The following is a 144,179-nucleotide window of genomic DNA, read 5'->3' on the forward strand; positions in this document are numbered from 1 at the left end:
GAAAAGATGGAGAAACACCTGCACAAATATGATTATGTAGAGGAAAACACAGAAATTCTTGAGAGATAAATTAGATTATTGTTATACTTGGCATCGTTGGTGTGGTGTCCCCTAACTTGCTGGACTCTGTTTCTGCTGTTTTTGTTACTCCGGGAAATTTACTGCTGCTATTCAGTGCTAAAGTACAAGTGCTCCTATGGAATTTGTATGTGTAATTGACTTTACATGATTGGCATATTTGGTTTACTAGTAAATCCCTAGTACAGTGCACTAGAGGTGTCCAGGGCCTGTAACTCAAATCCTACTAGTAGGCCTGCAGCACTGGTTGTGCCACTTACATTGGTAGCCCTGTAAACATGGCTCAGACCTACCATTGCAGTGTCTATGTGGGCAGTTGTAAACTGTCAATTTGACATGGCAGGTTCCCTTTTTTACAAGTAAGGCACCCCTAAGGTAGGCCAAAGGTAGCCCCATGGGCAGGGTGCAGTGTGTGTTTAAGGTAGGACATATACTAACGTGTGTTATATGTCCTGACATTGGAATACTGTTAAATCCGGTTTTCACTGTGCAAGGCCTATCCCTCTCATAGGTTAACATGGGGGCTGCCTTTAAATATTAATAAAGTGCAGATTCCCTTTGGGAGCATAGGGAAATATGGAGTTTGTGGTCTGTGACTTCACAATTTAAAAATACGTCTTTTAGTGAAGTTGGTTTTTAGATTGTATGCTTTAAAAAGCCACTTGTAGAAAGTAGCCATTTTCTTACTTAAACCATTTTGTGGCTCTGCCTGTTTGTGGATTCCCTGTCTGGGTCAGTTTGACAGTTGGACTGTTTGCACCTCTCTCTAGACAGTGACTCAAAGGGAGCTGGGGTGGAGCCTGCATATCATGAGGTGGTAGGGAGGAGAGGAGTGGTCACTTACAACTGAAAGGGCTGTGCCTGCACAATGTGGACTCCAATCCCCTGGTGTGTGTCTGGGGCCTGGCCTGGGCAAGGCAGGATCTTGAAAACAGCAGAGACTTCTCTTTCAAAGGAAGAAAGGGGTATAAGATGAGCACCCAAAGCCCCTGAAAATCAGATCCCCTCTGGAATCAAGAGGAACCTCTGCCAAGGAAAAGAGCTTAAGTGAAGTGCTGCCCCTACCTGTGGTGTGCTTTTTTGGGCTACCCTGCGGTTTCTGCTTCGGCCTGTAAAAGGGGACAAAGACTGGACTTTGTTGTGCATTCCTTGAACTGAGCTTGCCTCCTGTTGTTGAAGTCTCAGGGCCATCGAATACTTTCTCTGCCAGCACCTGGACTATCTGCTGATACTCCTGCCCTGCCAAGTGGTGCCCTATCCAGTCCCTGGTTCCTTGAAAGGTGAAGCTGGCAGACAAGAACTGAAAATCCATGCACAGTACGCTGTGCGGGGAAATTTAGGACGCACCTTCTGTAACGCGGCTGATAAACTATGTGGGTCAGCTTTGCGTCTGAAATCAATGCTCCACCTGCATCGCGGCTGGGAAATCGATACAAGGCGGGTGGAGTAACAACACACAGCACCCGCTTACGGAGGCTGATAACAATGCAAACCCCACGCAGTGCAGTTTTCTGATACTGTGCAACCGGATTTTCAACGCATCGTCCCTCGGTGTCCAAGTCAACCTGAGTCTTCTTGGATCCGATGTGCCCCATCCAGAAACTGACGCATCGCTCTGTTGCAAGGGAGGAAAACAACGCATTGCCGACCCGACCGGAGAAGGAAACAACACACAGCCTCACTTGCGAGTAAGGAATAGACGCATCGCTTCCTTTTTCCGACACACGCTCGCCCGTGCGGCTTTATTTCTGATGCTATCCAAATACTTTGAGTAACAGCAGTATTCTCTCTGTTTTCTAAGGATTAAGACTCTTATTCTTTTGAAAATTCATATCTTGACTTGTATATGTTGTATTTTTGTCATTTTAGTCTTGTTTTGTTTAGATAAATATTACCTAATTATCTAAACCTGTGTTGTGTCATTTTGTAGTGGTTCACTGTGTTACTGTGTGTACAAATGCTTTACACATTGCTTCTGTAGTTAAGCCATCCTGCTCATGCTAAGCTACCAAGGTGGTGAACGGGGGTTAACCAAGAGTAATTCTCCTTTACCCTGACTAGAGTGAGGGTCCTTGCTTGGACGGGGGTAACCTGACTGCCAACAAAGACCCCATTTCTAACAATTATCAATATGGCAGAGTTTATACTTTTGCTAGAAAGTTTGATAGCTTGCGGGTGAAAGAGAGAATGGAATTGTTAACCAATAGTACACTGAGTGATAGAGAATTGAGCTCAGATTCAGGATCAAGTGTGCAAAAGGGGAATTTTCAAAAGGAACTCCACCTTTTGCGCATGAACACGTGACAAGTGGGGAGAGGTGGAGCACAATGGGAAACTGGAAAAGGCATTGCAGGATGAGGAAGGGTAAGAGGAAGAGGATGTGGTCAAAACAGGGGGCGAGAACAGAGGATTCTAGAGGAATTGATTTGGTTGTTATCCCCTCCCTGGTTTAACACAGTTTTAACACCTAACCAGGAGAGAATATTGAATCTAGGTTTGATCTTCTGCTCCACCACAGACTCAGACTTTACTGACATCAGGATAGAACTTTATAAATATACTAGAAAGATGAAACTACATAAGTACCATTTAACAAAATCAAAGGTAATGAAATTGGAAAGGGGACCTGTTGTAGCTCCCTCCAAGTTGACGATAGCTGATATTCCAGGAATGTTGGAAATTTATGAACAACCAGATGTGGACCCTCAGCTGCAATCTGGAATTTCTAACTGTGAAATGGATATGCAACAAGTGGACAATAGGGAAACTAGGGCAGTGGATCTGTGGAGAAGGATGCCCTTGTATCTATGCTCAGAAGGAGACCCTTAATTCAGTGGGATTTGTGACACATTGTACAGTGACCAGTGGGTTGAAAGCCAAATCTAAATTTTGTCCACAGCTAGCACCGGGCAATAGGGTTGATATGGTCCATGAGTTGGTGACTGAAGAATTGAATAACCTGCGGAGGAGGTGTACTGATAAAAGGGGAGGAGCAAAGAAAAGCAATTTTTCACAGAACAACTAGAAGGACCTTACAGTATTAAAAAATAACCCCATAATAATAACCAAACCATCGGACAAAGGGGGTAACATTGTTCTTATGGGCCGAGAAGCATACCTTATGGAAGCAAAGAGAGACAATTGATTAATACGATGCATTATAAACCTTGCTCGGAGTCCCTCTAAAGAAATAGAGATAGAATATCACCTTAAATGAAAACAACTATGAACTAAGAGTGGGCCAAGTACCAATATTTGAGGGTAGAGTATGCAAGGATGTCCACTATATATTTTCTGCCCAACATCCATAAGAATTTGACGGTGCCACCTCGTACACTCAATTGGGTCACTGCTGGAAAATACCTCACAATATTTAGATTTACATCTTCAACACTATGTAACTGGATTATCATCTGACCTGAGAGACTTGAATGACTTTTTACGGAAGTTGGATCAGATCCCATGGAGAGATGAATATATCATGGTGACATTGGATGTTAAATTATTATATACATCGATACACCATGAACATAGGGTACAGGCATGTGAGTATTTTCTCAGGGATAGACCCCGAGAGCAGCTGGAGCATACCCAGATGATCATTGATATGCTCAATGTGTTCATTTTGAAACCAGGTATTACTTGCAGTAACAGGGAACAGCGATGGGCACCTCCTTTGTCCCTACCTGCGCTAATTTATTCATTGGGTGGTGGGAGAAGGAAGTGGTCTTGGGTGAGGACAATCATCAATACATGCAAAAGGTGGCATTGCAGATGATATTTATAGGGTTGTGGGAAGGAAGTGTGACAGAGACTATTGATTTCATTGAGAGATTGATTTGTAACCACTATAATGTTCAGTTTGCTAGTGCATTTTTTCTAGATGTTGAGCTTTTTGTGTTGAATGGAAATGTGGGCACTAGAATTAATAAAAAACCTACTGCAACCAATTCAATATTAAATGCTAATAGTGGGCACTCCAAGGTATAAAAGTAGTGTATTCCATATAGTCAGATGTAAGGGGCGAGAAGAATCTGCTCTATGGTTGAGGAATATAAACAATTGTAACACATAGGGCCTGATTCTAACTTTGGAGGACGGTGTTAAACCGTCCCAAAAGTGGCGGATATACCACCTACCGTATTACGAGTCCATTATATCCTATGGAACTCGTAATACGGTAGGTGGTATATCCGCCACTTTTGGGACGGTTTAACACCGTCCTCCAAAGTTAGAATCAGGCCCATAATCTGCTCCTCGATTTATACATTTGTTTTTAAAAACTCTGCCACAAAGAAATTGGAAACAAGGAGAAACGGGACAGTAAATCTGTTCTGCCTAATTGGCTGCAAAGTCTGAATTTTGAAATATCTTATGGGGTTAAGGCATCTGCTGCAGAGATCTTTGGGATCACAGTAAATATGAGAGGATTGTAATAATAGTAAAACAACATTTGCTGGAAAGATCTGTATTTTTCCTAGCAACCTTTATGACTCAAAGTAACATAGAGTGTCAAGGTGTCTCCTGCAAAGCACACCATGTAACAAGCAGATGACAGATTTTTATTTTATATAGATAGGTAAGTGGGTTACTGCTTTTAACACAGAGATACTTTTGTTACTTAGAGTTAATAAACTGTAATCCTTCCAATGTAGTGCAGTGAGCTATGATGGACGATATGTGACTTCTACACCTTGTAACCCTCACTGTCTTAAATAACATTTCATGAACATTAATGGGCAAACTTGTATGACTGATTGTCAATGTAATGAGTATCTTTGACTTAAAACACTCTGATCCCTTGCATTTTGAAGAAACAAATAAATAACACTATTTAAATTGGTACCAGGACCGTCCAATACATCTGACATTCTAACAGTGCATGCACATCTCTCATATACAGGAACTGAACTAAGTCATAACTGTGCTTCTCATAAGTACTAGTGAAGTGCTAACAAGGTGTGAGCCTTTCTTTCCCCTCCACTGCATTTACATCTAGATGTTAGGCTCCTGATAGGTGCGAGGCAAGATACTCCAACAAAAAGAGGCCTGATGGCCCCATAAATGGGACCTTTGTTATGGGCCAAGCTGGAGCTTGAATTAGCCCCATTGCCCTCTGCATGTTATTGTTCATATCAAAAGCAGACAACATGCAGGCACTGGTGAATGTGCCCCAGTGTCTGAAAATTACACCTGGACATGTTCAGCTTTTTACAATAGGGCCCATCTTCTTCTTGACAGGGTAGGTAGCATTCTCCCTGTGAAAATATTGGGTGGACACCATCCACCCGCATGCACTCCTGACTTGTGCCATGTTAATAAACATAGCAGCTGGGGTTGGGTGTCTTACAGACTACCCTCTGTCATATATATGACACTCAGACATATGAGTCCATAAAGTATCTGCCTGACATCATGACTGGGGGTGGCTGTGGATATCCCAGCGAGGTCACAATCTGAGCAGGGGTTTGGCTGATCCAGCTGAAACTGCTTCAGACAGCCTACTTTACTAGGACTCGGCTATTCGCCATAGGCAGAATATCAATTTATGAACGTCTGAGAGAATATGAACAACAGGCATGTTACTAAGCACAGTCTGACAATGTCTGCAGATCAGCCAGTGCTGGATAAGGGTACAGAGCAAACTCATATTGGTGGTAAGTGAGTCCGTATCACTTACACTCCAACTGGTAATGCTGGAAATATGGGGAGAATCAACCCTTAATCGATATTCACTCTTTCTGTGTAATACAGCACTGGCGATAGGCAGGTGCAATGTAATACGTGGCTGCGGGAGGGCAAATGTCCTGACAGTGAGCAATCAATATAGACTAGTGTCAACAGACAGAAGGACGCATATTCCAGGCTAGGAGATACCCATATAAATTTACCAAGTTATGGATGACCAAGAAGGGTGTGGAGGATGACCCAGGGCACTAGCATACAGGGCGGTGTTACCACAAGTAAGCAACATTTTGATGGACAACTAGACAGAAGAAATCCAGAATGGACACAAATGATGTGGGAGGTGAATTCCAGACATGATGTTGAACCACTTCACGCTGATGGGGATCTAATAATGGAATGTTTGATTGGTAAGCCACAACACATGTTAAATGTTGTGTTCTAGTGTTTTTCATGTTTTTATAAGTCAAAATGCACAATAAAACAGATTTAAAATATGAATAAATAACACTATCACTTTGGTTTTAGCAACTCCTTAACAAATATGTACTGTGCAGTCTGTTACACATTCTTTTTGATTTGCAATATCTCTATATTTACTTTCTTTAGATATTGCTGGTATAAATTAGTGGCTTTAGGATCCTGATGTCCCTTCCTGCACAAAAACAACAATCCTCATAATGCAGACACCCTTGCACTATTGTGCAAGGGTGCCTGTTTTGGCACTATGCAGAATTTGTGTGCCAGCACAGGAGGAGAGGACAGAAATGTGCTGTGCTGTGTAGATACCGTGCATTTCTGCCATTTCCTGGTGGTGCAGAGTGGAGCAGCAAGGCACTTACCGTGCCGCCCTGCACCACAGGCCTTGTAAATGAGGCCTTTAATGTGCTATTTGAGCAATTGTTACTAGGAACTTTTGGATTTCTTTATGAATCTTGGAGTGCTCCCCTTTTCACTGTATTTATCTTGGAATTACAGAGGGGATTCTGTGGCGGTGGGGCTCCCAGGATAGAAGCTTGCTGTCTACTATGTTGTGACATTCACGGGTGCAGTATATCTGTGATATTACTGCTCTTTTTTGTCTGTTTTCTGGAAACAATATGGTCTTCATTCAAGTAAAATTAGAAGTCCTATGTGGGGAGAGCTACATTGTGTTGGTTTGCACAACCATGTCCAGAAACTTTGTTAAATGTGGTCCCGAGTATCAAATAGAAGGTATTGGAAAGCCACACATATGATTACCCTGTGGTTTCTGGAAACATGGATTCTGACAGTGGTGATGAGGCTAGTGAGGGTTTAATGAGTCTGGTGATGTGCCAGGCATTGTGGTGCATGACATCTGTATGTCATTTGACAATGTACTGACAGAGCAAGTTGCTGGGTTGCTGGTACAACAGACTGAACTTTGTCAAGAGGCATTAGTCACTCAGTACATGGTGCTGCGTTCACTACATACAATGGTGATGAGCTGAGACTGATTTCCATTTGGACAGGATAGGTGGATTTTCTACTATGAAGTGGAAAAGATGGAGTTCAATAAAATACCACATAGTGGTGTCTTTGTTCAAAGATTTCTTTATTTTCCATGCACACTCATGTTATATATAAACAAAGTCCCAAGATCTATTTTCTCTTGTTGCTCCTTTGCAAGGGGAGGAAATATTCCTTCATATTTTATGGGTGATTGCACTTACTTCTTACTGGATATTTCCTTGATACCCAGTAGTACCATAAGTAAAACAATATCAATGTCATCTTACTTTGAAATTCATGTGTTGGAAATAACTGAAGGTTTTTTTTCCTTGATGGATGTTTTTGTTCCTAGCAGGAGTATGAACCCTGACCAAAATGTTATAGTATGTTATATAATATATTATGTAATTTCTCAATTAATCAATCAATAATAACTTTATCTGGTTTTAAAAAAGTAAAACCAATAAAGTAAATAAATGTGTCGCATCATTCTAAGATTAGAGTTCCTTAATCTAACGGCACCATTTAAAAAGCATGCAGTAGGAAAACAAATGCCAAATACAATAACACTGGTGTTGCCTGTGTAAAATTCTTATCCACCAAAATAGGTTTTAAACAACACTTATGCAAGTGCAAAGTATCCTGATTAAAGCTAGAATAACAGAAACAACTAACGTAATCTGCTTGGCTTGAGTATCCATTTGGTTCACACAACAGGTGAAGCAACATACTTATCCTGTAGCTATTCAAGAGGAAGCAATAGGTGGTAGACATGTCAAACAAGAGTCATGGTTCAACTAACAAAGCATATGATCTAACAGATGATTACCACAAAGCACATGGTTTTCTCTCATTGCATTTCTGAAGCATAAAGGAATTTTTAACCAAATGTATCTGCTTTGACAATGCCCTCTGGTTTGTGGAACTAATTGGTGTGAGAAAGTAGCCTCTTTCTAGCCTTGTTACCCCCACTTTTGGCCTGTTTGTGAGTGTATGTCAGGGTGTTTTCACTGTCTCCCTGGGATCCTGCCAGCCAGGACCCAGTGATCATAGTGAAAACCCTATGTTTTCAGTATGTTTGTTATGTGTCACTGGGACCCTGCTAGTCAGGACCCCAGTGCTCATAAGTTTGTGACCTATATGTATGTGTTCCCTGTGTGATGCCTAACTGTCTCACTGAGGCTCTGCTAACCAGAACCTCAGTGGTTATGCTCTCTCATTTCTTTCCAAATTGTCACTAACAGGCTAGTGACCAATTTCACCAATTCACATTGGCATACTGGAACAACCTTATAATTCCCTAGTATATGGTACTGAGGTACCCAGGGTATTGGGGTTCCAGGAGATCCCTATAGGCTGCAGCATTTCTTTTGCCACCCATAGGGAGCTCTGACAATTCTTACACAGGCCTGCCACTGCAGCCTGAGTGAAATAACGTCCACGTTATTTCACAGCCATTTACCACTGCACTTAAGTAACTTATAAGTCACCTATATGTCTAACCTTTACCTGGTAAAGGTTGGGTGCTAAGTTACTTAGGGGGTCATTCTGACTCCCGCCGGCCGCGGTAACCCATTGGTAACCCATTGGCATGGGCACTGCAGGGGCCCCCAGGGGCCCCACGACACCCCATACCGCCATCCTGTTCCTGGCGGCCGAAACCGCCAGGAACAGGATGGCGGTTTGGTGGTCGGAATCCCCAGTACACCGCCGGTTTTCCGTTTCTGACCGCGGCTGTACCGCCGCGGTCAGAATGCCCATGGGAGCACCGCCAGCCTGTTGGCGGTGCTCCCGCGGTCCCCAACCCTGGCGGTCTCAGACCGCCAGGGTTGGAATGACCGCCTTAGTGTGTGGGCACCGTGGTACTAGCCAAGGTGCCCCCACATGGTTCAGGGCAAATTCCCCGGACTTTGTGAGTGTGGGGACACCATTACACGCGTGCACTACACATAGGTCACTACCTATGTGTAGCTTCACAATGGTAACTCCGAATATGGCCATGTAACATGTCTAAGATCATGGAATTGCCCCCTCTATGCCATCCTGGCATTGTTGGCACAATCCCATGATCCCACGGGTCTGTAGCACAGACCCGGGTACTGCCAAACTGCCTTTTCAGGGGTTTCACTGCAGCTGCTGCCAACCCCTCAGACAGGTTTCTGCCCTCCTGGGGTCCAGCCAGGCTTGGCCCAGGAAGGCAGAACAAAGGACTTCCTCAGAGAGAGGGTGTTACACCCTCTCCCTTTGGAAAAAGGTGTTAAGGCAGGGGAGGAGTAGCCTCCCCCAGCCTATGGAAATGCTTTCATGGGCACATATGGTGCCCATTTCTGCATAAGCCAGTCTACACCGGTTCAGGCACCCCTCAGCCCTGTTCTGGCGCAAAACTGGACAAAGGAAACGGGAGTGATCACTCCCCTGACCTGCACCTCCCCTGGGAGGTGCCCAGAGGTCCTCCAGTGTGCTCCAGACCTCTGCCATCTTGGAAACAGAGGTGCTGCTGGCACACTGGACTGCTCTGAGTGGCCAGGGCCAGCAGGTGACGTCAGAGACTCCTGCTGATAGGCTCCTTCAGGTGTTGAAAGCCTATCCTCTCTCCTAAGTAGCCAAACCCTCTTTTCTGGCTATTTAGGGTCTCTGCTTTGGGGAATTCCTTAGATAACGAATGCAAGAGCTCATCAGAGTTCCTCTGCATCTCTCTCTTCACCTTCTGCCAAGGAATCGACTGCTGACCGCGCTGGAAGCCTGCAAAACTGCAACAAAGTAGCAAAGACGACTACTGCAACTCTGTAACGCTGATCCTGCTGCCTTCTCGACTGTTTTCCTGGTGGTGCATGCTGTGGGGGTAGTCTGCCTCCTCTCTGCACTAGAAGCTCCGAAGAAATCTCCTGTGGGTTGAAGGAATCTTCCCCCTGCTACCGCAGGCACCAAAGAACTGCATCACCGGTCCCCTGGGTCTCCTCTCAGCACGACGAGCGAGGTCCCTTGAATCCAGAAACTGTGTCCAAGTGACTCCCACAGTCCAGTGACTCTTCAGTCCAAGTTTAGTGGAGGTAAATCCTTGCCTCCCCACGCCAGACTGCATTGCTGGGAACCACGACTTTTGCAGCTACTCCGGCCTCTGTGCACTTCCGTTGGAAATCCTTTGTGCACAGCCAAGCTTCGGTCCACAGCACTCTAACCTGCATTGCACGACTTTCTAAGTTGGTCTCCGGCGATGTGGGACTCCTTTGTGCAACTTCGGGTGAGCACCATTTCACTCCTCTTCATAGTGCCTGTTCCGGCACTTCTGCGGATGCTGCCTGCTTCAGAGAGGGCTCTTTGTCTTGCTCGACGCCCCCTCTGTCACCAGACGCAATTGGCGACATCCTGGTCCCTCCTGGGCTACAGCAGCATCCAAAAACACTAACTGCACGACTTGCAGCTAGCAAGGCTTGTTGGCGGTCTTTCGGCGGGAAAATACTTCTGCACAACTCTCCACGGAATGGGGGATCCATCCTCCAAAGGGGAAGTCTCTAGCTGTTGTCGTTCCTGCAGAATCCTCAGCTTCTACTGTCCAGTAGCAGCTTCTTTGCACCCACAGCTGGCATTTCCTGGGCATCTGCCCATCTCCGACTTGCTTGTGACTTTTGGACTTGGTCCCCTTGTTCCACAGGTACCCTCGACTGGCAATCCATCGTTGTTGCATTGCTGGTTTGTGTCTTTCCTGCAGAATTCCCCTATCACGACTTCTATGTCCTTTGGGGAACTTTAGTGCACTTTGCACTCACTATTCAGGGTCTTGGGGTGGGCTATTTTTCTAACCCTCACTACTTTCTAATAGTCCCAGCGACCCTCTACAAGGTCACATAGGTTTGGGGTCCATTCGTGGTTCGCATTCCACTTTTGGAGTATATGGTTTGTGTTACCCCTATCCCTATGTGTCCCCATTGCATCCTTTTGTAACTATACATTGTTTGCACTGTTTTCTAAGACTATACTGCATATTTTTGGTATTGTGTACATATAGCTTGTGTATATTTGCTATCCTCATACTGAGGGTACACTCTGAGATACTTTGGCATATTGTCATAAAAATAAAGTACCTTTATTTTTAGTATATCTGTGTATTGTGTTTTCTTATGATATTGTGCAAGTGACACTTGTGGTACTGTAGGAGCTTCACTCGTCTCCTAGTTCTGCCTAAGCTGCTTTGCTAAGCTACCATTATCTATCAGCCTATGCTTCTAGACACCCTATACACTAATAAGGGATAACTGGGCCTGGTGCAAGGTGTAAGTACCCCTTGGTACTCACTACAAGCCAGTCCAGCCTCCTACATTGGTTGTGCAGCGGTGGGATAAGTGCTTTGAGACTACTTACCACTCTTGTCATTGTACTTTTCATAAGAGAAAAATATACAAAACAAGTTCAGTGTGTGTACACATAACTAAAAAGTTTTGCATTTCCTCTTTTCACTCTTTTCTAAGTGCTGAAAAGTACATCTAAACTTTCTAAAAGTTCTAAAAAGTTTAAAATGTTTTTTTTCTGTCTTTCTAAAAGTTCTGAAAAACTTGTTCTTCACTTTTTCTATCACTTAAACTCTTTCTAAAATGTCTGGCACAGGCCAAAATGTTCATCTGTCCAAACTTGCATATGACCACCTTAGCTGGAAAGGAGCAAGGAGTCTCTGTGTAGAAAGAGGTTTGAGTGTAGGGAAGAATCCTTCTTTGGAATTGTTGCTTAACATGCTTAGAGAACAAGATAAGGCCAAAAGGGCCACATCTGTTGAAAAAGTAGCTAATGGTTCCCAATCTGATCCAGGGACTCCACAAGGAAAAGATTCAGGAAAGAAACTTCCTAGCCTGCCCATTACTAGACAGTCTAGCATAGTTGGTACTGATGTGGAGTCACACCATACAGATGGTGGTGTCTCACATCATAGCAAGAGTATTCCTTCTCACCACAGTAGAAGAGATGTTTCTGTTAACCAAGCTGTTAGGGTGCCTTCTGTAAGGGACAGGTCTCCTTCTGTCCATTCTCACCACACTTCTGTTTCAAGGCATGTCCCTCCCACCCACCCTGATGACAGAATGTTAGAAAGGGAGCTCAATAGATTGAGAGTGGAACAAACCAGACTGAAGCTCAAGAAGCAACAGCTGGATTTGGATAGACAGTCCTTAGAAGTGGAGAAAGGAAGACAGAAGTTGGGTTTAGAAACCCATGGTGGCAGCAGCAGTATTCCCCATAGTCATCCTGCAAAAGAGCATGATTCCAGGAATCTGCACAAGATAGTTCCCCCTTATAAGGAGGGGGATGACATTAACAAGTGGTTTGCTGCACTTGAGAGGGCCTGTGCTGTACAGGATGTACCTCAAAGGCAGTGGGCTGCTATCCTATGGCTATCATTTAGTGGAAAAGGTAGGGATAGGCTCCTTACTGTAAAAGAAAATGAAGCCAATGATTACAAAGTTCTTAAGAATGCACTCCTGGATGGTTATGGCTTAACCACTGAACAATACAGGATAAAGTTCAGAGAGACCAAAAAGGAGTCTTCACAAGACTGGGTTGATTTCATTGACCATTCAGTGAAGGCCTTGGAGGGGTGGTTACATGGCAGTAAAGTTACTGATTTTGAAAGCCTGTATAACTTGATCCTGAGAGAGCATATTCTTAATAATTGTGTGTCTTTTTTGTTGCACCAGTACTAGGTGGACTCTGATCTGACCTCTCCCCAAGAATTGGGAATGAAGGCAGACAAATGGGTCAGAACAAGGGTGAACAGAAAAGTTCATACAGGGGGTGACAAAGAGAACACTAAGAAGAAAGATGGTGACAAATTTCAAGATAAGCATGGGGATAAGGGTAAAACCAAAGATCCCACTTCAAATCTTAAACACTCTTCAGGGGGTGGGGATAAAATAAATTCTTCCTCTTCTTCTCAACCTACACAATTTAAAAAGCCTTGGTGCTTTGTGTGTAAAAACAGAGGCCATAGGCCAGGGGATAAGTCCTGTCCAGGTAAACCCCCTGAGCCTACCACCACTAATACATCAAGCTCTAGTGCCCCTAGCAGTAGTTGTACTAGTGGTGGGACTGATGGCAACAGTCAAGCAAAGGGTGTAGTTGGGTTCACTTATGGATCCACCATAGAAACTGGGGTAGTCAGTCCCAAGACAGTTTCTGTCACACCTAGTGGCATTGGCCTTGCCACACTGGCTGCTTGTCCCCTTACAATGGATAAGTACAGGCAGACAGTTTCAATAAATGGTGTTGAGGCCTTGGCCTACAGGGACACAGGTGCCAGTATCACTTTGGTGACTGAAAACCTAGTGCATCCTGAACAACACATCATTGGACAACAGTATAAGATTATTGATGTCCATAACTCCACGAAGGGGGTCATTCAGACCCCGGCGGGCGGCGGGAGCCGCCCGCCTGGAGGGAACCGCCATATGGCCGCTCCGCAGTCAAAAGACCGCGGAGGCCATTCTGCCCGCTGGTCTGGCGGGCGACCGCCAGAAGGCCGCCCGCCAGCCCAGCGGGAAACCCCTTCCCACGAGGAAGCCGGCTCCGAATGGAGCCGGTGGAGTGGGAAGGTGCGACGGGTGCAGTTGCACCCGTCGTGAATTTCAGTGTCTGCTGAGCAGACACTGAAATTCTTTGTGGGGCCCCCAGGGGCCCCACGACACCCCATACCGCCATCCAGTTCCTGGCAGGCGAACCGCCAGGAACAGGATGGCGGTATGGGGTGTCGGAATCCCCATGGCGGCGCAGATTCCAGAGGGTATCGGAAAACCGGCGGGAGACCGCCGGTTTTCCTGTTCTGACCGCGGCCAAACCGCCGCGGTCAGAATGCCCTGCGGGGCACCGCCAGCCTGTTGGCGGTGCTCCCGCATTCCCGGCCCCGGCGGTCCTTGACCGCCGGGGTCGGAATGACCCCCTAAGTTTCTTCCCTTAGCTATAATTCAGTTTAGTTGGGGTGGAGTTACTGGCCCTAAGCAGGTGGTGGTATCACCTAGCTTACCTGTAGACTGTCTCTTAGGTAATGACCTAGAGGCCTCAGGTTGGGCTGATGTAGAGTTTTATGCCCATGCAGCCATGCTGGGCATCCCTGAGGAATTGTTCCCTCTCATTTCTACTGAAATGAAAAAGCAAAGGAGAGAAGGCCTGAAAACTCAGGATCCCTCTCCATCAACAGGTAAAAAGGGTATCACAGTATCCCCTAACCACCCTACCATTCAGGATACCATTCCTGTGGTGGGAGAAACCTCTCCTGGGGTGGCACCTGTTCCAAGGGAATCATCAGCTGGCAAAGCTGGACTCCCTGAGGTAGAAGTACCTCTCTGTGGGATAACTAACATTGGTGACAAAAAGAGCACCATTTTAGTTAACATGGAGCATCCCTCCAACCCTCCCAGAGAAACTTTAGTGCAGAAACCGTGCACTGCCTCACAACACTTAGGACAGCATCCCTGCCCTAGTGTGGAGCTCATAGGACAGCATCCCTACCCTGCTCCAACTCAAAAGAAACAGCATCCCTGTTCTCTCTTCCAGCCATATGGACAAAGTTTTTGCCCAGCTATGGCTTTACTGAGACAGCATCCCTGTCTGGCATTTCCATCATTACAAATAGGTTCAGTGGACAATTCCCACTGCTCTAAACTAAAACTTACTGATAGAAACTCTGAAAATACATCTTCACATTGTTGCTTAGCTAAAAAACTTCAAACAGGGTGGTTTACATCCCCACAGGGAAGTAACCATATAGTGGATGATAAAGGGAGTAACCAGTCTATTGGAGAGCTACTCTCTACTTATCACCACTTAGACAATAAAGTCTCAACTGGCCAAGGTTAGCCTTATTGTCCTTCGTTTGGGGGGGGGGTTGTGTGAGAAAGTTGCCTCTTTCTAGCCTTGTTACCCCCACTTTTGGCCTGTTTGTGAGTGTATGTCAGGGTGTTTTCACTGTCTCACTGGGATCCTGCCAGCCAGGGCCCAGTGATCATAGTGAAAACCCTATGTTTTCAGTATGTTTGTTATGTGTCACTGGGACCCTGCTAGTCAGGACCCCAGTGCTCATAAGTTTGTGACGTATATGTATGTGTTCCCTGTGTGATGCCTAACTGTCTCACTGAGGCTCTGCTAACCAGAACCTCAGTGGTTATGCTCTCTCATTTCTTTCCAAATTGTCACTAACAGGCTAGTGACCAATTTCACCAATTCACATTGGCATACTGGAACAACCTTATCATTCCCTAGTATATGGTACTGAGGTACCCAGGGTATTGGGGTTCCAGGAGATCCCTATAGGCTGCAGCATTTCTTTTGCCACCCATAGGGAGCTCTGACAATTCTTACACAGGCCTACCACTGCAGCCTGAGTGAAATAACATCCACGTTATTTCACAGCCATTTACCACTGCACTTAAGTAACTTATAAGTCACCTATATGTCTAACCTTTACCTGGTAAAGGTTGGGTGCTAAGTTACTTAGTGTGTGGGCACCCTGGCACTAGCCAAGGTGCCCCCACATGGTTCAGGGCAAATTCCCCGGACTTTGTGAGTGTGGGGACACCATTACACGCGTGCACTACACATAGGTCACTACCTATGTGTAGCTTCACAATGGTAACTCCGAATATGGCCATGTAACATGTCTAAGATCATGGAATTGCCCCCTCTATGCCATCCTGGCATTGTTGGCACAATCCCATGATCCCACGGGTCTGTAGCACAGACCCGGGTACTGCCAAACTGCCTTTTCAGGGGTTTCACTGCAGCTGCTGCTGCTGCCAACCCCTCAGACAGGTTTCTGCCCTCCTGGGGTCCAGCCACGCTTGGCCCAGGAAGGCAGAACAAAGGTCTTCCTCAGAGAGAGGGTGTTACACCCTCTCCCTTTGGAAAAATGTGTTAAGGCAGGGGAGGAGTAGCCTCCCCCAGCCTATGGAAATGCTTTCATGGGCACAGATGGTGCCCATTTCTGCATAAGCCAGTCTACACCGGTTCAGGGACCCCTCAGCCCTGCTCTGGCGCAAAACTGGACAAAGGAAAGGGGAGTGATCACTCCCCTGACCTTCACCTCCCCTGGGAGGTGCCCAGAGCTCCTCCAGTGTGCTCCAGACCTCTGCCATCTTGGAAACAGAGGTGCTGCTGGCACACTGGACTTCTCTGAGTGGCCAGGGCCAGCAGGTGACGTCAGAGACTCCTTCTGATAGGCTCCTTCAGGTGTTGCAAGCCTATCCTCTCTCCTAAGTAGCCAAACCCTCTTTTCTGGCTATTTAGGGTCTCTGCTTTGGGGAATTCCTTAGATAACGAATGCAAGAGCTCATCAGAGTTCCTCTGCATTTCTCTCTTCACCTTCTGCCAAGGAATCGACTGCTGACCGCGCTGGAAGCCTGCAAAACTGCAACAAAGTAGCAAAGACGACTACTGCAACTCTGTAACGCTGATCCTGTCACCTTCTTGACTGTTTTCCTGGTGGTGCATGCTGTGGGGGTAGTCTGCCTCCTCTCTGCACTAGATGCTCCAAAGAAATCTCCTGTGGGTCGACGGAATCTTCCCCCTGCTACCGCAGGCACCAAAGAACTGCATCACCGGTCCCCTGGGTCTCCTCTCAGCACGACGAGCGAGGTCCTTTGAATCCAGCAACTATGTCCAAGTGACTCCCACAGTCCAGTGACTCTTCAGTCCAAGTTTGGTGGAGGTAAGTCCTTGCCTCCCCACGCCAGACTGCATTGCTGGGAACCACGACTTTTGCAGCTACTCCGGCCTCTGTCACTTACGGCAGAATTCCTTTGTGCACAGCCAAGCCTGGGTCCACAGCACTCTAACCTGCATTCCACGACTTTCTAAGTTGGTCTCCGGCGATGTGGGACTCCTTTGTGCAACTTCGGGTGAGCACCGTTTCACTCCTCTTCGTAGTGCCTGTTCCGGCACTTCTGCAGGTGCTGCCTGCTTCTGAGAGGGCTCCTTGTCTTGCTCGACGCCTCCTCTGTCCCCAGACGCAATTGGTGACATCCTGGTCCCTTCTGGGCTACAGCAGCATCCAAAAACACTAACCGCATGACTTGCAGCTAGCAAGGCTTGTTGGCGGTCTTTCAGCGGGAAAATACTTCTGCACAACTCTCCATGGCGTGGGGGATCCATCCTCCAAAGGGGAAGTCTCTAGCCCTTGTCGTTCCTGCAGAATCCTCAGCTTCTACTGTCCAGTAGCAGCTTCTTTGCACCCACAGCTGGCATTTCCTGGGCATCTGCCCATCTCCGACTTGCTTGTAACTTTTGGACTTGGTCCCCTTGTTCCACAGGTACCCTCGACTGGAAATCCATCGTTGTTGCATTGCTGGTTTGTGTCTTTCCTGCAGAATTCCCCTATCACGACTTCTATGTCCTTTGGGGAACTTTAGTGCACTTTGCACTCACTTTTCAGGGTCTTGGGGTGGGCTATTTTTCTAACCCTCACTATTTTCTAATAGTCCCAGGGACCCTCTACAAGGTCACATAGGTTTGGGGTCCATTCGTGGTTCGCATTCCACTTTTGGAGTATATGGTTTGTGTTGCCCCTATCCCTATGTGTCCCCATTGCATCCTATTGTAATTATACATTGTTTGCACTGTTTTCTAAGACTATACTGCATATTTTTGGTATTGTGTACATATATCTTGTGTATATTTGCTATCCTCATACTGAGGGTACACTCTGAGATACTTTGGCATATTGTCATAAAAATAAAGTACCTTTATTTTTAGTATATCTGTGTATTGTGTTTTCTTATGATATTGTGCAAGTGACACTTGAGGTACTGTAGGAGCTTCACTCGTCTCCTAGTTCAGCCTAAGCTGCTCTGCTAAGCTACCATTATCTATCAGCCTATGCTGCTAGACACCCTATACACTAATAAGGGATAACTGGGCCTGGTGCAAGGTGTAAGTACCCCTTGGTACTCACTACAAGCCAGTCCAGCCTCCTACAATTGGACTGACCCAGATTTTGAAACCATACCTGGATATATCTAAGCCATTGTATCCTAGGGGTTTGGTCAGGACCCAAGTAAACTTTAACAGTCATCCTGTTAAATTCTAACTCAAGTTTTGACCAGCCTGGTAGCCAATACGTCAGTGACTATGTCTGTATGATGTCTGGCACAGAACCTTGGCCCAGTTCTTCAGCATCTATTAGAAAACCAGAGTAAATGTTTTAAAAACATATTCTTTACAGTTTATAGCCCAGTGATGTTAGCTTGCCCCCACAGATTGCTCCCATAAGCGACCACATTTGGTCTTATAACTCTCACACATGGCTGTGACACAGTTATGCTCCAAACTTGAAGCAATGTCAAAGACAGATAAAGTGCTCATAGAGAAAGCACGTCTCCTGTCTCCTTCTAGGGGTGACCAACTGATGGATGAATCAAATAGAATGCCTAGCTAAGGGAATATGTTTACTTTGCTAAGAAAACTGCCTAAGTTACACCAATGGGCAAGTCACGCCCGCACCAGCATCAACCAAGATCTGCATCAAATTATTAATGTATAAAGTAAATAAAAAGCAGCAGGGATTAAACATTTTAAAAACTCCCTTTGAGTGAAATGTTCTCAGTGCATTCACTCCATCACCTTATCTGACCAATTCTGTCAAATGGAAAAAGTAGACAATGTTTTTATCAGCCCCTAAGTCCAACATAATGGCCCACAGCTTGTACCAATTAACCCGGAAAATGCTGAACTCAAGTCCACAATGGCAAAATGTAGTGATCCTGGTTTGGCCACTGTGTATTTATAACTTTTAATAAATACAGATTCAAACATTAGTCCACTGTCCCTTTGCGAGGACGAAAACCATACTAAGCATCAAAAAGGACTCAATGTTCACTGAACCACATCCTCAACATATCATGAATCATATTCTCCAGCACTCAGACGACTGAGCGAATCAAAGAAATAGGGCAGTAGCACCAGGGGTCATATCTGGAGCAATTTTTAAAAACCCGAATAATAACTGAATCTCTCAATGAGTTGGAAGACTATGGGCCTGCTTTAGAGTTTGGCAGCGGGGGTCACTCTATCACAAACATGGCAGATATCCTGCCTGTCGTATTACGATCCCATAATAGCCCCTGGAGATCATAATACGGCGTACAGGATATCGTCACGTTTGCAACAGTAACCCATCCGCCAAACTCTAAATCAGGCCCTATGTCTCATAGCCACATTATTATAGATTGTGAAAGTGGCACCCATAGTTGGACATTAGACCTGGGTAAGTCTAGTGGAACCCCAGTTCAATGGATTCCCTCTCTGACCTCCTTCAAAATTAAAAGCTAAAGAAAAGCCACAAAATGATGGCAGGAGAAAATGACCCTCAGTATCAGAGAGTTTAAACCCAGGGACATCATAAATGCCCTCAAAGTACCCATGCCATACATTGGGAGGAATATTCTGTTTTACTGAAGCTTCTACCTCAGGTTTCAGTAGCAGGCAATTATCAATGACCCAGAATGTACTACTATCCCTACAACAGCTGGCACCAGCCAATCATTCTCAGGCATCCTGCTTCAGAGAAAGCTTCCTTTGTTTTTCAGCAAGTTTGTGAGTGGCACAGTAGAAGGCTGCTCTTGATCTGTCCCTAGGGATTGCTTTTAGAGTCATCATGACATCACAATTGGTCTTAGAACATGATTTATCAAACCATCTGTGCGGAGCAGACAATGGCTGCATCATAGTGATAAGAAGGGTCTTAACTTTATTACTAATCATTTAAGTCTCCAGCCTTCATGAGAGGTAGATAGAGGATGCCAAATTGTATGCCTGAGAGAGTGAGGCCTTATGGATTATGATTGCACAAACCTCACCTAAAAAGCAGAAATTAATTTCATAAAACACTCATCTCATGAATCCACCCTGTGTAGAGTGTTACAATGACGTTCAGCAGGAAGTTAGAACAAATGAATACTCTTGTTGAAAAATCATGACAAAATGTAGATAAACTTCACACAGCAGAACATCCAAAGTATGCTCCCCTTCGGTGTGAATTTTCTGATCCAGAAGTTCTTGTAAAAAGTAAATGTTCTGTTATATACTATGGATAGCTTGTATTATAAATATTTTTAATGAGGAAAATGACAATCAAACTGCAAGTTGGTTAGGAAACCAGTGTCAAGCTGTTGCATTTTGCAATTTAAGCAACTAAGACTTAGGGCCTGATTTTAACCTTGGCGGACGGCGGAGGCCGTCCGCCAAGGTTCCGCCGCCAAATGACCGCACCGCGGTCACAAGACCGCGGCGGCCATTCTAACATTTCCTCTGGGCCGGCGGGCGCTCTCCAAAAGAGCGCCCGCCGGCCCAGAGGAAATGCCCCTGCAACGAGGACGCCGGCTCAGAATTGAGCCGGCGTAGTTGCAGGGGTGCGACGGGTGCAGTTTGCACCCGTCGCGTATTTCAGTGTCTGCATGGCAGACACTGAAATACTTTGCGGGGCCCTCTTATGGGGGCCCCTGCAGTGCCCATGCCATGGGCATGGGCACTGCAGGGGCCCCCAGGGGCCCCGCGGCACCCCCTACCGCCATCCTGTTCCTGGCGGGAGACCCGCCAGGAACAGGATGGCGGTAGGGGGTGTCAGAATCCCCATGGCTGCGGAGCGCGCTCCGCAGCCATGGAGGATTCCCCCGAGCAGCGGAAAGTCGGCGGGAGACCGCCGACTTTCCGCTTCTGACCGCGGCTGAACCCCCGCGGTCAGAATGCTCGTGGGAGCACCGCCAGCCTGTTGGCGGTGCTCCCGTGGTCGGTGGCCCTGGCGGCCACCGGCCGCCAGGGTCAGAATGACCCCCTTAAAGACTTAAAGTTCTCCCCGAATGTGAACTAATTGCCAGGACAAATAAGCCACTATTTCCATCTAACAATGAGCTGTTACTAACCTCCCAAGTTTCTTAAAGGCTTATGATATTACATTTTTTATAAAGTAACAGCCAGCTGCAGTCGGACTTTTACCCACCAGATCCCCTATGTTCCAACACAGAATTTCTCGAGAGGAAGGTGTTCCAGCAGTGATGGTCAAATCCCAGCCTGTTATTGTTATCCACATGGGTAGACTTTGAAAGGGTCATGCAATCAATGACTTCTAAGTTACTCAAGGCATCAGAATTGTTACATATAGGGACATTAAAGGTTGATCATCTTTGTCACTGGCACTGAGTGACTTACAGATTTACTTGTCATACAATGCCTATAAAAAAAGCAAAGGAAGATGTGTAACACCAGAAGAGTGTTTTTGGTTGACCTTACGTTTTCTTAACAGTTGGCTGGCAGTATATGAATTATTAAAAATCACAACTATATAGTCACCTGCTAGTGCTTTAGGGGCTTGCCCAACCATGAAACCCTTCTGACCGTATTGATACAACTGTACAATTGAGGCACCCTTTAACCTAAAAGACAACTTTATTCCTCAGTTTTGAATAATGCTCCCTAAACCCAACTTTCAGAGAAAGAACATTAGCTAGAACAACAGCACACAAGGTTGTTGCAGGCAATACATTAAGGGTACATCACAGTAGGAACATTCCTCCACCAAACATGTGGGAGTCAGCCCCCCTAACAGTCTGGCTGCCAGATGTCAGCACCAACAATCCTTTATTGTATGACCACTGGCTTTATCTTGCAAAAGTGCACATCGGATAATGGGGTCTGTCACTCCACCATCTGCCCGGTTATATGCTTTGTCATAATCCAGGGCTCTACTATTGTGTTTGGGAGCCAAAGGTAAATGCTGGACAGGTATAACAGAGACTGTATTAGCCAATGAGGTAAGAGGAGATGAAAGAATTATTGTTAGAAATGGGGTATTTAGTTGCAGTCAGTCTACACCCTGTCCAAGTATGGACCCTCAATCTAGTCAGGGTAAGGGAGATACACAGCTCAGATAACACCTGCTCACCCCCTTGGTAGCTTGGCACAAACAGTCAGGCTTATCTCGGAGGCAATATGTAAATTATTTGCACAAACACACACATAAACACAGTGAAAACACCACAAAAGGACTCCACACCAGTTTAGAGAAATAAACAATATTTATCTAAATCAAACAAGACCAACACAACAAAACTCCAACATACACAAGAAAAGATATCAATTTTTAAAGTAAAAAGAGTCTTAATGCATAAGAATCAATGGATGTGTTAGTTTAGCACAAAGTACCTGGTATGCATCAAAAATAAATTGCAGGGGCAAATGTGCATTGGAAAAGCAAGCGTTGTGTCGATTCCTTATTTGCAAGTGAGGCTGTGCTTTGATTCTCCACCGGGTAAGCAATGGGTAGATTCTTTCCTGGTGACATATTGTTTGTGCCAATATCACAGTGAAACCAACAGGTTTATAATACCTCTCCTCACCGAGCTTCATTTCTGTGCCCAAATAATAAAACTATATTTAAACTTGTGTCACCCTACACCCAGCGACCACATCCATATCTCTTCAATCTGCAAGTCTATTTTGGGGCTGAATTAATACTGTGCACAATGGGCCTGGTTTAGAGTGGTGTACAGGAATAAGTGTGCATCCACCCATGGATTTTGACACAAATTCATATCTACAAAGACCTGTAGATATTGGGCCTGATTCACAAGGGAAACGCTACACTTTTGTGCAAGTTTACTACTTGTATATATTGGAAAACTACATTCAGAGGTTTATGACTCCACACACCCTATATTTATCTGTGAGGAATTTTCTGATCCAACTGCAGAGTCTCCAGGTGCCTCCAACTCCACACACACCAGTATAGGAAGTGCTGAGCCATGAAACTGTGGATGTATTTTATTAGTACCTTAAAGTAGTAAACTTACACTAAAGTGTAAGATTGACTTTGTGAATGAGACCTATGGATTTGTGCCAAAATCGTACACCTCGCTGAGGCTGGCGTAATAAGGAGAAATATTTATTGTAATTCTTATATGTTTATTATATTACCATTTTGCAGCCAGCACTTTTACAAAGAGGAAATTACCATTCAGCATAGTTTTAGTGCAGGATGGGACCCCACAAGAATGGTGCTGTTCACAAGGCACCGTTTCACCATTGTTGAGGGGTGCCTGCGTTGGTGCATGGCAGCAAAAAGTGGTCACATCTTGTGGATATGCCCTGTTCTCCCCTCTACATTCCTTCGTGAGATGCAAGAGAATGGAAAATCGGTCTTTTGCCGGCCTCTTGTGTCTTCCAATTCACAAAGACTCGTAATGAGTGCAGTGAGCTGGAATGACAAGTGGAACTCAGTGTTCTTGAGTTGATTGTAGCAGACAACATGTCCACTCTGCACCTCTCCAATATTTCTCAGTTATATATTCGGCCTTGTACCGTGTTGATGGTCGGAGCAGCGAATCCAGAATTTCTACAGTGTAATCTGCACAAACTTTCTGCCCCAGGGGCAGAAAATATGGTCCTCGCTATTTTATCCAAAATTTGCAGTTTTCCTGCTTGTGTTTATTCCATGTTCACAAAAGACCATTTCTCCTGCTCCCAATGGGTGTCTGGCTGTGCTGCAGATTGTTTCAGTATTTGTGCTGAGTTTGTGGTGTTTTGGGCACTTTAATACATTCCATTTTGGAGTTTCTCTTCCCAAAGCACATGTTTGGCAAAGGGAAAAATCAAACCTGAGGTTGATGTACATTATCGATGACAGTAAGTGTAAAACAGAACGTTTGAAGGAAGATGTGAATCAAAGTGTAATGGAATTAATGAATTGAGTATAATAAAAACTGTAATCTTTCAAGAGCTTTATTTCATACGTGTTACTATATTCATTTTATTTTACCAGGTGAGCACCTACATAGAGACACAGCTCCTACATTACATAATACACTGAGAAGCAAACAAGGCAGTGTAACAGATCGGGAATTCGTTCGAAAATTGACATATCAATAATTTTAAATACTAATTGAATGAAATTTGGCAATCTTTTATCAAAAGTGATTTTTTAAAATAAAACAGAATAATTATCCTTGAAGGTGTTCTCCATAGATCTGATTCAGTGAGCACATGGCTAACATTTGATCCTCAATAAGCATTATCCCATCATTATTCCAAGCTGTGAAGCAGTACAAGTAGTGAGCAGAGCATCAATATCCCACAAACACCCTGGCGGCAAACTTAGAATGTAGACTTTCCTATTGGAGGGATGGAGGCGAAGGAAGCCAGGGACCACAATCAATCTGGTACCAAGGTTAGAGCCTGAGCTTCATGTGTGGCTGGATTCAGACTGCTGTGGGGTACTCTGGAAGCAAACAAGGACACAGTGAGTAAGAAAGAAATCACCATATGTGCACAGACAACATACACTGAGAAACTCTTCTCACACATAAGCTTGGTTAGTATCAATAGTATCAACAGGACACTGGCACCACACTTTGTGAAAAGGGATACAAACTTTGTATAATTAGCAATTCTGAAAGCAGCATGCAATAGGTGGTTATTTATATGGTTATGTAAGATGTGTCACAAGCCATATAAACTTTTCACATATAAAAAATAAAACAAAAATATACACAGTAGTTTTCTTTAGTATGCAAAAATTTAAAGTAATGAAGATCTGTTTTGATGTGAAAACAGAAATGTGACTGATCACTTTTCTACAATGGACCTATTAAGAAATATTTATCTGTTTATAAACACTCACATGCAGCTGCTCATGAAAACCTTGTATAATACCTACCTCCCTCATAGCTCTTTTAATGTGGACTATCCCCATTCATTCTCCAACACCCTTTTCAGTTACCACATTTAGGGCCAGATGTAGCAAAGGGTTTTTCCCATTCTGTGTCAATGGGAAAATGTGTTCGTACATATGGCCCTTAATACCACACACTTCAGATCATCCTGCATTTCTCTCCAAATAGCTTTTACTATGTATTGGCCTAATACTTGTTGCTTTTGAAAGTAGCTAATATGCAGTCTTTTTGAAAATGCCCCCCACAATTCTTACTAATCTTTATAACTAAATTAAATTTCATTTCAATAGATCTAATTTAATGTCCATGTCATTTACATGAATGTCTATGTGGCCTTTTTAGCAAGAGGTTTTACAGGCAGTGCTTAATTTGTGCTTGCTCTTTCCAGTGCAGAGCACCAGCACTTATTTTTTTGAGGGCCAGCACATATTTTTCTGCCCCAAGCATATAATGCGAGCAAAAGACACATATAGAAAAGACCGAGGAAGAGAAAAATGAAAAAGCGTCACAATGGCAGAAAGCTGCAAAAGTGATCTGAAGGGTCAGGGAGTGGTTTTAAATGGATTGAATAGGACCAAGATGGCTTCAGGATTATGCTACCTCAGTATTCAGTGTTTGCACATTTAATTGCAGCAGCTGCATGTATAACAGGAGGGCTTTGGGAACTGGCACATTTTTATTTACAAATTAATCACTGTTTACAGACAACAGTCTCTACAGACAGTATGGCAGGAAGGTAATAACCATATATCAGCCAGAAAAAGACAAACACACACCCAATCCAAAGAAGAAAGGCAAGTACAGTTCATAAAAGCCACAGATAGTTCCATGGTAGAATGAAATAGTTAGTTGTAAGCCAATTTATCAGCTTACATGCTCTTGACAGTCTTGATGCAGAAAAGGCAATGAGTCAGTGAAGGTATCATTGATGTCGGCAAAGTATTCAGAAGAAATTTGTGCAAAAACTGGAGATGTGTTTGTAAGAGGAGAAATGGCAGAAGTCTCTCTTGGTGGTTCATAGTAGATAAATTCCATCAGTTTGTGTTAAATTTGAGTTACTTGTTGTAGAAGAAGTTAATGGTACTAATGAAAGATAATTTTCCACCCTCCCCGAGCTCGGAGGGGTATCAGAGTTGCTGGTTAAAACTTATAGTGGAACATTCTGGTCTGTAGTGAGAGGAAGTCAGTTACTACCCAGGAATCCACTAGGTCTGCTGTGCAGGATCGGCCATATGGTGTAACTTGACATTGTTGATGGAGACAAAGTGGTTTTATTTAGAACCAGGCAGCAGTGGTAGTATGACAGTTATGGTATTGTGTATTCCCAGGACTAGAACCAGTGCACGATAAGAAGGACCAAACTCCTTTTTTCACAGCAATGTTTTCATGCACTCGATCTCCAACTCTAGGAATGTTGGTGTTATTGGTGCATCCCCTATTCCCAAGGAGGCAGCACTGACAGATGTGTTGTCGTCACGGAACTGTCCTTCAAGACAGTGGCACATTTATTTATGTCAAAAGGTGTTTCAGCTGCCACAGCGCCAGGACCATCAAGATGCGGAACATACATGTGTGTTCCGAACAGGCATTTCTATGAGGTACAGCCCCCCAGGGACCCACTGGGTAGATTACTAAGTGCTCTCCGGACTCCATACAGGTGATTAAGCCAACTATGACCTATGCCTAATACTCTGCTGTGGGATTGCTTTAAATTCCGGTTTCTTCGCTCCACGACACTATTTCCCTCATGATGAAATGGAGATGAATAATACAGTTGGACCCCTAATGAAGCCATGGCATCCCTGAAAGCCCTTGAGGCAAAAGCAGGGCGCTGGTTCGAGTGGAAAGCCACAACTGCATATGTGCCAATGAAGACTTGCAAATCTTTACAGTTCGAGCATCAGCCAAGCGTTGTGGCCATACCCATAGAAATCTGAGGCAGGAGTCAATAGAGACTAAAATTTATTTGTATGCACAATCAGGTGTCAAGGAACCACAATGGTCCAGCTACACACATTGTAAAGGTTTGTTACAAAGTAGGAGGGGTGTCTGCAGTGGGCGTTTGACGGTGGACTATTTTATTTGTTGACAGATGTCAAAACAAAGGACATACTTCTTGGTCTCTTTGTATAAACCTGGCCACTAGTAATGGGCTTGTAACAAGGAAATAGTATCTGCCACACCAGCATGGGCAGAAGCAACCGCCTCATGCGATGCTTTAATCAATTCAGGTCTTTGATATTTGTTGGGGATCACACGATTGTCAGTGTTGAGGCTAGATATGCGGTAGGGCTATTTAGCAGGATATGCCTTCAGCATTGGTTTGCCTTCAGCTGCATCTTTTACAGCAGTCAGGGTTTCATCATCCAATCTCATCAGTGAGTGAGTTATTACAGCAACAGAAGCCATAGCTACTGCTGACTTGGCTGCTTCATTAGCCAAAGTATTGCCAACAATGTGTATTCCAACACATTGCTGTAGCAATGTATGAACTACATGGACACTGGGTAGCATTTCTTTCAGATCCGTTACTTTATCCCACATACGTCTGTGTTTAATGGTAATGGTGTTACCTTTCAAATCTCTGAACCCATTCTAGTGCCAGTAATTAAGATATTCCTTGAAGGACTGGATACAGTAGTACAAAGCACAGATGATTAATGTAACTGTCCAGAATCTGCGCGTTCTAGTGCCATCAACAGAGTCTTCAGCTCTGCTGGTTGTGCAGTGCAGTCCCCTAAGGTCTGTGTGTAAGTGTGTTGTGAATGGAATTCACCATCCTTCATGTAGCTACTCATAACTGTGCATGCGCCGGAGTATTGATGTTTAGTGCCAACTGTGGCCTGACCCATTAGTGTACATAATTATTTGATTATCCCCTTCTGTGCCGCAGACGTAGTGGTTATGTCCTGTGGCACAGTGCTCCTGTGCCGAGGACGTAACCATTACGTCCTCGGCCCGGAGGGAGTGCTAGCGCTCCCTCCGTGGGATTCCCCCTTATCCCCCTAAGGCAGGAATGGAAGGGGAATTTCTTTGAGTTATTTGTGGATGATGTGTTTTTGGAAGAGATTGTTGAGCAGACTAATTTGTATGTGGAGCAGTACTTGAGGGACAACACTGCTAGACTTGGGCCACACTCTAGAGCTACCCAGTGGATTCCCACAAATTTGGAGGAGATGAAAAGGTTTTTAGGTTTGACTCTTTTGATGGAGTTGATAAGGAAGCCGTCACTGGCTTCTTATTGGTCTACTAGTCCCTTGATGGCAACAGCTATAGTTCCTGCAACAATGAGTCGTAATCGGTATTTGCTTCTACTTAGGATGCTGCATTTTATTGACAATGCATTAGCCTTGCCCCGAGATCACCCTGATTCTGACCGTCTTTTTAAGATTAGGCCTGTCCTTGATCATTTTGTAGATCGGTTTTCAGAGGTCTATGTTCCAGGCAAAGAAATAGCTGTGGACGAGTCTTTGGTCCTCTTCAATGGTCGTTTGGTTTTCAGGCAGTACATTCCTAGCAAGAGGGCACGATGTGGAATTAAATTGTATATGCTGTCTGAAAGTAGTACAGGATATGTGTATAATTTCCGTGTCTACACTGGTAGGGATTCCAGTATTGACACCCCCTTGTTGTCCTCCCACTTTTGGAGTTACTGAGAAAATTGTGTGGGAACTTGGTAGACGACTGTTCAACAAAGGTCACCATTTGTATGTAGATAGGTTTTACACTGGAGTGTAGTTCAAGGAATTGTTTAGAGTGGACACTGTTGCTTGTGGCACAATTCGTTGTAACAGGAAAGGCTATCCAAGGGAGCTTGTCTGTAAAAAACTTGAGAGGGGACAGTGCAGTGCCTGGCGGAATGATGAGCTGCTAGCTTTGAAGTTTTCAGACAGGAGGGATGTCTACATGCTAAGTACCATCCATGATGAGAGTACTTCCCCATGACTGTTTGGGGCCAGGTTGCTGAAGTGCGCAAACCTGTGTGCATTTTAGATTATAATAAGCACATGGGAGGTGTAGATAGAGTTGATCAAAGGTTGGAACCTTATACTGCTATTCGTAAGTCTTACGTTTGGTATAAGAAGTTAGCAATTCACCTCTTCCACTTAGCAACATTTAATGCTTTCGTTGTGTTTAAGGATAGGTCTCCAGAGTCAAAGATGACATTTGTGAAATTTCAGGAGTCAGTGACAGAGAGCCTTATTGTGTTGGAACAGGCCAGAGTTCCTAGAGAAGAAGTGGTAGAGGATGCGGCTAGATTGAAAGATCGCCATTTTGTTGAGCACATTCCTCCCACACCCAAAAAAGACTTTCCAGCTAAGAAATGTAGAGGGCGTTTTCGAAGAGGTATCCGGAGGGAGACTCGAATGTACTGCCCAGATTGTCCTTCAAAGCCTGGGCTGTGTGTGTGTGGTTGTTTTAAGAATTACCACACCCAGAAGAATTACTGGGAACAACCATGAGTCTGTTTTGTATTTTCATGTGTTCAGTTTCATGGCTGTCATTTCTGTCATGTACTTAGTTAGAGCTGTTGTGGTTGTAGTTTTGTAATTATTTCTAATTAGTTAGTGGTTTCTTTGTTTAAAAAAAAAGAAAAGAAAAGTGATGCCATTGAGTGTGGAGTGGCGCTTGGCTGAGGGTGTACATAGTGTACATATTGACTTGCTGTTGGCTACTGCAACACACTGCCAGCCAAACATCAGTCCACACACTCCCATCAGCTGGTATGATTGCTGTATCAGCCATGTGGGCGTATGTAAGTGATGGGCCCTTGAGTGGTGCTTTCTATCGATGAGAGTGTTGTAATCTGCTGGGCCCGTGGCTGGCGGCTTGAATGGTCTTGTGCGTGTCATGCAAGAAAGGTGTGTGAATGGACTGTAAAGCGGTTGGTGCCTTGCCGTGGCTTTGCAGCTCACGAGCTGTGAGTCATTGGTTCAGTTTTTGGGCCTTTCAGTTATTAACAGTGCTTTTCATTTTTGTGAAATCTATTGTTAATAAAATTTGATCCACTGAACCATCACTCACCCTCGTGCCAAATCCAACCAGTATGTGTGGTAAAAATGACAAAACCTGCTCCGCTGTAATCAGGTGTCGAAGCACACCTGTGACACGCTAGGTGCCTCGGGTGGGACCCCGATGATGAAGCATGCCACCAACTTAGTTGTTGGGTGAGGGGTCTTTTTAACATAATCTAAGTGAATTTCTTTTCACAATTTTAGTGTTTGGAACATCACATAAGTATGTGGACACACCAAAATGATCTATTGCAAAACTACCTGTGTTGGGAGGCGGGGGGCACCTATGGTTTTGGTCCTGGGTGCGGCCTTCATCTAGGGAAACCTACCAAACCCAGACATGTTTTAAAAATAGATACCCGAAGGAGTCCAAGGAGGTGTGGCTTGCCTGGATCCCCCATCATTTTCTTACCCAAACTCCTTGGCAAACCTCAAAATTTGCATACAAAATCAGATTTTCCTCACTTTTCTTTGTAGGATCACCGCTGCGGCTCAAATTTCCTACCACTCAGTGTTTCACTCAGTCCCCCAAGTAAAATGATACCTCACTTGCCTAGGACCCCAAAGGAGAGTCGGCCTAAAAGATGTATAAAAGAAAAAGATGTGCTCATCAACTCGCTGTGCTATCCCCTCAATCTCTACAAGTTTTTGGCCTTATTCTGTTGCAGGCACCTGGCCCACCCACACAAGTGAGGTATTATTTTTAACTGGAGACTTGGGGGAACGCTGGGTGGAAGGAAATTTGTGGCTCCTCTCAGATTCCAGAACTTTCTGTCACCAAAATGTGAGGAAAAAGTGTTTTTTTAGCCAAATTTTGAGGTTTGTGAAGGATTCTGGGTAACAGAACCTGGTGAGAGCCCCACAAGTCACCCCATCTTGGATTCCCCCTAGGTGTCTAGTTTATAAAAACTGCGCTGATTTGCTAGGTTTCCCTAGGTGCCGGCTGAGGTAGAGGCCAAAATCCACAGGTAGGCACTTTGTAAAAAACACCTCTGTTTTCTGTGAAAAAATGTGATGTGTCCACGGTGTGTTTTGGGCCCTTTCCTTTCATGGGCGCTAGGCCTACCCACACAAGTGAGGTACCATTTTTATCGGGAGACTTGGGGGAATGCTGGGTAGAAGAAATTTGTGGCTCCTCTCAGATTCCAGAACTTTCTGTCACCGAAATGAGAGGAAAAAGTGTTTTTTTGGGCCAAATTTTGAAGTTTGCAAAGGATTCTGGGTAACGGACCCTGGTCAGAGCCCCACAAGTCACCCCATCTTGGATTCCCCTAGGTGTCTAGTTTTAAAAAATGCACTGGTTTGCTAGGTTTCCCCAGGTGCCGGCTGAGCTAGAGGCCAAAATCCACAGGTAGGCACTTTGTAAAAAACACCTCTGTTTTCTGTGAAAAAATGTGATGTGTCCATGTTGTGTTTTGGGCCATTTCCTTTTGTGGGCGCTAGGCCTACCCACACAAGTGAGGTACCAATTTTATCGGGAGACTTAGGGGAACGCTGGGTGGAAGGAAATTTGTGGCTCCTCTCAGATTCCAGAACTTTCTGTCACTGAAATGAGAGGAAAAAGTTTTGTTTGGGTCAAATTTTGAGGTTTGCAAAGGATTCTGGGTAACAGAACCTGGTCAGAGCCCCACAAGTCACCCCATCTTGGATTCCCCTAGGTGTCTAGTTTTCAGAAATGCACTGGTTTGCTAGGTTTTCCAAGGTGCCGGCTGAGCTAGAGGCCAAAATCCACAGGTAGGCACTTTGTAAAAAACACCTCTGTTTTCTGTGAAAAAATGTGATGTGTCCACGTTGTGTTTTGGGCCATTTCCTTTCGTGGGCGCTAGGCCTACCCATACAAGTGAGGTACCATTTTTATCGGATAATACAGAATAGCAAAACAAGTGTCATTGCCCCTTGTCCTTCTCTACATTTTTTCCTTCGAAATGTAAGGCAGTGTGTAAAAAAGACATCTATTTGAGAAATGCCCTGTAATTCACATGCTAGTATGGGCAATCCAGAATTCAGAGATGTGCAAATAACCACTGCTTCTCAACACCTTATCTTGTGGCCATTTTGGAAATACAAAGGTTTTCTTTTTATATTTCAGCAAATGAATTGCTGTATACCCGGTATAGAATAAAAACCCATTGCAAAGTGCAGCTCATTTATTGGCTCTGGGTACCTAGAGTTCTTGATGAACCTACAAGCCCTATATATATCCCGCAACCAGAGGAGTCCAGCTGACGTAACGGTATATTGCTTTCAAAAACCTGACATCGCAGGAAAAGGTTACAGAGTAAAACGTGGAGAAAAATGGCTGTTTTTTTCACCTCAATTTCAATATTTGAATTCAGGATTTTGTCTACTTTTCAGAAATGTTTAGCTTTCTGTGATCCAGCATTGGTTTCTCACCTATTTTGGTCACCAACTGGAAGGAGGCTAAAAGTACAAAAAATAGTAAAAATGGGGTATGTCCCAGTAAAATGTCAAACTTTTATTAAAAAATTGGGTTTTCTAATTCAAGTCTGCCTGTTCCTGAAAGCTGGGAAGATGGTGATCTTGCCACAGCAAACCCTTTGTTGTTGCCATTTTCAGGGAAAAAAACATGAGCTGCCTTCTGCAGCCCTTTTTTCCCATTTGTTTGAAAAAAACAAAATTTTCACAGTATTTTGGCTAATTTCTTTTTTACCTCTAGAATCCCTAGGATGTTGGAAAACAAGGACGCAAATTTGGCGTGGGTAGCTTATGTGAACAAAAAGTTATGAGGGCCTAAGCCCGAACTGCCCCAAATAGCCAAAAAAAGGCTCGGCACAGGAGGGGGAAAAGGCCTGGTAGCGAAGGGGTTAACTTCAATAGGCAATGTGTTTGCTGGAACTGGATATTCAAGTTCATATTGTAGGAATTCTTGAGTTTCTAATTTTGGGTCGAAAACATAATCAACATCAGTGGCCATCAGAGACGTTGCCCTTTGAATCCAACGTGGATGTAGTGCCTTAATTTTAAGAACGCTGCCTTTGGTAACAGCCTCAAGGGCTGAAATTGGAGATACGACAATAGTACATTTCCCCTGGGTGAGCGGTCTCTCTTTAATGACAGCCATCTGAACAGCTGTCAGAGATTTTTCTGTGGGACCACAGCTTTGTTCCCGCTGTAGAGTACAAGTGTGATTTGTATCCAATCAGGACGGTATCATCTTCATTGCATGTTACCTAGGTGAAACCAATGGCACCAGAAATTACTCTGATGACCAAATGTGCTTTGTTGTTTCTTGTGTGTTTAGCAGCTCTGAGAATGGATGTGTGTTTGACTGTTCAATATTTGCATGAAACGTCAGGGCATATGAAATCATATAATGATTTGATGCGTTGTGCACAATCTGGTATGGATGTTCTGCCAGCATTTAAAAAGCCCAACAGTGACTGGAGTTTTTTGATGGTATTTGGTGGTTGTAATTATGTACATTTCTCTAAAATGGGGGTGCTAGCCTATTGCCTTCATCAGACAATTCATATCCTAATAATAGGACACTAAGGAAAGCTATTTTCATTTTTTTCAATAAAATTTGTAGCCCAATTAGGCAAATCCCACAACAATGCAGCCCACCCGTCTTACATGCTAAACAAGACCATCATTCATAATGTGATGTCATCTACCTAGAACAATGCTTCATGGTCAATATTGTGTGTTGCTGAAAACAGTTTTGGGGGAGCAGGCAAAACCTTTTTTTGGGAGCCTATGGTGCTGAAACTTGTTAAGCCCCTATTCTCAGGCGCTATATTTTGAAAGGAAAAACCATTGGAAATATCCAAGGTTATTTTGTATGTTTTGCGTACTGTATTGTTAATGAGTGCTGTGCTATGTGCATTTTGAATGGTAAATGTACGTGTATAACTATTTAAATGTCTATAGTCTAAGACTACTCTATATGAATGGTCTGGTTTAGTTATAGGGAACAAAGAGTTATTCATTGGTGGGACAAAGGGCTCAATTACACCCTGATACTCCTGCTGTGTGAGGATTTAGCTCTAGCTTCATGCTTTATTAGGTATTGGGGTTGAGGTTGGGATTTAATTGCTCTGATATGGTAGAGAGAACCTTTGTCGCACCATACATGAATGTGGTATAACACGGGGGCCTGCACCTTCGCTTAATCAATTGTGTAAGTCTCCTGGAGCTCTCTGGAAACAAGGGGAAAGAAAGAGACTTCAATTATATCTTCCCCATGTGGGAGATTACGGACAAATTAAGGTGGCCAATCCTTTTTGGCCAGTAAGACATCATAAATGTTAACAACGTGATCCCAAAATGTAGGAAAGTGCCCTCTTTTTGTGATGGTTACCCAAACTTTTCTGCTTGATGTCAGCCTGCTTGACTGTGTTCTCTGGGTTCCTGCTAACCGGGACCCCAGTGATTATGCTCTCTCTCCTCTAAATTGTGGCACTGTATACTGGTAAACCAGTTTTGCACCCAAAATTGGTATTCTGGTGCTACCTTATAAGTCCCTCATATGTGGTAGTTAGGTACCCAGGGCATTGGGGTTCCAGCGGATCCCTATGGGCTGCAGCATTTCTTTTGCGACCCATAGGGAGCCCATGCAAAGGCTTCTGCAGGACTGTCATTGCAGCCTGCATGAAAAGGTGCATGCACCCTTTCACTGCCATTTACACTGCACCAGGTCACTTATATGTCACCCCTACAGCAGGCCCTCCAGTCCTGAGGGCAGGGTGCAGAGTACCTGTGTGTGAGGGCACCCCTGCACTAACACAGGTACCCCCACAACCTCTGGGACCATTTCCCCGGACTTCGGGAGTGCGAGGTACCATTTTACGGGGGTCACTACCTATGTCCAGCTACATAATGGTAACTCTGAACATAGGCATTTTTGGTAACAAACATTTTGGAATCATACCTCAATGCTTTCACAAGCACTGGCTCTATGATTCATGCACTCTGGGGGCTCCTTAGAGGACCCCCTGTATTGCCATTCCAGCCTTCTGAGGTTTTCCAGGCAGCCACACCTGCTCCCACCTCTCAGACAGGTTTTTGCCCTCCTGTTGCTTGAGCAGCTCAAGCCCAGGAAGGCAGAACAAAGGAATTCCTTTGGGAGAGGGGTGTTACATGCTGTCCCTTTGGAAATCGGTGTTACAGACCTGGGAAGGGTAGCCTCCCCAAGCCTCTGGAAATGCTTTGAAGGGCACAGATGGTGCCAGCCTTGCATGATCCAGTGTACACCGGCTCAGGGACCCCCAGTCCGTGCTCTGGCATGAAACTGGACAAAGGAAAGGGGTGTGACCACTCCCCTGTCCATCACCACTCCAAGGGTGGTGTTCAGCGCTCCTCCAGAGGGTCCCTGGGTTTTGCCATCTTGGATTCCAAGTTGGCAGGGACCTCTGGGAGCATCTGAGTGGCTAGTGCCAGCAGATGACGTCAGAGCCTTCCCGTAATAGGTGATTACCTATTTAGTTGACCAATTCCCCCCCCTTCCAGGGCTATTTAGTGTCTCTCTCATGGTTGATTCTTCAGATTCGGATTGCAAGACTCTAGCAGGAATCCTCTGCATCCTTTACTTCACCTTCTTACTGAAGAAACTGCATCTGGACCCTCCAGGAACTTTACAACTACAACAAAGGAGCAAATACGACTTCTGCAACAATGCATCTTCAGCTCCTGCCAGCAACTGCAACTGTTTCCCAGTTGTACATCCTCAGAGGACAGCCTGTCTTCAGCCTGCACCAGAAGAATGAAGAAATCTCCCTTGGAGTGAAGGAGTTACTCTCCTACCTCAGCAGCCACCTCTCTGCAATGATGACCGGTTGTTGTGTGAACCCCTCTCCTGATGAGCTTCATGGATCCTGCATCACAGGTGGTGGACTGAAGTTGTCCCGACGATCCTGACGTCTAGCTGTCCAACTTTGGTGGAGGTAAGAGCTTGCCTCCCAACGCAAGACAGAACCCCGTGCACCATGTGTTTTGCAGTTACCAAGGCTTGGTGGCATCCTTCCATGAAGTTCTTCATGCACTGTGCAGCTCTGGCCCCCAGCACTCCTTCCTGTGACACCCAGCTTCCTGGGTGGTTTTCCGGTGCCGTGGGATCCCTTTTGTTGTAGTGCTGCGTGGCCCTCCTTTTGCACCTTCTTTGTCCCCATGCTGTGGGACTCCTGTGTGCACTGCCTGGTCTTCCGAGGGCTCTCTGAGTTGCTGAGAGCACCCTCTGACTCCCCCTCCTGGGTTAAATCCATCAGGGCCCTGTTGGTCCTGGGTAGCGCCATTTTTTGCTAACATCGAGCTTTGCATGTGCCAAGGCTTGTTGGCAGAATCCAGCAATGCAAACCAGACTGCAATCATCCATCCACCGTGGGACATAATCATTAGGTTTTCTCTACACTACACTAACACACACACATCATGCTCACTGCTGGGCCTAGCTCTGAGGTCATTGGTACTCCCTATGAGGGCATGACCTTCAAGGACTTGAAGGAGCTTTGCTCAGACAGAAAAAACTAGATGTGAGGAAGAACCCCAACAAGAATTTCCTTTTGAGCCATCTCCTTCAGGATGATCAGGAGCATGTTGATAGCCAGGAGGAAAAGGAGGCAGAGGGAGAATCTAACACCTTAAAATCAAACAATCATCCTTCAGGTTCAGGGGAGGGCTCTCCCAAGGATCCTACACCTAGCAGACCCTGTAGTGTATCTGGTAGTGGGAGGGGTAGTCACACAGGTAGGGCTCCCTTCACATCCTGAGGTCAGGTCACTAGGATCAATAAAGCTAGGGAAAGATCTACCTCTGCCCATTCCCATATCACCTCAGTGTCTGAGAGATTCCATGGTTCAACTTCAGGTGATGACTCCAAAGATAGGGAACTCAGGAAACTGAGCCTGGAGGAGGCCAGGATGAGGCAGCAGCAGCAACAGCTAGCTCTTGATATGGAGGCCTTGGCTGTGGAAAGGGAAAGGCAGGGGTTGGGGTTAGTTCCCCATGGTGGCAGCAGGTGCAGTTTCTGGAGTTATGGGGTCAGAGAGGACTATTGATTCTAGAAACCTGAATAAAATTGTTCCCCCATACGAGGTGTGGGATGACATAGACAAGGGGTCTGCTGCACTTGAGAGGGCCTGCAGAGTTCAGAGGGTCCCTCAAAGGCAGTAGTCTGCTATTCTGTGGTTGACATTTTCTGACAAGGGGAGGGATAGACTTCTCACTCTCAGAGAAGAAGACTCAGACAATTACAGCATTCTCAAGACTGCACTCTTGGATGGTTTTGGGTTAACAACTGAACAATACAGGATTAAGTTGAGAGAGTCCTCACAAGATTGGGTAGACTTTGTGGACTGTTCTCTTAAGGCTTTAGAAGGCTGGTTACATGGCAGCAAAGTGTCTGATTATGAGGGCTTATACAATCTTCTTTTGAGAGAGCATATTTTTGAATAACTGTGTGTCTGACTTGTTAAACCAGTACTTGGTAGACTCAGATCTGACCTCTCCCTAAGAATTGGGAAAAAAGTCAGACAGATGAGTCAGAACAATGGCAAACAGAACGGCTCATACGGGGGTAACAAGGACAAGAAGAAGGATGGTAAAAGTCTCATGACAAGAGTGGGAACAAAGATAAAAACAAAGAGTCTTCATCCGGCCCACAAAAACCATCTGGGAGTGGGTCTAAATCCTCTTCAAACCATCATAATATAATGCCTTGGTGCTATATCTGTAAGAATAAAGGCCATTGGGCAAGTAATAGGACTTGTCCAAAGAAAAGCACCAAGACTCCCACCAGCACAACCCCCACTGCTTCAACTAGTGCCCTAGCAATCGCAGTGGTGGTGAGAAGAATAATACTACAATAGTCAATCAAAGGGTGTGGCGGGACTCACTCTGGGAAGTGTATTGGGGGTTGGTTTTGTTAGGGAAACTACTGAGGCTGTTTTAGTCTCTGATGGTGGCATTGACCTTGCCATTCGTGTTACTTGTCCCCATACTATGGATAAGTACAAGCAACAACACCTAATAAATGGTGTTCAGGTTGAGGCCTACAGGGGAACAGGTGCCAGTGTCACCATGGTGACTGAAAAACTGGTGGCCCCTGAGCAACACCTACTTGGTCATCAGTACTAAGTGACAGACTCCCATAACAACACTGCAAGCAACCCTATGGCTGTTGTTAATTTCAACTGCGGTGGGGTTACTGGTCCAAAGAAAGTTGTAGCCTCTACAGACCTACCTGTAGAATGTCTACTAGGAAAAAACTTGAAGACTTCAGCTTGGGCTGAAATGGAGTTGGAGGCCCATGCTGCCATGCTGGGCATTCCTGGGCATATCTTTGCTTTGACAAGGGCTCAAGCCAAGAAGCAAAGAGGAAAGGGAAACTTGGATCCTGGAACAATAGGGGGTAGAAAGGGTAAGAAGCTATCCACTATCCCTCCCTCCACTGAAGATTCCCCCTTGATCCCACCGCTTCCAGCAATGTAGGAGACGGACCTAGTATAAGGTGTAAGTACCTTAGGTACCCACTACAAACCAGGCCACCCTCCTACACAAAAGATAGCTTCTATTATGCGCTCAATGTCCCCTTGTAAGTGTATTGTTACTTTATACACCCTATCGGGTTTGGAGGCACGCATCTCCACATTCTTGACTTGTAAAAGTCATCAGTTGCTTTCACCTCCGGATGCTCTTGAAGATTCCAGCAAACTATTGTGACCTCTTCCTCACTGTCTAGCAGGGCCAGTGCCCATGTCCTGTTATTCAGTAAAGCTGTCACCCTGAGCGGCTTTTCATATAGAAACTGCTGCCACTTTTTTCTTTTTGAATTGGGGTTTTTGTTGGGGAAGTTTCTTTTTTTTTTTTTTACGGAAACGTCTGATGAGCGCTGTGAGTCATTTTTCAGCTTCAAGTACTCACTGGTCGGACAGCCCACCTCTCTCATTGCGTTTATCAGGTGATTTCCAAAAGGAACAAGATTGATGTGTATCAGTATATTGATATCTATCTGGAGTTTATATATAATCTCTATTTCTAAGATTATAGCAATTCTGAGGTGTCTCCGAATGCGGAGGGTCTCCCCTTTCTTTTTTAGGTGTTTGTTTTTGTTTATCCCACCATTTTTTAGTACCCTCATGTGCTTGCTTGGTAGAATCCTTATTGGATGTACCATGCAATTGTGTTTTACTAGGTCTGGCTCCCAGACTATCCCGACTGATGCTAGAGTAGGTCTCGGCGATGATCTTTGGCAGCTCGCGTTCTTCATCCTGTAGCAGAACATCCCGGACCCACATGCGCACTGCTAGTGCTCCTCCTTCCCCTTAAAGATTACTCAAAATTATTGAAGACACAGTGGCAAAATTGCCCATCAATTATATCCCTAAATCCAGGGCCAGGGCAGCCCTGTATTGATCTTGAATTTGTTGGCAAGTGTTGGTGTACTGTGTGATGGTATAGACGTGGCAAATGCTGTACCCCATGTACTGCAGTTCTCCACTGCCGGAACCTCCCCAACTGGCAAGCACATAGTGAGTATTATATGTTTATCCTGAGGACCCGTATGGGAAAAGACTGCTTCCAGCGTGTTCATCTTCTTGTTTGGCGGGGACTTTGCCCATATTCAAATGGACAGTTGCAGGGTTAATGCCTGGTATAACTGCATGTTGTTTCACTGGAGCAGCTTGTGCTGGATTAGTATTTAGGCCCATATTTGTGAAAAATGATGCACTACTCCACTAAGTTAGTTTTGCGTCATTTTTCTTAACGCCATTCCTTAATGCCATATTTGCGTCATATTTATTAAATGTCGCAAGATGGTGCTAAGAAATGGATAGCATCTAAAAAAAAGACACTAGCTGGTTAGGGATAGAGTAAAGGAAAATGGCACTAGTGAGTCTGAAGTGACATTAGGCTGGCTAGCTGCAAATATTATGCAGCTAACCAGCCAAGCGTCATTTTTTGACACCCAGGAAGCCAAAAAAGTACTACTGTGTAAGTGTAGTCAGGAGTCATGCCTATCACAGGAGACTAGTGTCCCCTGGGTAAGCCCACAATACCCAGTGCTAGGCAGGGGACCCATGCAAAAATCATACTTACTTAACTTACCTAGGAGGGAGTCCCCCTCTGTAGTGTCCCTGTGGTGTGGGTGGTGGTGTTTTTGGGGGTTGGGGTGGGCATCTTTTCTCCCATTCCATGGTCTGATCCATGCATTAAATAATGGCGATAAGCGGGCTTAGCACCATTATTAAGACCCTCCTCCTTTCATGTTGTTTCCACACTATAAATATGGTGCGGGGTTAGTGTTGTGTTTAGGACGGGAAAGCCTACCTTGCATCTCATTGGCACAAGGTGGTTTCACGCATCCTAAACATGGAGCTAACTCCTATATTTTGACGTTAGGCAGCTCTAACATCAAAATATTAATATAGAATTAGGTTGGCGCAGCTTTAGCGACAAATTAAATGGTGCTAAGGTGACACTAACCATTCATAAATATGGGCCTTGATGTTTGCATTGCAAACTGCACTAAGAGTCAATGTATCATTGTAAGCTCAACATACAAGTAGTAACCTCAGCTACCGCTCAGGTGGCTGCATCAGGATTCGGTGTATATGTGGCCAATAAAGGCCAGGTAGGACCATCATTACTCAAAGGACCTAACCTAGCTTGTAGTATTGTGTGTAATAGGGCGCCATCAAGCCAGTTGTTATAGTCATGATATGATAGAGGTATGTCTAAATATGCATGTGCTCTATATTGTGCAGGTATGCTTGCAGGAGATTAGTGATGAAATGTGTTAGTGTCCCAACAACTGCTGGAAAAGTGATCCAAGAATAAAGGCCCTCATTATGACCCTGGCAGTCGGTGTTAGAGCGGCGTTAATACCACCAACAGGCCGGTGGTAAAAAAAAAGGGTGGTAACAGCTGCTGGGCTGGAGACTTCTGTCTCCAGCCTGGGGGCCATCACAATCCTACCCCCGGGATTACGACCCAGCCTACCGCTATGGTTTTTGTGCCAATCAAAAATCATGGCGGTAGGCACTATCAGTGCCAGGGAATCCCTTCCCTGGCACTGATAGGGGTCTCCCCATCCCCTCCCCCTCCCCAGAGTACTCACCCACCCTCCCCCTCCCTCTCCCGCCCCGCATATGTACACACCCACACCCATAGACAGACATGCACACACGCATACCCGCATCCACCTACGCATGCCCACATACATACCCACACACTGCAAAACACACCAACATACTTTGTCGCACACACCCATTCACAACACACAACTTACACTCACATTTAGTCATTCTCACACATTCATTCAACACAACTCACACCCGCATGCACGCATACCAAAACATACACGCCACTCACATACACACACATCCCCCTCTTCTGTTGGGGAACCCAGCTTACCTGCAGTCAGCAGCAGCGTCTGCAGCAAAACACCGGCAGGCCGTATCATTTATCACAATACGGTCGGCTGTGTTTTGCTGTCATGGCGGTGCTGCTGTCAGCAGCGCCAGCTTACTGCCGTCCATTGCCATGACCGTCGGCGGTATTCTGCCAGCCTTCTGGCGGAATACCTTCGACAGTCATAATATGCATAGACGGCTGGTAGCCACGGCGGCGGCATGTTGACGGCCGTCGCCGTGGTGGTAGGCGGCAGTTACCTCCAAAGTTATAATGAGGGTCAAAATATTTCTGTTCTATAGGCTGGATGAGCCTTGATTACAAATGATACTGGAGTCCTCTGGGCTGTGAGGCCGTGAGCTAACAAATGAGCTGTAAGGGGAGTTTGCATATTTACCGGAATTGCTACCCATTGAGGGCTCGCTATGGTAAATGTATTTGTTCAGGAATAAGGACACCAAAAATGGGCATTGATCCTCTTAAGGTTCAAGCTTGAACACCCTACAGTGTACTACCTACCTAGCTGAGGAGGAAATCCTCAATACAATGGACATCTATTTATATATTATTGAGGTATCTTTAGCACGTAGTGAGACAGAGATACTCAGGAGGATCCGAGAATTAATGGCTGACCAAATGTTGGTGGCACCATGTCACGTTGGCTCTCAATAACCTAATGAGGCTGCTGGATTTGGGCGGCAGTATCACCTGAATCATGGGGGATTGATTCTAATCCTACACCATGTGTCAACTGTCCGCCCAATCCATTTTCAGCCAGTTAACAACACCTCATCACCACCCAAGACCAGGTATGATTTGTGGCTACCAGGCTAATGAAAAGGAAGACTTCTTAGGGAAATTGTAGTGAATCAGATGTCATCCTTTTTTCCTCATTTATATTAGTCTCACACATTCAAAGACAAACAGAGGCAGAAGATGGTTTAATAAGATTTGTTGAATCAGCAGTATCTTAGATAGAATGGCATGAAATGCAATATAAGAATGATGAAACATGCTAAAAGCAAAATTGTGACAAGAAAAGTGAAACACAGTAAAAGTCTGACCATACTGTCACAAACACTATAGATATATATATATGTGGTTCCTACCTAAACTGGAGCACAACATACTAAACCCTAATCCACCCATGAGGATTACCCCTTGGGAAGACAGCATCATCCATACATGAATGTGCCTGTTGTTTATAGGGACACTATTCCCAGGCAGGTCAGGGAACCAGTAATCTCATCAAGCAGCTGTGGCAAAGTCAATCAGCATGGGTTTGTGGTCAGCTGGCTGGAACCTCCCTCTAATGGGCATGGGACAAGGGAATGTTTTTATAATAAAAAATCTGGTGTTCTAAGAAAATTTTCTCACATCAAAATATGTGTGTTTCTGTCTATGTTAGAGACACAATGTACCACTTGTACCGAAAGTCTACATTTGAAGCAGCCTTGAGGAACGAACTGGGTGAAAGAGTGTTGCGATAATAAATGCAATGCTTTTCTAGGTGAAAGGGCAACTAGATGAAGAAAATAAAATAGCACCACAAATGTGACCAATTCTAAAATAATAAAATGAAGCAGAATAAAATGTAACTAGGCTAAAGGACACAAGCAGCAGGTCTAGTTGCTTGAATAATGGGCCCAGAGACATTACTAAAATGGCTATGCAACAACACCACATCTTATCCCCTACAAAGCCCAGTAACAGCTTTAAACTATGGTACCTAAATCCAATTTGTTGTGTTTATATGGTGTTTCCTCCTCTTTTAAGTGCATGAGGCCCCAAAGCAACCCACCATCGTCACCTGTGGTTTGTGGGGTTTTTGAAGGTGGCACAGAGTTAAACTGGGCCACGGTCTTCTGACAGTGCCATTCTGGATGAATACTGCCCTCCGGCACTCAGCTTGAGCACATTTTCACTGAGGGTAGTTAATTTGTTATGAATGTTTCACCCTACAGCCATAACATACAAACACAACATAAAAATCAGACGTCAAAAGGTGTGACTAGTGGAAACATACAAGTAAAATTCAGAAATGAGGACCAAATAATAATGATACCTCTGTGGCAGAATCACAGTAAGAACAATAAAAACACACAAAAAGTTCATAATCCTTTAAACACTTAGGCCCAGATTCAAGAGGGCCTAGCGCCATTCCAACTCCACAAATGTATCTTTTTTTTACGCTAATGTGGCATTCGAAGCCTCAAAACATTTGCATTGTGTCACTTTGTAATCCCTTTCGCCATATTATACCTGCGCCAGGCATGGTATATGCAAGGGGGGTGTTCCAGTGCTAGGGGGGAGGGGGAAACAATGGCGCAAAGAAATCTAAGAGATTTGTTGCTTCATTTTTATCTGCATTTTCAATGCCTGCTAAGAGCAGGCGTTAAAGGGAGGCTCCCATTGTTTTCAATGGGCCTCTAGGTGCTTTGCAGGATTTGCATCATCATTTTTGCGAGTGCCGGACTAAGGTAAAAAATTATGCCGCTAGTACCCCTGACTACCGCCATGGTGTGCCATATTTTAAATATGGTGGGATTAGGGGGCACTATGTGCAGCGCCACTTTTCATAAATTTGCCCCTCAATGTATCTGTTCAAATAAAAGCTGTTTAACAAACAAGTACTGGATTTATCCTTCTTTTCTCAAGATAAACCAGGCAGATGATCTATAAGAGGCAGCAGTGCAAATTATATCAATATCCACTATCCTATAGCACAGTAATACGGCATCACAATAGCATGCTATTCCAAACTTACTAAAAGGGAGAGCAAAGCCACTTCTGTTTTTGGCTGTTTTTGTGCACAACAGCAAGAAATCTAAAGTGCATGTGCAATCTTGAGACAAGTGTGCAACCCATTCGCCACATAAACTCTAGATGGAAATATTTCAATCCTGATCTTAGCGTATAATGTACATTTGAGTTTCAGATGTAATAGTTCTAAATACGCGAAATGTCTGAAGAAATAATGCTCAAAATGGTTTGCAGTTAGAAGGTTCATATAGCTATTAGGGACAGTAAATGCCAGTATGTCTCCTTGACAGCTGCAGGGCTATCACAATTTATTCAACAAAGATGGTCCAGGCTGATATCATTGAGTACTTTACTTACATGTTCCCTCCAGATATGACCTTTTATACATTCTATAGCTAGTGCTTCCATAGCACAAAACAAAAACAGACCTGACAAGTGCTTTCTGTTCAAGTGGATTCAAAATAGAACAGGCCTCAATGCAGCTATATCTGATACGGGTCATGCTTCCAGCTCTGCAAACAGGGGGAGTGGCAGAGTGGCAGGGCCTAATTTTAACAACGTTCACAGGAAATTATTTCCCACTACTTGCAAGACCTTGGCTTTTTATAACCCCAAATCTCTGCACTATAGAACACTGCCACAGCAGATGTATGCCTCTGCCTCGTCAAAACAGCAGTTAAGGGCTAGCTACCCATCCTTTTGCAGATGTGATAAACAGCATTGCAGCATGCTCTAAACATAACTGAGAATGTTGCTACAGGTGGCAGCCAGTGAAAACACAGAGCACAATAGTCAAACAAATCAACCTTTGCTAGCAATTCCTGGACTATCTTAAAAGACCTCCTTAAGTGCAAACTTGTTTTTATCACCATGACCTTTGTGTTCTAGAACTTAGAAACATTGATCATTAGGTGCTTTGAGTTTTTGGTTTGAAGTAAAATTTCAACTTGAAAATGCATTTCTAGCTGATTTTCCAGTCCGCTCCAGGAGAAAATCTACTTGAAATTCTGAATGGCTGACCGCCTATGTTAAGGTGCTGCCACTCCCACTATCCATTGTTTGGTCAATGAACTGAACTTTGGGGAACTGTAGGAAGCTGGGTTCTGGTTGCAGAAGCCTCCCCCCCCAACTTTTTGCCTGGTTTTTGATGCAACTTTGACTGAGTTGCACTGGGTTCTGGCTAACCAGGTCCCCAGTGCCAGTGTTCCCTCCCCAAAACAAAGACACCTGTTCACTTGATCCCCAACTGGCCAGACCCTTTAACTCCTCTGTGCGCCCCCTAGTAAATGGTGCCTCTGGTACCTGGGGCCTAAATACTAAGGAGGGTCTCTAAGTGCTGCAGCATTACTTGTGCCACTCTGAGGGACCCAGAACCAAACTCATGCAGACTGCCACTGCAGGCTTCATAACAAGGTGTAAAAGAGTAAAAACACGACATACACACCGGTGTGTCATGTCTTCGGACACTGCCTGTTATATTTGTAAATCACCTCTAAACCAGACCTTACAGCCCTGGGGCAGGGCACATTATATTACAGGTGAAGCTATATATGCTCACTGATTCAAGTGATTCATTTATTAATACATGCACCCAGCTTAGAGGAGCCACCTGAAAACCTACCACATGCTGGTGGGCTCACTGACTAGTTCTAGCCAGCCTTTCACCAACAGATGAGTTTCTGACCCCCCACAGGTGAATGCCTTTGCTCTCAGGAGGTCAGGAACAAAAGCCTGCTCTCTTCTATACCCTTCCGACAGGATGACCTGTAAATCTGCATTCCAAGACAAGAGGCTTCTAAGAAGCCCACAACCTTTGGTATGCAGATCTGTCTCTCCTTAGAGGAAGATGCCAAATTCCCTGCCACAGGGCCCATTTGGCTCCTGGACACATGGGAAAATGAGCTATGCAGGAGGTGTGTTGCATTTACAGACTGGACACACATATGGGGTGACCAGACTGGAGTGAACACAGCCTCAGCAATTCCGGCATTTTGTGTGGTGGAATTAGGAACTCTTCGACAGGGTGATGCCCACTCCCCACAGAAAGTGGTCATCTTGGGGGATTAGTGAACCCAAGGGTAAGTAGCTGATTGGCTACTACCATTCACTCACCTTAACACCCCCTAAATTGAGTATTTAGGGTACCCCCTGATACCAGGGAAACAGATCTTTGATGGACACAAAGAAGGAGTGGACAAGAAACCTAATGACCCGGGAACACAACTGACTTGGTGCCAAACCTGCCAGCCTGCCTGCTGCACACGACCCATGAGGACCAGCTTACTTGTCCTGCCAATGCAGCATCTAAGAAACTGAGAGCCAGTGTTTCACAAATTACCAAGAAGAACCCCCTTGGAGTAAAAGAGCTGCTTCCCTGAATCTGCAGGAAACCAAAGAAAGAACTGCGAGGACCGGGATGAGCAAAACCCAAAGCGGACTTTACCATTGCATATGAGCTGCCTACCCCCAGCTGAAGTGGGCCAACGGTGTCAACTTGGCCACCCTGGACCCTGCAAAGGTGAAGCCCACTTTGAGTTCCCCCAGTGTAGGCTTGTCGGTGGCATCAGCAGTTTGTTTCTGCAGACCCCCATTTCACAATGACCGCCTCTGTTGACGACCACCAGATGGTCCACTGCAGTTCTGAACCTGGACGCTCTGGGCTGAGGAGAAGAGAACCACTGGTGTCCCTATGTCCTCCAGGCTCATGAGACCCAAGCCCACTTGTTGGTTCAGTTGGACTGGTCTCCCAGTCCACGCTTGCAGACTGTTTCTGCAGCCTCCTCGACCATGACCACTATTACTGACGGAAATTTGACAGTCAAAACCACCTCTGCACCCAGCTGACCAAGAGCAATGAGAACAGGACTGCTGCAAGATTTGAACCTACTTGTTGGTTCACCCGGACTGTTCCCTCTGTTCACTACTGTGGTAACTTTGTGACCAAACCGATCCCCATGGACTTACACAGGCCACCTGATGCTGAACTGCGCCACTGTAGTTTCCAGTTAGTATGGCATAGGATCCTGACCTGTACTCACCTTATGCCCAGAAGACCGATCCTGTTGCGTGAAAAATGTGTATGCTGTGTATGTTTTCTCTCTCATAGAGTAGCATTGCAACTTCAGAAAATACACTGTCTAATTTAGAAAAATTCTAAAAATCCATATCTACTGGAGTAGTCAGCTGATTACAGCAATCCTGGTATCTAAAAATACATCAAAGTATGTGTGTTTTTTTATAAATTGCAGAGGTGGTTTGTTGAGTGTGTGTCACACCTATTTTATGAGTGTGTGCCTTACTTGTTTAGCACTACACTCTGATAAGCCTGAGGCTGCTCAACCACACAACCCCCATAAAAGAGCACCTTGGGGTGGCTAGAGAAAACCACTGTCCACTACCAAGGGAACCCCTGGACTCTTTTCACGGTATATCTCATTCTAATATATCATATTAAGAGTCAGATTCCTTCAGGGACCAGTGGACCGCTTTCTTCCAAAGGCAGTGTGCAGATGTCAGAAGAAATTGCAACTACAATTGTGGTTGTCCAGGTAACCTGGGGCTCTGACTTCATCAGTATACTCAGTGTATACTCAGTGGTTTTTGTGTTCCATCCTTAGGGTGCTGTACTCACCAATGCACAGTTCTAGCCCAGGCTTATGTACCCTATTGAGATGAGAGTTCTCACGTTTGTTTGTTTCTGGAACACTTGTCAGAAGGCTGATGCATTCACACAGACCTGCTACAGAACTGAAGAATCAAACAATTGTAACATTGATCCCCCATTTAATCTACGGTTCCTCTGTGTACTTGAATATTACTATCCAAATGTGTGTAAGTAGTTGTATTAATAGTTGTTCTGTGCACGACGCACCATGCCATGTCTCTTTAGATTATTAGCTGTGTTGACAGTGAGGTCACTGTCAGGCTACCATGGCATGCATACTAGTTATTTAATTAGTTGCAGTTCAGTACAGTGTCAAAAACAGGTCATTGTTTAGATTCACAGAAGGGCCACAGTGACAGTTCCCCACGCTTGTATCATACTCTCAAAAATACTTTTCAGCTTGGTTTGGTTTCAGGTGGCTGCAGCATGCATGGAGCACAGTTCCTGTTTTGGAGAACAGAGTAGGCAGATAGAATCACCTGCCTTTATACTAAGTAGGTTCTTTCTCCCACCTCCCTAAACATTTTGACCCATGGTCCTTCCACTATGTCCTTTCTTGTGTTTAAAGTCCAGATTCAGAATCAGTGGGTATTAACCCCTTCGCTGCCAGGCCTTTTCCCCCTCCTGTGCCAGGCCTTTTTTTGCCTATTTGGGGCGGTTCGCGCTTAGGCCCGCATAACTTTTTGTCCACATAAGCTAACCAAGCCAAATTTGCGTCCTTTTTTTCCAACATCCTAGGGATTCTGGAGGTACCCAGACTTTGTGGGTTCCCCTGAAAGAGGCCAAGAAATTGGCCAAAATACAGGGAAAATTTTGTTTTTTTCAAAACAATTGGAAAAAGTGGCTGCAGAAGAAGGCTTGTGGTTTTTCCCCTGAAAATGGCATCAACAAAGGGTTTGCGGTGCTAAACTCAGCAGCTTCCCAGCTTTCAGGAACAGGCAGACTTGAATCAGAAAACCCAATTTTTCAACACAATGTTGGCATTTTTCTGGGACATACCCCATTTTTGCAATTTTTTGTGCTTTCAGCCTCCTTCCAGTCAGTGACAGAAATGGGCATGAAACCAAAGCTGGATCCCAGAAACCGAAACATTTCTGAAACGTAGACAAAATTCTGAATTCAGCAAGGGGTCATTTGTATAGATCCTACAAGGGTTTACTACAGAAAATAACAACTGAAAAAGAAAAATATTGAAATTTAGGTGAAAAAACCATAAATGTTTCTCTACATTTTACTCTGTAACTTTTCCCTGCAATGTCAGATTATCGAAAGCAATATACCGTTACGTCTGCTTGTCTCCTCTGGTTGCGGGGATATATAGGGCTTGTAGGTTCATCAAGAACCCGAGGAACCCAGAGCCAATAAATGAGCTGCACCCTGACGTGCGTTTTCATTCTATACCGGGTATACAGCAATTCATTTGCTGAAATATAAAGAGTAAAAAATTGCTATCAAGAAAACCTTTGTATTTCCAAAAAGGGCACAAGATAAGGTGTTGAGGAGCAGTGGTTATTTGCACATCTCTGAATTCCGGGGTGACCATACTAGCATGTGAATTACATGGCTTTTCTCAAATAGATGTCTTTTTTACACACTCTCCTATATTTGGAAAGAAAAAATGTAGAGAAAGACAAGGGGCAATAACACTTGTTTTGCTAATCTATGTTCCCCCAAGTCTCCCGATAAAAATTATACCTCACTTGTGTGGGTAGGCCTAGCGCCCGCGACAGGAAACGCCCCAAAGCGCAACGTGGACACATCCAAATTTTTGGAAGAAAACAGAGGTGTTTTTTGCGAAGTGCCTACCTGTAGATTTTGGCCTCTAGCTCAGCCGGCACCTAGGGAAACCTACCAAACCTGTGCATTTCTGAAAACTAGAGACCTAGGGGAATCCAAGGAGGGGTGACTTGCGGGGCTCGGACCAGGTTCTGTTACCCCGAATCCTTTGCAAACCTCAAAATGTGGCTAAAAAAACACATGTTCCTCACATTTCTGTGGCAGAAAGATCTGGAATCTGAGAGGAGCCACAAATTTCCTTTCACCCAGCGTTCCAAAAAGTCTCCCGATAAAAATGATACCTCACTTGTGTGGGTAGGCCTAGCGCCCGCGACAGGAAACGCCCCAAAGCGCAACGTGGACACATCCAAATTTTTGGAAGACAACAGAGGTGTTTTTTGCGAAGTGCCTACCTGTAGATTTTGGCCTCTAGCTCAGCCGGCACCTAGGGAAACCTACCAAACCTGTGCATTTCTGAAAACTAGAGACCTAGGGGAATCCAAGGAGGGGTGACTTGCGGGGCTCGGACCAGGTTCTGTTACCCAGAATCCTTTGCAAACCTCAAAATTTGGCTAAAAAAACACATGTTCCTCACATTTCTGTGGCAGAAAGATCTGGAATCTGAGAGGAGCCACAAATTTCCTTTCACCCAGCGTTCCCCCAAGTCTCCCGATAAAAATGATACCTCACTTGTGTGGGTAGGCCTAGCGCCCGCGACAGGAAACGCCCCAAAGCGCAACGTGGACACATCCACATTTTTGGAAGACAACAGAGGTGTTTTTTGCGAAGTGCCTACCTGTAGATTTTGGCCTCTAGCTCAGCCGGCACCTAGGGAAACCTACCAAACCTGTGCATTTCTGAAAACTAGAGACCTAGGGGAATCCAAGGAGGGGTGACTTGCGGGGCTCGGACCAGGTTCTGTTACCCATAATCCTTTGCAAACCTCAAAATTTGGCTAAAAAAACACATGTTCCTCACATTTCTGTGGCAGAAAGATCTGGAATCTGAGAGGAGCCACAAATTTCCTTTCACCCAGCGTTCCCCCAAGTCTCCCGATAAAAATGATACCTCACTTGTGTGGGTAGGCCTAGCGCCCGCGACAGGAAACGCCCCAAAGCGCAACGTGGACACATCCAAATTTTTGGAAGACAACAGAGGTGATTTTTACGAAGTGCCTACCTGTAGATTTTGGCCTCTAGCTCAGCCGGCACCTAGGGAAACCTACCAAACCTGTGCATTTCTGAAAAATAGAGACCTAGGGGAATCCAAGGAGGGGTGACTTGCGGGGCTCGGACCAGGTTCTGTTACCCCGAATCCTTTGCAAACCTCAAAATTTGGCTAAAAAAACACATGTTCCTCACATTTCTGTGGCAGAAAGTTCTGGAATCTGAGAGGAGCCAAAAATGTCCTTTCACCCAGCGTTCCCCCAAGTCTCCCGATAAAAATGATACCTCACTTGTGTGGGTAGGCCTAGCGCCCGCGACAGGAAACGCCCCAAAGCGCAACGTGGGCACATCCAAATTTTTGGAAGACAACAGAGGTGTTTTTTGCGAAGTGCCTACCTGTAGATTTTGGCCTCTAGCTCAGCCGGCACCTAGGGAAACCTACCAAACCTGTGCATTTCTGAAAACTAGAGACCTAGGGGAATCCAAGGAGGGGTGACTTGCGGGGCTCGGACCAGGTTCTGTTACCCAGAATCCTTTGCAAACCTCAAAATTTGGCTAAAAAAACACATGTTCCTCACATTTCTGTGGCAGAAAGATCTGGAATCTGAGAGGAGCCACAAATTTCCTTTCACCCAGCGTTCCCCCAAGTCTCCCGATAAAAATGATACCTCACTTGTGTGGGTAGGCCTAGCGCCCGCGACAGGAAACGCCCCAAAGCGCAACGTGGACACATCCAAATTTTTGGAAGACAACAGAGGTGTTTTTTGCGAAGTGCCTACCTGTAGATTTTGGCCTCTAGCTCAGCCGGCACCTAGGGAAACCTACCAAACCTGTGCATTTCTGAAAACTAGAGACCTAGGGGAATCCAAGGAGGGGTGACTTGCGGGGCTCGGACCAGGTTCTGTTACCCATAATCCTTTGCAAACCTCAAAATTTGGCTAAAAAAACACATGTTCCTCACATTTCTGTGGAAGAAAGATCTGGAATCTGAGAGGAGCCACAAATTTCCTTTCACCCAGCGTTCCCCCAAGTCTCCCGATAAAAATGATACCTCACTTGTGTGGGTAGGCCTAGCGCCCGCGACAGGAAACGCCCCAAAGCGCAACGTGGACACATCCAAATTTTTGGAAGACAACAGAGGTGATTTTTACGAAGTGCCTACCTGTAGATTTTGGCCTCTAGCTCATCCGGCACCTAGGGAAACCTACCAAACCTGTGCATTTCTGAAAAATAGAGACCTAGGGGAATCCAAGGAGGGGTGACTTGCGGGGCTCGGACCAGGTTCTGTTACCCCGAATCCTTTGCAAACCTCAAAATTTGGCTAAAAAAACACATGTTCCTCATATTTCTGTGGCAGAAAGTTCTGGAATCTGAGAGGAGCCAAAAATGTCCTTTCACCCAGCGTTCCCCCAAGTCTCCCGATAAAAATGATACCTCACTTGTGTGGGTAGGCCTAGCGCCCGCGACAGGAAACGCCCCAAAGCGCAACGTGGACACATCCAAATTTTTGGAAGACAACAGAGGTGTTTTTTGCGAAGTGCCTACCTGTAGATTTTGGCCTCTAGCTCAGCCGGCACCTAGGGAAACCTACAAACCTGTGCATTTCTGAAAACTAGAGACCTAGGGGAATCCAAGGAGGGGTGACTTGCGGGGCTCGGACCAGGTTCTGTTACCCAGAATCCTTTGCAAACCTCAAAATTTGGCTAAAAAAACACATGTTCCTCACATTTCTGTGGCAGAAAGTTCTGGAATCTGAGAGGAGCTACAAATTTCCTTCCACCCAGCGTTCCCCCAAGTCTCCCGATAAAAATGATACCTCACTTGCGTGGGTAGGCCTAGCGCCGGCGACAGGAAACACCCCAAAGCGCAACGTGGACACATCCTAAATTTTGGAAAAAAACAGAGGTGTTTTTTGCGAAGTGCCTACCTGTAGATTTTGGCCTCTACCTCAGCCGGCACCTAGGGAAACCTACCAAACCTGTGCATTTCTGAAAACTAGAGACCTAGGGGAATCCAAGGAGGGGTGACTTGCGGGGCTCAGACCAGGTTCTGTTACCCAGAATCCTTTGCAAACCTCAAAATTTGGCTAAAAAAACACATGTTCCTCACATTTCTGTGGCAGAAAGTTCTGGAATCTGGGAGGAGCTACAAATTTCCTTCCTCCCAGCGTTCCCCCAAGTCTCCCGATAAAAATGATACCTCACTTGCGTGGGTAGGCCTAGCGCCCGCGACAAGAAACGCCCCAAAGCGCAACGTGGACACATCAAAATTTTTGGAAGACAACAGAGGTGATTTTTGCGAAGTGCCTACCTGTACATTTTGGCCTCTAGCTCAGCCGGCACCTAGGGAAACCTACCAAACCTGTGCATTTCTGAAAACTAGAGACCTAGGGGAATCCAAGGAGGGGTGACTTGCGGGGCTCGGACCAGGTTCTGTTACCCAGAATCCTTTGCAAACCTCAAAATTTGGCTAAAAAAACACAAGTTCCTCACATTTCTGTGGCAGAAAGATCTGGAATCTGAGAGGAGCCACAAATTTCCTTTCACCCAGCGTTCCTCCAAGTCTCCCGATAAAAATGATACCTCACTTGTGTGGGTAGGCCTAGCGCCCGCGACAGGAAACGCCCCAAAGCGCAACGTGGACACATCCAAATTTTTGGAAGACAACAGAGGTGATTTTTGCGAAGTGCCTACCTGTAGATTTTGGCCTCTAGCTCAGCCGGCACCTAGGGAAACCTACCAAACCTGTGCATTTCTGAAAACTAGAGACCTAGGGGAATCCAAGGAGGGGTGACTTGCGGGGCTCGGACCAGGTTCTGTTACCCAGAATCCTTTGCAAACCTCAAAATTTGGCTAAAAAAACACATGTTCCTCACATTTCTGTGCCCGAAAGATCTGGAATCTGAGAGGAGCCAAAAATTTCCTTTCACCCAGCGTTCCCCCAAGTCTCCCGATAAAAATGATACCTCACTTGTGTGGGTAGGCCTAGCACCCGCGACAGGAAACGCCCCAAAGCGCAACGTGAACACATCCAAATTTTTGGAAGACAACAGAGGTGATTTTTGCGAAGTGCCTACCTGTAGATTTTGGCCTCTAGCTCAGCCGGCACCTAGGGAAACCTACCAAACCTGTGCATTTCTGAAAACTAGAGACCTAGGGGAATCCAAGGAGGGGTGACTTGCGAGGCTCGGACCAGGTTCTGTTACCCAGAATCCTTTGCAAACCTCAAAATTTGGCTAAAAAAACACATGTTCCTCACATTTCTGTGGCAGAAAGTTCTGGAATCTGAGAGGAGCTACAAATTTCCTTCCACCCAGCGTTCCCCCAAGTCTCCCGATAAAAATGATACCTCACTTGCGTGGGTAGGCCTAGCGCCGGCGACAGGAAACACCCCAAAGCGCAACGTGGACACATCCTAAATTTTGGAAAAAAACAGAGGTGTTTTTTGCGAAGTGCCTACCTGTAGATTTTGGCCTCTAGCTCAGCCGGCACCTAGGGAAACCTACCAAACCTGTGCATTTCTGAAAACTAGAGACCTAGGGGAATCCAAGGAGGGGTGACTTGCGGGGCTCAGACCAGGTTCTGTTACCCAGAATCCTTTGCAAACCTCAAAATTTGGCTAAAAAAACACATGTTCCTCACATTTCTGTGGCAGAAAGTTCTGGAATCTGGGAGGAGCTACAAATTTCCTTCCTCCCAGCGTTCCCCCAAGTCTCCCGATAAAAATGATACCTCACTTGCGTGGGTAGGCCTAGCGCCCGCGACAGGAAACGCCCCAAAGCGCAACGTGGACACATCCAAATTTTTGGAAGACAACAGAGGTGATTTTTGCGAAGTGCCTACCTGTACATTTTGGCCTCTAGCTCAGCCGGCACCTAGGGAAACCTACCAAACCTGTGCATTTCTGAAAACTAGAGACCTAGGGGAATCCAAGAAGGGGTGACTTGCGGGGCTCGGACCAGGTTCTGTTACCCCGAATCCTTTGCAAACCTCAAAATTTGGCTAACAAAACACATGTTCCTCACATTTCTGTGGCAGAAAGATCTGGAATCTGAGAGGAGCCAAAAGTTTCCTTTCACCCAGCGTTCCCCCAAGTCTCCCGATAAAAATGATACCTCACTTGTGTGGGTAGGCCTAGCACCCGCGACAGGAAACGCCCCAAAGCGCAACGTGAACACATCCAAATTTTTGGAAGACAACAGAGGTGATTTTTGCGAAGTGCCTACCTGTAGATTTTGGCCTCTAGCTCAGCCAGCACCTAGGGAAACCTACCAAACCTGTGCATTTCTGAAAACTAGAGACCTAGGGGAATCCAAGGAGGGGTGACTTGCGAGGCTCGGACCAGGTTCTGTTACCCAGAATCCTTTGCAAACCTCAAAATTTGGCTAAAAAAACACATGTTCCTCACATTTCTGTGGCAGAAAGTTCTGGAATCTGAGAGGAGCTACAAATTTCCTTCCACCCAGCGTTCCCCCAAGTCTCCCGATAAAAATGATACCTCACTTGCGTGGGTAGGCCTAGCGCCGGCGACAGGAAACACCCCAAAGCGCAACGTGGACACATCCTAAATTTTGGAAAAAAACAGAGGTGTTTTTTGCGAAGTGCCTACCTGTAGATTTTGGCCTCTAGCTCAGCCGGCACCTAGGGAAACCTACCAAACCTGTGCATTTCTGAAAACTAGAGACCTAGGGGAATCCAAGGAGGGGTGACTTGCGGGGCTCAGACCAGGTTCTGTTACCCAGAATCCTTTGCAAACCTCAAAATTTGGCTAAAAAAACACATGTTCCTCACATTTCTGTGGCAGAAAGTTCTGGAATCTGGGAGGAGCTACAAATTTCCTTCCTCCCAGCGTTCCCCCAAGTCTCCCGATAAAAATGATACCTCACTTGCGTGGGTAGGCCTAGCGCCCGCGACAGGAAACGCCCCAAAGCGCAACGTGGACACATCCAAATTTTTGGAAGACAACAGAGGTGATTTTTGCGAAGTGCCTACCTGTACATTTTGGCCTCTAGCTCAGCCGGCACCTAGGGAAACCTACCAAACCTGTGCATTTCTGAAAACTAGAGACCTAGGGGAATCCAAGGAGGGGTGACTTGCGGGGCTCGGACCAGGTTCTGTTACCCAGAATCCTTTGCAAACCTCAAAATTTGGCTAAAAAAACACATGTTCCTCACATTTCTGTGCCCGAAAGTTCTGGAATCTGAGAGGAGCCACAAATTTCCTTCCACCCAGCGTTCCCCCAAGTCTCCCGATAAAAATGATACCTCACTTGTGTGGGTAGGCCTAGTGCCGGCGACAGGAAACACCCCAAAGCGCAACGTGGACACATCCTAAATTTTGGGAAAAAACAGAGGTGTTTTTTGCGAAGTGCCTACCTGTAGATTTTGGCCTCTAGCTCAGCCGGCACCTAGGGAAACCTACCAAACCTGTGCAATTCTGAAAACTAGAGACCTAGGGGAATCCAAGGAGGGGTGACTTGCGGGGCTCGGACCAGGTTCTGTTACCCAGAATCCTTTGCAAACCTCAAAATTTGGCTAAAAAAACACATGTTCCTCACATTTCGGTGACAGAAAGTTCTGGAATCTAAGAGGAGCCACAAATTTCCTTCCACCCAGCGTTCCCCCAAGTCTCCCGATAAAAATGATACCTCACTTGTGTGGGTAGGCCTAGCACCCGCGACAGGAAATGGCCCAAAACACAACCTGGACACATCACATTTTTTCATAGAAAACAGGGCCTACCTGTGGATTTTGGCCTCTAGCTCAGCCGGCACCTGGGGAAACCTAGCAAACCAGCGCATTTTTGAAAACTAGAAACCGAGGGGAATCCAAGATGGGGTGAATTGTGGGGCTCTGACCAGGTTCTGTTACCCAGAATCCTTTGCAAACCTCAAAATTTGGCTAAAAAAACATGTTTTCCTCACATTTCAGTGACAGAAAGTTCTGGAATCTGAGAGGAGCCACAAATTTCCTTCCACCTAGCGTTCCCCCAAGTCTCCAGATAAAAATGATACCTCACTGGTGTGGGTAGGCCTAGCGCCCGCGACAGGGAATGGCCCAAAACACAACGTGGACACATCACATTTTTTCATAGAAAACAGTGCCTACCTGTGGATTTTGGCCTCTAGCTCAGCCGGGCCCAGGGGGGGCAGAAATGGCCTAAAATAAATTTGTCCCCCACCCCCCAAACCCCCTACCCCCCCGGGAGCGACCCTTGCCTATGGGGTCGGCCCCCCTTGCGTGACATTGGTGCCAAAAAAAAAATCCCCGGTGCCTAGTGGTTTCTGCCCCCCTTGGGAGCAGATTGACCTACAATTGGACAATCTGCCCCCAAGGGGGGCAGAAATGGTCTAAATACAATTTGCCCCCCAGGGGAGCGACCCTTGCCTAATGGGTCACTCCTCATCTCTACAAAAACAAACAAACAAACAAAAAAAAAACACAAAAATAACAATTTGCCCTGGCGCCTAGAGGTTTCTGCCCCCCCCCGGGGGCAGATCGGCCTAATACCAATAGGCCGATCTGCCCCCAGGGGGGCAGAAATGGCCTAAAATAAATTTGCCCCCCCACACCCCCCGGGGAGCGACCCTTGCCTGCAAGGTCGCTCCCCTTGCGTGACTGCGCAAAAAAAAGATCCCTGGTGCCTAGTGGTTTCTGCCCCCCTTGGGGGCAGATTGACCTACAATCGGCCAATCTGCCCCCAAGGGGGGCAGAAATGGTCTAAATACAATTTGCCCCCCAGGGGAGCGACCCTTGCCTAATGCGTCGCTCCCCATCTCTAAAAAAACAAACAAACAAAAAAAAAACCACACAAAAAAAAAATTGCCCTGGTGCCTAGTGGTTTCTGCCCCCCTTGGGGGCAGATTGACCTACAATCGGCCAATCTGCCCCCAAGGGGGGCAGAAATGGCCTAAAATAAATTTGCCCCCCCACACCCCCCGGGGAGCGACCCTTGCCTGCAAGGTCGCTCCCCTTGCGTGACTGCGCAAAAAAAAGATCCCTGGTGCCTAGTGGTTTCTGCCCCCCTTGGGGGCAGATTGACCTACAATCGGCCAATCTGCCCCCAAGGGGGGCAGAAATGGTCTAAATACAATTTGCCCCCCAGGGAAGCGACCCTTGCCTAATGCGTCGCTCCCCATCTCTAAAAAAACAAACAAAAAAAAAAAAACACAAAAAAACTATTTGCCCAGGCGCCTAGAGGTTTCTGCCCCCCCTGTGGGCAGATCGGCCTAATACTAATAGGCCGATCTGCCCCCAGGGGGGGCAGAAATGGCCTAAAATAAATTTGCCCCCCTCACCCCCCCCCCGGGGATCGACCCTTGCCTACAAGGTCGCTCCCCTTGCGTGACTGCGCAAAAAAAAGATCCCTGGTGCCTAGTGGTTTCTGCCCCCCTTGGGGGCAGATTGACCTAAAATCGGCCGATCTGCCCCCAAAGCGGGCAGAAATGGCCTACATACAATTTGCCCCTCCAGGGGAGCGACCCTTGCCTAAGGGGACGCTCCCCATCTGTAAAACACAACAACAACAAAAATCCCTGGTGCCTAGTGGTTTCTGCCCCCCGTGGGGGCAGATCGGCCTAATAAAAATAGGCTGATCTGCCCCCATGGGGGGCAGAAATGGCCTAAAATAAATTTGCCCCCCAAGGGAACGACCCTTGCCTAAGGGGTCGCTCCCCTTACGTGAAAAACAAACAAACAAAAAAAACTCCCTGGTGTCTAGTGGTTTCTGCCCCCCTTGGGGGCAGATTGGCCTCATAAAAATAAGCCAATCTGCCCCCAAAGAGGGCAGAAATGGCCTAAATATAATTTCCCCCTATGGGAGCGAACCTTGCCTCAGGGGTCGCATCCCACACCTAAAAAACAAAAGAAAACAAATAAAAAAACAAACAAAAAAAAAGTATCCCTGGTGTCTAGAGGTTTCTGCCCCCACTGTGGGCAGATCGGCCTAATACTAATAGGCCGATCTGCCCCCAGGGGGGGCAGAAATGGCCTAAAATAAATTTGCCCCCCTCACCCCCCCCCGGGGAGCGACCCTTGCCTACAAGGTCGCTCCCCTTGCGTGACTGCGCAAAAAAAAGATCCCTGGTGCCTAGTGGTTTCTGCCCCCCTTGGGGGCAGATTGACCTAAAATCGGCCGATCTGCCCCCAAAGCGGGCAGAAATGGCCTAAATACAATTTGCCCCTCCAGGGGAGCAACCCTTGCCTAAGGGGACGCTCCCCATCTGTAAAACACAACAACAACAAAAATCCCTGGTGCCTAGTGGTTTCTGCCCCCCGTGGGGGCAGATCGGCCTAATAAAAATAGGCTGATCTGCCCCCATGGGGGGCAGAAATGGCCTAAAATAAATTTGCCCCCCAAGGGAACGACCCTTGCCTAAGGGGTCGCTCCCCTTACGTGAAAAACAAACAAACAAAAAAAACTCCCTGGTGTCTAGTGGTTTCTGCCCCCCTTGGGGGCAGATTGGCCTCATAAAAATAAGCCAATCTGCCCCCAAAGAGGGCAGAAATGGCCTAAATATAATTTCCCCCTATGGGAGCGAACCTTGCCTCAGGGGTCGCATCCCACACCTAAAAAACAAAAGAAAACAAATAAAAAAACAAACAAAAAAAAAGTATCCCTGGTGTCTAGAGGTTTCTGCCCCCACTGGGGGCAGATCGGCCTAATAATAGGCCGATCTGCCCCCAGGGGGGGCAGAAAAGGCCTTAAAAAAAAAATGACCCCCTGGGAGCGACCCTTGCCCAAGGGGTCGCTCCCTTCTGTCAATTTCAAATAAAAAAAAAAAAATCCCTGGTGTCTAGTGGGGTTTCAAAAGCCGGATTGCAAGCAATCCGGCTTTTGAAACCCTCGGAGAGACTTCAAAGGGAAGGAAATACATTTCCTTCCCTTTGAAGCCCCTCCGGGCCTCCCCCACGTGATCGAAAGAGAAATGCTGAGCATTTCTCTTTCGATGGGGGAGGTTGTGTGATTGTCAGCGCGCGCTCGCGCGCTGACGTCACAGGGGGGGTGGGGGGGGCTCGGGGGTTGAAGGGGAAGGGATTCCCCTGTCAGCCCTGACCTAGGGGGGTGGGGGGGCGGCCCTCGGGAGGAGCGCTAGCGCTTCTCCCGAGGGCAGCATTCAGGGCGTAATGGTTACGTCCATGGCGCCACACGGGCGCTGCCATGGACGTAACCATTACGTCCGTGGCGGGGAAGGGGTTAAACAAAGCCTCCCTGCTCCTCTTACTGATGAAGACCCACAGCAGCTTGAGAGTACAGCAAGCCAAATTTTATCTTTGGTCCAAGCACCCTGGATCCAACTTCCCAATTAGTGAACAGTGCTAAAGCTTTAAATACTCTGGGGCAAATTTAAGAAATGTGGTGTGTCATATCATGATGCACCACTCTTCTTGTGCCCCCCAACACCACCATGTGTGCACTGTATTTATGATACTGTGCACCATGTTGCACGTTAGAGAACTAGCATCATAAATTTTGACTCTAGGTTCGTGCCTGGCAGGATTAGCGTTAGTCATGCAAAGTGACGGATGGCCTATTGAAAAAAACAGGAGCCTCATTTTAATGCCTGCGGTAGGAAGCCATTAAAAATGATGCTAGAAAAGGCGCAGTGGAAGCGCAGAGATTCCACTGCACCATTTTTCTTGGCCTCTTAATGGCAGAACGCCTTGCATACATTATGCCTGGCGCAGGGGGTTTACAATAAGTGGGGCAACACGTCCATTGCGCTACTTTGTAAATATGGTGCAGTGTTTTTGCCAACCTAACGCCACATTAGCGTCAAATAAATGATGCTAAAGTGGCACAAGGTGGTGCTAAGGGCTTCTTAAATCTGGCCCTCTGATTCTTAAAGGAGATGCTAAACCGGCTGATAAGCCTTGCATGGTTTTACATGGACCTACCTCATATCCCACATACCCCAATGATCTGTTTTTCAGTCCTTCAGGATATTCAACCTTGCTCCCACAAAGGCAGTGCTTGGAATTCTTTGAGTTCCACTTTTATAGGTGAAGAATTGATGAGCTATTCAGTATTTTACCTCTCTGTCTTTGCTAACAACGACCAACAATATGCATTCTACAGGTTAATATGTTCAACAAATTCCTTTCTTGACTCAGGCAAACTTTATCAGACAATGAGGTGTTAACTTGTCACATTTATCTGAGGATGAAATATAACTTTTCTAGTGATTTTAAGGTTTTATTTCACATTTTAACAAAAGCAGAATGGTTCAGGGATGGTTCCTTCACTACTTCTGCATATGGCGAGGGAATTACAGGCAGTCAGGGGTTACTAGACTTCATTTTAACCTTTGGAGTTAATTTGTCTTGGGGCCCTTGAAGTGGACTTTGAACTGAATGCCATGTATACCCTTCTATATCATGACCCTCAAGAGAGTGATGAGGAGCAGCCCAATGTTTCCCCAGGTGAAACATCTATGACCCAGTAAGGGATCCAAAAACCCTTTATTAAGTCACTGGGTAGCCTTTGCTTTACTTTTATTAAGAAGAACATTATTTCATTACACACAGTAGTAAACAGCACACATCAAATCAAAACCGGACTACGCCAGCTCCATTCTAACCACTTGTTCATTTCTTAATGTGTTTATTGCACTTATAATTTTAGGTGGGCCTCACAGTGGCGGTATCAGTCTGTTTCACTCGCAGGAGGTCACTGTCACTAGGGTTGAGGACAGCTTTAAAGGCTAAAGGTCATTTCAGGGTCTCTGCACTTGGACACACCGACCATTCAGGCCCAAATCAAAGCCCATCTAACCGTGGGAAGATGAGCCGAACTAGAACCCAGGCAAACAGTTCCAATAGAAAGCGCGGTGCAGACTGGGCAAGGACCAGTTGTTGGAATGAACAGTCTGCACAGCAATGGAATTCTGACGCTGGCTAATGCCCATCAGGATCCATGCTCAGGCATCATGTGCTGATCTCTTCTCATCAGCTGATAGCACATACATTTCCCATGCACGGTTATGACATTTTAAGTACACAAGATCTAAGTACTAATGCTTCTGCAACTGCACAACCCACACACATGGTTTGCAGAGCTGAGGCAGTGGAACATGACCTAGCTACATCCCTGACAACCTCCAGGTTAGGAGATGAAACTGAGTTGATCCTGAAGGTATCCTGGGAACAGCCGCAGAGGATGCTACAAAAAATTACATTTCGTTTCAGCACAGCACTCCAAAAGAGATCCCATTTTGGCTGTTTTGTAAAAAAAGAAGGCCCTGTAGTGAAACATGTTGTCAGCGGCTCTCACTGAAAAGCGCGAAAGGCCTGGCAGTTCTGCTTAGCAGCCTGCTAATGTTACCTTAAACATAAAAAATTAACATTAAAAACGTAATTAATACACCTGCTCTACGGGTAGAGTCAATAATTATTGCTATCCACCATCACACACCAGACATGTTATGAACCCTTCTAGGAAAGGGACGTGCAGGTAACTGGCAAAGTAGATGGTGCCAAAGGGGTTGAAATAAAATAGTGCAAGAGTTGTCAGGACCATCTGTGTGGATGCTTGAGGTACAAAATAGTCAATCAGGTGTCCTCGAGAGCTTCTCACTGAGCCACCTGCACCTGTCAGATGGGATTCAGGGAGCTGTTCCCAGTGCCCGGGAACACTCCAGGATAAGTCACAATTTTGCACAGAAATGTATCTGCAAACAGGACCAACAGAGGCGTAGGTTCAGGGGGGATGTTTGGGGTGTTATACCTAGCTAATGTATACATTATTCTACAGACAGTTGAGTATAGGAGCTTTGTGTCTGGCATGATAAGCTATCTGTCGGATTTCAACTGAGATTTTAAAATACACACACAAGCACACACACAAAAACAAACACACAAAAACACACACACTCTCTCTCTTTCATCTTTGTTTTGAAGGTCTTCAAACATGGTTATTTTACAAAATTCTGTGTTATAAGTGCCCCTCACAATCCACGCATATTTCCCTTTCCACTGGCACTTAAGCCCTCCTCATGCTCTTTTGCTCATATAATGATTACCATATATGCCATTGTGATCGTCAGAAAATCTGAAGCTCACCCCCCCCTCACCAATCTCAGTGACCACGCTACGTGGAAGTTGAGTTTAACACAACTCCTAAATCTGGGATTGTTCCTGTGGCCACTTGTATAATACGAATATAGCACAAATGTAGGAGCTTCTTGGCAGATGTTCATTCTGTGCAGTCGCTTCCATGTTCCTGTTAGAAGAGACAGGGCGGTGTCGTGAACATTACAAATGGCACTTTCTCATGCATGTAGGATGATACTGCCTCCTCCGGGTCAGGATCACCTTGAAATAGAAGTTATGATTTATATCAACATCATCCAGCTCACCATCCTCACACAAGTACCTGTCTGTGGATCCGTGCACCTGTATCCACACAGCAAGTAGCAGCACTTCTGATCCCTGGGGCACTCTTCATCAGTCTCGCACTCCTTCAAGTATCGAGCAAAACACGGTCCTGGAGTGATTTTTGGACACCTTCCTGGCTTTGGATTGACTGTAAAAAAACGTTTCAAACCTATTAGATTCTTAAATAAAACCATAAGAACAAAAGACTCATCACAACGCCAGTGCCCTAATAGTCACCTTCAATAGTAAGAAGTATATCAGGAATCAGACACTGCTGTGAGGTGTGAGATTTTATCTCCATTTCAGGGGGCACCAGGAGTCATCCAGGCTATGCCACTGAACACAGATTGGGCAGAAACTCCTCCTGGAGAGCCACTGGATTCCAGTCTCGGTCTTGATATGAGTTCTGGAGATCACACCAGCAAGATGATGATACTGCACAAGGTTGCACGTGGCGTTACATATGAGCACAGTGGACAGCGGGCCCCAACTACCAATAGCAATACTCAATGGTACCTGGGCTAAGTAAAACCTCACTAGCATGCAAACAGCACTGTGTATTGCAGTGCCCTCCTTAGGAATGGCAGTACTGGCACACACAGGGGGCAGCATCAGCACTGAGCTGTGGTGGAGTGTGGCAATAGAGGTGTGCACAGCTGGTAGAGGTACAATGGTGCCCAGGGTAGTTATGGGCATCCAAGGGTGTACAGCATGAGGTGATGTCATGGCACCAGGTTCTTAAGGCTCTGCTGGTGAGCACAGGGGTCTTTAACATGGGTGTCTGGTTAAGAGAGATAACTCTGATAAGCACAATAATATTCTGATGTCAAAAAAAGGATCCTAGTGTGTGAAAGAACATTGGTCAGTGTAACTATAGTGTCCAGTGTAGGAATGGCATGGCATTGAACACAGTAGGAAGTGTTCTAGGCTGACTCTTGTTACACATGGTTACTTCACAATATTGCACCAGATTCCAGGTTTTGTTCCCAATTTACATGCTATCAGTTACCCTTTCCTTTAAGACCTTTTTTGTTTTTGTACTTCCTGTAAAGTGCTATTTCTCTCTTCATATTTTGAAATGATGTTACAGTCTATCTGCTGTGTCCTCAGTTCTATCCTCAGTAGCATTCTTTCAGGATTTAGAATAGTTGCTGAATTTACATAGTACTTTCTGATCTCATTCACCTGAGTTTTTCTCACATGTCCTCTTTTGTCTCTTTTGGGGGCCCATAGACTAGCTTCTTGCTGATCTCCACAGGGTTTAAATGACTTACATTTTTATATTAGAATTCTGAAACATTAAGTCAGATTAACCTTAATTTTGACTTCATCCCTTGCCTCAGAATAGCAGAGAGTGTCTTTGGCAGTGTGTTAACGCCCTATGCCGGAGTTGTTTCCTGCATAGGTATCAAAAGACAGGTGTGGGCAAAGCTGGACGCTTCAATCCTTCCTACACACCTAGCCGTACATCAGAGGAGGCTGTGAATGGAAATGGAACAATAACTACGGTACAAACCTCAGAGATAGCATATTCCTCTGCACCTAATAGTGAGTCAGAGGAGACAGTGAATGGATATACAACAATTACTACTGGGTGAACCTCAGAGACTACACTTGTGCTTGTTTGGAATTTTAATCTAAAAATACAGAGGTGACAATGGCATTCAGTCTCTTGGTACCTCATAATCAAGTGGTGCAATTTGTGTCACTTGCACACTTTTCACCAGAACATATTAGAAGGAGCATCATGTTTGCAGCACAACACAGGTATGCAACAGTTGGCTATCAATGTGTTATGTCTCACTACGATAGTTTATACACAAGCATCTGGCAGAGTACATTGGACGTACTCACTACTACAGGATCCAGTAGAATGCAGCACCAGCAAAAACTCTAAATTCCCAAGAAATGCCACATACACACATCACCAGTAGACATATCCGTCAACCTAGAAGATGCATAACACTTAAACAGAGTACTTCAGAGTACCTGGCCAGAACTCAACCCCAAATCTCAAGATCACAGGCTGCATTAGAGTCCAGTGTATGATGGTAACCAAAGAAGCAGTTGGAAGGTCTCCATACTGCTGAAAGTGCTACAAGAGCATGCCATTTGCAGAATGAGAGCTATACACACACACACACATCACCAGTAGACATATCCATCAACCTAGAAGATGCATAACCCTTAAACAGAGTACTTCAGAGTACCTGACCAGAACTCAACCCCAAACCACAAGATCACAGGCTGCATTAGAGTCCAGTCTATGATGGTAACCCAAGAACCAGTTGGAAGGTTTCCATACTGCTGAAAGTGCCACAAGAGCATGCCATTCGCAGAATGAGAGCTATATAAATGCTAATAGCACAAGATTCCACCTGCCTCAGATAGTCATTAAATGGTCGTGTTTTATAAGGTTAATATTGTTGCCAGTGTTTCTGCTGTATGCCAATTATTTTCTGGCTTTTGACACATGATGTGCTGCTCTGAAGAAATATTACTCTTGGAGGCTATGGGTCTGGTTAAGATCTTGGTGGACCGGTTACTCTGTCACAAACGTGAAGGTTATTCCATCTGTCATATTACGATTTCCACAGAATATAATGGAATTATAATATGGTGGACGGGATATCCATCACGTTGTGACAGAGTAACCTGATCTGACAAACTCTAAATCAGGCTCTTAGTGTCTGTTCTGGGCTTTTTAGGTAATTTCATGCTTGGTACTCAGAGTCTGCTCTATATGTATATTAGCCATATTTTAGAAACGTTATTTTAGTTAACTAGGCCTGCCGCTGTGCAATTTAACCCAGTTACATTTTATTCAGCATTACCTTATTTTTCTAGCAATAGCCACATTTGCAGTGCTGTTTTATTTTCTCTATCTCATTGTGCTTTCTCCTAAGAAAGGTTTACGTTCTTAGTAGGACATTTATTTCACTCTGTGCTTTCTCAAAGGCTACAGTCAGATAGGGTTGCCGACAAACGTGGTATGCTGTGTCTCCAACATTTATAGAAAAACACACACTCATATGTTTTATTATAAAAACACCCCTTTTTCCCAAACATGTTAGAGGGAGATTCAAGCCAGATGACCACAACTGTATGCTGATTGGTTTGCTACAGCTGCTTGCTTAGACAGCCGAATCCCTGATCCAAATGGAGATAGTGTCTCTCAAGACTACAGTTTTGTTTCTCCAGGTATGAGGGATGATGTTCTCCCAAGGGGAAACATGAAGGGTGGATTAGGCTTATGATGCTGTGCTCAAACATAGCGTAAGCAGGAGGACTATAGATCACCCCTATTAGACAGTATGGTAGGACTGTTTTTGTGTGTTCACTCTTTTAGTCACATGCTTGTTTTTGTTGTGTTTTATCATCCTAGTTTTTGCAATACATGTTATTTTATCTAAGTTGTAGTTACTTCAATAAATTCTTATTGAACTGCATTCTTCCTCTATTGTCCTTGCCTATATGAGACTTCTGTAACTGAGAGAAAGGGATGAGATCTGATTGACCACGATTCCCCTGAGGAGTCTTTCTGGTCATGAGCCTGGTTGCACAATCATCTCACCCAGAGATGAGGTGCTGCTAGTTAGCCGGAGAACCCAGATTAGGCCGGCAGGTGTCATATGGTGTGGAATCGTACTCAGTACCCACAATCCATGTGATCCTGCCTCCCAAATCCAGTAGCCTCTTTAGCATAATGAGAACCTACGCGACATGGCGAAACCAAAGTTTGGTTAGGCACTAATATTTGGATCCTCCTAAGTATCTCTGTCTCACTAAAGGCTAAAGGCACCTCAAAACTATATATGGAGACGTCCATGGTATTGAGGATTTCCTCCTTAGCTAAATAGGTAGTACCTATCTTGAGCTGTACGTTGTTCCAGCTTGAGCCGTAAAAGGACCAATCCCTAGTTGGTGTCCTTATCTCTGAACATACATCTACCATTAATATGGCTAACCCACAACGTGTGACAATTGCAGTAAATATGCAACCTCCCCTTACTGCACATTTATTGGCAAATGGCCTGACAGCCCAGGGGGGTCCAGTCACATTTGTTACTGAGGCTCATCCAGCCTACAGAACAGAACTTTTTTTATTCTTGAGTCACCTTTCCAGCAGCCGATGGGAACACAAATACATTTAAATACTGCACACGTGCAAATGCTCCTGCACAATACAGGGCTTATGCATATTTAGAAATACCTTTATCTTATCAAGACCATAATAATTGGTTTGATGATGCCCTACCACATACAATATTACACATTAGGTTAGGTCCTCTGAGCAATGATGGCCTGAAACGGTCTTTATTAGCCACATATACACCACAGCCTGATTCAGCAACCTTAGCGGAGGCTGAGGTCTGCTACCTTTATATAGAGCTCACGACAATATACAGACTGTTAGTACAGGTTGCTATGCAAACATTAAATACTAACCCAGAAGGTGCTGCCCCAGCGCAACCACATGCAGTTACGCCAGGCATCAACCCTGCTACTGTACATTTGATCATGGGTAAGGCACCCGCCAAGCGAAACAAAATTCAGTTTTGGATAGCACAAAAAATAAATGCGCTGGAATCAGTTTTTCCACATACGGGCTCGGGACAAATATAGAATTCTCAGTATGTGCTTGCCATTTGGGATGGTTCCCACAGTTGATAACTTCAATACATGGAGCACGCTCTATACTACCGCACACGGTATACCAACACTTGCCAATCTGCCGGAGGTATTAAAACAAATTCAAGATGCCTGGATTCTGGGATGCATTTAATGCCAATTTCGCCACAGTATCTTCAATTATATTAAGTAACCTTAAAGGGGGAGCAGATGCACTAGCAGTGTGCATGCAGCTCTGGGATGTTCTTGTACAAGATCAAGAACGTGAGCTGCCCAAGATTATCACTGAGACCTACTCTAGTATTGGTCGAGATAGTCTGGGGGCCAGACCAACCACACCACAATTTCAAGGTAGATCTAATAAAGGCACTACCAAGCAAGTGCCTGAAGGTTCCAAAAAACGCTGGGATGAAAAACAACAAACGTCTAAAAAAGAAAGGGGAGAATCTCCGCGTGCGGAGATCCCACAAAGCAGATATAATCTTAGGAATAGAGATAACATAAAAACGCCTGACAGATATCAATATACTGATACATGCCTATCTTGTTCCTTTCAGGACTCACTGGAAAAACGCAGTGAGAGATGTGATCGTTCAGAGCAGTGAACTGAGTATGTGAAACCGAGAAAGGACTCACAACTTCTACAACAAAAAACCCAATTTAAAAAGAACAAGGTGGCAGCAGTTACAATCCGACATGCCACTCAAGAAGAGTGCTTTACTAAAGAACAGGAAGTGGGCACTAGCACTGTTAGACAGTGTGGTAGAGGTCACAATAGTTCACCAGGATCATCAAGAACATCTGGAGGTGAATCAACTGATGACTTCTTGCAAGTTGAGACTGCAGACATGAGTGCCTCCACACCGGACAGAGTGTATAAAGTAAATATCCAGCTAGAGGGAGACATTGAACGTATGATAGGTGCTATCTTTTGGGACCGCCTTGTTTCTATTTATGATATTTTGCTGGCTGGAAAATATTGGCCGCCAGAATTTGTCCGCAATCTCCCTTATGGAGAGGACTTTATTTAAAAGTCCTTCTTGCCCCTTGTTCCCAGAAAGCTTGTTGAAATGTACACCATTGATTTGGCAGTGGAGCAAGCACCTGCGTTATATCACATTCATGTAGGTTGGGAGAAAGATTCCCCCTACCACTTAGTACCAATAAAATTCCAACCCCAACCTCAACCTCAATATCCAATACAATATGATGCAAAAGCACCTGTGAGGGAAATCCTCAACCAATTAGAGTAGCAGGGCGTGCTTGAACCCTCAAATTTATCAATGAATAATCCACTATTTCTGGTCACCACTCATATAGCATAGTCTTGGACTACTGACCTTTAAACAGTCACACACACACATTTTCAATACAAAATGCACATAGCACAGAAATCATGAACAACATAGGGCACACAAAATACGACCCTGGTTCCAATGGGTTTTTCTGCCAAAGCATAGCGCCTGAAAGTAGGGATTTAACATGTTTCAGCACTCTAGATTCTAAAACAAATTCTGCCGACTCCCACAAGGCTACAAGAACAGTCTAGGACTGTTCTCAGCTAGTGTAACATCTATTTACACAACATAGACCCTGAGGCGTTGTCGTATGTGGGTGACATCTATATCACAGACGACGACCTCATGCAACATTTAAGACGAGTAGCCTGCATTATTGTAGGATTTGCCAAAATTGGATACAAATTCAACTTCAAAAAATGAAAATAGCCTTCCTTAGTGTCCTGTTTCTGGGATACAAACTGTTGGATGAAGGCAAGAGCCTTGCACCCCAATTTTTAGAAAAATACTCACAATTACAATCACTGAACAAAATAAAAAAGCTACAGTCAGTATTGGGCTTTTTACATTTTGGCAGAATATATATCCCATATTATGCATAACACATTAAACCATTATATGACTTAATATGTCCTGACTTTACCAGCAAATTCTGGACAGGCGAATATACACGACTCCTTAGAGCATTGCAAAAAGAAATGCTTGAAGCAAAACACTGACATACAAGGGACAATAAAAAACATCTGTTCAGTAGAGTAATTTCTTGTGCCATTGGTTTCACCTATGTGACATTCAGTGAGGGTGAGACTGTCCCGATTGCATATAAATCACACTTATACTCCATAGCTGAACAACGCATTGCTCCCACTGAGAAGATTCTCACTGCTGTCCAGATGCCGGTCCTTAAAGAGAGACCTCTGGCCCAGGGGAAGAGCATTTTTGTTGTGTCCCCCATTCTAGCCCTTGAAGCTGCTACCACAGCGAGCGTTCCAAACCCTAAAGCATTACATTCACGTTAGATTCAATGGGCAACGTCTCTGATGGCCACTGATGTTGATTATGTTTTTGACTCCAAATCACAGACCAAAGAGTTCTTAAAATATGAACTTGAGTATCCAGTTCCAGCAAATACATTGCCTATTGAACAATATCGGACAACCTTGTACACTGATGGTTCAGCCCAACCAGCAATAGGCACCAAACATCAGTACTCCACTGATTGCACAGTCGTGAGTGGATACATGAAGGATGGCAAGTTTCATCTTCCAAATACTTACACGCAGACTCTAGGGGACAGCACTGCACAACTTGTAGAGTTCAAGGCTCTGGTGATTGCACTGGAACATACGGATCCTGAGAAGATGACGTTGATTGTCTGTGATTGGTACTATTGTGTCCAGTCCTTCAATGAATATCTCCATTACTGGCGCCAAAATGGGTTCAGAGATTCAAAAGGCAAAACCACTAAACACAGACGTCTGTGGGGGAAAGTAGCGGATCTGAAAGAAACACTACCTAATGTCCATGTTGTACACACACTAGGACATTAGGGTGTTGGAATACACGTTAAAGGCAACACTTTGGCTGATGAAGCAGCCAAATCAGCTCTGGCTTCTGTTGCTGCAGTAACTCGTTCTCAATTGAAAGTGGATGATGAAATAATGGCAGCTATGAAAGCTTCGGGTGACGGCACACCCTTACTGAAAGCATATCCTGCTAAATGTTCCTATTGAATGGCAGGCATTTTTACAACACAAGTTACAATACCAGGTGTGGGATATTGTGTGATTCCCAATAAAGACCTAAGACCTGAGTTAACAAAATTAGCGCATGAGGGAGTTTCTTCTGCACATGCTCTTGTGGCGGTTACAATTTCACTCTTATAAGCACGTTATTGGTGGCCAGGTCTCTACAAGCAGACCAAACAGTATGTCCTTTGTTGTGACATCTGACAGCAAATTAAAGTATCCACAGTCAAACGCCTACCACAAACACCCCTCTTAATTTCCAACAAACCATTACAATGTGTGTACTTGGACAATTGTGGTCCCCTGACACCAGACAGTGCATACAAATACATCCTAGTCGCTGTTGACTCATGCTCCAGATTTCTATGGGTTTGGCCACAACGCTCGGCTGACGCTCAAACTGTTATTAAAGATTTGCAAGTCTTTATTGGCACATCTGCTATTGCGGCTTTCCACTCAGACCAGGGCCCTGTTTTTGCTTCAAGGGCTGTCAGGGACGCCATGGCTTCGTTAGGGGTCAAACTGCATTACTCGTCTCCATTTCATCCCGGGGGAAATAGTGTTGTGGAGCGACGAAACGGAGATTAAGCAATCCTTAACCGCCAGAGTATTAGGCACAGGTCATAGGTGGTTTACACACCTGAATGGAGTTCAGAGAGCACTTAACAATCTGCCCAGAAAGTCCCTGTTTGGAACCCAAATGTATGTTCCAGATCTTGATGGTCCTGGCATGGAGGGGGCAGATACATCCTTTGACATAAATGAACGTGTCACTGTCTTGCAGGTTTTACAACAATTCCAAGATGAGAATGCATCTGCCAGTGCTTCCTCCTCTGGAATTCGGGATGTACCAGTAACATCTACCGGCTCGATTCCGAAACTTGGGGATCTAGTGCGTGAAAAGATTGCTGTGAAAAAGGAGTTTGGTCCTGCTTATTGTGCACTGGATCCAGTCCTGGGAATACACAGTACCAAAACTATCATTCTACCACTGCTGCCTGGTTCTAAAGAAAATTGCTTTGTCTCCATCGACAATGTCAAGCTACACCATATGGCTGATCCTGCACAGCCAACGTAGGGGACTTCTGGGCAGTACCTGAATCCCTTCCACTACAGACCAGGATGTTCCCCTATAAGTCTTCAATGACAACGATGACATCTCTCTGAGCTCGGGGAGGGTGGAAAATGAGCTTTCGTTGGTTCCACTAACAACTATTTATACAATATATTCTGGTGATAATGAGCACTTTTTTCAAATTCCACACAAATGGATTTCATAGTCTACTATGAGCCACCAACGGGGCCTTATGCAAAACACAGGTCCAGTTTTTGCACAAACTGATTCTGGTTATTTTGTCAACGTTAATGACACATTTACTGACTCATCTTCCTTTACTGCAACAGTACTATCAAGAGTACGTAAGCTGATATTTTGGTTCAAAAATAACTATTTAATTTGTCCATGGAACTATCTATGGCTCTCATTAACTATACTTGGTTTCCTCCTTTGGATTGGGTATGTCATTGTTTTCTTTTTTGTTATACACATGGTCATTACGATTTTCGAAATCATTGCGACTATCGAGGGACAACACTGCCTCTTGATAGGTATGTACTTAGGTCTGAGTCCGAGAAATCCACGCGCTACCAAAGTCTTGATTTAACAGAGGAAGTCCACAAATAGACAATGAGCCGATCTGCGGCGGGAATCCACGTTCGGGGTGCACCCCCTTCACATGGCAGAGTTCCTTCCGAGTAAATCGGCGTCACGAGTGTGGCTGACGCCAGTTCAAAAGCTACTCGTTAAACAACAGGCGTGTCGTCCTGATGAGGCCCAGACTGAAGGGGCTGAAACGCATCGTCACTTAACATATCCCGGCGAGGTTCGGTTGAAAAAATGTATTCAACCCTACAGAGTTGCACCACACACTGCTAGGAACCCCAAGATGAAATTGACAGGTGTCCAGCAAGTGTGGGTACAAACTCAAGTTTACAAGTGTTAGTAAATCTGGACTGAAATCAAAAACCATGGGTGGATGCAGGGGAACACCCATGCTCCAACTAGCTAATGCCTGCCAGACGCTGAGTTATGCAAGCCAGCATTGCAATGTTTTAAGTAGCAATACACACATCAGTGGCACAATGGAAAGCAGTGGCCCCTCTTCGCCTACTGCAAAATGGAATGAGGACCCTCTGAGACCTGGCAAATTACTGACATACAAAGACCTTAGGTGAGAGCCTCCTCCCCCTGTACCTCAAGGACTCCAGGGACCTACTTTACATCGATGGCACAAAACACGTTAATGGATGCAGTTGACACCCACTCTCCCAACAAAAACACCTCCCACCAATAAAAAATAAATGACCCTGACCAACTTTATGCAGACTTTACTGACTACATAGTGTGTCTCTTACAAAATAGAGGCATATTCACTTATTTCTGCACAAGGAGACAGAAACTCAACCCCTCAGATACATTGTGCAGTGAGATGCTGAGGGCCTGATCCCTGCGCACTCACCCGCAGGAGAGCCCCCTCCCTCCACTGGAAGCGTCTCGCAAAGCCCAAGGAGGGCAGCAAGGAGCAAGATGGTGACTGAAGTCTTCATCATGGCTGGGCAGCAAAATGTGAATTTCTGCTGCTCTCTTGACTAGGATTTATAGTAAAACACAGGGAGGGGAGGTGGGAGGATGATGCTGGCAAAGGCAGATAGAACACCAGCCAAGGATGTTTCCAAACCATCCCCGTCACGGGCTGCAGCGTTACAGAGACAGCGTCTCAACAAACTGGTTTTATGCCTTTTCTCTTTTCGTCAGTGGCGTAGCAAAGGCATCAGCCGCCTCCGCGGTGCACGCAGGGGCATGGGGGAATGGTGTGTTGGGGGGTGAGGGGTACCGAGTTCCAGGGGCCCACTCAGCCTGGTGCACAGACAGCAGGCCCATGACTGCGTCTGGGAGTTGGGGCCCCCATCCAGGTACTTTACAGGGGGCCCCTCAAGTTTCTTTATGCTTCTGCCTTTGGTTTGTGACTGGAACAGATGTTTGACGGCAGAAAACTACACTTAAGTTTGGCATCCCCTCAAGGGAATTTGGATATGAACTAAATGTCATTGAGAGCACAGTCAGCAAAACATTCAAGGGTACCAATTAACCAACGCTACTAAAAAATAACAATAAAAATTGATCATGTTCACCAGAGCCCTAAACTCCTGGGTAGTAGAAAACATTCAGACAGTCAAAAATGTTGAAATGAGGAGTAGGACAGCACAGGACAACTGCTGCATGGGCCTTTGACCATCCATGGATATGTCTTAACTTATTAATGATTATGGGGATACTTTGGGGGGGTGCACCCACAGAAGGACGGACACAGGGGAGTAGTAAAGCGCTGTAGTCAGCTCGGTGTCCTGAAACAGGAGACATGACTGGAGGGCCGTCGTGACCAGAGGAGCTCCTCAGTGCCGCAGAATTCACAGGAGAGCTTGTGAGAGCTGAGGACCTTCTGCAACACTGGGAAACAACCGGAAATAAACATCTACTCCACCGGCAGCCTTCATGACCGGCACCCAGAAGCTCTAAGCAATCAAGGGGATCTCAGTCCCCATCACGCATCTTACTACAACTGATGGATTCTTGAGTCCCAGAAGCACCGACCCTGATTGCTCTGACAGCACTGAGGTTTGAAGAGGGACTCTAGGGAGAGAGGCCTGTGTACTGCCATTTGATAAAGTTTTGTTTTGACCAATGACTTTGTGTTTCACCACTGCGCATGAAAGGTTATGAAATCAATGTGTTAATCCACTTCTATTGCTTTACAGGGATTGCTTTGATCATTCAAATCTGATTGGCTGATAATGTTTTTTTTTTTGTGCTGATGTTTTTTTGTTTTTGTTTGAAACAAGAGATATGTGAAACAAAAATTCATTGGTCAAAGGGCGGAATGTACTGCCATTTGATAAAGTTTTGTTTTGACCAATGACTTTGTGTTTCACCACTGCGCATATTAGTTGCTCAATGTTCACCAGTAGCACATGGTATGTTTTGTTCAGTTGAGCCGCCTATGGGCTTTGACATTGCATTAGCCATTACATTCTGTATTCTGCCTATTGGCTTTGACATGCTGTATCCAGTCTAGCCGCCTATTGGCTTTGACATTGCATTCCTATTGGCTTTGACATGATGTATTCAGTTTAGCTGCCTATTGACTTTGACATGCTATTAGATATTCTGCCTATTGGCTTTGACATGATATCATATATTACATTTTGTATTCAGCTTAACTGCCTATTGGCTTTGACATGATATTATACATTATACATTGCATTTTATATTCAGCTTAACTGCCTATTGGCTTTGACATGATATTATACATTGCATTTTGTATTCAGCTCAACTGCCTATGGGCTTTGACATGATATAAGACATTGCATTTTGTATTCAGCTTAGATGCCTATTGGCTTTGACATGACACTAGACATTGCATTTGATATTTAGGTTAGCTGCCTATTGCCTTTAACGTGGAGTTAGACATTGCAGTTGAGAATCCAAGCTGTATTTTTCCAAGCTGTGTTTTTGCACCAGATGAACCAAGATGTTTTGCTCTCACAGTAGACTAGACCTGATAAGAGAGGGTACATGGTGTTGTTCTCTCTGCTTGAGCTTGGGAACAGGAGTAGTCTTGGAGACCTGGCCAGTCTCCAAAAGGCTTGCTCAGTTTCCCAGGTCTGAGAGGAGGGGGCACACCTTTGTAACGAATGTAACAGGCTGCAGAGGGTCAGATTCGAATCTGCCGTACCTCGTGCTGGAGCTTGGCGCCAGCTGCCAGCAATCCCGTGTGGGTAGATGAATCTCTCTTTCTCGCGGCTGACAGGGGTCCTCAGCTTGCAGACCTTAGAAAGATGAAGCTGTGAATAGTTCCCACACGGTGAAGTATTTGTTTTGCTTTGCATTCAATATCTTATAAATATAACCTGCTGTGTATATTGCAAACTGATATATTTTGTTTGATTAACGCGGACTTGAAAGCTACTAATTCGTCATACATAAAATAACAATAAAAGTCTTCTTTGACCTCACAAGTGCATTTCTAGTGTGTTATGTTAGTGCTTAGAAACTAAATAAGAGGAAAGCACTACAATTGGTACCTGGAGTCGTGGGGTCGGTCATTAAGAGGTGATTAAGAAGGGGTTTGACGAGTTAGTAGATTTCTAAGTGCACACTTTAAAAGTGTAATTGTTTTTTTGTTGTTTGGAGAGTTACAGAAATTGTTTTTTGTTGTTTGGAGAATCACAGTAGCACGGCAGACCATGTCATGTGTTGTTAAACTGCCTGATGGTGCTACGAAAAACTGTAAATTGTTTGTTGTTTGGAGAATCACAGTAGCACGGCAGACCATGTCATGTGTTGTTAAACTGCCTGATGGTGCTAAGAAAAACTGTGAATTGTTTTCTGTTTGGGGAATTACAGAAGAAAATGCATGTGTAGCTAAAATGCCTGATGTAGAAAACGTGTCTTTTGGAAGTAATGATGACAGAAAGGTCTGGATACCTTTATCTGCTTACAGAGAAATGCAGGAGAAATGTAGGAAGTTGGAACATGAAAATAGGAATTTACGTGAGCAAATTAGCCCGACTGAAAGTTATAAAAAGGCTGTTTTTGAAGAATCTTTCTTGTCCCATTCCAGTAATGAGGGGGTTAAGACAGCTCCGAGCTGCACTGAGTTTTCGTGTGAGCCAGGGTTTTTGGCAGCCAAAATGCATTCCTTAACTGATAACACGGACGAGAGAGACCAGAATGTGATTTACGAGTTACCGTTGCAAAATGCACAAGTAAAACGAAGGATTTTAGAGCAAGACACCCCGAGTTTCATTAGCTTGTTTGATTTTTGGAAAAAGAATAGCCCTCATTTGAGTGAAATCCTAACACTTTTGTATATGGTCACTGTGAAAAATTATATGCAGCTGCGCGCTTGTGATTTGGCAAATGAAATAATGCAGACTTCAGGTTTCTGCGCAGTGCAAGAAGGAAATACTTATGTACATGTAACTCAAGAACGAGGAAAGAAAATAGTGCCCCTAGCTAGAATCATACAATGGATCTGGTACTTGCAAGACAGGGCTAGAGTACCACAGGTAAAAGAGTTACCGATGAAATTGTGTGCACCATTTGAATTTGTGTCCACTGAAGATAAAAAGCATGTTTGTTTTACTAATGATTCATTGACTGAAATGTTGTTTTCTGGCACCGTAGAAGGAACAGCGTTGTATAATGTGTGTCAGATTTTAAAGCAAGAGCTACGTGAGATGTGTCATTTTTACGCTGATTTTTGGTTCATTGCTAATGTTTTAGCACCTAACTGGTTCAATTACCTTGCAGATGTTAATGAGAAAAATTCAGAGAGAGAAGTGTACACCCAGAATTCTGCCTTAGTGGGGATGGCTAAGTGGGTGCCCCAGAAATGTGAACAGCTGAGAGAAAAAGCCACTTACAGGTGGGCAGAGATGAGAGAGATGCACATTCCCCTAGATTTGATAAAAACTGTGCAGCACGCACAAAAGCAATCTGTCATGCAAGCAGTCACAGAGCAGTTGGGGAGAGGAAAGTTACCAGAACAGAAATGGCAAATTGATCAGGTTTTAGGGAGAGTGATTGCTGCAAATTACCAAGGAAAAATCGAAATTATGCTGATACCTAGAAATGAATCTGATTCATTCATACAAATTGGAGACAGAATGGCCCAACTTGGCAAAAATGCAGTGAATGGAGGTTTGGTAAAGAAGGAGTCTGTCCCAGCCCTTCTGACAGTGCAAGAAAAGGGAAGCTGTGGCGCAGCAGATAAAAACCTCAGTGCTGATGTGTGGGCTGAAGCCCCAAGTGACCCTCCAGAACCTGCAGAAAATATAACAAAGGGCCCCAAAAACGTCCTGCTGATTATAAAACAGGGAAAGAAAGAGGAAGGGTGCAGTTTAAATGAAAAATGTTATTTGCAAGAAAAGTCATACTTGTTTCTTTTGCAGATCCTACCACGTTTCGCCACTGTCCCTGAGTGCGCTGTGTGGTCCCCCTTCCGGTGTGTGCGTGTGGGGTCGGGGAAGGGACCGAACCCCCAACCTGAACCTGGCTGAGTAAAGTGCCAGCACCATGGATCCATTTTGCGCAAACTGCGCCTTCAGTTCAAGTTCAACTTGTTTGATTGCATTATGGAACTCTGACTTTTGCTTATCTTCCAGCAAACCTTTCAGGTGGACCGTGCCTCTTTACATGAGCAGAACTCATGCCACATCAAATTGCTAACACTGTTGAATTAGAGACTCATTCAGAGTATAAAAATTGCCCAGTCTTTTCTATGTAGATGTATCTGATGTGAAAGGTTATGAAATCAATGTGTTAATCCACTTCTATTGCTTTACAGGGATTGCTTTGATCATTCAAATCTGATTGGCTGATAATGTTTTTTTTTTTGTGCTGATGTTTTTTTGTTTTTGTTTGAAACAAGAGATATGTGAAACAAAAATTCATTGGTCAAAGGGCGGAATGTACTGCCATTTGATAAAGTTTTGTTTTGACCAATGACTTTGTGTTTCACCACTGCGCATATTAGTTGCTCAATGTTCACCAGTAGCACATGGTATGTTTTGTTCAGTTGAGCCGCCTATGGGCTTTGACATTGCATTAGTCATTACATTCTGTATTCTGCCTATTGGCTTTGACATGGCATTAGCCATTACTTTCTGTATTCAGTTTAGCCGCCTATGGGCTTTGACATTGCATTAGTCATTACATTCTGTATTCTGCCTATTGGCTTTGACATGGCATTAGCCATTACTTTCTGTATTCAGTTTAGCCGCCTATGGGCTTTGACATTGCATTAGCCATTACATTCTGTATTCTGCCTATTGGCTTTGACATGCTGTATCCAGTCTAGCCGCCTATTGGCTTTGACATTGCATTCCTATTGGCTTTGACATGATGTATTCAGTTTAGCTGCCTATTGACTTTGACATGCTATTAGATATTCTGCCTATTGGCTTTGACATGATATCATATATTACATTTTGTATTCAGCTTAACTGCCTATTGGCTTTGACATGATATTATACATTGCATTTTGTATTCAGCTCAACTGCCTATGGGCTTTGACATGATATAAGACATTGCATTTTGTATTCAGCTTAGATGCCTATTGGCTTTGACATGACACTAGACATTGCATTTGATATTTAGGTTAGCTGCCTATTGCCTTTAACGTGGAGTTAGACATTGCAGTTGAGAATCCAAGCTGTATTTTTCCAAGCTGTGTTTTTGCACCAGATGAACCAAGATGTTTTGCTCTCACAGTAGACTAGACCTGATAAGAGAGGGTACATGGTGTTGTTCTCTCTGCTTGAGCTTGGGAACAGGAGTAGTCTTGGAGACCTGGCCAGTCTCCAAAAGGCTTGCTCAGTTTCCCAGGTCTGAGAGGAGGGGGCACACCTTTGTAACGAATGTAACAGGCTGCAGAGGGTCAGATTCGAATCTGCCGTACCTCGTGCTGGAGCTTGGCGCCAGCTGCCAGCAATCCCGTGTGGGTAGATGAATCTCTCTTTCTCGCGGCTGACAGGGGTCCTCAGCTTGCAGACCTTAGAAAGATGAAGCTGTGAATAGTTCCCACACGGTGAAGTATTTGTTTTGCTTTGCATTCAATATCTTATAAATATAACCTGCTGTGTATATTGCAAACTGATATATTTTGTTTGATTAACGCGGACTTGAAAGCTACTAATTCGTCATACATATAATAACAATAAAAGTCTTCTTTGACCTCACAAGTGCATTTCTAGTGTGTTATGTTAGTGCTTAGAAACTAAATAAGAGGAAAGCACTACAGCCTGTTAGGTAATATGTACTGGTATCTGCATTACACTGATCTGTTTAGCAATGGGGGCCACACGTGGTGGCTCTACGGGTCCTGGGGCCATGAAAGACAATTCACCAAAGGCCAGGGGTAGCGGAAGTGAGATCACACCCCTTAGACTGGTACATTCACTCATGCGTACACATTAATACACAATCACACACACACACACACACTCTCTCCCCTGCATGCATGGACACAACACACATTTAAAAGAATGTTTATTTCTTTCCTCAGCTTGCCTTGGAGGGTTATATTATAGCTAATATGATTGCATGTTTTTACTATACTTATAGTGAATAATGCAGTGTGATTCACTAATAGAAAATAAAACAAGCATTTGCAATGCAATAGGTCTCACATTTGTGAGAGTTAGAGCTATTGGTGTTGCTTTTAAAAAGTCCTTCCCCCAAACTACCTTTTGGAATGTAGTAGGCCACGTACTTAAAGTGACCAATTATGGATGCAAGAAGGTGAAAGTTTACACAAAGCCAAAACAAAACAACCCCCACGTAAATAACACTTAGCCTTTGAAGTGTGGAGATAGAGTTGTTGTGGGCCAAGCCACTGAAAGGCCCAATGTTAAAAATCTTATTGATTGAGAGGTCTGTTTTCAGAGGCGTGATTCCCTTCAAGTCAACAGAGAAAGGATTTTGCTAATTTGTCATAGTTGATACACGTGAAGGGCGAAGATACTAATTTTAGTACAAGTACTACCAGTGTGGTATAGTAACAGCCGGCTGGAAAAGGCTGCAGGGGCAGTGTGCTGTGCGCTCTGTCTCAGTGATTGATGGCGGGTGAGAGCCATGTGAAAGCCAGCCCCCAGCCAGCACAAGCTGGCAAAGTGATTTTTTCCAAAACCAGCAAATTGTAGAATGAGGATGTGGAACTGGGGAGCCAGGTTCAAGTCTCTGGGTCCCCAGTGCCTAAATAAAAAAAAAATACATTACAATTGTTAACAATGGCGAAACGGAAACTGCAAACAAGCGCAGAGAAAGTAAAGCAAACACAACTCAAGGATACTCAGTTTATCACCTCGGAAGGATGAAAAGTTGAACAGACCCGGTGAGATTAGAACAAGTTACCTCTAGGTCACACACAGAGGTATTTAAAGAACATATCACTTCACTGAGCAACTTTACCAACTGCTCGATTTTTCACTAATGATGGGTTTTAAGAGTAATGAGCAAAACTTGCATGTCAGATATCATCACCGTGCTGTTCCAAGCTTGTGCTTTCTGCTGTAATAGCACATACAAGCCGCCTATGATTTGTTCATACACACTTAAGTTTGCACAGCTATCCGCATGCTGAGTGCATTACTGACACCCAACACCTTCCACAGACAATTGTCTGGAAACGTTCAGAGCAAGCACACATCTTCCGACAAGAGCTGGCATCTGCTTTCACTACCCTCTGCTGTCCCCTCAAAGATGTTTTTTAAGGGTCCTTGAAACAGCGGGAAGGGGAGCGAGGGGTGAGCGCTTGGGCATGGCTGTGTGTCTTTGAAGTAACTGCACATTGGTCTGAAGCGTGAATAAGTCTTACGCTTTTCAGCCCATGACAGGGGATGATCCTATTCAAGCCAAAGGAGATATGTTGTGTTTTGTTATTTAAGCAGTGTTTTCTGTAGACCAGACATGAAGAACAAAAGTACTGGTATTTTCAACTGATTATTCCAAATATATGATGCTGTATGCACATCACAAGTAGGAATAAAAATTTATGATATTTATTCAGGATATATAACAACAAAGGAAGTGTTTTGCCACAGATACGAGCACTGCTGTGGGGAGAGGAAATGGACGACAGAAGGATTTTACACTGTCATCGCTGAAACGTTCTCATGAATATGTTTCGAAGAAATTTTACATGTAAAATAAATAGGGGCAATTTCAATATATTTCTAATCCAGTATTCTATAAAAACCTAATGTATTTAAGGGGCAATCCAGTAATCAAATAGTGGCAATAAGCAGCGTGTTGTTGCTTCAGACACCTGGTTCATGACATATCTTAAAGCACATTGCTGAGAGACATGTGTGGTTCGGAGCCAGTTTTTTTTACACTCTGTCTCAGGGGTTAATGGAGGGCGAGAGCCATGTGAAAGCCAGCCCCCAGTCAGTACAAGCTGGCAGTGTGATGTTTTCCAAAAGCAGAAATACGTAGACAGAGGATGTAGCGTAACATGCTGAGCTACTCACTTTGGAACTGGGGAGCTAGGTTCGAGTCCTGGCAATGCTGGTGCCTAAATAAAAAAATGACATACATTACAATTGTTAAAAAAAACACTGGTGAATTGGAAACTGCAAACAAGTGAAGAGAAAGTAAAGCGAGCACGAGCCGAGGCTTCGAGGCTAGGCGTCACCTGAGCCTAAATAACAAGAGGAAGAGAGCAAGAACGAGGGTGAGCTTGCCCTGGAAAAGCCACTCTCTGGTGTTGGTTTATGATAACAGAGGGAGCTGTTGGGTAGGAGGGACTGAACACACACCCACAGTGCAAGGCAAACAGGGCAATACTGAAAGAAAAAGTCCCCTTCAGAAGAGATAAACAGGACATAACATAATTTCATAGTACTTTGTGCTGCTCCCAAAGTGAAAAAAGGAAGGACAAAGAGGCAGAACTGACCACTAGCAAGCAAGGATTTTTGAAAGACACTGCAACTAACAAATCAGAATGCTGGAACTCACTCTATTGTATACTTTAGTATACAGCAGGCCGACCGCTAACGGTCGACCTAAAAATGACAAAATACAAGGAGTTTCGAGCCCCAGCCGATGTCCAAGAGAAGTAACTGACTCTGTCTTCCAGGCAATGTTTGTGCCTCCTATGAGTCCAAGGGTTACAAAGGCAGTGCCAGGGGTTTGCAAGGGGCAAGCTAGGGGTCGTTGGAGACCCCTGGAGACCCCTAAATGACGTCCATGCCCGGGGCCTATTGAACATTAGCAGCTGAAGGGAAGTGACAAAGATCTGTCAAGGGTTGCCTCTGGGTGACAAAGAGAGGCAGTTTGTGTGTATGTGAGAGAGAGAGACTACAGAAATGTGTATCTATGTGAGTGAAATTGAGTGAGTGAAAGTGAGTGACACCGGTTTAGTGACAATACTTGAGAGTGAGTGACAGAGTGTAACTTTGAGTGAGGACAAGTGAGAGTGAATGAGAATAAGTGATACTGAGTAGGAATGATAGCCTGACACTTTGAGAGTGAGTGTAACTGAGAGGCAGTGAGAGTGAATGTGCATTGTGGAGTGTTAGGGAGTGACAGTAAGTGACAGAGTAAGTTTGAGTGAGTTACAATGAGTGTCAGCGAGCCAATGTAAGTAAGCATGAGGGAGTGAGCATGTGTTTGTGAAACAATGAGTAGTCTTGCAAGTCTGCCACTGATCATGGCATACTGCTGGTAATTCATGTCATACTTATCAGCCATGGCAAAATGTTGGCACTCGCATATTGGTGGTAATTCTTAGCAAAATGCTGGTCCATCATACTGAACATAGGGGCATATTTATACTCCGTTTGCGCTGGAATTGCGTCGTTTTTTTTACGCAATTTCGACGCAAAACTAACTCCATATTTATACTTTGGCGTTAGACGCGTCTACCGCCAAAGTCCATGGAGTTAGCGTCATTTTTTTGCGTGGACAGCTACTTTGCGTTAATTATATGCAAGGTAGGCGTTCCCGTCTAAAAAATCGACTCCGAGGCATGTGCGTCGGATTTATACTCCCGGGCAAAAATCACGCGGGTCAAAAAAAATGACGTAAGGCCGCATTTGCGCCGTTTTTTAGCGCCTGCAAAAGGCAGGCGTTAAGGGACCTGTGGGCTCTGAAGGAGCCCAGAGGTGCCCTCCCATGCCCCCAGGGACCCCCCCTGTCACCCTTGCCCACCCCAGGAGGACACCCAAGGCTGGAGGGACCCATCCCAGGGACATTAAGGTAAGTTCAGGTAAGTTTTTTATTTTTTATTTTTTGTGGCATAGGGGGGCCTGATTTGTGCCCCCCTACATGCCACTATGCCCAATGACCATGCCCAGGGGACAGAAGTCCCCTGGGCATGGCCATTGGGCAAGGGGGCATGACTCCTGTCTTTGCTAAGACAGGAGTCATTTCTATGGGGGTTGGGAGTCGTAAAAAATGGCGCAAATCGGGTTGAGGCGAAAAAATTGCCTCAACCTGACTTGCCCCATTTCTTGACGCCCAAGCCCCATATCCCCCTACGCTGACGCTGCCTGGTGTACGTCGTTTTTTTTAACGCACACCAGACGGCGCCGGCGGCTAACGCCGGCTAACGTCATTCAATAAATACGGCGCCCGCATGGTGCTTCAGAATGGCGTTAGCCGGCGCTAATTTTTTTGACGCAAAACTGCGTTGCCGCAGTTTTGCGTCAAAAAGTATAAATATGGGCCATAATTCTTGGAAAATGGGATATCCATGGCAAAATGCTGACATATTGGATGTAATTTTATGTTTTGGTGCCAGTTGTGGCAAAAATCTGACACTAGCACACTTGTAAGAATGTGGATCATTATTTGGGGTGGACGGCTGCCTGCCTCAAGAAATGATCAGAATTGTTGTTAAAGTCACTACATTAGTTTGACCTGAAACCCTGTTAGCTATTGTGCAGAGCAGAGAGGTTTAAGTTAAGACAATGTATAAAGTATGTACGCCGCACCAAAACTGCAATAAAGTTAAAACACCAAGCAATAAATATCCTAAACCAGTTTTGAAAAGTTAAGTAAAATTACATAAACAGAATGACATCAACAATCCAATAAGGTTGACCACAGATATGATTTTTTAAATGTTTAAGTAATAATAGAGCCAAAAACCACAAAATGCCAATGATAGTCAATGGTCATGGTAGGCTGTGACCCAGGCGAAATTGGAGGCTGATCGCGATGGAGCTCTGGTCGGATACATCAGTCAGGCTTCATCCGGGTCAAAGATTTTACCTTCTTATTTAATCTTTAAAGTCTCAACCAACCAAAGAAGTACGTATCAAAGGCCACCAAGACCTCAGGGAAGGCTCTTTAGAACCACAGGTTGTCATGTAGAGGTCAACAGCAGGGACCAGTCCAGGCCCAGTTGCCCTATAGCCACAGAGGTCAGCCAACCGACCCTTGGAGCCTACTTATTTATCATGGGTACAAGAGGGAGCAGTTCCAGTTCTTCAAGGTGCCTCTCAGGTCACAGAGAGCAAATCCAGTCTTCACCTGATCTTCCACAGGGCCAGAAAGGGTTCTGAGGAAGGATGGGTGAGGGTTGCAGGATTCCAAAACTATGGCAATTTTCTGAGTTTTGTTAAATGGAGTCTTTCAATTCAGATATTCGGTTCCCAGGGCTCAAAGCTCAGGATCAACAGCAGTCTCACTACAAGACCTTAGCATACTTAATTACTTTGCTCTGTGGCTGTGTTGATCCTTAGGCGTGTGCCAGTTTCCAGGTAAGCTCAGCAATGGCACACCGTTTTCTATGGTGAGCCATGTCTCATTTGCACGCATAATTATTTTTGCTGGAGGTTCATCACATACTTTATTTCACTAAGAACACCCCGCTAACTTTTTCCTTAAATCGTAGCATCAGTTTGTCATTGCCTATTTTGTGGTTTAGTCCAATTTATGTCAAAAGTTGTCTCACTGGTTCCAGACTCATTTAGGATACATCTCCTTTAGATGAATAGCATTGATTGTGCCAGTTCAGGCATTTCAATCAATTTTTTCTGTCCAGCATTCCCTGTGTTACCACCCCTTTCTATTTCGTGGAGACAGTAGAGGTCTTACATTTACTCTGATCCTGGTTTTAGGGTTGCATCACCACTTCCTCCATGGGATTATATCATGAGATCTATACTCATTCTCCTTTTCTTTACAAGTCTCCTGTCAGAATGCTTTTCAGAGGGTCATGTGGCAAGCAGGAGCTACTGAGCTTAAACATGGTTGTTGAAGCCGTTTAATTCTGATGTCCCAGAGACCGACCTCCTATGAATCCTGAGCAACTGGGCCAAGTAGCACTTCTGCACCTGACTCTTAAGGGTAGTTTTGGATGACAGTCAAATGCACCCTGGGGGCAGTATAGATTCAGGTAAGTGGACACGACTCATTACTCAAAGTGCCCATAGTACTATTAATAAATCAGTGTCCAGTCAAGTACTTATTTTTATAAGAAAAATAAGTATTTTATTTCTAACTCTATGCATTCAAGGGAATGACGGCACTAAGAAGCAATAACACAATCCCCTTGAAGTTGGAGCTCTAGAATTCATCAAGCAAGGTCCCTGCTTCTTCTTGCAATGTTGATGAGGTTATTCCCCTTTCACTCTTGGCCGCATCGAACGAGAGCTCACTAGTAGGCCATACTCAGGAGTTGACTCTTTAATAATTAGTCAAAAGCACAGTCAGCAGAGAGTCCCCAGGGGAGGAACAGACCCGGTTCAAGTCTTACCAACTCCTGCAGTATGGAAGGTTTCAGCGGTGCAGTAAGTGCCTTCTACTTGGGTGCTCACAAGTCCTGATACTGTTTGGAGAAGTGGGGCTGCTTACAGTACATGTGGGGCCGCTTACAGTACAGGTGCAGGCTCTCTCGCGGGTGATAAACTGCTAGCTTTTCCCAGTGAGCTACTTGCAATCTGCAAAGACAAGGTAACTAATTATTTTCTATATGAGGGGAGGCTGAGCAGTAACTGCTGGAATGCAAGAGTCATGTGTTAACCCACCATGAAGAGGGGGGCTTCTATGCCCTATCCATGACAATAGGTGGGTGTTAAGGAAACACCCAATAAGTTAGCAGGATTCTGCATGACACTCCAGTGTCCAGCGACCTTACAACCCAGATTTAGAACATCACAACCTGGTCTATTTTTTGTGTATTCTGCAATTTACACCAGATTCATCAAGGTGATCTGGAGTTGAGCCGATGGAGGAATTGGAAACATGTTTTTGACCTTTTCACCATGTCCTCGAGCAAAGAGGGGAGGATGGACACCTCGGTGTGACTCTCTGTCATTAGCACCAAGCAGTCCATAGATAGTTGTGGGGTGGTCTAGGGTTGGAGGTTATAGGATATTTAGAATAAGGTTATACAACTCAATAAATGTAACTGGTAACAGGCAGTGCCATACACTGACAACACTCAAATTATTGTTTCTATTTCAAAGGATACTGATGCCACAGCAAGCAATTTTAGGAACTTTATGGTAGCTGTTGCCTCATGAATGAATAAAAACTGCCTTAAACTCAAAAAACTGAGCTGTTGATTTTTGGAAGTCTCTCACCTATATGGAGCCAGAGTTGGGGCCTGAAGGTTTAGGGACATTTTCCAGCCCTGAAAAGTCAGCAAAAATGTTTGGAGTTATCATGGACAGTGTGCTATCCTTTGATCTTCACATTAACAACATTGTATCCACCCGCTTCTGGATCATCCAATCTCTGCGGAAGATATTTCCTTATATCCCCTTACCAGCCCGAAAAAAGATAGCTTTTAACTTAATCTCATCCAGAATGGATTACTTTAATGTCCTCCTTTTAGAAATAAGAAAGACCTCTCTGGCCAAACTCCAAATGGTACAAAATGCAATGGCAAATCTAATACTAGATTCTAAAACGGGTCGTCTTCAAAGCTATGTATATCGTGCACAAAGCACTTAATGTGGATACCCCTGAAGTGATTAAAACTATGGTCCTATGGTTTATCTTTCAGGTCAGCATCTCCGAATTTTGTTGTCATCCCCAAAGAGTGTAATAAGAAATGGGGAGGAATTTTTTTTTTAGTGGTGTTGGCAAACATTTGGAACTCTTTCCCCCCCCACTTCACCACTTCACCAAAATTCAACCTCACCTTCCTTTTAGGAAAGCATTTAAGTCCTGGCTTTTCTCTCTATAACCATAACCATAGGCTCTCTTGAATGTCCTAGCCTCTCTTGGACATCGCACTCAGTGCCTTAATGCCTTCGGGTATAGCTATGCTCTATAATTTTCTTATCTTATCTTATCTTATCTTAGTGTCAATCTATTGAGTCCGCTATATGTTTCATAATGCATATGCTTGAATATATCATATATAAAATGTAGAGTCAATAAAACTATGATCTACACAACATCAGGAGATCCTAGATATCTAATGGGGCCAACAGTGACACAAATCGAATTCTGGGGCTAACTTCTCAAAGTAATATATGTAATCATGCATTTGAGTCTATAGAGTGGGGGAAAAAAGAGATGGATGGAATGATTTAATTAACTTCAACCCTGGAAACTTCTCAGAGCTGCACTTAAAGACATAACTTTTTGTGCTCCGTACCTCCACAATCCAGCCCTTTTTATGAGGTGATGAGATTTGGAACTCATAGGAAACATAGACCAAGGTCATAAAATCAGTAAAAGTAATTGTCAAGTAAGCTATATGTTTCAGAAGGAGTATGCTTAGATATACAATAAAACAAATCTACAATTATTAAAATTAAAATCTACTTAACATCAGGAGATCCTAAACACCTTAGAGGGCCAACTGCAGCCTAAATGTTCCTCAGGCACTTGGCCTACTTCTGAAAGCACTAGATTTCTTTAATTTTGGAGACATTTAGGCAATGACATTTGGTGTAGAAGGAAAACATAATGGGTTTGAATGTTTGAACTAACCTCTTCCATTGATAACTACTCTGAGCTTCCTTTAAGATCATCTTTATGTAGGCGCACCTCAGAGGAAGACGAATCGTTTGCAATTCAGTCTTGGACCTATCGCATTGGGAAGAGTCTGAACTACATCAGGCCCCCTTTGAATTGAAACTTACAGGCCCAGAACAGTTTTGGCCTTGTCAGTTCACATTAATGAAATTTACAGCACAGTGGGTATGGGAGCTGAATCTTGGAATACACTTCCCACCAGCTTGAGGTAGAACCCTTGAGTTAATCTTATCCACTGATAACTCCAATGGCAAACTTTCTTTTTTATTGGTTTATTGTTTAATGTGTCCCTGCAAACAGAGACAAAACATAAGCAACGCTTCCTAGGTCCTGCCCATCTAACACCAAGTCCTCTCTGAATAGAAGCATACTCAATCCCAAACTGTTTTAGCTTGTTGAGCCCCATCAGTGAGGTGTAACCTCCGTCCAATGTAAAAAGTACCAACATGGCCCATGCTAGGGCACAACAATCCTTGCCAAGGTATTTCACTGAGGAAACATTAAGTGATGGATAGAATGCTTGAATTAACTCCAGGAATGGGTGATTACTTTGGGTAACATTTCTCTCCATCATTTTTTGATGACTGTGTCAGTGCGGGTGAGGGCAGAGCAATTAAAAAAACACTGTTTGCCCTGCTTCATTTTCCACAATCCAGTCCAAACTGTTAAGACAAGCCCTTCTGAATTGGAAAAGCAAGCAACCCCAGACCTATTCCACATTGTTGTGCCTTATCAGTAAGGTGCAGCTTAAGTCCTGTGGCACACCGACCTATGGAAATCATGTTGAGCATATCCCTCCCACCCAGGCAGTGCCACCTACACAGCACAGGCTTGTACTCTCATTCAGACTGGAAGTGGTCTAGAAGTTCATGTGTATCATAACCTTTATAAGTGTAGATTCAATTCAGATTTGTTTATGTATGGTCCAGTCCATGATGTCAGAGAGGGAACAATTCAGTTGTGGTACACATCATTGGCTGGAGATGTGACAATATATTACGGTGCAAACGCCTGCCATAATTATGTGAAAATCTCAGCGGCGCACAATCGCATACTTCAGTGGCTATGTATGGAAGCCCTGACTAATGGATTGACCACTTTAATCCATTTTGCAGCCTCGGAGATGTAAGCAAGGAGGATATGGACCAACCTGCCTAGTTATTCCATGAAGACCAAGTTTATGTTGGAAGAGCTCATTGGAGAAATCAATGCAATCAATTTAAGTCCCTCAAACAAAGTACCTGGGCCCTATAGGATTCCTATGTACCTATATAAATGGAATATTAACTTGTCAGCCCCTTCCGTAAAAAAGTATGTTAATCTGGTATGTAAAACTGGTCTACCCCAGTCTTGGAGACTGACCATTATCCCAATTTTTTTAAATGGGGCCCATAGTAACCCAGCTGCTATCGACCAATAAATCTTAGATTCTATGGCAAAGATAGCTGGAAGGATCACCCTAAAAAAGTTGTTCTTGTGGTTGGAGATAAAGATGTTCTCTGTAAGCTTGAATATTGGTTCAGAGCCAAGATGGGTACAATAGAGCGGTGCCTCAAATTGATCCTCTTAATTGGTAAATATGATATAGCAAAGCAGGGACCAATGTCAATAGCATTTATGCCCCTTTCCAATTTGTGGGTGAAATTGTAATCTATAGGAGTTGATAAGGGGCTTGTTGTTTTTCTGAGGGCCCTACATTATGATCTTTCTGCTGCTGGGAGTTATGGGCCCGATAGGGAATTCACTGATTCATTTTGGGAGGGTAGAAGCATCTGTTAAGGTTGTGTACTTGCTCCAATTCTTTTTATCTTCTATGTTAATGTCCTAGAAGAGTTACTGTTGGCTAAGGGTGTCATCTTTGAACCAGTGATTAAGAATGAGCCCATTCCTCCGGTAACATAAGCAAAAATGGGGTCTTGATTTCTAGAATGCCCAAGAGACTAAAATCTCTGATAAAGTGCTATATTAGTTTTATTTGATCTTTGAAGACTGGAGCTCCAAGAACCTTAAAATGCAGTCCTTCTCTACTCTCCTGCCTCAAAACACCACCATAAGAAAAAAGACAATATGTGGTACATCCTTCTCTGTTCAAGCGGCCAATCTATGGAATTCATTACCCCAAATATAAGATCGAAGGATAGCTATCTTAACTTCAGAAGTCTTCTCAATACTTGTGTCTTTCCTACATAGCCACCATACCCAAACAGCAATGGACTGCATATCCCATGTATGTAAATATTTATAATTTGATGTTATGTATATTTCTAGATTATACATAGTCTTTAGGCCTGCTTCAACAAAATTATATTTTACTCATGGTTAAATATATATATGTATGTGTATGTGTCGGTTTATCTATGAGAATATATATAGTTTCTATATATGTTGTTTGATTATATATTTAAGAGTTTTTTTTTTATTTTATCTATCGCGATAGGTAAATATTACCTTAACTATTTATCTACAAGCATTTTACTATTGAAATATTGAGAAGAGCTAAAATATTTTTTTTTAAGTACACACTTAAATTAGCTGCAAATACTGCAATTCTTGAAAGTCTATGTTTCTATGACACAGCTTAAATATCAATATATTATATTCCTTACACACGTATCTACATAGTTTATTAATGTAGTCCTACTGTACAAGAGGAAAAAAATACTCTCTCTGAAGCTTTACTCTGTCTTACCATCACCCTATACCTCTATCAATCTCTCCTCTATCTCCACTACCTGACCTATCCCAAACCCATTCTACTACTATGATCTACAAAATAACCCGCATAGACTCTCCCCTCCTCTGCCCATCCTTTCTCACCCCAAACCTCAGTTTACTTCCATGCACTCCAAAACAATCCTACTAAGTTCTCCCTCCTCAATCTCTCCTTTACTCATACCAAACCTCTTCTTACTGATATGATCTACTAATAAACATTTCTGGTTTCTTGCCTCCTCTATCCTGCCATTATAATATTCATAATATTCAATCCAACTAACAGACGCACTTGTCCTCGACTCAAATTAAATCATACCTCCCTATACTACTACGATTACTATACTCAGATTCCCCTATACTAATCCACCACTAATCCTTTTGGGTTCCGGAGTAGCGTGCTACTCGCTGACACCTTGCCAGGAATAGTTATCGCTATATAAATACAATCCAAATTACAATTACTATCGCTAATGCAAACCCTGCATTATTTCCCTCTAGAAATGATGTGGGTCAGTAAGTGATCCTTTCGGTCACTCATGTCGCATCAGTAGAGCCTGGTCAACTAAGGACAAGATGTTACATATTGTAATTTGTACATCAATCAAGAAACCTCTATTTAGACAAAATACAAATTGCCAATCCCCATTTCTTTTTTGCCTAGCCTCCATCCAGCTGGATTGTTGAAACATATCTCCATAATTTCCAGCAAAATTTGATGTTTTTTCATGCTCTTTTATCTGCAGGATCAGAGGAGTTCAGTGCCAACCATAAATAAATCAGTTATTTTGGGATGCACATGCATCTAAACAGTTAATTAGGTAGGTTGACCACGAATGGGGCTACTGTTTGTCCACTCTTGGGCAATGTTGCATCATTCCCGTTGTTCAAAATGTCTGACACGGGGAAGTCTTGAAAGTTAAAAGTGCTACGTCCTGGCATTGTTCTACCGTGCCATCCACCAGCATGGTTTTATCATTAATCCCTGTTAGGCCAGGACCAGCTCCACAGTAAGAACAGCATCATGGTTTGTACCAGATCTTTGACTTGATAAACGAAGGGGTGATCACAATTATCTTGCACTTCCAGATCCTTCATTTCATGATTGGTGAGATGAGGTGCACCTGATATGCCCAACACCAGTATGTTTGGACAAACTATTTAATTAAAAATATTGTGCAGCATACATATTTTTTCAAGAATATTGTGATGTCAAACATATCATAGACAGGAATATAGAAGGTAAGAATCTTGTTTTAAGTGTATTTTTTAATATTGTTGTAAAATATACTGTTTTCTAAAATAGCACTGTGTATAATCTTGTTGTGTGGGTTATGTGGGTTTTATAGCATTTATATATTGTTGTATGTTAATGTTGGTGTTAATATTTATTTTTAATTTATTTGCTGAAAAAGATAGTAACATTTTTTGACCTGTTAATTCTTTTCAAATGTATACACTTTCATTAACAAAACACAGCTTTGGATCTTTGATTGCAACACCACATTATAACAGTTGCCTCATCTATATGCGCCCTTTGCATGTGTTTCAGAAAATGGGAATTATGTTCATTTTGGAATTGCCACTCCCCAGAGGAGAGTACAGGAGCCCAGATGTAGGGGCAGGGTGAAGGAGGACTTACCCCTGCCCCCTGTTCAGCCTAGGGGTATATGCCTTGGATTGAAGGATTAGTTTCAGGATAACACTCCTGAACTGGTGGGAGGTAGAGTGGAGAAAGGGTGCATGACACGGTGGGCTATTGTACTGCACTCTGTGAAAACCACTGAGGTCAGAAACCACTAGATGGCATGAGATCTGCCTCCTGAGACTAACAGCTGTCAGTGGCCTCTCTTGGTTGCTGTCCTTATGGACTGAGTTTTCCTTGAGATGAGGACAGAAGTTTGGTCCAAGGAGTGGGAAAGGCCATATCACTTTGTTGGCCATGGTGGTACTGTCTGCCTACTGAGATGCATTTGTGAGTAAATTAAGGTTAGGTGCTGCACAGATGGGGTCCACAGGTGAGAAGAAGGGTTCCCCATGGGCATTCCAGCGGCTGAGGAGAGCTTAGGCAGAGGGATCCAACTGAGTTCAGAGAGGAATATAACTGGCAAGTACCTCTGCAGTAGTGGCCTATTGTCCATCTTCTATCACCAAGTAGGGAAGTGCATCAAGGAATTGGTTAGTCTCCCCTGGCTTTTGGCAGGAGGGCCGTCATGTTGAAAATGGCGCTCTCTGCTGGTCACTCCAATTTATTTTGTCTTTTTTTTCTCAACTTTTAGGTTAATTTGTTTTTGTTGGCCTTAGTACTTTGTGCACTTTAAAACCTCTGACCATTTGCTCTCTCCCTAAAAAATGGGTTGATTGTTATAAACCAAATTGGTATACTTAAATTACTTATATTGCACTACATGTGCTCAGGACATGTAATTTCAACGCTACTAGTGGGACTGCAGCACTGTTTGTGACAACCACTCAAGTAACCGTTAAACATGCCTTAGGCCTGCTATTGCAGAGTCTGTGTGTGCAGTTTACACTGCCATGTCGACTTGGCATTTAAACCCTCCTGCCAAGGCTTAAACTTACCTCTTATTACATATAAGGACCCTCTAAGGTAGGTCCCAGGTAGCCCATAGAGCTCGGTGCCATGAAACTAAAAGGTAGGGCATGTATATTTAAGTTTTACATGTCCTGATAGTAAGAAAACTCCCAAATTAATTTTTCATTACTGTGAGGCTTACCCCTCTCATAGGTTAATATGCAGGATTCCTTGTGACATCTAATACGCTGTAATTCAGTAAGTGTGAAGGAATAGCTTTCTCATGTTTAGTACCTATGGGATTGTAAAATAAAATTATCTTAAATGGTAAAATCAGATTTATTGTTACAATTTTGAAAATGCTACTTTTAGAAAGTTCCCATTTTCCTGCTCTTAGCCCTGTGTGCCTGCAGCCTGTCTCCAATACACATCTGTGTTGGGTGACGGCTGGACTTGGTGCATTCCCTCTAGACAGCCACATACAAAGGGAGCTTAGGTGTGACTGGGTGGCCATCTGCATGTTGATGGGCTATTCTGGGCAGGATGGGAAGGAGGAAGTGACGCTGACACTTAAACAAGCAGTGTCCTGCTTCAACACGAAGAGCTGCATAACTCTCTGTAGTGAGTCTGGAGCCAGGGGAGGAAGAGAGAATCTATGTACATTTCAAATGCCCTTCTTTGAAGTCTCCCCACTCTAAAGGCACAACTGGGTATAAGTATATAGGAGGCTGGCCTGGTTTGTAGTGGGTACCTAAGGTACTTACACCTTATACCAGGTCCAGTTATCCCTTATTAGTGAAAATGTAGGCAGTGTCTAGAAGCCAGGCTCTCTAGGGGTAGTGTGGATGAGCAACCAAGGCTAACTAGGAGACATGCAAAGCTCATGCAATACCACTGTAGTCACACAGTACTCACACACATGAAAGAAAATACTCAGTGTTACAAAAATAAAGGTACTTTATTTTGGTGTCACAAGTGCCAAAAATACCATTGAAACTATACTTCCTTAGAAGGTAAGTAATACACGAATTATATACACTAGTATAGAGAAATAGCAATAAAAACAGTTAGAAAACAAAAACAGTGCAATTAGTGAAAATCACAATAGTTAGAAATGAGATTAGGGGGGACACTAACCATATACTAAGAAAGTGGAATGTGACAGTCGGTTTCCCACCTAGGCAAGTGTAGTGTGTAGAGGGGCACTGGAAGTATTAGAAAACACCAAAGGTACGCAATAGAACTCACCCAAGAGCCCAGGAAAGCAGGAGTAAATCTCAGTAACTTTCCTAGAACACACAAGAACACGAGAAAGAAGATTATGCAAGAACCAGAAGAGACTGAAAGACACCAATGATGGATTCCTGGACCTGAAGACCTGTGCAAGAAGGGGACCAAGTCCAAGAAGCACTGAAGAGTCCAGAGAGAATAGAGCCCCTGCTAACCCGGATGAAGGTGTAAAAGAAGAACTACTGGTGAAAAACAACAGTCAACATTGCACCCAAGAAGACGGATGCGGGTCCTGGTTGGTGCAGATGTTTTCCCATGCCAAATGGATGATTGCAGTCTGGTTTGCGTTGCTGGATTCCGCCAACAAGCCTTGGCACACTCAGAGCTTGTGGTTACTGGAAAATGGCGCTTCCCGGGAACAGGAGGGACTTGGTGGACTCTACCAAGGAGGGGGAGCAAAAGGAGGCTCTCAGCAACTCACAGAGTGCACAGAAGACCAAGCAGCATGCACAGGAGTCCCACAGCACAGGGACAAAGGAGGTGCAAAAGGAGGCCCACGCAGCACTACAACAAAGGGTCCCATGCCACAAGAGAACCACACAGGAAGTTGTGTGTCGCAGGAAGGAGTGCTGGGGGCCCGAGCTGCACAGTGCATGAAGAAATTCATGTAAGGATGCCAACAGGCCTTTTCAACTGCAAAACAAGCAGTGCATGGGGGTACTGTTTTGCCTTGCGAGTCAAGCTCTTACCTGCACCAAAGATGGACAGTTGGACATCAGGACTGTCTGGACCACTTCAGTCCACCACTCGTGATGCAGGATCCACACAGCTTGTCAGGATAGGGGTCCCACACAACCGGTCGTCCATGCAGTTAGGTGCCTGCTGAAACAGGGGAGTGACTCCTTCACTCCAAGGGAGATTCCTTCGAGCTTCTGGTGCAGGTTGAAGACAGGCTGTCCTCTGAGAATGCACGACTGGGAAACAGTTGCAGTTGCTGGAAGGAGCTAAAGATACAATGTTGCAGAAGTCGTAATTGCTTCTTTGTTGCAGTTGTAGAGTTGCTGGAGGGTCCAGATGCAGTTTCTTCGGTCAGAAGGTGAAGTAAAGGAAGCAGAGAATTCCTGTTGGAGTCTTGCAATCCGAATCTGCATAACCACCCAAGAGAGAGACCCTAAATAGCCCTGAAAGGAGGATTGGTCAGCTACACAGGTAAGCACCTTACAGAGGAGGGCTCTGACTTCACCTGCTGGCACTGGCCACTCAGATGCTCTCAGATTTCCCTGCCAACTCAAAACCAAGATGGCAAAGCCTAGGGACCCTCTGGAGGAGCTCAGAGCACCAGCCCTGGGGTGGTGATGGACAGGGGAGTGGCCACTCCCCTTTCCTTTGACCAGTTTTACGCCAGAGCAGCGACTGAGGGTCGCTGAACAGGTGTAGACTGGATGATGCAAGGCAGGCACCATCTGTGCCCTTCAAAGCATTTCCAGAGACTCTGGGAAGCTAACCCTCCAACACCTGTACTGCCTATTTCTAAAGGGAGAGGGTCTATGTAGGTAAGAACCATCTTGCCTGGCATGTTACCCCCATCTTTTATTTATATGTATGTTTGTTTTGTCTGTGTCACTGGGATCCTGCTAGCCAGGACCCCAGTGCTCATAAGTTGTGCCCTGTATGTGTTCCCTGTGTGGTGCCTAACTATATCACTGAGAATCTGCTAACCAGAACCTCAGTGTTCATGCTGTCTCTGCTTTTAAAATTGACACTGCAGGCTAGTGGCTAATTTTACCAATTCTGATTGGCACACTGGAAAGCCCTTATAATTCCCTAGTATATGGTACCTAGGTACCCAGGGTATTGGGGTTCCAGGAAACCCCTATGCGCTGCGGCATTTCTTTTGCCACCCATAGGGAGCTCAGACAATTCTTACACAGGACTGCCACTTCAGCCTGAGTGAAATAACGTCCACGATATTTCACAGCCATTTTACACTGCACTTAAGTAACTTATAAGTCACCTATATGTCTAACCCTCACTTAGTGAAGGTTAGGTGCAAAGTTACTAAGTGTGAGGGCGCCCTGGCACTAGCCAAGGTGACCCCACATTGTTTAGGGCAATTTCCCCAGGCTTTGTGAGTGCGGGGACACCTTTACACGCGTGAACTACATATAGGTCAATACCTATGTGTAGCTTCACAATGGTAACTCTGAACATGGCCATGTAACATGTCCAGGATCATGGAATGGTCACCCCAATACCATTCTGGTATTGGGAGACAATTCCATGCATCCCAGGGGCTCCAGCATGGACCCTGGGTACTGCCAAACTAGCTCTCTGGGGTTTTCTCTGCAGCTGCCACTGCTGCCAACCCTCAGATGGGTTTCTGCCCTCCTGGGGTCTCGGCAGCCCAGTCCCAGGAAGGCAGAACAAAGCATTTCCTCTGAGAGAGGGTGTTACACCCTCTCCCTTTGGAAATAGGTGTTAAGGGCTGGGGAGGAGTAGCCTTCCCCAGCCTCTGGAAATGCTTTGAAGGGCACAGATGGTGCCCTCCTTGCATATGCCAGTCTACACCAGTTCAGGGAGCCCCCAGTCCCTGCTCTGGTGCAAAACTGGACAGAGGAAAGGGGAGTGACCACTCCCCTGTCCATCACCACCCCAGGAGTGGTGCCCAGAGCTCCTCCAGTGTGTCCCAGACCTCTGCCATCTTGAATGCAGAGGTGTGAGGGCACAATGGAGACTTCTGAGTGGCCAGTGCCAGCAGGTGACGTAAGAGACCCTTCCTGATAGGCTCTTTCATGGTTAGGTAGCCAATCCTCCTCTGAGGGCTATTTAGGGTCTCTCCTGTGGGTTTCTCCTGAGATGACGAATGCAAGAGCTCACCAGAGTTCCTGTGCACTTCCCTCTTCAACTTCTGCCAAGGATCGACCGCTGACTGCTCCAGGATTCCTGCAAAACTGCAACAAAGTAGCAAGATGACTACCAGCAACATTGTAGCGCCTTATCCTACCTGCTTTCTCGACTGTTTCCTGGTGGAGCATGCTCTGAGGGCTGTCTGCCTTCACCCTGCACTGGAAGCCAAGAAGAAATCTCCAGTGGGTCGAAGGAATCTTCCCCGTGCCAACACAGGCACCAAACCTGTGCATCACCGTTCCTCTGGGTCCCTTCTCATCTTGACGAGCATGGTCCCTGGAACACAGGAGCTGGATCCAAGTGTCCCGGACAGTCCAGTGGCCCTTCTGTCCAAATTTGGTGGAGTTAAGTCCTTGCCTCCCCACGCCAGACAGTAATCCTGTGTACTGCCTGAACTGCAGCTGATAGGGCTCCTGTGCACTTTTGCAAGACTTCCTTCATGCACAGCACAGCCCAGGTCCCCAGCACTCCGTCCTGCATTGCCCAACTCGCTGAGATGGACTCCAACTTTGTGGGACCCTCTTTTGTTGTGCTGAGATGACCACCATGCTCAGATATTCTGAATGCCTGTTCAGGTGCTTCTGCGGGTGCTGACTGCTTATGCGTGGGCTCTCTCTGTTGCTGAGTGCCTCCTCTGTCTCCTCCTTCAAGGGGCAACCTCCTGGTCCTTCCTGGGCTCTGGCAGCACCCAAAACCTGCAACCACGACTCTTGCAGCTAGCAAGGCTTGTTTGCGGTCTTTCTGTGTGGAAAAAACTCTGCATCCTCCAGCATGCCGTGGGACATCTTCTGAGCAAAGGAGAAGTTCCTGGCACCTTCCATTTTTGCAGAATCTTTGGCATCTTTCACCCAGAGGCAGCCCTTTTGTACCTTCATCCGGTGTTTAGTGGGCTCCTGCCCCCCCTGGACACTTGCGTGACTCTTGGACTTGGTCCCCTTCCTTTCAGGTCCTCAGGTCCAGGAATCCATCTTCAGTGCTTTGCAGTCAGTTGTTGTCTTTGCAGAATCCCCTATCTTGACTTTTCTGTCTTTCTGGGGTAGTAGGGTAACTTTACTCCTACTTTTCAGGGTCTTGGGGTGGGGTATCTTGGACACCCTTAGAGCTTTCTTACACTCCCTGCTACCCTCTACACACTACACTAGGCCTGGGGTCCATTTGTGGTTCGCATTCCACTTTTGTAGTATATGGTTTGTGTTGCCCCTAGGCCTATTGTCTCCTATTGCATTCTGTTGTGTTCTACAGTGTTTGCACTACTTTTCTAACTGTTTACTTACCTGATTTTGGTTTGTGTGTATATTTCCTCCTAAGGGAGTATCTTCTCTGAGATACTTTTGGCATATTGTCACTAAAATAAAGTACCTTTATTTTTAGTAACTAAGTATTGTGTTTCTTGTGACATAGTGCTATATGATATAAGTGGTATAGTAGGAGCTTTGCATGTCTCCTAGTTCAGCCTAAGCTGCTCTGCTATAGCTACCTCTATTAGCCTAAGCTGCTAGAACTCTTCTGATCTACTAATAAGGGATAACTGGACCTGTCACAAGGTGTAAGTACCACTAGGTACCCACTATGAGCCAGGCCAGCCTCCTACATCACACATGAAAGAAAATACTCAGTGTTACAAAAATAAAGGTACTTTATTTTGGTGACACAGATGCCGAAAATACCATAGAGACTATACTCCCTTAGGAGGTAAGTAATATACAAATTATATACACTAGTATGCAGAAATAGCTGTAAAAAAGTTAGAGAACAGAGCAAACAGTAAGAATCACAATAGTTACAAATGGGCCTTGGTGTACACAAACCACATACTAAGAAAGTGGAATGCGAAAGTCGGTTTCCCACCTGTGTAGTGTGTAGAGGGACTCTGGGAGTATCAGTAAACCCCAAAGGTAAGTACTAGAACCCACCCCAGAGCCCAGGAAAGCAGGAGTAAATCACAGTAGCTTTCCTAGAACACACAAGAAAGAAGGTTATGCAAGAACCAGAAGAGACTGCAAGACACCAACGATGGATTCCTGGACCTGAAGACCTGTGGAAGAAGAGGACCACATCCAAGATGCCCTGAAGAGTCCAAGGAGAATAGGCGCCCCTGTTAACCCAGATGAAGGTGCAAAAGAAGAACCACCGGTGAAGAACAAAACTGTAATGCACCCAAGAAGACAGATGCGGGTTCCTGAATGCTGCAGAAGATGTCACACGCCAGATGGATGATTGCAGTCTGGTTTGCGTCACTGGATTCTACCAACAAGCCTTGGCACATGCAAAGCTTGCGGTTAGCGGAAAATGGCGGCACGGACCCTTTGTTGTAGTGCTGCATGGGCCTCCTTTTGCACCTTCCTTGTTCCCATGCAGTGGGACTCCTGTGCATGTTGCCTGGTCTTCTGATGGCTTTCTGAGTTGCTGAGAGCCCCCTCTGATTCACCCTCCTCGGTAGAGTCCACCAAGTCCCTCCTGGTCCAGAGTAGCGCCACTTTTTGCTAACCGGGATCTTTGCGTGTGCCGAGGCTTGTTGGCAGAATCCAGCGAGGCAAACCAGACTGCAATTATCCATCCAGTGTGGGCCATCATCTGCACCAACCAGGAACTCACATCCTTCTTCTTTGGTGCAGTATTGACTGTTGTTCGTCACCGGTGGTTCTTCTTTTGCACCTTCATCTGGGTTAGCAGGGGCTCCTGTTCTCCCTGGACTCTTCAGTGCTTTTTGGACTTGGTCCCCTTCTTCAACAGGTCCAGGAATCCATCGTAGGTGTCTTGAGCTCTTCTGGTTCTTGCATAATCTTCTTTCTAATGTTCTTTAGTGTTCTGGTAAAGTTACTATGATTTACTCCTGCTTTCCTGGGCTCTGGGTTGTGTTCTATTACTTACCTTTGGTGTTTTCTAATACTCCCAGTGCCCCTCTATACACTACACTTGCCTAGGTGGGAAACTGACTTTTGCATTCCACTATTTTAGTATATGGTTTTGTTCACCCAGACCCATTTCTAACTATTGTGATTTTCACTATTTGAACTGTTTTGTAACTGTTTTTTACAGCTATTCCTGCATACTAGTGTATATATTGTGTATGGTACTAACCTCCTAAGGGAGTACAGTCTCTAAGGTATTTTTGGCATTTGTGTCACTAAAATAAATACCTTTATTTTTGTAACACTGAATATTTTCTTTCATTGTGTGTGAATACTGTGTGACTACAGTGACATTGCATGAGCTTTGCATGTCTCCTAGTTAGTCATTGGCTGCTCATCCACACTACCCCTAGAGAGCCTGGCCTCTAGACTCTGACTACATTTCACTAATAAGGGATAACTGCATCTGGTATAAGGTGTAAGTATCTTTGTTACCCACTACAAACCAGGTCAGCCTCCAACATTGGTGGTGCAGTGTTTGGATAAGTACTTGCAATTGCCTTATCACTCTGTCACCGGTGCTTTCGACAGGAAAGTGACCTCTTTACCTAGAGCTATACATACATATACCTAGTACAGGATTCTAGTGTCTTACTTTCCTTTCCAAGAGACTAGGGGTTAGGTAGAGTATTTTTTTCTTTTTCACTTACACTACTTTAACACTCACTACACTATGGGGGTTATTCTAACTTTGGAGGAGGTGTTAATCCGTCCCAAAAGTGACGGAAAAGTGACGGATTTACCACCAGCCGTATTACGAGTCCATTATATCCTATGGAACTCGTAATACGGCTGGTGGTATATCCGTCACTTTACCGTCACTTTTGGGACGGATTAACACTCCTCCAAAGTTAGAATAACCCCCTATGTCTACTGCTGGGCCTAGCTCTGAGGTCATGGGTACTCCCTAAGAGGGCATGACCTTCAAAGAGCTGAAAGGGCTTTACTCAGAGAGAAGCTTAGATGTAGGGAAGAACCCTAACAAGAATTTTCTTTTAAGCCTTCTTCTTAAGGATGACGAGGAACAGACTGGTAACCAGGAAGAGGAGGAGGAGGAAGATTCTAGACCCTTAGAGTCAGGGAATCATCCTAAAGATTCTTGGGAGGGTTCTTCAAAAGATCTTCCCCCTAGCAAACCATCTAGTGTAGCTGGCAGTGGGAGAGGTAGTCACTCTGGGAGGGCTCCCTTCACACCTAGAGGTCAGGTTACCAAGGTTAGCAAGACTAGAGAAAGATCTACCTCTGCGCACTCTCATGTCACCTCAGTTTCTGAGGGATCCCAAGGATCAACACCAGGTGATGACTCCATAGATTGGGAGCTCAGGAAACTGAGACTGGAGGAGGCCAGGCTGAGGCTGCAGCAGCAACAGCTAGCCCTAGTGAGGGAGACATTTGCTGTGGAGAGAGAGAGGCAGGGGTTGGGGTTAGTTCCCCATGGTGGCAGCAGCAGCAGTTTCAGGAATTATGGTGTTAGGGAGAATACTTTTGATTTGAGAAATCTGCATAACATGTTTCCCCGTTACAAGGAGCAGGATGACATCTATCAGTGGTTTGCTGAACTTGAGAGGGCCTGTGAAGTTCAGAGGGTCCCTCAAGGGCAGTGGGCTGCTATTCTGTGGTTGCCCATTTCTGGCAAGGAGAGGAATAGACTTCTCACTGTCAGGGAAGAAGACTCAGATAACTATAATTTTCTCAAGATAGCAGTCATGGATCGATTTGGCTTAATAACCAAACAATATAGAATAAAGTTTAGAGAGACCAGAAGAGAGTTTTCACAAGATTGGATAGACTTTGTGTTCTGTTCTGTGAAGGCTTTAGAAGGTTAGTTACATGGCAGCAAAGTGTCTGACTATGAGGGTCTTTATAATCTAATACTGAGAGAGCAAATTTTGAACAACTGTGCGTCTGATTTGTTGCACCAATACTTGGTAGACTCAGATCTGACCCTTCCCAAGAATTGGGAAAGAAGGCAGACAAATGGGTCAGAACAAGGGTGTGCAGAAAAGCTCATAAAGGGGGTGACAAAGACAAGAAAAAGGATTGTAAGTCACATGACAAAGGTGGGGACAAAGATAAAAAGCAAGAGTCTTCATCAGGCCTACAATAATCCTCTGGGGTTGAGTCTAAATCCTCTCCCAACCAACAGAATAAAAAGCGTTGTTGTTACATGTGTAAGAACAAAGGCCATTGGGCAAGTGACCCCACTTGTCCTTAGAAAAACACCAAGGCCCATATTTATACTTTTTTAGCGCCGCGTTTCTGCAGTTTTTTGACGCAAATCGCAGCAAACTTACAAAATACAAAGTTTGCGCCGATTTTGCGTCAAAAAATGGTGCAAACGTGGTGCTAAAAAGTATAAATATTGGCCCAAGACTCACAAAAATAACACTACCAGTAGTCAACCCAAGGGGGTAGCAGGGCTCACTCTGGGTAATGTAGTAAGGGTTGGTTTAGTTATGGAAACCACTGAGGCTGTTTTAGTCTCAGATGGTGGCATTGACCTTGCCACCCTTGTTGCTTTTCCCCTTAACATGGATAAGTACAAGCAACAGTCCCTAATCAATGGTGTTCAGGTTGTGGCCTACAGAGACACAGGTGCCAGTATCACAATCGTCATGGAAAAACTGGTAGCCCCTGAGCAACACCTACTTGGTCATCAGTACCATTTGAATGGTGCTCACAATAACACTGTTAACACTGTTAGCCGCTCTATGGCTGTTGTGAATCTCAACTGGGGGGGGGTACTGGTCCAAAGAAAGTTATGGTAGCCACTAATCGACCTGTTGAGTGTCTACTGGGAAATGATATGAAAGTTAAATTGGAGGCTCATGCAGCAATGCTGGGCATTTCTGGGCACATCTTTGTTTTGACAGGGGCCTAGGCCAAGAAGCAAAGAGAACAGGGAAATTTGGGTCCTGGAACAATGGACCAAGTGCTTCCAAAAACTAGGTGTAGAAAGGGTAAACCCTTATCCACTATCCCTCCCTCCACTGAAGATTCCCCTTTTGATGAGGAGAAGTCAGTCTAACACAGTTGAGCTTTTGGGTGCAGGGGGGGCCTGCCAGGGAGGAGTTGAGTGTGGCACAGCAGACCTGTCCCACACTAGAGGGTTTGAGACAGAAAGCTGTCAAACATGAAGCAGGGGATGTCAGTGACTCTCACAGAGTGTACTGGGAAAATAATCTCCTTTATACAGAGGCAAGGGACCCAAAACCAAGTGCTACCAGGAGACTGGTCATTCCCTTGCAGTATAGGGAGTTTCTTCTGACACTAGAACATGACATTCCCCTTGCTGGACCTTTGGGCAAAGCAAGACCTTGGGCAGACTGGTCCATCATTTTTACTGGCCTCATATGTCAGAAGACACAAAAGAGTTCTGTCGCCCCTTTCTCACTTGCCAAGCCAGAGGTAAGACGGGTGGCACCCCAAGGCCTTCTACTGCTTCTGGTAATATGTTTATCTTGATGGTGGTGGACAATGCCACTATAGATAAAGAAGCAAAAATCCTCTGAGGACCACTACAGCTCCTGCAGTGGCAAAGGCCCTCTTGGAATATTTTCCAGGGTGGGCGTTCCAAAAGAGGTGGTAGCAGACAGAAGTAGTAACTTCATGGCTGCATACCTAAAAGCAATGTGGAAAGAGTGCGGGGTAACCTATAGGTTCACCACACCTTACCATCCCCAGACAAATAGATTGGTTGAGAGTTTTAACAAAACTCTCAACGGTATGATTATGGAACTATCTGAAAAGGTCTGAAGGCCATGGTGTAAGGAAATGCCTCCTTGGCATGGTTGCCCCCTGACTTTTTGCCTTTGCTGATGCTATGTTTACAATTGAAAGTGTGCTGAGGCCTGCTAACCAGGCCCCAGCACCAGTGTTCTTTCCCTAACCTGTACTTTTGTATCCACAATTGGCAGACCCTGGCATCCAGATAAGTCCCTTGTAACTGGTACTTCTAGTACCAAGGGCCCTGATGCCAAGGAAGGTCTCTAAGGGCTGCAGCATGTCTTATGCCACCCTGGAGACCTCTCACTCAGCACAGACACACTGCTTGCCAGCTTGTGTGTGCTAGTGAGGACAAAACGAGTAAGTCGACATGGCACTCCCCTCAGGGTGCCATGCCAGCCTCTCACTGCCTATGCAGTATAGGTAAGACACCCCTCTAGCAGGCCTTACAGCCCTAAGGCAGGGTGCACTATACCATAGGTGAGGGTACCAGTGCATGAGCATGGTACCCCTACAGTGTCTAAACAAAACCTTAGACATTGTAAGTGCAGGGTAGCCATAAGAGTATATGGTCTGGGAGTCTGTCAAGCACGAACTCCACAGCACCATAATGGCTACACTGAAAACTGGGAAGTTTGGTATCAAACTTCTCAGCACAATAAATGCACACTGATGCCAGTGTACATTTTATTGTAAAATACACCACAGAGGGCACCTTAGAGGTGCCCCCTGAAACTTAACCGACTGTCTGTGTAGGCTGACTAGTTCCAGCAGCCTGCCACACCAGAGACATGTTGCTGGCCCCATGGGGAGAGTGCCTTTGTCACTCTGAGGCCAGTAACAAAGCCTGCACTGGGTGGAGATGCTAACACCTCCCCCAGGCAGGAGCTGTGACACCTGGCGGTGAGCCTCAAAGGCTCACCCCTTTGTCACAGCCCAGCAGGGCACTCCAGCTTAGTGGAGTTGCCCGCCCCCTCCGGCCACGGCCCCCACTTTTGGCGGCAAGGCTGGAGGGAACAAAGAAAGCAACAAGGAGGAGTCACTGGCCAGTCAGGACAGCCCCTAAGGTGTCCTGAGCTGAAGTGACTCTAACTTTTAGAAATCCTCCATCTTGCAGATGGAGGATTCCCCCAATAGGGTTAGGATTGTGACCCCCTCCCCTTGGGAGGAGGCACAAAGAGGGTGTACCCACCCTCAGGGCTAGTAGCCATTGGCTACTAACCCCCCAGACCTAAACACGCCCTTAAATTTAGTATTTAAGGGCTACCCTGAACCCTAGAAAATTAGATTCCTGCAACTACAAGAAGAAGGACTGCCCAGCTGAAAACCCCTGCAGCGGAAGACCAGAAGACGACAACTGCCTTGGCTCCAGAAACTCACCGGCCTGTCTCCTGCCTTCCAAAGATCCTGCTCCAGCGACGCCTTCCAAAGGGACCAGCGACCTCGACATCCTCTGAGGACTGCCCCTGCTTCGAAAAGACAAGAAACTCCCGAGGACAGCGGACCTGCTCCAAGAAAGGCTGCAACTTTGTTTCCAGCAACCTTGAAAGAACCCTGCAAGCTCCCCGCAAGAAGCGTGAGACTTGCAACACTGCACCCGGCGACCCCGACTCGGCTGGTGGAGATCCAACACCTCAGGAGGGACCCCAGGACTACTCTGATACTGTGAGTACCAAAACCTGTCCCCCCTGAGCCCCCACAGCGCCGCCTGCAGAGGGAATCCCGAGGCTTCCCCTGACTGCGACTCTTTGAATCCTAAGTCCCGACGCCTGGGAGAGACCCTGCACCCGCAGCCCCCAGGACCCGAAGGACCGGACTTTCACTGGAGAAGTGACCCCCAGGAGTCCCTCTCCCTTGCCCAAGTGGAGGTTTCCCCGAGGAACCCCCCCCTTGCTTGCCTGCAGCGCTGAAGAGATCCCGAGATCTCTCATAGACTAACATTGCGAACCCAACGCTTGGTTCTACACGGCACCCGGCCGCCCCCGCGCCGCTGAGGGTGAAATTTCTGTGTGGGCTTGTGTCCCCCCCGGTGCACCCTACAAAACCCCCCTGGTCTGCCCTCCGAAGACGCGGGTACTTACCTGCAAGCAGACCGGAACCGGGGCACCCCCTTCTCTCCATTCTAGCCTATGTGTTTTGGGCACCACTTTGAACTCTGCACCTGACCGGCCCTGAGCTGCTGGTGTGGTGACTTTGGGGTTGCTCTGAACCCCCAACGGTGGGCTACCTTGGACCAAGAACTGAACCCTGTAAGTGTCTTACTTACCTGGTAAAACTAACAAAAACTTACCTCCCCCAGGAACTGTGAAAATTGCACTGTGTCCACTTTTAAAGTAGCTATTTGTCAATAACTTGAAAAGTATACATGCAATTGAAATGATTCAAAGTTCCTAATGTACTTACCTGCAATACCTTTCAAACAAGATATTACATGTTAAATTTGAACCTGTGGTTCTTAAAATAAACTAAGAAAAGATATTTTTCTATACAAAAACCTATTGGCTGGATTTGTCTCTGAGTGTGTGTACCTCATTTATTGTCTATGTGTATGTACAACAAATGCTTAACACTACTCCTTGGATAGGCCTACTGCTCGACCACACTACCACAAAATAGAGCATTAGTATTATCTATTTTTACCACTATTTTACCTCTAAGGGGAACCCTTGGACTCTGTGCATGCTATTCCTTACTTTGAAATAGCACATACAGAGCCAACTTCCTACATTGGTGGATCAGCGGTGGGGTACAAGACTTTGCATTTGCTGGACTACTCAGCCAATACCTGATCACACGACAAATTCCAAAATTGTCATTAGAAATTCATTTTTGCAATTTGAAATTTTTCTAAATTCTTAAAAGTCCTGCTAGGGCCTTGTGTGTTAAGTCCCTGTTTAGCATTGTCTTTTTAGAGTTTAAAAGTTTGTTAAAAGTTTGAATTAGATTCTAGAAACAGTTTTAGATTCTTAAAAAAGTATTCCAACTCTTAGCAGAATAATGTCTGATACAGAGATGCAGGTGGTGGAACTCGACACCACACCTTACCTCCATCTTAAGATGAGGGAGCTAAGGTCTCTCTGTAATATCAAAAAAATAACCATTGGCTCCAGACCTACCAAAATTCAGCTCCAGGAGCTGTTGGCAGAGTTTGAAAAAGCCAACCCCTCTGATGATGACCTCACAGAGGAAGAAATTAGTGACTTGGAGGCCAATGTCCCTCCTCCAGTCCTAAATAGGGAGAACAGGACCCCTCAAGTCCTGTCTCCAACTGTGTTAGTCAGAAATAGTGAGTCCCTCACAGGAGGGTCCCACATTTCTGAAATCACTGAGGATGCTCTCAGTGAAGATGACCTCCTGTTAGCCAGGATGGCCAAAAGATTGGCTTTAGAGAGACAGCTCCTAGCCATAGAAAGGGAAAGACAAGAGATGGGCCTAGGACCCATCAATGGTGGCAGCAATATAAATAGGGTCAGAGATTCTCCTGACATGTTAAAAATCCCCAAAGGGATTGTGACAAAATATGAAGATGGTGATGACATCACCAAGTGGTTCACAGCTTTTGAGAGGGCTTGTGTAACCAGAAAAGTGAACAGATCTCACTGGGGTGCTCTCCTTTGGGAAATGTTCACTGGAAAGTGTAGGGATAGACTCCTCACACTCTCTGGAAAAGATGCAGAATCTTATGACCTCATGAAGGGTACCCTGATTGAGGGCTTTGGATTCTCCACTGAGGAGTACAGGATTAGGTTCAGGGGGGCTCAAAAATCCTCGAGCCAGACCTGGGTTGACTTTGTTGACTACTCAGTGAAAACACTAGATGGTTGGATTCAAGGCAGTGGTGTAAGTAATTATGATGGGCTGTACAATTTATTTGTGAAAGAACACCTGTTAAGTAATTGTTTCAATGATAAACTGCATCAGCATCTGGTAGACCTAGGACCAATTTCTCCCCAAGAATTGGGAAAGAAGGCGGACCATTGGGTCAAGACAAGGGTGTCCAAGACTTCAACAGGGGGTGACCAAAAGAAAGGGGTCACAAAGACTCCCCAGGGGAAGGGTGATGAGACAACCAAAACTAAAAATAGTAAAGAGTCTTCTACAGGCCCCCAAAAACCTGCACAGGAGGGTGGGCCCAGAGCCTCTTCACAAAACAATGGGTACAAGGGTAAAAACTTTGATCCCAAAAAGGCCTGGTGTCATAGCTGTAAACAGCATGGACACCAAACTGGAGACAAGGCCTGTCCCAAGAAAGGTTCCACTCCAAACTCCCATCCAGGTAACACTGGTATGGCTAGTCTCCAAGTGGGATCAACAGTGTGCCCAGAGCAAATCAGGGTCCACACTGAAGCTACTCTAGTTTCTGAGGGTGGGGTGGATTTAGCCACACTAGCTGTCTGGCCGCCTAACATGCAAAAATACAGACAGCAACTCTTAATTAATGGGACTAGAATAGAGGGCCTGAGGGATACAGGTGCCAGTGTCACCATGGTGACAGAGAAACTGGTTTCCCCTGGCCAATACCTGACTGGAAAAACTTACACAGTCACCAACGCTGACAATCAGAGAAAAGTACATCCCATGGCAATGGTTACTTTAGAATGGGGAGGGGTCAGTGGCCTGAAACAGGTGGTGGTCTCCTCAAATATCCCAGTGGACTGTCTGCTTGGAAATGACCTGGAGTCCTCAGCATGGGCTGAGGTAGAACTAAAAACCCATGCAGCAATGCTGGGTATCCCTGAACTGGTGTGTGTGAAAACCAGAGCACAATGCAAGGCACAGGGTGAAAAAGTAGAGCTGGAGTCTGGAAAAATGGCCCAGCCTACCAAGAGAACAGGAAAGTCAGTTGGGAAACCAACTGCAACACAGCAAAAGAAAGGGAACCTCTCTTCTCAGGAAGAAGTTCTGCCCTCTGAGGGAACTGAGCCTTTGGAGCTTGAACCTTATCAGGTTGAGCTCTTAGGCCCAGGGGGACCCTCAAGGGAGGAGCTGTGTAAGAGACAAGAAACCTGTCCCTCTCTTGAAGGCCTTAGGCAGCAAGCTGCTGAAGAGTCCAAAGGCAAGAAAAATGGAACACATAGGGTCTATTGGGAAGATGGACTCCTATACACTGAGGCCAGAGACCCCAAACCTGGTGCCACTAGGAGAGTGGTAGTGCCTCAGCTGTTCAGAGAGTTCATCCTAACATTGGCCCATGACATTCCCCTTGCTGGACATTTGGGACAAACCAAGACGTGGGAGAGGTTAGTCAACCACTTCTACTGGCCCAATATGTCCAACATGGTTAAGGAGTTTTGCCTCTCCTGCCCCACCTGTCAAGCCAGTGGTAAGACAGGTGGGCACCCAAAGGCCCCCCTCATTCCACTTCCAGTGGTGGGGGTCCCCTTTGAAAGAGTGGGTGTGGACATAGTTGGTCCACTAGAACCTCCCACAGCCTCAGGAAATCTGTATATCCTGGTAGTAGTGGATCATGCTACCAGGTATCCTGAAGCTATTCCCCTTAGGTCGACTACTGCCCCTGCAGTAGCCAAGGCCCTCATTGGTATCTTTACCAGAGTGGGTTTCCCTAAGGAGGTGGTGTCTGACAGAGGTGCCAACTTCATGTCAGCATACCTAAAGCACATGTGGAATGAGTGTGGAGTGACTTATAAATTCACTACACCATACCATCCACAAACTAATGGCTTGGTTGAGAGATTCAACAAGACATTAAAAGGCATGATCATGGGGCTCCCCGAAAAGCTCAAAAGGAGATGGGATGTCCTCTTGCCATGTCTGCTTTTCGCTTACAGAGAGGTGCCACAGAAGGGAGTAGGATTCTCACCCTTTGAACTTCTGTTTGGTCATCCTGTAAGGGGACCACTTGCTCTTGTTAAAGAAGGCTGGGAGAAACCTCTCCATGAGCCTAAACAGGACATAGTGGACTATGTACTTGGCCTTCGCTCTAGAATGGCAGAGTACATGGAAAAGGCAACCAAAAACCTTGAGGCCAGCCAACAGCTCCAGAAGTTTTGGTATGACCAAAAGGCTGCACTGGTTGAGTTCCAACCAGGGCAGAAAGTCTGGGTTCTGGAGCCTGTGGCTCCCAGGGCACTCCAGGACAAATGGAGTGGCCCTTACCCAGTGCTAGAAAGGAAGAGTCAGGTCACCTACCTGGTGGACCTGGGCACAAGCAGGAGCCCCAAGAGGGTGATCCATGTAAACCGCCTTAAACTCTTCCATGACAGGGCTGATGTGAATCTGTTGATGGTAACAGATGAGGATCAGGAGGCAGAGAGTGAACCTCTCCCTGATCTTCTGTCATCAGACCCAAAAGATGGCACAGTAGATGGAGTGATCTACTCAGACACCCTCTCTGGCCAACAGCAAGCTGATTGTAGGAGAGTCCTACAACAGTTTCCTGAACTCTTCTCCTTAACCCCTGGTCAGACACACCTGTGTACCCATGATGTGGACACAGGAGACAGCATGCCTGTCAAAAACAAAATCTTTAGACAGTCTGACCATGTTAAGGAAAGCATCAAGGTGGAAGTCCACAAGATGCTGGAATTGGAGTAATTGAGCGCTCTGACAGCCCCTGGGCTAGCCCAGTGGTCTTAGTCCCCAAACCTCACACCAAAGATGGAAAGAAAGAGATGAGGTTTTGTGTGGACTACAGAGGGCTCAATTCTGTCACCAAGACAGATGCTCATCCAATTCCAAGAGCTGATGAGCTCATAGATAAATTAGGTGCTGCCAAATTCTTAAGTACCTTTGACTTGACAGCAGGGTACTGGCAAATAAAAATGGCACCTGGAGCAAAAGAGAAAACAGCATTCTCCACACCTGATGGGCATTATCAGTTTACTGTTATGCCCTTTGGTTTAAAGAATGCCCCTGCCACCTTCCAAAGGTTGGTGAATCAAGTCCTTGCTGGCTTGGAGTCCTTTAGCACAGCTTATCTTGATGATATTGCTGTCTTTAGCTCCACCTGGCAGGATCACCTGGTCCACCTGAAGAAGGTTTTGAAGGCTCTGCAATCTGCAGGCCTCTCTATCAAGGCATCCAAATGCCAGATAGGGCAGGGAACTGTGGTTTACTTGGGCCACCTTGTAGGTGGAGGCCAAGTTCAGCCACTCCAACCCAAGATCCAGACTATTCTGGACTGGGTAGCTCCAAAAACCCAGACTCAAGTCAGGGCATTCCTTGGCTTGACTGGGTACTACAGGAGGTTTGTGAAGGGATATGGATCCATTGTGACAGCCCTCACTGAACTCACCTCCAAGAAAATGCCCAAGAAAGTGAACTGGACTGTGGAATGCCAACAGGCCTTTGACACCCTGAAACAAGCAATGTGCTCAGCACCAGTTCTAAAAGCTCCAGATTATTCTAAGCAGTTCATTGTGCAGACTGATGCCTCTGAACATGGGATAGGGGCAGTTTTGTCCCAAACAAATGATGATGGCCTTGACCAGCCTGTTGCTTTCATTAGCAGGAGGTTACTCCCCAGGGAGCAGCGTTGGAGTGCCATTGAGAGGGAGGCCTTTGCTGTGGTTTGGTCCCTGAAGAAGCTGAGACCATACCTCTTTGGGACTCACTTCCTAGTTCAAACTGACCACAGACCTCTCAAATGGCTGATGCAAATGAAAGGTGAAAATCCTAAACTGTTGAGGTGGTCCATCTCCCTACAGGGAATGGACTTTATAGTGGAACACAGACCTGGGACTGCCCATGCCAATGCAGATGGCCTTTCCAGGTTCTTCCACTTAGAAAATGAAGACTCTCTTGGGAAAGGTTAGTCTCATCCTCTTTCGTTTGGGGGGGGGTTGTGTAAGGAAATGCCTCCTTGGCATGGTTGCCCCCTGACTTTTTGCCTTTGCTGATGCTATGTTTACAATTGAAAGTGTGCTGAGGCCTGCTAACCAGGCCCCAGCACCAGTGTTCTTTCCCTAACCTGTACTTTTGTATCCACAATTGGCAGACCCTGGCATCCAGATAAGTCCCTTGTAACTGGTACTTCTAGTACCAAGGGCCCTGGTGCCAAGGAAGGTCTCTAAGGGCTGCAGCATGTCTTATGCCACCCTGGAGACCTCTCACTCAGCACAGACACACTGCTTGCCAGCTTGTGTGTGCTAGTGAGGACAAAACGAGTAAGTCGACATGGCACTCCCCTCAGGGTGCCATGCCAGCCTCTCACTGCCTATGCAGTATAGGTAAGACACCCCTCTAGCAGGCCTTACAGCCCTAAGGCAGGGTGCACTATACCATAGGTGAGGGTACCAGTGCATGAGCATGGTACCCCTACAGTGTCTAAACAAAACCTTAGACATTGTAAGTGCAGGGTAGCCATAAGAGTATATGGTCTGGGAGTCTGTCAAGCACGAACTCCACAGCACCATAATGGCTACACTGAAAACTGGGAAGTTTGGTATCAAACTTCTCAGCACAATAAATGCACACTGATGCCAGTGTACATTTTATTGTAAAATACACCACAGAGGGCACCTTAGAGGTGCCCCCTGAAACTTAACCGACTGTCTGTGTAGGCTGACTAGTTCCAGCAGCCTGCCACACCAGAGACATGTTGCTGGCCCCATGGGGAGAGTGCCTTTGTCACTCTGAGGCCAGTAACAAAGCCTGCACTGGGTGGAGATGCTAACACCTCCCCCAGGCAGGAGCTGTGACACCTGGCGGTGAGCCTCAAAGGCTCACCCCTTTGTCACAGCCCAGCAGGGCACTCCAGCTTAGTGGAGTTGCCCGCCCCCTCCGGCCACGGCCCCCACTTTTGGCGGCAAGGCTGGAGGGAACAAAGAAAGCAACAAGGAGGAGTCACTGGCCAGTCAGGACAGCCCCTAAGGTGTCCTGAGCTGAAGTGACTCTAACTTTTAGAAATCCTCCATCTTGCAGATGGAGGATTCCCCCAATAGGGTTAGGATTGTGACCCCCTCCCCTTGGGAGGAGGCACAAAGAGGGTGTACCCACCCTCAGGGCTAGTAGCCATTGGCTACTAACCCCCCAGACCTAAACACGCCCTTAAATTTAGTATTTAAGGGCTACCCTGAACCCTAGAAAATTAGATTCCTGCAACTACAAGAAGAAGGACTGCCCAGCTGAAAACCCCTGCAGCGGAAGACCAGAAGACGACAACTGCCTTGGCTCCAGAAACTCACCGGCCTGTCTCCTGCCTTCCAAAGATCCTGCTCCAGCGACGCCTTCCAAAGGGACCAGCGACCTCGACATCCTCTGAGGACTGCCCCTGCTTCGAAAAGACAAGAAACTCCCGAGGACAGCGGACCTGCTCCAAGAAAGGCTGCAACTTTGTTTCCAGCAACCTTGAAAGAACCCTGCAAGCTCCCCGCAAGAAGCGTGAGACTTGCAACACTGCACCCGGCGACCCCGACTCGGCTGGTGGAGATCCAACACCTCAGGAGGGACCCCAGGACTACTCTGATACTGTGAGTACCAAAACCTGTCCCCCCTGAGCCCCCACAGCGCCGCCTGCAGAGGGAATCCCGAGGCTTCCCCTGACTGCGACTCTTTGAATCCTAAGTCCCGACGCCTGGGAGAGACCCTGCACCCGCAGCCCCCAGGACCCGAAGGACCGGACTTTCACTGGAGAAGTGACCCCCAGGAGTCCCTCTCCCTTGCCCAAGTGGAGGTTTCCCCGAGGAACCCCCCCCTTGCTTGCCTGCAGCGCTGAAGAGATCCCGAGATCTCTCATAGACTAACATTGCGAACCCGACGCTTGGTTCTACACGGCACCCGGCCGCCCCCGCGCCGCTGAGGGTGAAATTTCTGTGTGGGCTTGTGTCCCCCCCGGTGCACCCTACAAAACCCCCCTGGTCTGCCCTCCGAAGACGCGGGTACTTACCTGCAAGCAGACCGGAACCGGGGCACCCCCTTCTCTCCATTCTAGCCTATGTGTTTTGGGCACCACTTTGAACTCTGCACCTGACCGGCCCTGAGCTGCTGGTGTGGTGACTTTGGGGTTGCTCTGAACCCCCAACGGTGGGCTACCTTGGACCAAGAACTGAACCCTGTAAGTGTCTTACTTACCTGGTAAAACTAACAAAAACTTACCTCCCCCAGGAACTGTGAAAATTGCACTGTGTTCACTTTTAAAGTAGCTATTTGTCAATAACTTGAAAAGTATACATGCAATTGAAATGATTCAAAGTTCCTAATGTACTTACCTGCAATACCTTTCAAACAAGATATTACATGTTAAATTTGAACCTGTGGTTCTTAAAATAAACTAAGAAAAGATATTTTTCTATACAAAAACCTATTGGCTGGATTTGTCTCTGAGTGTGTGTACCTCATTTATTGTCTATGTGTATGTACAACAAATGCTTAACACTACTCCTTGGATAAGCCTACTGCTCGACCACACTACCACAAAATAGAGCATTAGTATTATCTATTTTTACCACTATTTTACCTCTAAGGGGAACCCTTGGACTCTGTGCATGCTATTCCTTACTTTGAAATAGCACATACAGAGCCAACTTCCTACACATGGGATGTCCTATTACCATGCCTTCTTTTTGCCTACAGGGAGGTACCCCCGAAGGGAGTGGGCTACAGCCTCTTTGTACTCCTTATTGGACACCTTGTTAGGGGGCCACTAGCACTTGTAAAGGAGGGGTGGGAGTAACCCTTAAAGCCCCCCCAAACAAGATATAGTGGATTATGTACTTGGCCTAAGATCTAGAATTGCCGAGTACAAAAAAAAGGCCACTAAAAACCTTCAGGCAAGCCAAGAGTTACAAAAACAATACCATGACCAGAAGGCTGTCCTGACTGAGTACCACCCAGGGAAAAAGGTGTGGGTACTGGAGCCTGTGGCACCAAGAGCACTCCAGGACAAATGGGGTGGCCCACATCTGATAGTGGAAAATAAGGGTGTGGTCACCTATTTAGTAGACCTAGGTACTCCCAGACGTCCTCTTAGAGTACTTCATGTGAACTGCCTGAAACCCTACTATGATAGGGCTGACGCACCCTACTCATGGTCACTGATGAGGGACAGGACGATGAGAATGACCCTCTCCCTGATCGCTTCTCCAATACTGCAGCTGAAGGCTCAGTGGAAGGAGTTGTTGTTAAAGATTGCCTTTCTGATGAACAGAAGGAGGATTGCAGGAACCTCCTAGGCCAATTCTCTGAACTTTTCTCTCTGACCACTTGGTGTAAGCACACCATAGATACTGGAGACAGTTTACCTGTCAAAGGTAAGATTTATAGACAGCCTGACAATGTCAGGGTCTGCATTAAGTCTGAGGTTCAGGGGATGTTGGACTTAAGAGTGATTCAGCACTCAGATAGCCCCTGGGTCAGCGCAGTGGTGTTAGTATTCAAGCCTCATTCTCAAAATGGGAAAAAGAAAATTAGGTTTTGTGTAAATTATAGAGGGCTCAATACAGGGACAAAGACAGATGCTCACCCTATACTCAGGGCAGATGAGCTTATAGATACACTGGCATCTGCCAAGTATCTCAGCACTTTTGACTTGACTGCAGGGTATTAGCAGATCAAGCTATCAGAAGATACCTAAAACTACTTTCTCTACATTGTTAGCATCCTGGTGTCCCTTTCTGCACAAAAATATCTATCCCCATAATGCAGACACCCTTGCACTGTGGTGCAAGTGTGCTTGTTTTGGCACTAGGCAGAATTTGTGTGCCAGCACAGGGGGAGAGGATAGAAATGTGATGTATCTTGTAGATACTGTGCATTTCTGCCTTTTTCTGGTGGTACAAGGTGGAGCAGCAAGGAACTTACTGCGCGGTCCTGTGCCACAGGCCTTGTAAATGATGCCCTTAATGTGCTATTCGATTAATTGTTACCAGGAACTTTTGGATCTCTTTATGACTCTTGGAGTGCTCCCATTTTCAGTGTGTTTATCTTGGAATTACAGAGGGGGTTCTGTGGTGGTGGCATCCCCAGGGTAGAAGCTTGCTGTCTACTTTGTTGTGACATTCGCGTGTGCAGTATATCTGTGCTATTATTGCTCTTTTTTGTCTGTTTTCTGGAAACAATATGGTCTTCATTCAAGTAAAATTAGAAAGTCCTATGTGGGGAGAGCTACATTGTGTTGGTTTGACCAACCATGTCTGGAAACGTTGTTAAATGTGGGCCCTAGTATTGTATAAAAAGTATTGGAAAGCCACACATATGATCACCCTGAGCTTGCTGGAAACATGGTTTCTGACAGTGGTGTTGAGGCTGGTGAGGGCTAGAATGAGGCCGGTGACGTGCCAGGCATTGTGGTGCATAACAATTGTGTCTCAGTCACAATGTACTGACAGAGACAGTTGCTGGGTTGCTGTTACTACAGACTAGATTTTGTCAAGAGGGATTAGTGGCACAGTACATGGTGCTGCGTTCACTGCATACCAAGGTGATGGGCTGAGACTGATTTCCATTTGGACAGGACAGATGGATTTTCTACTATGGAGTGGAAATGATGGAGTTCAATAAAATACCACATAGAGATGTTCAATTACTTCTTTATTTTCTATGCGCACATGTTATATATAAACAATGTCCCAAGAACTATTTCCCCTTGTTGCTCTTTTGCAAGGAGAGGGAATATTCCTTCATAATTTATGGATGATTGCACTTACTTCTTACTTCTTATTGGATATTCCCTTCATAACCATAGGTAAAACCATATCAGTGTCCTCTTACTTTGAAATTCATGTTTTGGTAATAACTGAAGATTTTTTTTCCTTTATGGATGTATCAGTTCCTAGCAGGAGTATGAACCCTGAGCAAAATGTTTTAGTATGTTATATAATATGTTATGTAATTTCTCAATTAATCAATCAATAATAACTTTATCTGGTTTAAAACAAGTAAAACCAATAAAGTAAATAAACGTGTTGCATCATTCTAAGATTAGAATTCCTTAATGTAATGGCACCATTTAGAAAGCATGCAGTAGGAAAACAAATGCCAGCATAATTCACCAAATGTAAATACAATAACACTGGTGTTGCCTGTGTAAAATTCTTATCCACCAAAATAGGTTTTAAAAAACACTTATGCAAGTGCAAAGTATCCTGATTAGAGTTAGAATAACAGAAACAAGGAACATAATCTGCTTGGCTTGAGTATCCATTTGGTACACGCAACAGGTGACGCAACATATTTATCCTGTAGCTATTCAAGAGGAAGCACTAGGTGTTGTCGTAGTTTGGACTCTTGCTCTAGGCAAGACTGCTGGTTTAAGGATGACAGTACTTTTGTCTGTAGGCGACTATGCCTATCCTACAACAAGTCACAACTGTTGTCCTAACCTTATCGGCTCACTAGCAGCACCTCACCAGATAACAGACATGCTTGGGACGGCAATTATTATAAACAAATTACTCGAAAGTATAGAGAGGGAAAATCCCTAAGTGTGAACACCTACTGTTTGTCTTTGTTGCTTGATCTTGACGCCTTAGCGCGGTGGCACTGATAATGCACAGCATAACAAATGGCCTAACTATAAACAAGGCAGCCATCTTAGATGAATTAAATAATTAAATGGGCAAAGACAGAGCAAGCTAAGTAGGTTAAAAGTCACTAGGTGACAGGGGCACAAGTCTGCAAGCCAAAGGCTAAGCTAACTCCTGTAATCCCATTAAAACAAACTAGGATTCACTACAATGTTAGAAATGTCAAACAAGAGTCATGATTCAACTAACACACTAGTCTCTAACAAAGCATATGATCTAACAGATGATTACGACAAAGCACATGGTTTTCTCTCATTGCATTTATGAAGTATAAAGGAATTTATAACCCATGTTTTATCTGCTTTGGCAATGCCCTCTGGTTTGTGGAACTAATTGGAGTGACCCAGTTATGGAAACCATACCTGGGTATATCTAAGTCATGCTATTTTAGGGGCTTGGCCAGGACCCAAGTAAACTTTAACAGTCATCCTGTTAAATTCTAACTCAGGTTTTAACCAGCCTAGCAGCCAATGAGTCAGTGACCATGGATGTCTGATGTCTGGTGCAAAACCTTGCCCCAATTCTTCAGCATATATTAGGAAACCAGAGTAAACGTTTTACAAACATATTCTCTACAGTTTATAGCCCAGGGATGTTAGATCACCCCCAAAGATTGCTCCCATAAATGGTCACATTTGGCCTTATAGCTCTCAAGCATGGCTTCCACAGGCTTATGCTCCAACCCTGAAGCAATGTCAAAGACAGATACAGTGCTTGTAGAGAAAGCATGTCTCCTGCTCCTTCTAGGGGTGACCAACTGATGGATGAATCAAGTAGAATGCCTAGCTAAGGGAAAATGTTTACCTTGCTAAGAAAACTGCCTTTGATTAAATGGGTTTAACATTTGGTGAATTTAATAAAAAACTGCAAGCATTGAGCATTATCATTGTAAAGAAACACTGATACAGGTCACCTGACACCAATGGGCAAGTCACACGCCCCCATTATCCAAGATCTGCATCAAATTATAAATGTATAAAGTAAAAAATAAAAGGAGCAGGGATTAAACCTTTTAAAACCTCTCTTTAAGTGAAATGTTCTCAGTGCATTCACCTCATCTCCTTTTCTGACCAATGCTGTCAAATGGAAAAGTAGACAATGTTTTTATCAGTCTCTAAGGCCAACATAATGGCCCACAGCTTGTCCCAATTAACCCGGTCAAATGCTGAACTTAAGTTCTCAAAGGAAAAAATGTATTCATCCTGGTTTGGCCACTGTGTATTTATAACTTTAAAAAATACAAATTCAAACATTGGTCCACTGTCGCTTTGCCAGGACGAAAACCATACTAAACCTCAAAAAGGACTCAATGTTCATTGAACCATGTCCTCAACCTTTCAAGAATCATATTCCCTAGCACTCTGACGACTGAGCGAATCAACAAAATAAGGCAGTAGCACTAGGGGTCATATCTGGAGCAATTTTAAAAAAACGGAATAATAATTGAATTAGTTCAGTGAGTTGGAAGACTAAGGGCCTGCTTTAGAGTTTGGCAGAGGGGGTTTCTGTATCACAAACATGACAGATATCCTGCATGTCGTATTACGATCCCATAATAGCCTCTGGAGATCATAATACGGCGGACAGGATAATGTCACATTTGAGACCGAATAACCCATCCACCAAACTCTAAATCAGGCCCTATGTCTTTTAGCCACATTATTATAGATTGTGAAAGTGGAGCCCATAATTGGACAATAGACCTGGGTAAGTCCAGTGGAAACCCAGTTCAATGGATTCCATCTCTGACCTCCTTCAAAATTGAAAGCTCAAAAAAACCCACAAAATGATGGCAGGAGAAAATGACCCTCAGCATCAGAGGGCTTAAAACCAGGGGCATCATAAATGCCCTCAAAGTACCCATACATACATTGGGAGGAATATTCTGTTTTACTGAAGCTTCAACCTCAGGTTTAAGTAGCAGGCAATTATCAATGACCCAGAATGTACTACTATCCCTACAACAGCTGGCACCAGCCAATCATTCTCAAGCATCCTGCTTCAGAGGAAGCTTCCTTTGTTTTTTAGCAAGTTTGTGAGTGGCACAGTAGAAGGCTAATCTTGATCTGTCCCTAGGGATTGCTTTTAGAGTCATCATGACATCACAATTGGTTTTAGAACATGATTTATCAAACCATCTGTGCGGAGCAGAAAATGGCTGCATCATAGTGATAAGAAGGGTCTTAACTTTATTACTAATCACTTTAAAAGAACTAACTATAGTCTTCTCACCAAGGCAAGCTGACAGCATCAGAACATGCATAGAACACATTGGTATGGAAGATGTCAAAACCGACATTCTTCCCTTTAAGTCTCCAGCCCCGATCTCATGTGGCCTCCAGCCTTCATTGCAGGTAGATAGAGGATGCCAAATTGTATGCCTGAGAGAGTGAGGCCTTAATGGATTGAGATTGCACAAACATCACCTAAAAAGCAGAAATTAAAGTTATAAAAGTTCATTAATCCACCCTGTGTAGAATGTTAAAATGACGTTCAGTAGGAAGTTGGAACAAATGATTACTTTTGTTGATTTCACAAAAATCATGACAAAAATGTAGATGAAAGTCACGCAGTAGAACATCCAGAATATACTCCTCTTCAGTGTGAATGTGCTGATCCAGAAGCCCTTGTAAAAAGTAAGTGTTCTGGGATACACTACGGATAGTTTATGTCATAAAAAAGTTTAATGAGGAAAATGACAAGCAAACTGCAAGTTGAGTAGGCAAACCAGTGTCAAGCTGTTGCATTTTGCAATTTAAGCAACTAAGACTTAAAGGCCTAAAGCTCTCCCCGAATGTGAACTAATTGCCAGGACAAATAACCCACTATTTTTGCATTGCATTTTTTTATAAAGTAACAGCCAGCTGCAATCGGACATTTACCCACCAGATCCACTATGTTCCAGCACAGAATGTCTAGAGAGGAAGGTGATCCAGCAGTGATGGTCAAATCCCACCCCGTTAATGTTATCCACATGGGTAGACTTTGGAAGGGTCATGCAATCATTGACTTCTAAGTTACTCAAGGCATCAGAATTGTTACATGTAGGGACATTAAAGGTTTCCTTATCAGAGTGATCATCTTTGTCACTGACACTGAGTGACTTACAGATTCACTTGGCAAAAAATGCCTACAAAAAAGCAAAGGAAGAGGTGTAACACCAGAAGAGTGGCTCTAGTTGACCTTACAGTTTCTTACCAGTTGGCTGGCAGTATTTGTACTATTAAAAATCACAACTACATAGTCACCTGATAGTCGTTTAGGGGCTTGCCCAACCATGAGACCCTTCTGACCATATTGATACAACTGTACAAATAAGATTTGTGACTGTGGCACCCTTTAAACTAAAAAAGACAACTTTATTTCTCAGTTCTGAATAATGCTTCCCTAACTCCAACTTTCAGAGAAACAACATTAGCTAGAACAACAACACACAAAGTTGTTGCGGACAATAAATTAAGGGTACATCACAGTAGGAACATTCCTCCACCAAACACATGGGAGTCAGCCCTCCTAACAGTCTGGCTGCCAGATGTCAGCACCAACAATCCTTTATTGTATGACCACTGGCTTTGTCCTGCAAAAGTGCACATCGGATAATGGGGTCTGTCACTCCACCATCTGCCCGGTTATATGCTTTGTCATAATCCAGGGCTCTAGTATTGCGTTTTGGGAGTTAAAGGTAAATGCCGGACAGGTATAACAGAGACTGTATTAGCCAATGAGGTAAGGTGAGATGAGAGAGTTATTGTTAGAAATGGGGTCTTTAGTTGTCAGTCAGTCTACACCCTGTCCAAGTATGGACCCTCACTCTAGTCAGGGTAAGGAAGATACACAGCTCAGATAACACCTGCTCACCCTCTTGGTAGCTTGGCACAAGCAGTCAGGCTTATCTCAGAGGCAATATGTACATTATTTGCACAAATACACACATTAACACAGTGAAAACACCACAAAAGGGCTCCATACCAGTTTAGAGAAATAGACAATATTTATCTAAATCAAACAAGATCAACACAACAAAATCCAACAAAAACAAGAAAGGATATCAGTTTTTAAAGTAAAAAGAGTCTTAATGCATAAGAATCAATGGATGTGTTGTTTTAGTACAAAGTTCCTGGGATGGATCAAAAATAAATTCCAGGGGCAAATGTGCATCGGAAAAGCAAGTGATGTGTCGATTCCTTATTCGCAAGTGAGGCTGTCCGTTGATTCTTTCTCCACCGGGTAAGCAATGGGTAAATTCTTTCCTCCTAGGGAAGGGATGCGTCCGTTTCTGGAAAAGCATCCTTAGTCAAACCGTCAGTTTAAAACTGCACACACAGACACTGCAGTGGCAGGTATGAGACATATTTACAGGATTACTCATGAGGGTGGCACAATCAGTGCTGTGGGCCCAGTAGTATTATTTGATTTACAGGCTCTGGGCACCTCTAGTAAACTTTACCAAGGACTTACTAGTAAATAAAATATGTCAATCATGGAAAAGCCAATTACCAATACAATTTAGACAGAGAGAACTTGTACATTACCACTGGTCACAGTGGTAAAGTGCCTTGAGTACCAAAATCAGCAGAAACGAAAGTCAAGCACACAGTCATAAATACAGGAAGCAGAGACAGAAATTCAAGGGAAACCACACCAAGATGCAAGCTCTAACATCTGTCCCTTCCAGCTGAAAGTGGGAAGAAGTACCCAACCTGTTGGGAGTTCTCATCACTAAGGTGAAAGAACCTGGACAGACCATCAGTATTGATGTGTTCTGTATCAGGGTTGTGTTCCACCATAAAGCCCTTTCCCTGTAGGGAGATAGACCAGCTCAACAGTTTTGTGTTCTCACCCCTCATCTGCATTGACTATTTGAGGGGCTGTGCTGCAGATTGTTTCAGCATTTGTGTTGAGTTTGCGGTGTTTTGGGCACTTTAATACTTACCATTTTGGAGTTTCTCTTCCCAAAGCACATGTTTGGCAAAGGGAAAAATCAGACCTGAGGTTGATGTACATTATCAATTGCAGTAAGTGTAAAAAAGAATGTTTGAAGGTCGATGTGGATCAAATTGTAATGGTTTTCATGAATTTAGTATAATAAAAACTGTAATCTTTCAAGAGCTATATTTCATATGCGTTACTATATTCATTTAATTTTACCAGGTGAACACCTACATAGAAGCACAGCTCCTACATTATGAAATATATAGAGAAGCAAACAAGGCAGTGTAACAGATCAAGGATTCGTTAGAAAATTGACATATCAATAATTTCAAATAAGAAATGATGAAATTTGGCAATATTTTATCAAAAGTGATTTTTTTAAATAAAACAGAATAATTATCCTTGAAGGTGTGCTCCATATATCTGATTCAGTGAGCACTTGGCTAACATTTGATACTAAATAGGCATTATCCAATCAATATTCTAAGCTGTGAAGCAGTACAAGTAGTGAGCAGAGAATCAATATCCCCAAAACACCCTGGCGGCAAACTTAGAATGTAGACTTTCCTATTGGAGGGGTGGAGGCGAAGGAAGCGATGGAACCACAATTAATCTGGAGCCAAGGGTAGAGCTTGAGCTTCATGTGTGACTGGATTCAGACTGCTGTGGGGTACTCTGGAAGCAAACAAGGACACAGTGAGTAAGAAAGAAATCACCATATGTGCACTGACAACATACACTGAGAAACTCTTCGTACACATAAGCTTGGTTAGTATCAATAGTATCAACAGGACACTGGCACCACACTTTGTGAAAAGAGACACAAACTTTGTATAATTAGCAATTCTGAATACAGCATGAAATAGGTGGTTATTTATATGTTTATTTCAGATGTGTCACAAGCCATATAAACTTTTCACATATCAAAAATAAAACAAAAATATACATAGTAGTTTTCTTACGTAAATTAACAGTAATTAAGATCCGTTTTGACATGAAAACAGAAATGTGACTGATCACTTCTCTATAAAGGACCTGTTAAGGAATATTTATCTGTTTATAAAAACTCACATGCAGCTGCTCATAAAAACCTTGTACAATACCTAGCTCCCTCATAGCTCGTTTAATATTGGCTATCCCCATTAATTCTCCAACACCCTTTTCATTTACCACATTTAAGACCATACACTTCAGATCATCCTGCATTTCTCTCCAAATATCTTTTACTATGGATTGGCCTAATACTTGTCACTTTTGAAAGTAGCTAATATACAGTCTTTTTGAAAATGCACCCCATGATTCTTACTAATCGTTATAACTAAATTTAATTTCATTTCATTAGATCTAATTTTAAGTCCATGTCATTTACATGAGAGTCTATGTGGCCTTTATAGCAAGAGGTTTTACAGACAGTGCTTAATGTGTGCTTGCTCTTTCTGGTGCAGAGCACCGGCACTTATTTTTTTGAGGGCCAGCACATATTTTTCTGCCCCAAGCATATAGGCAGCGGTGGTAGTATGACAGTTCTGGTACTGTGTATTCCCAGGAATAGAACTAGTGCACAATAAGAAGGACCAAACTCCTTTTTTCACAGCAATGTTTCCATGCACTGGATGCCCAACTTTGGGAATGTTGGTGTTATTGGTGCATCCCCTATTCCAAAGGAGGCAGCACTGACAGATGCGTTGTTGTCATGGAACTGTCCTTGAAGGCAGTGGCACGTTCATTTATGTCAAAAGGTGTTTTTGTCACCTCTGCGCCAGGACCATCAACATCTGGAACATACATGGATGTTCCGAACAGGCATTTATATGAGGTACAACACCCCAGGGACCTTTGGGGTAGATTACTAAGTGCTCTCTGGACTCCATACACGTGATTAAGCCAACTATGACCCATGCCTAATACTCTGCTGTTAAGGATTGCTTTAAATCCCGGTTTCTTCGCTCCATGACACTATTTCCTTGGGATGAAATGGAGACGAATAATACAGTTGGACCCCCTAATGAAGCCATGGCATCCTTGAAAGCCCTTGAGGCAAAAGCAGGGCCCTGGTTTGAGTGGAAAGCCACAACTGCATATGTGCCAATGAAGACTTGCAAATCTTTACAGTTTGAGCATCTGCCAAGCGCTGTGGCCATACCCATAGAAATCTGAAGCAGGAGTCAATAGTGACTAAAATCTATTTGTAGACACCATCAGGTGTCAAGGAACCACAATGAGCCAGGTACACACATTGTAAAGGTTTGTTAGAAAGTAGGAGGTATTTGAAGGTGGACTATTTTCATCATCAACACATCGCTTTATTCGGTTAATTTAAACCATCAAAGTGGACTATTTTATTTGTTGACTGATGTCAAAACAAAGGACATACTGCTTGGTCTCATTGTATACACCTGGCCACAAGTAACGGGCTTGTAACAGGGAAATAGTATCCGCCACACCAGCATGGGCAGAAGCAACCCACTCATGCAATGCTTTAATCAATTCAGGTCTTTGATATTTGTTGGAGATCACACGATTGTCAGTATTGAGGCTAGATATGCTGTAGGAAGATTTAGCAGGATATGCCTTCAGCATTGGTTTGCCTTCAGCCGCATCTTTCACAGCAGGCAGGGTTTCATCATCCAATCTCATCAGTGAGTGAGTTATTGCAGCAGCAGAAACCAAAGCTACTGCTGACTTGGCTGCTTCATTAGCCAAGGTATTGACAGCAATGTGTGTTCCAACACATTGCTGTCACAATGTATGAACTACATGGACACTGGGTAGCATTTCTTTCAGATCCGCTACTTTATCCCACAGAAGTCTGTATTTAATGGTAATGGTGTTACCTTTCGAATCTCTGAACCCATTCTGGTGCCAGTAATACAGATATTCATTGAAGGACTGGACGCAGTAGTACAAATCACAGATAATTAATGTAACTGTCCAGGATCTGTGTGTTCTAGTGCCATCAACAGAGTCTTCAGCTCTGCTGGTTGTGCAGTGCAGTCCCCTAACGTCTGTGTGTAAGTGTGTTGTAGATGGAATTCACCATCCTTCATGTAGCCACTCATGACTGTTCATGCCCTGGAGTATTGATGTTTAGTGCCTACTGTGGGCTGAGCCATCAGTGTACATAATTATTTGATTATCTTCAATAGGCAATGTGTTTGCTGGAACTGGATATTCAAGTTCATATTGTAGGAATTCTTGAGTTTGTAATTTTGGGTCGAAAACATAATCAACATCAGTGGCCATCAGAGACGTTGCCCTTTGAATCCAACGTGGATGTAGTGCCTTAGTTTTAAGAACGATGGCTTTGGTAACAGCATCAAGGGCTGGAATTGGAGATACAACAATAATGCATTTCCCCTGGGTGAGAGGTCTCTCTTTAATGACAGCCATATGAACAGCAGTCAGAGATTTTTCTGTGGGACCAAAGCTTTGTTCTGCTGTAGAGTGCAAGTATGATTTGTATCCAATCAGGACGGTATCACCTTCATTGCATGTTACCTAGGTAAAACCAATGGCACCAGCAATCACTCTGATGACCAAATGTGTTTTGTTGTTTCTTATGTGTAAGTGTTTAGCTGCTCTGAGAATGGATGTGTGTTTGACTGTTCAATATTTGCATGAAAAGTCAGGGCATATCAAATCATATAATGGTTTGATGCATTGTGCACAATCTGGTATGGATGTTCTGCCAAAATTTAAAAAGCCCAAAAGTGACTGGAGTTTTTTGATGCTATTTGGTGGTTATAATTGTGTGCATTTCTCTAAAAATGGGGGCGCTAGGCTACTGCCTTCATCAGACAATTCATATCCTAAAAATAGGACACTAAGGAAAGCTATTTTCATTTTTTTAAATTAAATTTGGAGCCCAATTTGGCAGATCCCACAACAATGCAGCCGGCCCATCTTACATGTTGAACGAGACCATCATTCATAAGGTGATGTCATCTACATAGGACAATACTTCATGGTCAATGCTGTGTGCTGCAGAAAACAGTTCTGGGGGAGCAGGCAAAACCTTTTTTGGGAGCCTGTGGTGCTGAAACTTGTTAAGCCCCTGCTCTCAGGCGCTATATTTTGGCAGGAAAAACCATTGGATATATCCAAGGTTGTTTTGTATGTTTGTGCACTATATTGTTAATGAGTGCTGTGCTATGTGCATTTTGAATGGTAAATGTATGTGTATAACTATTTAAATGTCTATAGTCTGAGACTACTATATATGAATGGTCTGGTTTAGCTACGGGGAACAAAGAGTTATTCATTGGTGAGACAAAGGTCTCAATTACACCCTGATACTCCTGCTGTGTGAGGATTTCCCTCACAGGTGCTCTAGCTTCATGCTTTATTGGGCATTGGGGTCGAGGTTGGGATTTAATTGCTTTGATATGGTAGAGAGAACCTTTGTACCACGGTACATGATTGCGGTATAACATGGGGGCCTGCACCTTCGCCCAATCAATTGTGTAAATCTCCCGGAGCTGTCTGGAAAAAAGGGAAAAGAAAGAGGCTTCAATTACATCTTCCCCATGTGGGAGATAAGGGACAAATTAAGGTGGCCAAACCTTTTTGGCCAGTAAAACATCATACATGTTAACAACGTGATCCCAAAATGTAGGAAAGTACCCTCTTTTTGTGATGGTTACCGCCATTTTCTGCCTGAGGTCAGTGTGCTTGACCGTATTCTCTGGGATCCTGCTAACCAGGACCCCAGTGATTATGCTTTCTCTCCTCTAAATTTTGGCACTGTATACTGGTAAACCAGTTTTGCACCCAAAATTGGCATACTGGTACCCCCTTACAAGTCCCTAGTATATGGTACCTAGGTACCCAGGGCATTGGGGTTCCAGGGGATCCCTATGGGCTGCAGCATTTCTTTTGCTACCTATAGGGAGCCCATGCAAGGCTTCTGCAGGCCTGTCATTGCAGCCTGCGTGAAAAGGTGCATGCACCCTTTCTCTGCCATTTACACTGCACCAGGTCACTTATATGTCACCCATATAGCAGGCCCTCCATCCCTGAGGGCAGGGTGCAGAGTACCTGTGTGTGAGGGCACCCCTGCACTGGCATAGGTACCCCCACAAACACTAGAACCATTTTCCCAGACTTCGTGAGAGTGGGGTGCCATTTTACACGTGTACTGGACATAGGTCACTACCTATGTCCAGCTACATAATGGTAACGCTGAACATAGGCATTTTTGGTAACAAACATTTTGGAATCATGCCTCAATGCTTTCACAAGCACTGGTTCTATGATTCCATGCACTCTGGGGGCTCCTTAGAGGACCCCCTGTATTGCCATTCCAGCCTTCTGAGGTTTTCCAGGCAGCCCCACCTGCTGCCACCTCTCAGACAGGTTTCTGCCCTCCTGTTGCTTGAGCAGCTCAAGCCCAGGAAGGCAGAACAAAGGATTTCCTTAGAGAGAGGAGTGTTACACCCTCTCCCTTTGGAAATTGGTGTTACAGACTTGAGAGGGGTAGCCTCCCCAAGCCTCTGAAAATGTTTTGAAGGGCACAGATGGTGCCCACCTTGCATGATCCAGTCTCCACCGGCTCAGGGACCCCCAGTCCCTGCTCTGACATGAAACTGGACAAAGGAAAGGGAAGTGACCACTCCCCTGTCCATCACAACCCCAGGGGTGGTGCTCAAACCTCCTCCAGAGGATCCTTGGTTATTGCCATCTTGGATTTCAAGTTGGCAGGGAACTCTGGGAGCATCTGAGTGGCAAGTGCCAGCAGGTGATGTCAAAGCCTTCCCCGATAGGTGCTTACCTATTTAGTTCACCAATCCCCCTTCCAAGGCTATTTAGGGGGTCATTCCGGGGACCGCGGATGCACCGCCAACAGGCTGGCGGTGCATCCAGGCCAATTCTGACCGCGGCGGTAAAGCCGAGGTCAGAAAAGGGAAACCGGCGGTTTCCCGCCGGTTTTCCCCTGGCCTGAGGAATCCTCCATGGCGGCGCTGCAGGCAGCGCCGCCATGGGATTCCGACCCCCTTACCGCGAGCCTGGTTCTGGCGGTTTTGACCGCCAGGACCTGGCTGGCGGTAACGGGTGTCGTGGGGCCCCCCAACAGGGCCCCACCAAGATTTTCAGTGTCTGCATAGCAGACACTGAAAATCGCGACGGGTGCAACTGCACCCGTCGCACCCTTTCCACTCCGCCGGCTCCATTCGGAGCCGGCATCCTCGTGGAAGGGGGTTTCCCGCTGGGCGGGCGGGCGGCCTTCTGGCGGTCGCCCGCCCGCCCAGCGGGAAACTCAGAATTACCGCTGCGGTCTTTTGACCGCGCAGCAGTATTCTGACGGCGGTACTTTGGCGGGCGGCCTCCGCCGCCCGCCAAAGTCAGAATGACCCCCTTAGTGTCTCTCTCATGGGTGATTCTTCAGATTCGGATTGCAGGACTCCAGCAGGAATCCTTTGCATCCTTTACTGCACCTTCTTACCGAAGAAACTGCACCTGGACCCTCCAGGAACATTACAACTACAACAAAGGAGCAAATACGACTTCTGCAAAATTGTATCTTCAGCTCCTGCCAGGAACTGCAACTGTTTCCCAGTTGTACATCCTCAGAGGACAGCCTGTCTTAAGCCTGCACCAGAAGAATAAAGAAATCTCCCTTTGAGTGAAGAAGTCACTCCCCTGCTTCAGCAGCCACCTCTCTGCAACGACGACCAGTTGTGTTGGACCCCTCTCCTGATGAGCAGCATGGATCCTGCATCACGGGTGGTGGACTGAAGTTGTCTAGATGGTCCTGACATTCAGCTGTCCAACTTTGGTGGAGGTAAGAGCTTGCCTCCCAACGCAAGACAGAACCCCCGTGCAGCATGTGTTTTGCAGTTACCAAGGCTTGTTGGCATCCTTCCATTAAGTTCTTCATGCACTGTGCATCTCTGTCCCCCAGCACTCCTTCCTGTGACGCACAGCTTCCCGCGTGGTTCTCTGGCGGTGTGGGATCCCTTTGTTGTAGTGCTGCATGGATGCACCTTCTTTGTCCCCATGCTGTGGGACTCCTGTGTGCACTGCCTGGTCTTCTGAGGGCTCTCTGAGATGCTGAGCGCACCCTCTGACTCCCCCTCCTGGGTTAAGTCCACCACGGCCCTCCTGGTCCTGGGTAGCGCCATTTTCCGCTAACTTCAAGCTTTGCATATGCCAAGGCTTGTTGGCAGAATCCAGCAATGCAAACCAGACTGCAATCATCCATCCACCGTGGGACATCATCATTAGATTTTCTCTACACTACACTAACACACACACATCATGTCTACTGCTGGGCCTAGCACTGAGGTCATTGGTACTCCCTATGAAGGCATGTCCTTTAAGGACTTGAAGGGGCTTTGCTCAGACAGAAAACTAGATGTGAGGAAGAACCCCAACAAGAATTTCCTTTTGAGCCATCTCCTTCAGGATGATCAGGACCGTGCTGATAGCCAGGAGGAGGTGGAGGTAGAGGGAGAATCTAACCCCTTAGAATCAGAGAATCATCCTTCAGGTTCAGAGGAGGGCTCTCCCAAGGATCTTACACCTAGCAGACCCTGTAGTGTAGCTGGTAGTAGGAGGGGTAGTCACACAAGTCGGGCTCCCTTCACACCCAAAGGTCAGGTCACTAGGGTCAAAAAATCTAGGGAAAGATCTTCCTCTGCCCATTCCCATATCACCTCAGTGTCTGAGGGTTTCCATGGTTCAACTTCAAGTGATGGCTCCAAAGGTAGAGAACTCAGGAAACCGAGCCTGGAGGAGGCCAGGATGAGGCTGCAGAAGCAACAGCTAGCCCTTGATAGGGAGGCCTTGGCTGTGGAAAGGGAAAGGCAGGGGTTGGTGTTAGTTCCCCATGGTGGCAGCAGATGCAGTTTCAGGAGTTATGGGATCAGGGAGGACACCAGTGATTCTAGAAATCGGCATAAAATTGTTCCTCCATACAAGGTGGGGGATGACATAGACAAGGGGTCTGCTGCACTTGAGAGGGCCTGACAAGTTCAGAGGGTCCCTCAAAGGCAGTAGTCTGCTATTCTGTGGTTGACATTTTCTGACCAGGGGAGGGATAGACTTCTCACTGTCAGAGAAGAAGACTCCGACAATTACAGTATTCTCAAGACTGCACTCTTGGATGGTTTTGGGTTAACCACTGAACAATAGAGGATTAAGTTCAGAGAAACCAGAAAAGAGTCCTCACAGGATTGGGTAGACTTTGTGCACTGTTCTGTTAAGGCTTTGGAAGGCTGGTTACATGGCAGCAAAGCGTGTGAGGGCTTATACAATCTTCTTTTGAGGGAACATATTTTTGAATAACTGTGTGTCTGACTTGTTACACCAGTACTTGGTAGACTCAGATCTGACCTCTCCATAAGAATTGGGAAATGTACAGACATATGAGTCAGAACAATGGTGAACAGAACAGCTCATACAGTGGGTAACAAGGACAAGAAGAACGATGGAAGAAGTCTCATGACATGAGTGGGGAGAAAGATAAAAACAAAGAGTCTTCATCCGGCCACACAAAACCTTCTGGGGTGGGTCTAAATCCTCTTCAAACCATCAGAATAAAAAGCCTTGGTGCTACATCTGTAAGAATAAAGTCCATTGGGCAATTAATAGTACTTGTCCAAAGAAAAGCACCAAGATTCCCACCAGCACAACCCCCACTGCTTCAACTAGTGCCCCTAACAATCGCAGTGGTGGTGAGAAGAATGATACTACCAATAGTCAATCCAAGGGTGTGGCAGGACTCACTCTGGGAAGTATATTGGGGGTTGGTTTTGTTAGGGAAACCACTGAGGTGGTTTTAGTCTCTGATGGTGGCATTGACCTTGCCCTCCGTGTTACTTGTCCCCTTACTATGGGTAAGTACAAGCAATAGCCCCTAAACAATAGTGTTCAGGTTGAGGCCTACAGGGACAAAGGTGCCAGTGTCACCATGGTAGCTGAAAAACTGGTGGCCCCTGAGCAACAGATACTTGGTCATCAGTACCAAGTGACAGACTCCAATAACAGCACTGCAAGCCACCCCATGGCTGTTGTAAATCTCAACTGTGGTGGGGTTACTGGTCCAAAGAAAGCTGTGGTATCCACAGACCTACCTGTAGAATGTCTGAAAACTTGAAGACTTCAGCTTGGGCTGAAATGGAGTTGGAGGCCCATGCTGCCATGCTGGGCATTCCTGGGCATATCTTTGCTTTGACAAGGGCTCAGGCCAAAAAGCAAAGAGGACAGGGAAACTTGGATCCTGGAACAATGGACCAAGAGCTTCCCAAAATAGGGGTAAAAAGGGTAAGAAGTTATCCACTATCCCTCCCTTCTCTGAAGATTCCCCCTTGATCCCACTGCTTCCACCAATGTAGGAGACGGACCTGGTATAAGGTGTAAGTACCTTAGGTACCCACTACAAACCAGGCCAGCCTCCTACACAAAAGATAGCTTCTATTATGCGCTCAATGTCCCCTTCTAAGTGTATTGTTACTTTATACACCCTATCGGGTTTGGAGGCACCCATGTCCACAGTCTCGACTTGTAAAAAGTCATCAGTTGCTTTCACCTCCAGATGCTCTTGAAGATTCCAGCAAACTATTGTGACCTCTTCCTCACTGTCTAGCAGGGCCAGTGTCCATGTTCTGTTATTCAGTAAAGCTGTCATCCTGATTGGCTATTCATATAAATACCACTGCCATTTTTTTCTTTTTGAATTGGGGTTTTTGTTGGGGAAGTTTCTCTTTTTTTTTTAATGGAAATGTCTGATGAGCGAGTGAGTCCCTTTTCCGTTTCAAGTACTTGGTTCACAGGTCCGACCACCCACCTCTCTCATTGCGTTTATCCAGTGAGTTCCGAAAGGAACGAGATTTATGTGTATCAGAATATTGATATCTATCTGGAGTTTATATGTAATCTCTATTTCTAAGATTATTGCGATTCTGAGGGCTCTCCGAATGCGGAGGGTCTCCCCTTTCTTTTTTTAGGTATTTGTTTTTGTTTATCCCAGCGTTTTGTAGAACCCTTGTGTGCTTGGTTGGTAGGATCCTCATTGGATGTACCATGCAATTGTGTTTTACTAGGTCTGGCTCCCAGACTATCCTGACTGATGCTAGAGTAGGTCTCGGCGATTATCTTTGGCAGCTCGTGTTCTTCACCCTGTAGCAGAACATTCCAGAGCCACATGCTCGCTGCTAGTGCTCCTGCTTCCCCTTAAAGATTAATCAAAATGATTGAAGACACAGTGGCAAAATTGCCCATCAATTATATTCCCAAATCCAGGGCCAGGGAAGCCCTGTATTCATTTTGAATTTGTTGGCAAGTGTTGGTGTACTGTGTGGTGGTATAGACATGGCAAATGCTGTACCCCATGTATTGCAGTTCTCCACTGCGGGAACCTTCCCAAATGGCAAGCACATAGTGCGTATTATAGGTGTATCCTGAGGTCCCGTATGGGGAAAAACTGCTTCCAGTGTGTTTATTTTTTAAGCTAACCAAAACGGAATTTGTTCTCGTTTGGCGGGGACTTTGCCCATATTTGAATGGACAGTGGCAGGGTTAATGCCTGGTGTAACTGCATGTTGTTGCACTGGAGCAGCTTGTGCTGGATAAGTATTTAGGCTCATATTTGTGAAAAATTATGCAAAACTGTGCTACTGTAGTTTTGTGTCATTTTTCTTAACGCCATTCCTTATGCTGTCTTTGAGCCATATTTATTAAAAGTCGCAAGATGGTGCTAAGAAATGGATAGTGTCTAAAAAGAAAAGACGCTAGCTGGTCATAAGGGATAGCATAAGGGAAAATGGCACTAGTGAGTCTGAAGTGACATTAGCCTGGTTAGCGGCAAAAAATATGCAGCTAACCAGCCAAGTGTCATTTTTTGACGCCCAGGCAGCCAAAACATTACTACTGTGTAAGTGTAGGCAGGAGTCATGCCTATCACAGGAGAGTCCCCTGGGCAAGCCCACCATACCCAATGCCAGGCAGGGGACTCATGCAAGGGGCCCCCAATGGCACTTACAAAAAAAAAATTATACTTACCTAAACTTACCTGGGAGGGCGTCCCCCTCTGAGGTGTCCCTGTGGTGTGGGTGGTGGTGTTTCTGGGGGTTGGGGTGGGCATCTTTGCTCCCATTCCATGATGTTTAGTCATGGGAATGGTCCTTCCTGCACCTTAACGCCTGATCTGACCCTGGCATTAAATAATGGCGATAAGCGGGCTTAGCACCATTATTAAGGCCCACCTCCTCCCTGCGTGACGTTTTCACGCTTGGAGATAAATATGGTGCTAGGGGTTAGCATTGTGTTTAGGACAGGAATGCCTACCTTGCATCTTACAGACGCAAGGTGGTTTCACGCATCCTAAACAATGGCGCTAACTCCTATATTTTGACGTTAGGCAGCTCTAATGTCAAAATATAAATATAAAATTAGCTAAGCGCAGCTTTAGCGCCAAAATAAATGGTGCTAAGGTGACGCTAACCATCCATAAATATGGTCCTTAATGTTTGCATTACAAACTGCACTAAGAGTCTATGTATCATGGTAAGCTCAACATATAAGCAGTGAACCTCAGCTACCGCTAAGGTGGTTGCATCAGGATTCGGTGTATATGTGGCCAATAAAGGCCAGGCAGGACCATCATTACTCAAAGGACCTAACCTAGCTTGTAGTACTGTATGTAGTAGGGCCCCATCAAGCCAGTTGTTATAGTCATGATAAGATAGAGGTATCTCTAAATATGCCTATGCTCTATATTGTACAGGTATGCTTGCAGGAGTATAGTGATGAAATGTGTTAGTGTCCCAATGACTGTGATCCAAGAATAAAGGCCCTCAACACGACCCTGGTGGTCGGTGTTAAAGTGGCGTTAATACCACCTACAGGCCGGTGGTAAAAAAAATGGGATTTTGACCCTAGTGGTAACAGCCATAACAGACAGCCACTTTAACACACTGACTGCCAGGATGGTAATGGCCGCTGGGCTGGAGACTTCGGTCTCCAGCCAAGCGGCCATCACAAACCCATCCTCGGGATTACAACCCGGCCTACCGCCATGGTTTTCATGCCAATCTTACTGCCACGAAAACCATGGCGGTAGGAACTATCAGTGCCAGGGAATCCCTTCCCTTCCCTTCCCTTCCCTGGCACTGATAGGGGTCTTCCCCGCCCCCTCTCAGAGTCCTCCCCCACCCTCCCTCTCCCACCCCCGCACATGTACACACCCACATGCACACCCATAGACACACATGCACACACGCATACCCACATCCACCCACGCATGCCCACATACATACCCACACACCGCAACACACACCAACATACTTTGTCGCACACACGCATTCACGACAAACAACATACAGTTACATTCAGTCATCCAGGTGCTCATTCAACGTGACTCACACCTGCATGCACGCATACCAAAACATACACATACCCCCCCATACACACACACACACCCACCCCCTCTCCTGTTGGAGAACCCGACTTACCTGCTTGCAGGGGGTCCTCTGGCTGGAGATGGGCCGCGGCGCTGCTGTCAGCAGCAGTGTCCGCCAGCAAAACACCGCCAGGCCATATCATTCGTCATGATACTTGCCGGTGTTTTGCTGGCGTGGTGGTGCTGCTGTCAGCAGCGCCACCTTACTGCCATCCACCGCCATGACCGTCGGCGGTATTACGCCAGCTTTCTGGCGGAATACCGTTGACAGTCATAATACGCGTAGACGGCTGGTAGCCACAGCGGCGGCATGTTGGCAGCTGTCTCTGTGGTGGTAGGTGACAGTTACTGTCAAAGTTATAATGAGGGCCAAAATATTTCTGTTCTACAGGCTGGATGAGCCTCGACTACAAATGATACTGGAGCCCTCTGGGCTGTGAGGTCATGAGCTAACAAATGAGCTGTAAGGGGAGTTTGCATATTTACTGCAATTGCTACCCATTAAGGACACCGAAAATGGCATTGATCCTTTTAAGGTTCAAGCTCGAACAGCCTACAGTGTACTACCTACCTAGCTAAGGAGGAAATCCTCAATACAACGGACATCTATGTATATATTATTGAGGTATATTTAGCACGTAGTGAGACGGAGATACTCAGGAGGATCCGAGAATTAGTGTCTGACCAAATGTTGGTGGCACCATGTCACATTGGCTCTCAGTATCCTAATGAGGCTGCTGGATTTGGGTGGCAGTATCACCAAGAACGACATCTTAGGGAAATTGTGGTGAATCAGATCTCATCCTTTTTTCCTCAGTTACATTAGTATCAGACATGCAAAGACAAACAGAGGCAGAATATGGTTTAATAAGGGTTATTGAATCAGCTGCATCTTAGATAGGATGGCATGAAATGCAATATAAGAATGATGAAACATGCTAAAAGCAAAATTGTGACAAGAAAAGTGAAACACAGAACAAGTCTGACCATACTGTCCTTAAGTACTATAGATATATGTGGCTCCTACCTAAACTGGAGCACAACATACTAAGCCTTAATCCACCCATGATGATTACCCCTTGGGAAGACAGCATCATCCATACATGAGTGTGCCTTTTGTTTATAGAGACACCAATCCCAAGCAGGTCAGGGAACCGGTAATCTCATCAAGCAGCTGTGGCAAAGTCAGTCAGCATGGGATTGTGGTCATCTGGCTGGAACCTCCCTCTAATGGGCATGGGACAAGGGAATGTTTTTATAATAAAAAATATGTGTGTTTCTGTCTATGTTAGAGACACAGTGTGCAACTTGTACCAAAAATGCCTAATTTGCTACAACCTTGAGGAAAGAACAGGGTGCAGTTTGCACCAAAAAGTATAAAGCAGGGCATGAAAAAGCAGCCAGTGTTTCGCAAATTACCAAGAAGAACTCCCTTGGAGTAGGGGAGCTTCTTCCCTGCATCTGCAGGAAACCAAAGAAAGAACTGTGAGGACCGGGATGAGCAAAACCCAAAGCAGACTTCACCATTGCATCCGAGATGCTTAGCCCCAGCTGAAGTGGGCCAACGGTGTCAACTTGGTCATCCTAGGCCCTCCAAAGATGATGCCCACCTTGAGGACCCCCAGTGTGGGCTTGTTGGTGGAATCTGCAGTTTGTTTCTGCAGGCCCCTATTTAATAATGACCGCATCTGGTGACGGCCACCAGATGGTTCACTGGAGTTCTGTACCGGGCACTCTGGACTGAGAAGAGGACCACTGGTTTCCCTATGTCCCCCAGGTTCATGAGACCAAGCCCACTTGTTGGTTCAATTGGATTGGTCTCCCAGTCCACGCTTGTAGACTGTTTCTGCAGCCTCCTCTACTGTGACCACTACCAGTGATGGAAATTTGACAGTCCGAACCACCTCTGCACCCAGCTGACCCAGAGCAAGGAGAACAGAAGTAATGCAAGATTTGAACCCAGTTGTTGGTTCACCCGGACTGTACCCTCTGTACATCCCTGCAGTAACTTTAAGACCGAACCGATCCCCATCGACTTACACGGGCCACCAGATGCTGAACTGCACCACTGTAGTTTCCAGTTAGTATGGCCTAGGACCCTGACCTGTACTCACATTATGTCCAGAAGACTGATCCTGTAAGTTGCTGTGATGAATGTGTTTGCTGTGTATGTTTTCTCTCTCATAGAGTAGCATTGCAACTTCAGAAAATACACTGTCTAATTTTGAAAACTCTAAAAATCCATATCTACAGGAGTACTCCGCTGATTACGGTGATCCTGGTATCTAAAAATACATAGAAGTATGTGTTTTTTATATAAATTGCAGTGGTATTTCTTTGTTGAGTGTGTGTCACACTTATTGTATGAGTGTGTGCCTTACTTGTTTAGCACTACACTCTGACAAGCCTGAGGCTGCTTGACCACACAACCCCCCTAAAAGAGCATCTTGGGATGGCAAGATAAATCCAGTGTCCACTAATAAGGGAACCCCTGGACTCATTTCACAGTATATCCCATTATGATATATCATATAAAGAGCCAGCTTCCTACAGGAACCAGTGGACCTATGTCTTCCAAAGCACGGTTCTAGCACATGCTTATGTACCCTATTGAGATGAGAGTTCTCATGTTTGTTTGTTTCCGGAACACTTGTCAGAAGGCTGATGCATCCACACAGACCTGCTACAGAACTGAAGAATCAAACAATTGAAACATTGATCCCCAAATTAATCGGCGGTTCATCTGTGTGCATGAATGTTACTTTCCAAATGTGTGTAAGTAGTTGTATTTATAGTTGTTCGGTGCAAGACGCACCACGTCATGTCTCTTTAGATTATTAGCTGTGCTGACAGTGAGGTTCAGGCTACGATGACACGCATACTAGTTATTTAGTTAGCTGCACTTCAGTAAAGTGTAAAAAACAGGTCATTGTTTACATTTACAGAATGGCCAAGGTGACAGTTCCCCACGCTTGAATCATACTCTCAAAAATACTTCTCAGTTTGGTTTGGATTTAGGTGGCTGCAGCATGCAGGGAGCACAGTTCCTGCTTTGTAGAACAGAGTAGGCAGATGGAGATACCTCACTTTATACTAAGTATGTTCCTTCTCTCACCTCCGTAAACTCTTGTTCCATGGTCCTTCCACATACGTCCTTGATTGTGTTTAAAGTCCAGTTTCAGAATCAGCGGGTATTATACAGAGCCTCCTTGCTCCTTTTACTGATGAAGAACCAACATGGCTTGAGAGTACAGCAAGCCCAATTTTATCTTTGGTCCAAGCAATCTGAATCCCACAACTTCCCAATTAGTGAACAGTGCTAAAGCTTTAAATACTCTGGGGCAAATTTAAGAAATGTGGCACATCATGTCATGATGCACCACTTTTCTTGTGCCTCCCCTAACACCACCACATGTGGATGTATTTATGATACGGTGCACCATGTTGCATGTTAGAGAACTAGCATCATATATGTTGACACTAGAATTGGCGCTTGGGAGGATTAGCACCAAAAATCTTTACGCTAATCCTGCACAGTGACAGGAGGCCTATTGGAAAAAAAAGAACTAGAGGACGCTGACCTGGCTTATAGTGGGTACCAGATGGTACTTACACCTTGTGCCAGGTCCATGTATCCCTTATTAGTAGATTAGTAGTGTTCTAGCAGCTTAGGCTGATAGAGGTAACTATAGCAGAGCTGCTTAGACTGAACTAGAAGACATGCAAAGCTCCTACTATACCACTTATATCAAATAGGTACTATATCATAAGAAAGACAATACTCAGAGTTACTAAACAAAAACGGTACTTTATTTTAGTGACTATGTGCCAAAAATATCTCAGAGGATATACTCCCTTAGGAGGTAAGTAAAATACACAAAATATACACACAAATCAAAATCAGGTAAGTAACACAGTCAGAAAGTAGTGCAAACACTGTAGAATACAATAGGATGCAAAAGGCCTAGGGGCAACACAAACCATATACGAAGAAAGTGGAATTAGAACCACAAACAGACCCCTAGGCTAGTGTAGTGAGTAGAGGGTCACTGGGAGTGTAAGAAAACACTAAGGGTGTCCAAGATACCCCACCCCAAGACCCTAGAAAGTAGGAGTAAAGTACTATTATTCCCCCAGAAACACACTAAAGTCGTGATAGAGGGTTTTGCAAAGATCACAACAGACTGCAAAGCACTGAAGATGGATTCCTGGACCTGAGGACATGCAAAGGAAGGGGACCAAGTCCAAGAGTCGTGAAAGTGTCCAAGGGGGGCAGGAGCCCACTAAACCCCAGATGAAGGTGCAAAATGGCTGCCTCCAGATGGAAGAAGCTGAAGATTCTGCAACAATGAAAGATGCTAGAAACTTCTCCTTCATGCAGAAGATGTCCCACAGAAGGCTGGAGGATATAGAGTTGTTTTCTACAAACAAGGCTTGCTAGCTGCAAGAGTCACGGTTAAAGAAAAAGGGTGCTGCCCAGGCCCAGGAAAGACCAGGATGTCGCTACTTGGGAGAGGAGACAGAGGGGGGCCTCAGCAGCATAGAGAGCCCATGCACAAGAAGGTAGCACCCGCAGAAGCACTTGAACATGGGTTCAAGAAGTCTGAACATGGCGGTCGTCTCAACACTGCAAAAGAGGGTCCCACAACACTGGAGATCAACTCAGGGAGCTGAGCATCGCGGAACAGAGTACTGGGAACATAGGCTTGGTTGTGCATGAAGAATTTTGTGGAAATGTGCACAGAAGCCCTTGTAGCTGCAGTTCACGAGGTTCACAGGAGTACTGTCTGGAGAGGGGAGGCAAGGACTTACTTCCTCCAAATTTGGACAGTTGCACCACTGGGCAGTCTGGGTCACTTGGGTCAACCACGTGTGTTCCAGGGGCCATGCTCGTCAGGATGAGAGGGGTCCCAGAGTACCGGTGATGCTGAAGCTTGGTGCCTGCTGGAGCAGGGGAAAGATTCCATCGACCCACAGGAGATTTCTTTGTGGCTTCTAGTGCATAATGAAGGCAGGCTGCCCCAAAGCATGCACCACCAGGAAACAGTTGAAAAAGCCGGCAGGATTAAGTGCTACAATGTCACTGGTAGACTTCTTGCTACTTTGTTGCAGTTTTGCAGGCGTCCTGGAGCAGTCAGCAGTCGATCCTTGGCAGAAGTCGAAGTGAGAAGGGCAGAGGAACTCTGGTGAATTCTTGCAAGTCGTTATCTGAGGAAAATCCCACTGGAGAGACCCTAAATAGCCCTCAGAGGAGGATTGGCCACCTAGTAAGGTAAGCACCTATCAGGAGGGGTCTCTGACGTCACCTGCTGGCATTGGCCACTCAGATGTCTCCAGAGTGCCCTCACACCTCTGGATCCAAGATGGCAGAGGTCTGGGACACACTGGAGGAACTCTGGGCACCACCCCTGGGGTGGTGATGGATAGGGGAGTGGTCACTCCCCTTTCCTTTGTCCAGTTTTGCGCCAGAGCAGGGACTGGGGGTTCCCTAATTCGGTGTAGACTGGCTTATGCAAGGAGGGCACCAACTGTGCCATTCAAAGCATTTTCAGAGGCTGGGAGAGGCTACCCCTCCCCAGCCTTTAACACCTATTTCCAAAGGGAGAGAATGTAACGCCCTCTCTGAGAGGAAATTCCTTGTTTTGCCTTCCTGGGACTGGGCTGCTCAGACCCCAGGAGGGCAGAAACCTGTCTGTGGGGTGGCAGCAGCGGTAGCTGCAGAGAAAACCCCAGAGAGCTGGTTTGGCAGGTCCATAGTGGAGCCCCGGGGATGCATGGAATTGGCTCCCCAAAAACATATTTGGAATGGGGGAACAATTCCATGATCTTAGACATGTTACATGGCCATGTTCCGAGTAACCATTGTGAAGCTACATTTAGGTATTAACCTATATGTAGTGCACGCGTGTAATGGTGTCCCCGCACTCACAAAGACTGGGGAAATGGCCCTGAACTATGTACCGGCACCTTTGCTAGTGCAAGGGTGCCCTCACACTTAGTAACTTTGCACCTAACCTTCAGCAAGTGAAGGTTAAACATATAGGTGACTTATAAGTTACTTAAGTGCAGTGAAAGTGGCTGTGAAATAACGTGTGCATTATTTCACTCAGGCTGCAGTGGCAGTCCTGTTAAAAGGTTTGTCTGAGCTCCCTATGGGTAACAAAAGAAATGCTGCAGCCCATAGGGATCTCCTGGAACCCCAATACCCTGGGTACCTAGTTACCATATACTAGGGATTTATAAGGGTGTTCCAGTGTGCCAATTGAAATTGGTAAAAGTGGTCACTAAACTACAGTGACAAATTTAAAGGCAGAGAGAGCATAAGCACTGAGGTTCTAGTTAGTAGAGCCTCACTGACACAGTTAGGTTCTACACACACATACACATTTAGGCCACAAACTAAGAGCACTGGGGTCCCGGCTAGCAGGATCCCAGTGACACATATCAAACACCCTGACAACATAGGGTTTTCACAATGAGAAATGGGGCCCTGGCTAGGAGGATCCCAGTGAGACAGTAAAAACACACTGACATATACTCACAAACAGGCCAAAAGTGGGGGTAACAATGCTAGAAGAGGCTACCGTCTCACAGGAGCCTCATTTTAAAGCCTGCGTTAGGAAGGCATTAAAAATGATGCTAGAAATGACACAGTAGAATCTCATAGACTCCACTGTGCCATTTTTCTTGGCCTCCTAATGCCAGAACGCCCCCCTTACATACATTATGCCTGGCGCAGGCATAATGTGGCACAAGGCTTTACAATAAGTGGTGCAACAGGTGCATTGCTCCACTTTGTAAATATGGTGCATTGTTTTTGCCAACCTAACGCCACATTAGCGTCAAATAAATGATGCTAATGTGGCACAAGGTGGTGCTAAGGGCTTCTTAAATCTGGCCCTCTGATTTTTAAAGGAGATGCTAACCTGGCTGATAAGCCTTGCATGGTTTTACATGGACCTACCTCATATCCCACATACCCCAGTGCTCTGTTGTTCAGTCCTTCGGGATATTAAACCTTGCTCCCACAAATGAAGTGCTTGGGATTCTTTGAGTACCACTTTTATAGGTGAGGAATTGATGAGCTATTCAGTATGAATTGCTTTTTTACCTCACCTTCTTTGCTAACAATGAACAACAATATGCATTCCACAGGTGAATATGTTGAACAAATTCCTTTCTTGACTCAGGCAAACTTTATTAGACAATGAGGTGTTATCACATTTATCTGAGGATGAAATAGAACTTTTCTAGTGATTTAGGGTTTTATTCCACATTTCAACAGAAGCAGAATGGTTCAGGGATGGTTCTTGCAATAATTCTGCATTTGGTGAGGGAATTACAGGGCAGTCAGGGGTTACTAGACTTTTTAACATTTGGAGTTATTTTGCCTTAGGGCCCTTGAAGTGGACTTTGAACTGAATGCCATGTACACCCTTCTATAGCATGACCCTCAAGAGAGTGATGAGGAGCAGCCCAATGCTTCCTTGGGGAGCTAATGAGGGTGAAACACTTATGACCCAGTAAGCATCCAAACCGGACCAGACCAGCTCCATTCTAACCTCTTGTTCACTTCTTAATGTGTTTACTGCACACACTTCTTAGTTTGTTCTAGGAAACTTGCTGTGTTTTACTCCTGCTTTCCTGAGCTCTGGGGTGGGGTATTTTACTTACACTTGGTGTTTTCTTTCACTCCCAGCACCCCTCCACATGCTACACTTGCCCAGGTGGGAAACCGTATTTTGCATTCCACTATTTTAGTATATGGTTTGTGTTCCCCCTAGGCCCATTGCAACCTATGGTGATTTTCACTATTTGCACTATTTTCTCACTGTTTACTTACCTGTTTTTGGTTACTAGTGTATATATTGTGTGATTTACTTACCTCCTAAGGGAGTAGAGTCTCAAAACTTATTTTTGGCCTTGTGTCTCTAAAATAAAGTACCTTTATTTTTGGTAACACTGAGCACTGTCTTTCATGTGTGTGAGTACTGTGTGACTACTGTGGTATTGCAAGAGCTTTGCATGTCTCCTAGCTCAGCCTTGGCTTCTCTGCCTACAGCTAACTCTAGACACCCTGGCTTCTAGACACTGACTACATTTCATTAATAAGAGATAACTGGACCTGGTATAAGATGTAAGTACCTTTGGTACCCACAACAAACCAGACCAGCCTCCTACATTGGTGGTGCAGCAGTGGGATAAGCACTCGCAATTGACTTATCACTCTGTCACGGGTGCTTTCCACAGGAAAGTGTACTCTGTACTTGGGGCTATACAAAAGTATACCTAGTAATTGCACTTGCATTCTAAAATTCTGAAAGTTAGATGAAGTAGGTATTTTCTTTCCTTTCACTTTAACTTTCTATCACTATGTCTTCATCGGAGGCCACCCCTAGGTTTGTTTAAACTACTTTTGAGAACCTAAAATGTATAGGTTTGAGGGGTCTTTGCTTGGAGAAAAGCCTAGGGATTGGGAAGAACCCTAACAAAGATTTCCTTTTAAATATCCTTCTCCAGGATGACCAAGAATAGTCTGGTCATCAGGTAGGGGACATAAAGGGGGATTCCGACCAGTTAGAATCAGGAGAGGGTCCTTAGGATGCAGGAGAGGGTCCTTCCCAAGATCTTCCCCATGGTAAATCATCTAGTGTAGCTGGCAGTGGGAGGGTGTCACACACAAGCAGAGCTCCCTTCACACCTAGAGGCCAGGTCAAGAGGGTTACACAAGCCAGGGAAATATCTGCCTCTGCAAATTCCCATGTCACGTCCGCCTCAGAAGTGCCCTACACATCCAACCCTGAGGATAACTCCCTAGATATGGAACTCAGAAAGCTGAGGTTGGAGGAGGCCAGACTAAGGCTGCAATAGTTGACCTTAGATAGGGAAAGACAGGGGTTGGGGTTAGTTCACCATGGTGGCAGCAGCAATAGCAGTTTCAGGAGCTATGGTGTTAGGGAGATCACATTTGACTCTAGAAACTTGCACAAGATTGTCAGCCCTTATAAGGAGGGGGGTGGCTTGTACGAGTGGTTGCTGCACT

At 45.2% G+C, this 144,179-nt stretch overlaps 1 long non-coding RNA gene across 1 annotated transcript; it reads right to left on the minus strand.

Annotated features, from left to right (window-relative positions):
* Positions 1-23,963: 23,963 nt before the first annotated feature.
* LOC138295323 (uncharacterized) lies at positions 23,964-73,362 on the minus strand. The gene is made up of 3 exons (XR_011203571.1): positions 73,251-73,362; positions 63,052-63,201; positions 23,964-24,475 (listed from the first exon to the last, which is right to left on the minus strand). It is a non-coding gene; the product is annotated as an uncharacterized lncRNA (long non-coding RNA).
* Between the last annotated feature and the right edge of the window lie 70,817 nt (positions 73,363-144,179).

The sequence above is a fragment of the Pleurodeles waltl genome, chromosome 5 (assembly GCF_031143425.1).
Source record: "Pleurodeles waltl isolate 20211129_DDA chromosome 5, aPleWal1.hap1.20221129, whole genome shotgun sequence".
Classification (NCBI taxonomy): domain Eukaryota; kingdom Metazoa; phylum Chordata; class Amphibia; order Caudata; family Salamandridae; genus Pleurodeles; species Pleurodeles waltl.